A 140623-nucleotide genomic window follows, 5' to 3' on the forward strand; every position below is an offset into this window, starting at 1 on the left:
TAATTTTGATCTTAACCAAGCTGCTGGGAAGCAGCTCCTCATCAGAGGGGCTGAGGGGGAGCACAGTCCTGATTGTTAAGTGTCAGTGTGCATGGATGCATGAGGGGGTTGGACTTCCCTGGATGCTTGCTTGAACTTCTTCCCAGGGTGTTTCTGGGAGAAGCAAAACCTCAATGTGTGCCACACGCTCACCCTCCAGTGTTGCCTAATGGTGCTGTCCTGCATGTGCTGCTCTCGGACCCTACCTGCCTGCCAGAGCCAACTTTGGGGGCAGGACAGTGGTGACGAGGTGAAGCCCCAGTGCCGAGGCAGAGCTGTGGCTGAAGGGGTCTTGTGTTTGACTTCTGCATGTGCCAGAGGAAACAAAAGTGGGAAGTGTCTGGGGCTGCTTTGCATGGAAACTGCAGCCTCTTTTCTTTTTTTCCTTATTTTGTTTTTTTTCCCACAACTACACTTCATTATCCAGCTTCTTGATGCCTTGGCCGCAAGTCGAGAGAGCTATCAATAGCACATTGTTGACCGGGGGGTGAGGGAGGAGGGAAGGGAATAACAAAGCTGCCAACAGCTTTCTGGGGGTGGGGAACGGCACAGCAAAGTGCTTTGTCATGCCTTTCAACATCCACTACTACTGAATACACACTGGTCCATTGATAGCCTGGGTCATGCCTGTGGAGGGACTGTATTAACACAAAATGCCACTGGGCATGTGTGCGAAGGGGTTTGCCCTGGGACAGCTACACTGCAACTGCTTTGTATCTCTTCCTAGTTTCTTTAAACAGCCTTTTCTCCAACATGTGCCTACTGTGGTCCATGGGCATGCTGCTGAAGAGCCCAGTCTAGCGAACCTGGAGGAGGAGATATATGGAGGAAGAATATTTGTGTTTCCTGTAGGAAGAGTATTTTGGTGTGAGGTGGCAAGCCAAGATCTTAGCAAATGCTGCCTGTGTCGTAACTGTGTTTGTGAGTTATTTTTTGGCATTCAGAAATGCCAAGTTTCAGTAGTCTGTCTGCAGTCTGGTATGGGTTCTAGCAGCACTGTGTAGGCAGTGCAGGTTATTCTGACAGTGCAGCTCGGTGCTTGTCTTTGGATACTTAAGCCCGTCTCCCTTGTGGAGAGGGATTAGAGTGGAAAAACACTGCCTTGGGAACAGCTCAAGTGAGAAGTTTGAGGGCAGTCCTGAGTTGTCAATACATCTAGGGAGCCTGCCCATCATAGCCTTGTTCCTTGCTCCCTGTGCTTATTGAAGACCCTCATGCTCCCCTTTATTTTGGTGGTGTTTATATAGCTTTACGCTGACATATTTCATAATGGGAATGCTGGGGAGCAAGTGGTTTCTCCGGGTTGCTTTTGCAGGGTTTGTTAGAGGAATACCAGTGCAGTGCCTTGCCTCAGCCAAGAGCTTTTGTGGTACTGATAAAGGAAGCAATGCTCCAGAAGTAAAATAATTTGCTTTCATGAACTTCCTAAAATCTAGATCAGATATTAAAGCCTGTGCTCGAAGTGGTGCTGAAAGATCACGTTTAGGACATCCGAACAAATCTGCAAACTGCAGGGGAAACTTGTTTTCTTGTTTGTAAAAGTAAACCTGTGGGGTGAACTGGTAATGTTTAGGGCTGAAGTGAAGGGTGCTGGTATGGTGTTTCATTTGCATGTGAAAATGTCAACTCGGATGTTGTAGAGCCTTCAGAAAATACCTGAAGAATCAGCCCTTTCACTCCTTCTGCTTTTGAAAATGTGAAACTTAAACCTCCTTCTGGGTCCTGTTGATCTATTTGTAGATATTTGTCTATAGGAAATGTGTGCTCATCTGGTCATGTGTTTCCAGCCATCTGCTGCTGGCAGCCTTCCAGGGGTCCCTATTAGCATGAGGTTGCTCAGCACTCTCTGGGTTCTTGGCTGCAAACCCCTCCACATCTGACAAACGGCCGCTGGTTCTGACGCGACTGGGGCAGGGGTGTTTTTAACATGGGTGTCTGGGCACTAGAGCCACAGTAGCTGCCTCTGATGTGCTGTGGAGGGCAGGGGTACAAGTAGGTCGGGGTAGTGAGGAGCTGTAGCGCCCGAATCGTTGTCCCTGCTAACGTAACCTGGTGTTTTCTCTCTCTCTTTTTTTTGCAGTAGTATTTTACCTTTGAGTAACTGTCCCCAGCTGCAGTGCTGCAGGCACATTGTTCCAGGGCCTCTGTGGTGCTCCTGATGCCCCTCACCCACTGTCGAAGATCCCCGGTGGGCGAGGGGGTAGCAGGGATCCTTCTCTTTCAGCTCTGATATATAAGGTGAGAAAGATCTGACATCCAAATAATGACCTGTACCCGTGTGGCGACTGTTCGGTTCCTCTTACAGACTGATGGGAATAAATGCAAATAACTCCGAGGTGATAAGTGGGAGAACAGTTCATTTTTCAGCAGCCCTGTTGGCAGATCACTGAGCTGCATGCAGTGCTCTCCTGCTTAAATATCACCTGCCTACTAAGAAACAAGAGACCTTTTCTCAGTGGCATGCAGTAAATAACTCCCTAGTCCTGTTCCCAGAGGCTTGTTTCAGCTATTCTGTGTGGAGCCACGTTAACCAAAACATCAAACAACTTCTTGAATGTTGTGCAGAAAGAGGAAGTGGGAAGCAGAAAGGTGAAATGCAGGGAGAGAATGGTTGATAAGCTCCTTCCTGTGCCCTGGTCCACAAAGTAAAGCTGCACAGAGCAACTCCTGACCTCACAAAAGGGTGAGGCGATAGGCACGTTTCTAGAACACAGGCGCAGGACATGGTTGGAATGTGCCTAGAACACAGGCGGAGGACGAGGGAAGATCGGGAAGGCTTTGTGTGTGCAGACTTCCTTAGGATCTGTGTAGCTCTCTTCATGCCTCGGGACCTTTCCCTTCACATAAGGAGACTGGGCTCTTCGTTGCTGTAGAATAATTGGCACTTGTGAAAATTTGTGTTGTGTTATGGTGGTGCACGTCTGTCTCCCTTCTGGCCAGGGGCTGCTTCTCCACATGCTGGGGAGTAAGGTGCTATCAGATGAGGTAGCCTAAACTGACGCTCAGCTTGCAAATTTAGCTGTTCACATAGGAGTGTCACCATAGGTGTTAGACTTGATTTTTAATTACCCTGTGGGAGGCACATAGGCTTCATGTGATAAAAAGATAAGGGCCCTTTTGGGTCACAGCTACCAAAGTCTCCTCTTGAAATTCATGAGAATCACAGACCTCACATCTGCTTTCAGAGGAGTTTTATTTCATGCAGCCTTGGTGAATTTTTATCACATGCCTCACCTACTTACCTTGTGAATAAATGTCAATCTCTCTAGTCTCCTAATAATATCAGCTTAACGCTATTGAGTTGAATTGTCACAGATGTTGGAGGGGTATGAAATCTAAAGACGCAGCAGAGCACAAGGGGCTTCCTGTCAGATAAAGATGATGCATAAATAGCTTCAGGAGGGCTCGGAACAAATGATGAATTCCCTCTGGGTGGAAGGGGATGAGAAATAGGTGACCCTGCAGCTTTAACTCCTGCAGGCCTGCTTTGCCAAGCCTGGCACACACAGCAGGCAAGGTCCAAAGGCAGAAACAGGGTGGAGGAAAGAATCACAGTTTGGAGACTTTGAAGTGTTTGATTTTAGCATGGCCTTGAATTTGCACAGAAGCTTTTGGTGCTGGCCTGTGGGCAGGATTTGCTGCCTGTGAGGATGTCATCTAGGTAGCTGCATCCTAGAAATATGGATGTCATTTTTCCTGTGTTTATTGCTGACAAAACGTAGCAGAATCTGTCAGAAAATCATCCCCTTCTGTAGCTTTGCTCATCCCAGACCAGAGTGGGCTGTGTTGCCCAATGGTTTAAAGTTGGACCTCAGATGGGGGTTATCGGGCTTCTCCCCGCTCCCCTCAGTCACCAGCTCAGTTGAGTGGTGCTCTAGTTACAGCAGTCTGAGCTTCGCAGCCAGCAGGCTTCAGCATGACATAGAAAGGTATCTGGACCCAAAAAGCTTAAGTCCTTTTTCCAGCTGTATCAGCTGGTATAGCTCAGGGGATGACCTTTCTGAACAAGCCTGCCTCCTTCAGAGCACACAGCACAGCACTCATGTACAACAGTGCTGTAAGTTCAGCAGCCAGGGCTCCCTATAGTTGTTGTTATTTTTGTGTAGAAGACTTAATACTCAGCCCTTGGTCAGGGAAGCTTTACCTGAGCTGGGAATGCTGCACAGCCGGGACGGGTTTATGTGAAAGGACGTGCTGAGGCTTGCAGGCTTGGCAGGAGGCTGCAGGTGAAGCACATGCCAGCAGGAGGCTGCTTACGCTGGTCTTCCAGGCGCTTGGCTATGGCAGATCAATAACATCCTTTCTTCCTGCACTGCCAGCACGTAGGGGCCTCCCCCCATCCTTCTTGGAGCAGCTGAGGAGTGTAGCTGGGTTGGAAAATCTTGTGCTGAATGAGTTGTAAGCAAGTGGAAGCTGGTCTTTGTGGCTTCACTGCACTGAGCTGGAGCTGAGGGCCAGCGGGGCGGTGGTTTAGGTGGCGGGGTATAGAAGAGAGTCTGTTGGGATTATTTTTTTTGCCCGCAGTAATGTGGTGGGGGGATTTTGCAGGGGGGAACTAAAAACTGAACATTTGTTGTGTCAACCAGGAGTTTGCTTTGAGCAGCTTCCAAAGGATTCTGGGCTGCTGCTTCACAGGAACAGCTTCTCTCCCCAGCATCTCCAGGCATTTCGGTGCCTAGAAATAAAATACCAGCTGCCCCAGACAGGATGTGTAAACGTAATTCCCACTGAACCAGGGGAACTGGTTCTGTTAATCTCTGTGGTTGTGCTGCCTTTTCATGGGCTGTCGCATTAGGAGGCTCTTAAGTGGAAAAACCCCTCTAGGTTTGGAGCGCAGGGCATAACTTCTGGTGACAGAAGGGCTGAGCCAGGAGGCTCGGTAAGCTTTTCCCCTCCTAGTGCAGGCTGCTGCCAGTCTTTCCACGCAAATGCATGCGTGTGCCTCCCCCTCCAATGTGACAATCCCAGCCTGCTTTTCTCAACTTCCTCACCCTGTTTTTGTTTTCATGAAGTGTAAGAAAAGAAGCATCTGTGAGCTTTTCTGGAGAGAAGGATCTTTTCTGAAACAGAGACATTTTCTGCTTGGTAACAACTGTAAAAGGCTCCTATGAAGTCACTGCTGAAGGATGTGCGTATAATCCCCTTGTTTTGGGTTTTAAACACACCTCTGTAATGCAGAGCTCCCTCTGGGCTCAGATCTGCGGGTGGTGCTGGCTCAGCTGCAGTCTGACTTCACTGGAGAGCTGTCAGTAGGTTTCTCGGTGTGCTTGGCTTGAAATTAGTAAAACCTGGCAGTAGATGCAGCCATGAAAACTTCTTTCAAACTTGATGAATAAACTTATTTCCTACAGGATATTTATTCTGTTGAAGTGTAAACTTGTTTTTCAGCTCAGCTTTGTGGGCTTTAAACAAACGGCAGCTTCCTCTGCTCTGGTTACCGAAGCCAGGCAGTTCCTCATTTACATGCTTTTGATGGCAGCATTAACACACTTGATGGCTTCTTCTTTGTCACAATAGTCAAACTAAGAGGGATCTATTTTAATACACATGGTAATAGGAATTAAAGCACTGGGACATGGGCTTGAGGAGCCTGGAAAGGTTCTTGGTGGTGTTTTTGCTGAACCACTTGCTGTTCTTTCAGCAATACTCACGCTGTCAGAGATTAAAACACCCACAAGACAACATCCACTTGGAAAGTGGTGACACTGAGGAGGCCTTCCACACTCTGCCCATCTTTTAAATGCTGCTTCGCTGCAGATCCAAACTGGCGTGAGGTTTCTCTGACTCTGTGCATGGTTTGGTCAGAGATGAATGTATTAAAACTCATCTGGTGAGGTACTGTCTCTGCAGTAGTGTCACTTGTGTCACTGTCAGTCCAGCTGGTCACCAGCAGATCAGAGCTCACAAGGAGCTGCTGAATTAATAACCCTGTCACAGTCAAATGCCTCAAGACTGGACCTAATGCCCTGATGAGCTGAACAACCTCGGTCCCACCTGTTGGTGCTGTTGAGGAGAGAGGGACGTGTGGCCTTCCCAGGTACTCCTGTGACTCAGGAACAGATATCTGCCTTTCCAATATCTGCTTTACTCCTCCCCTTCAAAGCTTTGCAGGTGACTTTGTAAGCGTAAGTGACTTGAGAGGCACGAGCAGATGGGAAGGGTTCAGCTTCCGCTGCAGCTGACAATGTTAACTCGGGAACCTAATGAATTTCTTCATCGTTTCATTTGGGCTCTTGGCAGTGAAATGTGGAAGTTGTTTGCTGGGTAAGGCAACTGCCTGCAGGAACTGTCACGAGAAGGAATGGAGTTTTAACCGCAAAAGTGTTTTCTAGGAACTGCAGGGCTGAGTCTGAGGTGGTCTGCATGCTCCGCATGCTCCTTAGAGCAGTGCTGGGGAGGGACATGCACATTTGTGGTCTCTGGAAGAGACCTCCTTACAGTCTTCAAGTCTCTGTAGTTTCTCTCTGTTTTGGGATCCTCTCAGTGCTCTGTATTTTCTTCCCTTGTACCAGGAGACAAACCATTTGCTATTCCAGTAGGTTGTAAAATGTGGGAAAGCAATTTGTGGTCATTCCTTAAACAAAAAGGCCGTGTTGAGGATTGGGGAGACAATGAAACTGGTGCGATTGCAGCAACAGATGCTCTTCCAGCTTGTGGTTCAAGTTGTGTTCTTTGAAGGGTAGTTCATGAACCGCCCTTCAAAGATGTGGCTGCAACCTGCAGTGATGATGGGCTGTCATTAGCCAGAAATATAATATAATGTAAATATGCAAAATTAATGTTCCCTTGAACAGGAAAACATGACTAGAAAATCGCTCTGAGGTCTCTGTACTTATTGTGGTGTGTATCTGAGCCAGCAAGCGGGAAAGGGAAAAGTATAATGTTCTTCTTAGTAAAGGTGTAACACCGTGTATTTTGCATTTGCTCTCTCTAGTTACACTCCCCTGGCTGTTCAATACTTAGGGCTTCACTTTTCTTTTTGTTCTTTATTTCTGTATTAGGTTAAAATGGGAGCAAGGTATTACAGGTAGTCCAGAGCAATACCTCTTACCCACTTAAACACTTGCTTAGAGCTCTGAGACTTGGACATAAGCTTACATCAGACTGTGCATACCCTCATGAGCTATGGTGAGTCTCACGGTAGGGATTTTAGGGATAGGCTGAAACTGTGGACACCCACCAGTCTGTATGGGCTTGTCCCTTGTCAGGAGGGTGCTCCCATTGAGAACAGTTCCTCTGTTTGCTCTTCAAGTATGATCACCTACATTTTTTTGTCTACAATCTCATGGATAGTTTTCTTTAACCCTAGAGCCTACTTCATGAGCTCTCCTCCTCCCCTGCACAGGACGAGAAGATCACTGTTAACCAAGATGTCCCAGTGCACGAAGGGAAGCCTCATATTGTCCACTTCCAGTACAAGGTCACAGAGGTGAAGACCTCCTCCTGGGACGCAGTGCTCTCTAATCAGAGCCTCTTTGTGGAAATCCCTGACGGATTATTAGCTGATGGGAGCAAAGAAGGGTAAGTTCAGGATCCCAGAGCTGCGTCTGAGGCTCCCAGGCAGCAGGGCTGTGCTTACATGCATGATGCCGTGCATGCAGGGAGAACGGGCTCTGTGTACGGCAGCTCTGTTCCAGGTTTGTATATCTGTGTCCTTACTCCCTTGCCTTCAGAGAGCTGCTCTCCTGTTAGTCCTCCATACACTTGTTTTTCTCTCCAGTGATATTTCAGATGGGTTACTGGTTTTTGAGCCTCTATGTTAATGAGAAATAGTAAATGAACAGAGTGATTCTTTGCGTACTTGGGCATGGAAAATCTACAAGCTTTTTCCTGAATTTTGGGGGATTTATTTTAATTTTTTCTGCTGGCCACTTGGAACGCTCGTTGCCAGCTTATTTTGGCAGCTATTTCCTCTCTTTCAGGGGAAAAAAAAAACCAAACCCCAAACTCCATTTTACTGATGCTCTGCTTCAGTAGGTGGATCTTTCCTGGAGTCCTGCCACACCGGCGCCGGGCTCTGCCAGAGCCTCTGATTTTCCTCTGTTGGCAGAGCACAGCAGTGTTTTGTCCAGACAGCTCTGCCCTGGGAAGTTTGTGTAAACGCAGCTTCCAGAGCAGCTCCTTCCTGCCAAGTGCTTTGCCAGAGATCCCCGCTGGCGGGAAGCGCTGCAGCGTGGATGTGGCTTCACTGGATTCCAGTGCAGAGCTCTCTGAAGTCCTCCTGATTCTCCCAATAGGCTTCAGCTGTAAATGACACAAGCTAATTAAGAACCCCCCCCTCACTGGGCACCTGCAGTAAGTGACAGTGGTTTTGCTGTTTCACACTCGTCGCATTTTACTCTGTCTAGATAAATGTGTGATTTCTTCATCCTGTAACGCTTTGAGCTGTCCAAGCACCCGTTCTTTTGCGAGTGGGTTCTTCTGAGAGGGTATTTAGACACCTGTGTCATTATGACTTAGCGCTCAATTTTGCCAGACCATTTTTAGCTAGGTAAAACGGCCTGGCAGAGGCTCTAACAGTTCATTACCACACGAACAAACACAAATTGAATCTCCCTCGCTGCACCCCAGTCTTGCTGACTGCTCCTCAGCTAGATGTCAACTGAAGCCCTGTCTGTCACTGCTCTAGCAGCCTGCATCCTAACTGGTTCAAGGCCAGCAGTGACAGTGATGGCTCTGCCATGCTGATTGCCAGGGCTTGGAGGGGTTCGCACAGCGCTGCTTCCATCAGGAGGTGGCAGAAGTACTTAGCTGGAAAGAGGGAAGCGTGGATTCAGGGAGAACCAGGTGTGCCATGCAGCTGGTGTGCTCAGGAAACTGCTCTGTCTGCATATGTGCTCCTTCAGTGGTGGTTTTCTGCCTGGCAGGGGCTCATTTTTCGATGTTGGTTTTTTTATCCCTTTCCATAAAGCATAAACCCTACAGACCCCCCTGTGTGTGTTGCCAGCAGAGGGGCTGTAGCCTGGCTCAGATCTGCTGCAATGTTCAGCTCCCCACGTACGAAGGCTTCCGTACAAAACCACCGAGTGGTGGGGACCGGCATTTGTGTGCACTGGCACTGGCCAAGGACAGCAGGTTGGGTGACGTGGTGTGAGGACAGCTCTGGGTTCTGCAGGGGTGGACAGCAAAGCAGGAAGCCCATTGTTTCAGCACCCATTGTTCGCTGGAAGGGGGCTGTAAACAAGTGATCTTGCTGCCTGAAAACATCCAAACAGTTGCTAATGCTCAGAGGCTTCCTCAGGACAGGACTTCCTATGGCTGATGTTGTTTTGTCCTCCTCCTCCTTGGCAGGTTATCAGCACTGTTGGAGTTTGCTGAAGAAAAAATGAAAGTAAACTACGTCTTTATTTGCTTCAGGAAAAGCAGAGAAGATAGAGGTGAGAATCCCCCCCACTGTCGGGTGTGATCCCTGGATCCACTGCTGAAGCTGTGGTAATCCCAGAGCAGGGCTCTGTGGGATGCTGCCTATTGCAGGAACTGCCATATGCGTAGTTGTCATGGTGTTCTTACCAATCCGAAATGGTTTCTTGTGGAGGAAGTCAGCCCTTCCTTGGGACTAACCGGGAGGGAGTGTTTTTGGTTTCTCCAGCAGATCTGCTTTGCTGTCCTGTCAGTAAATTACTGCTAGTGCTGTCACGCTGAAAACTGCTCCTGAATTACTTGGAGTATTTTCTTGTCCAGAAACTGGTTAATCTGTCTCCTTGGGTAAGGAGTGAGGGTCTCTGTTATGGACCAGGTTTCTGTGATTGGGAGGAGAAATGGGAGAAGTTGTTAAATGGGATAAAAGCCATTTATTTCCCATAGATGTTTTATGGGAAAACAGAATCATGGGGAGGTCCCAGGGAGGTACCTCAAGGAAGGGACCTCAAGGATCATCTGGGCCAACCTTTTTAGGCAAAGCATGATCTAGACTAGATGTCCCAGCACCCTGTGCAGCCCAGTCTTAAAAGTGCCCGGTGCTGGGGAATCGCCACTTCCTTGGGGAGATTATTCCAGCAGTTGGTTGTTGGCATTGGGAAGAGTTTTCCTCTAGTGTCCAGTTGGAATCGCCCTGGGAAGAACTTGTGCCCGTCACCCTTCATCTTTTCCATGGGACTCCTTGTAAGAAGGGAGTCTCCATCTTCTTCATAGCTACCCTTAAATACTGGGCAGGTATTTAATGAACACTTAGAGCCTGTTGCCCTGAGGTTTATCTCCTTTTAAAAGATCTCCCAGCACTTTTTTCCCTTCCTAGACATAAAGGTAATCCTGACCCTGGCTCGAGATGCTTATGGCTTAAGGGGGCTGCATTAGGAGCTAAAGATAGCGGTGTTGGATGAGTGATTACAGCACGGAAGTTTGAGGAGATTGGTGGTGAGGTACCAAGCTATGGATGTGTCACTTTAAATCTCACCAGATGCAGGCCGATAACCAAGTAATTGCCATGGCAGGAGTAATTCAAACCTGCATTCTAATTTACTCTGCTGCTTCACAAGCTGCACTGCCGTCTGAAGCCCGGTCGTGGAGCTGAGCTGTGCTGAGCCCAGGAACACATCGGGCCATGTGGTGATGCCAAGACTGATTTTCAGATTCATCTCCTGCTGTAATGGCACCAGTGTCATGGGTGGCATTGGTGGCCTCCACGGTGGCTGCTCATAGGAGCTGGCTGATAATGGGGTTTGGGTTTAAAAATGGGCTCTGTGTTGCTCTTGGACCTGGCCTATTGGACTGGGGTGCTCCAGCTCCTGGGCCCTCGTCTGTGCAGTTGAAATGAGGCGCTGTCTTGAAAACAGCTGTGTGGGAGCTCCCTTGGAGCTCAGTGGCTCAGAGCTGACCATCACAGGGTGCCGCAGAGATTCGATGCTGCACCAGGGTACCTTCCATGGGTCACAGGGAAGCGATGCTTTAGCACAAGCGAGGACGCATCCTGTCACTGCGTAACTGCGACCAGGGCTGTGGGCTCTTCTGGGCTGACCCTGTGCTCGGTTCCTGTGCATAACCCATGGTGCCTTTCCCAGGGGACTGCACCGAGCTGGGCTGGGCTGGGCTGGGCTGCCTGGAGCTGTACTGAGCTGCCTGGAGCTGTACTGAGCTGCCTGGAGCTGTACTGAGCTGCCTGGAGCTGTACTGAGCTGCCTGGAGCTGTACTGAGCTGCCTGGAGCTGTACTGAGCTGCCTGGAGCTGTACTGAGCTCCGGGTCCTCACAGAGCAAATGTCTGCCTGGACCTGGAGTTTGCTGCTGTCTGACCCACTTTTAGGGCTCGGGGTGCAGGACCCACCTAAGTATAGAGTAAGAGCTGTGACACGCTGCAACGGCCACGTGCAAGAGAGTGGGTCTGTGGTTGCTGCAGGTAGATAACTAAACCATTGCTGTTCTCAGAGGGGATGGATGAGCCATCGCAGGGTAAACCTGGACAAACCTGCTCTGCTGCATAATTAAAATCCCCTTCCCACTTAGGAGCAGCTGTGATGAATGCAGGAGGAGACACAGCCTCCTATTGGAGGGGCTGCCACGTTCAAATGGCTTCTTTCTTTGCAGGAAGAAGGATGCCCTTTGAGAAGGTGCTGATATTTGTGGCTTTTAGGGTGGCAGGTGAAGAGGATTATTGCTGGTAGTAACAGACTTCCTTCTCTTTGGTAGCTCCTCTCCTGAAAACATTCAGCTTCTTGGGCTTTGAAATCGTGAGGCCTGGTCACCCTTCTGTCCCGTCGCGGCCAGACGTGATGTTCATGGTGTACCCCCTGGATCAGAACTCTTCCTCAGATGAAGAATAGCTGCAGCGGGGAACTCCAGTGTGACCTGGAAATGCTGTTGAGGGGAGAGAGGGTTCAATCTCCTTTCTTGAGGAAAGGGAAAACAAGCTTCTGTTGGACTGAAACTGCATTTTTCATTGTTAGATTGGCCTGTGTATCCTCAGAGTTGGCTATCTCATTGAAACGTGTTGCCTAGAGAACTATATATACACACATGTAATCACCAAATAGTAAATGGAAGATGTTTATGAACTGGCATAGGAGCTCTTTACGTGCAGCTGTGTGGTGTGTTAGCCTGGTTCCCCGGGCCGGGTGTGGGCAGTACAGCAGTAGGTGCAGCACTGACTCCTTGACTTCTCTAATCCGTGTTGGTCCTTCCCCAGTCCCCCCATGTGTGCTCATCTGACAGACCACGTTTTGACTTTTCACTCAAGACTCTGAAGCAGGAGGCATGTTTTGGGTGTCAGGCATGTGGAGGAGATGTGCTCATGCTTAACCTTTAACACTACATTAAACCCCCGTGTGTCTCCGCTTTGGGGCGACCAATGCTGTTTTAACTGGTCTAACCTTTTCTTTTCCCTTCTCCCCCCCCACCCCTTTCAGACTCCTTGCTCTTCCAGCTTTTGTTTTAAGCAGTCTTAGCTCTGTTCAATGTTACCACTGCACTAGCACAGCGTTCAATAAAGGGGCATTCCGATGAACTTCACACACCTGGGGCTGCTTATTTGACAGGCACAGAACCGCTGGTGGGCCCGCAGTGCTGCGGTGGCCTCGCAGGGGCAGGCGCGTGTGTGGAGCAACACCTCTGCATAGGGGCAGCACTTCCCCCTGCCTGCAGTGTGCTGGGTCAGAGCTCAAGCCTTTACCCACACCAGGCCCCTTGCCATCACCTCTGCTCTGCCTCCTCACCCTTCCAAAGAGATGGCCTCAGGACTTGAGCCGGAGCTGGCGGCTGTACCCAAGCCAAAGGGGTTGTGTGTGTGTGTGTGTGTGTGTGTGTGTGTGCTGGCTGCAGTGGGATGTGCTCCCTGCCCAGGGCCTCTCCAGGGATGGGGAGATGGGGTCTGGTGCCAGCACGTGCTTGTGTTCCAGCCCTCCCCCTCAGCTGGAGAGCGAGGTCGTGCTCTTGTTGTGCCACGGATGGGACGGGGACGGGGACGGGGGTGGCTTGCTTGGGCAGGCCCTGCAGGACGGGTGCGCTTCTGCACTGCACCCCATGGGGAGCTCGGCCTGGCCTGGTCTGGCTGCTTGTGTGCGTGTGGGACTGTCCCCTGTGCTGTGTTGGGTTCTTGCCTTTGCGAGGGGGGTGTCAAAAGCTGAAGCTGAGCCGTTCCATAAAGGCCATGGTCAGTGCGTTCTGTCCGGGGGACAGAGGAGGGGCTGGGATGTGTTTGTGTGAATAAATCATCAAGTTTGTGTCTCTCTTCCCCTTCCAATGAAAGCAAAGGGCTTGTGGCTCTAATCCCTCCTCAGTGGGGCATTAAATCCTGTATCTGGTGTAAAATGAGAGGCTGGGCTGCAGCTGTCCTTGCTCCAGGGAATGTATGGGGACAAATGAGTCCTTGCCCTTGTTCCCCACCTGAAACAGTGGTGCCTGGTTCTGGCTTTCAAAGGGCCAAGTCTCATCCCTTCCCTTTCCCTTGGCCTCCCTGGGTGTTCCAGTGAGCTCCAGGGCCCTGCTCCTGTCCTCTGCTGCTCTGGTACAGTGTACTGGTCCAGTGCCATGTGCTCATCATGGGAGCCTGGAGTGAGGATGAGCTCCTGCACTCACTGATCCTGTGCAGTTATGGAGCATGTGCCATCATTGTCCTGGCCTGGCTCACGCACGTGGGCTCAGATGAGGTCTCACTTCAGCACCTTCAGCAGCTCCCTGCTGAGGCTCCAGAAGGCACCTCTGCTTTCTCTGGGTGCTGCCTCCTGCCTCGAGGCTGGGGGAGCCAAGCCAGGAAGGGGCTCAGAGCTTGGCTGCAGTGTCCCTGTGTGAGGCCATGGGTGCTGGTGGCAGAGCACTGGGTGCAAGGAAGGAGGTGGGTGCTGGGGGGCAGAACCTGCTGCCCCACTGGACCGCCGTGGCTGCAGACCCGTGAGTGCAGCATCAGGACCAGGATCTGTTTCAGCCCTTGCAGCTGCTCCAGAGACGAGGACGCCATCCCATCACCCACCCCAAACAGAAATCACTGGCTGCAGCTTTTGGGACAAAGGACCAGAACTGGGGCAAGCAGGAAGAAAAAGCCACCCTCACAGGTTTGTGATTGTCTCTTAAAAAGATTTATTCTCTCTCCTCGCCCAAATGTACAAAGGCAAGAAGAGTACAGTTTGTATATATATATATTTATATATATATATATAAAAAAACAAGGAACTTGGTAATAATGTACACTTTACAGAAGGGCAGAATCAGGAAGACTGAAATGAAACCCAACACAGCAACGCCAATGGCAACGAGCTATAAACACCAACAGTTTGACACCCTGACCGGCCGCCCGGGGGGTGCTGGGGAGAGGGGACCCCCCCCCAGCAGGGGCTGGGCTGCACCCCCCGGGCAAGGACTGGCCAGGAGAACCCGGAGAAAGCCAAACCTCAAACCTATTCTGCATAAACCGCTGCTTCATTTAACACCTAAAGGGAGACGCAACTGGGACCCAATTGGGAAGGTGGGGAGTCCCCCCCGGCCCCCTTCAACTGCCAGCGTGGGCTGTGGCACCCCCAGCCCTGCTCAGGCACCCGTGCCCACGGAGCAGCTCCCCCAGCGCCCTGACCCGGTGGCTGCATCAGGATCTGTAATGGGCGCAGGGGGCTGAGCCACTGCCCTGTCCCCAGGAGCCGGCGGGGCCACAGCCCTGTCTCCTTGCACACAGCCCCAAGTGTGGGACTACAACGGGTCGAGCAAGGAGAGCCGGCTGGGGCCGCTGCGCTGTCGGCCCCCCCAAGCCAGGACCAAGAGCAGCGAGCGCCTCCTTTCCAACTGGGTAATGGGATGGGGGAGAACTGGGGAAAGAAAACAAAACCCAAAACAACAGCTTTCAAACAATTGCTTTTTACAGTATGTACAGAGCCCGGCGGGCAGAGCATCCCGGTACAGCAGCCCCAGGGGGCCGGGTGCGACACGGACACACACACACACAGAACCGAGACCGAGGGCCCCCGTGTCCCCCGGCTGGGGCAGCCCGGCTGTGCGGGGCCGAGGTAGAGCATCGGCCTGGGGAGAGCCGCTCTGGGGCTGGAGGCAGAGGACCAGAAAGCCCCTGTCCTTGGGCACTGGGGAGCAGAACCAGCTTCCTCCAGGGCCTGGAGCCCCTGCACGAGGCTGGGGAAGGCCTGGCAGGGCCCAAGTGCCTCTGGTAGAGCCTAAGTGTGCTTGTTCCTTGCTGGGCTCTGCCCGCGGCCTGGGAAGCGCCTCAGAAGCACAAGGTGGGTGTGAAGAGGAGCCGCAGCCCTGTCCCCTCCCTCGATGCGCTGCCCTGGGGCTTGGGGAGCACCTCCTGGGGCTGGGCACAAAGGCTGCGGGGTGCAGACACAGCTCAAAAGCCTCAGGTGTGAGCTGCCAGCAGGTCTGGGCCCTGCAAGGCACAGGGAGAACCCTGCAGCCGCCAGCCCTGCAGAGCCCCGCTCACCCTGGGGCAGGGGCTGCTTCACGGGGACAGAGCACAGCCCCAGATCCCCTGACCCACACAGGCACGGAGCAGCGGGTGCTGGGGGTGCAATGGGGAGAGGCTGCGCCCCACGTGCAGCACGTCCCTGTGCCCCACGGCAGGCTTGGGCCAGGCTGACACCCGCCCCAGCCCCACAACACCCACCTTGGCTCCACGTGAGCCAGCTCTTCCTTTCCTGAGAGCTCCCGGCAGGCTCGGCCCCACACGCCAGCCCCACTGAGGAGCAGGCAGTGACCCTGCCAGGCCCTGGTCCCATGGTGCTCAGCCCCATCAGAGACACGGTGGGGTCCCAAATCAGTCGAGAAACCTCAGTGCTTCTGTTTCCTCTTCATTTGCACCAGGCAGGCGAGTCCCCTCCAGCGCCAGTGCCCAGGAGAATAAATATTTCTGCAGGTACCAGCTCATCCGCTCACCAAGAGGAGGGTGCAGAGGGGGAGTCAGTGTGTGTCCAGTGGGGTGTGCGAGGGGAGAAGACAGAGTCTGCCTCGGATCACGGCAGGAACGTCAAGCAGAACAATGAACACCATTCAACTGATGTCTAAAGGAGTCTCCAGCGCTTCCCCATGTGAGCCAGTCACATGTCTCGTACAGCCCAGGCGTCCCAGCGCATCACGTCCTGCCACAACCCAAGCTCAAGTCAGCTCCCACAAGCCCAGGGGGGGGACGGGCAAACCCCAAACCCTCTGCCCAGGGCATCCCCTGTGCACCCAGCCCCATCCTGCCGGTGCTGCAGGAGCAGAGCCTTACCGGTCTCACCTCCGGGGAGGCGGGTACAGGGAGGGAGCGGAGCCTTGCTGGCTGGCAACGATGGCTGTGGAGGAGAGACCTGTGGAGGAGAACCCGAGTCAGGAGCCAGCAGCCCAGGACGGGCACCCGGGCACGGGTCAAAGCAAAGCTCAGCACAGGGGCTCACGCTGCCCAAAGGCGGCTCCGGCTCCACCCTGACCCCCCTGCTCTCACCTGTTGCATAGGGCAGGTTGTACTGCGCCGGCAGCAGCGAGTACCCGAGGTGGTGGTGGTGGTGGTGCGTTGAGAGCAGGCGCTGCGATGGTGACGTGCGCGGCCGGTCCGTGCTCCGCTCCCCGCCACCGGCTGCCCCGACGCTGCTGCAGCTCCCGCCGCCCCCCACCACCCCGCAGCCGCCGCGCTCCCGCTCCTGAGACGTCTTCTCGCTTATCTGGAGAGGAGAAAGCAGGCGCATGCTGAGGGCAGGGGAGCACTGGACCCAGGCCGGGTGCCCGAGGCTGCCCCATAGCATAGGGTGATACTCCCCCCACCTTCACATAAAGGCCCGAGGCTGCCCCATAGCATAGGGTGATACTCCCCCCACCTTCACATAAAGGCTCGAGGCTGCCCCATAGGGTGATACTCCCCCCACCTTCACATAAAGGCTCGAGGCTGCCCCATAGCATAGGGTGATACTCCCCCCACCTTCACATAAAGGCTCGAGGCTGCCCCATAGGGTGATACTCCCCCCACCTTCACATAAAGGCTCGAGGCTGCCCCATAGCATAGGGTGATACTCCCCCCACCTTCACATAAAGGCTCCCCACAATGCTGCCAGGAGATGACAGGATGGCTGCTGACAAGCCCAAAAGCAGCGGGGAGGGTGAGGGTCTGTTTGAGGGCAGCTCTTCCCGCACCGTGTCAAAGCTCTGCCTTCCAGCTAAGACCAAGAGGAGCTCGTGCCCCTGCAGTGCCATGGGATGGGTACAGCCCCTGCACCCCCCCACCAGCTCCAGTGCTGAGGACAAGTGTCACCTGGGTGCTGCAGGACCTGGAAGAGCCCTGCTGCTTCCCTGGCCTGTCCATCCCAGAGGGGCTGTGCTGTGGGATTATTCCCCAGTCCCAGGTCTCCTACAGCAGCAGGGATGGCAAAACCCCACGGCAGGCAATGCTGCTTCAGGCTGGTTATCCAGGAAGCACTCGAAGCTCATTAACAGGGATGGGCAAAGCCAGCACCTTCCTGAACCTCACCGTGGGTGATTTGCTCTTGTAGTGGCTGGCATGCTGCTGCAGGATGTCCAGGGCCTTGGACTCTGAGCTGGATTTACAACTCACGCTGGGGCTGGCTCGGGACTTGTCGCTGTCGTCGCTACCAGATGCCTTGCTCCCGTATGGGGAGAAGGAATAGCTGGAGGGTAGGTATGATCCTGGGGGGCGAAAAGAGCAGTCAGGGCACGAGAAGTCTTTGGGTGGCACACTGGGAGCATGTGGCTCTGCACACAGGCCACCATGTGCCACAGGATGTCCCACAGCCGTCCCCTGCTCTGGCAGCACAGGGACAGCCTGGGAAGGGACGTCCCCAGCTCCCTACCTGGGTAATTCTGCATCATGACGGTGGGCATGGCCCGGTAGCTGGGGTGGTTGGGGTCATACGACTGGCTATAGGAGTAGCCGTGCATGTAGGGGATGTAGGACTGATGCTGCGTGAGGGGTGAAGAAACAGGGACGTGGACGCTGGGCCTGGGGTCCTTCCCCACCATGCGAGCCTCCTCGGTGGGGGTCAGCTTGCACTCGGAGCTGGTGCTCTCCTTCCCATCCTCCTTGGAGGCAGCTTCTTTGCTTCGGTTTCTTTCCTCCTTCAACTTCCGGTCCCTTTCCTCTTTCCACCGCTCATCCTCCGTCTTGATGTCCGAGTACTTTGCCGGGTACACATAGGTCCACATCCGCGGCTCAGCTTCCTGCAAGAACCAGCCAAGCATCAGGGCAGCTGAACCCCCCCAGCCCTGCCAGTCCCAACCCCAGGCCGGATGTGGGGGAGAGCAGCAAACCTCACTCCCCTTCCCCGAGCTCTCCTTGGCCTCCCAGACCCGTCCTTCTGCTGGCTCATGGAAACCTCATGGAGCCCCATCACAAGCAGAGGACAACACATGTTCTCTGAGGTGATGGCCCCAGCAACCCCCTGCAGCGAAGCCACAATGAGAGGCTTCTTCCAGTAAGAAGCCCACTGCCGGGCTGGCAGCACCATTACCTGTCTGTACCAGAGCACAGGGTCCACCTCCGCTTGCCGGCCACACTCGGAGCCAGACTTTGTCTCAGCAGCCTCCTTCCCGAGGTGGCTGCTCTCACTCAGCTTCCCCTTCAGCCCCTCGGCAACCTGGCTGCTGGGCAGCTTGGACGAGTCCTCCAGCTTGGGGATGATGACGGATTTGGCCATGTCAGGACCTCCCTGCTCCTTGGCCTTGCTCAGACCTGACTTGACAAGGTCGGTGAGGCTTGGGGCTTTGGTAAGCGTCGGGGGCATGGGTGGCTTTTGTTTCCACTCCTCTTTGAGCGCTGCCTCCCTCTCCTTCAGGCCCAGCTCTGCCTTCTTCTCCAGCCCTCGCTGCTGCTGCTCCAGGCTCTGCCGCTGCTTCTGCTGCTCCTCGTACTGCTGGCGGTAGGCAGGGTTGGTGCTCAGCAGGTGAGCGTGGTAGCCCTGCTCGTTGTAGCCATAGGGGGGCACATAGGCATACTGGTTGTAGTAGAGGGACTGCATGTACATGTTGGGACGCTGCTGGATGACCGAGGGCTGCTGGCTGGAGCTGCTGAGCTCTGCCTTCTTCTCTTCACAACCTTCACTCTTCACCTTCACCTCCAGGTTCTCCTGCTCCTCATCCTTCTTTAGCTTCAAGGCCTGTGTCTCACCCGTGGCCTGGCTGCTGGGGTTCAAGGGCCCTGGGCTTGCCTGGGGGTAGCCGGGGGAATAGTAGGTTTCAAAGCCTTGGTAATAGGGAGACTCTTTGCTCTGTGGTTGCGGGGGGAAAAGAGCTTTTTTGGCGCCTTCCTTGACCAGCTGCTCGGGATCCTTCGCCTTCATGCTCTCCAGCTTGCCCTCCCCATCCTCCCCAGCATCCGAGATGTCCGAGTAGGCCGGGCTGTTGGTTTTTACCGAGCTGGCCTCTGCTCCGTTCTGGGTGACGACGTGCAGCGGGGTCATGGGTTGGCCTGGGTTAGTGTTCTCCAGCCTGCTGGCACCACCAATAGAGGGGCTTGGGGCATTGTCGGTGAAGCTGTAGATCTTATCAGCCTCGGCCTTGATGCTGGCAAGCCGGCTCTGGTGGGGATCAGAGGAGCCATTCAGCAGCCCCTCACCTTTCATTCCCAGGTCGCTGGATTCCCCCCGGAAAGGGCTCTTGCCTTCCTCCACTCTGCAGGCTTTGCCTGGAGTCAAAGGGTTTTCTACCTCCTTGGGCTCCTTCTTCTTCTTGTCCTTCTTCTTCTTCTCCTTGGAAGGGGTGAGGGCAGGGTTGACTGCAAAGGGCTCTCCCATCACCGTGGGCTTGGGCTGGATGGGTTTAAGCTGAGGGCTGTTGGGCATGGTCTGGACCACAGTGGTGGCAAGGCCTGTGGAGGAACCAGGGCTGGCTGTGGTGAGGGTGGCTGTCTGGAAAGTGTAAATTGGCTGGGGGGGGATGGCTGGTGCAATGGGTCTGGCAGACTTCAAGCTTTTGGAAGGGACCTTCTCTGGCTTAGCACCAGACGCCTTCTTCGACTTGTCCTTATCAACACATCGTTTCTCCAGAGAGTCAAAGTCGTCGTTACTCGTCTCATCAGCCACCGAGGGACCATCCTCAGAACCATCATTGGACAGAGCACCTGGGTCAGTATCGCCTTCCCCACCCAGCTTCTTCTTGCAGGCCACCTTGGCAGTGAACTTGCTGGATGGGGAGGGACTGTGGGGCTCCATCAAGCGCACCTTGGGGGTGGCCGAGCGAGCCGGTGAAAGCGAGCCCTTCTGCGAGATGGCAGCACCGTTGCAGCTCCCCATGTCTGCATGCAGGGACTGCTCCTCGCCGTACTCGCTGTCCACATCTGCCTCCAGCTTGCTGTCATCGTCCGTGTGTGCGTGGGCCTGGTGGTACTTCAGCCCGTTGATGTGCTTGTACTTCTTGTTACAGTTGGGGTGGGGACAGTCAATGAGGATGGGAGAAGGGCAGTTTCGGTCGAGCACAGCCGGCTCCACCTTGACCGCAGCCGGTGGCATGGCTGCCGAGCCCATTGAGTTTGTGCGGATGCGTTTGCTGCCCTTGGAGTCCTCTGAGCTGGAGTTCAGCTCCATGTCGGAGAGGGGCTTGCTCTTCCGCTTGGTGACGGAGGAGGGACTGGCCTTCACGTCCTCGGCCGTGCCTCCGGGCGGCGTGCGGTGGTCTGAGGAGTTCTGGCTGCCCCGGCGCCCTTTGCTGTTGGCTCCCGCCCGGGTCTTGCTGCTGTTGCTGGTCCCTTTGCTGTCCGAGGCCGCGGCCGCCTCGTTCACAGGCGTGTTGCTGTTGGGGCGCATGCGCTTGCCCCGGCCCCGGCCGTTGCGCATCTCCAGGTCACTGGTGGGGGAGTCACAGAACCTATGGGAGGAGGACGAGAAGGTTTTAATGGAGACACAGCGGTGCCGGGTTACACCGTCCCCACTGCGTGGTGGTAACACCCTTCCTCCCCTCGCCATCAATCCGGCAGGCTCACCCCTGCACTGAGCAGTAAAACAGAACCGGAGGGGTCCACTGCCAAACCCTCAACCTTCTCCAGTCTCCAGGACAAGGCATCCTGTGACCAGAGGGAACAAGCAGCTGCGGGAGCAGCCTGGCTGGGCAAGGAGGAGATGCAGCCCCCAAAGGCAGCCCCACGAGCACAGGGCAGAGCAGACTGGATGCCGGTGGCTGCGCCTGTCCCCTGCACCTGGGTGACGGGGACTGCTTACCGCGGAGGTGCCCAGTCGTGCTGCGTGCAGTCAAGCAGCGTCCCCACATACGTCTTGTTCCTCCAGGTGACGTTGACCACCAGCATACCTGTAAGGCAAGGGAAGAGGGTCAGGCAGGGCCAGGTGTGACCCCACGGTGTCCTGCCCTTCCCTCAGCATCAAGGGTAAAGCAGGATCTACCGTTTGAGACAGGCAGAAGGAAGAGCTCAGCTCTAGGGCTCGAGGACGGTGAACAAGGGGTCTTGGGCTCCATAGTGAGACCTCAGGCTCTAGGCTGGAGGGGCACTAAGATGGGCACTGCAGGCCCTCTCTCAGCACAGCTCTCCCCAAAGCCTGCCCAACCTCTCTTCCTTGAGCCACTCAGTGCTCTTACCTATTTTCATGGGGATGCTAAAACAACTGACCCCCAAAACAGCTGCAGGATTTGGAGGGGCGTGTGTGTGAAGATCCACATTGCTCCACATGCACTCAGGTAGGGTAGGGAAGGCAATCTCCGGGGAGTCAGGGCTGGGTACCCCCCGAGAGAAATGCAGACCGCCCCCAGCAAGGCTGTGCACCCCAACACGGAGCAGCAGACCCCCCACTAGAGCTCTGACCGGCCATGTGCAGCCATGAACCTCATGGTCTTCCGGAGAAGGCTGTTACTGCCGCTAGATGGCAAGCTGATACCAGCATCCCCATGCAGTGACTACCACTGGAAGGAACACTGAGAGCGGGGGAACCCTCATGCTCCCACTTTGCTTTGGTCCGTCTGTGTGTCGTCCCCGTGTCCCCCCCCCTCCCCGACATCCCCCCCGAGGACACTCATCAGCCCTATATCCCTGCCTGGAGAGCCATCCATCAGGCCACATCTCCTCCCATCATGCAGCAGAGGCACTGCACATGTTGAAAGCCTGGTGCCTTTGGCTTTTTCACACCCATTTAAGAGAAGCAGCCTTGCTCCCACCTGCACTGAGGACACAGACCCCTGGCATGGATTCCTGGGGGTGGAGAATGATCCACAGCATCATCCATGATCCGCAGCATCACTCAGCTTTGTGGATACTTCCTCCTGCCTATGGACCACTCTGATTACTGCAGAGCTGATCTGACCAGGAGCAGAGCCCGTTGTGCTGAGCACATTTATCTGAGCAAGGTAACACTCAGGAGACGGGAAAGTCGTTTGCAAGGGTTGATGAGTGCACCACGATGCAGAGCCGAGCGGGCTGGGAGATGGATGGAGCGGAGGGAGCCTGGAGCAGCTGTGCCTGGAGCACCTTTATAAATCTCAGCCCGTGCTCCCTGCTGTGCTGTGCCAGCAGGCAGCTGCAGGCTTCGAGCAGATAATATACAGAGATGAGGTCCAACATGTGGGGCTACTTCAGAAAGAGAAATGAAATGCAGGTTTTCTCATTCTCCTTCTGGAAAGCGTTGGGTGCTCCAGTGGGAGCGGGTCATGGGAAGACAGTGTCAGCACATGGGCTCTAGCCAGCTCATGCTGGTGAGGAGAGGCTGGGTCCTGCATTTGGAGGAAGGTGCTGGGGACCTGCCTTAACAAGGACATGCCCAGGAAGTGACACTGGAGACGACTTTTCCTGCGGCAGAATGAACTGCTGGGAGCCCCCAGTACCACACAGGGAAAGATTCATGGGAAAGAGGGATGCCGATCCTAGGTATCCCAAGGAGTGCAACAAAAAGATGGTCTTCTACCTCCATTCCTCCTAATGAGGCTTTTCTGGGCAGGCACAACTTGTCTCCTTTTTCTTTACAACCCAGGGAAGGTGCTAGCTACATCCTGTGCCCCAACCCAAACCCACCATCCCCAGGACACCTCCATGGCCCTGTTGCAGGGTGCTCCCAGGAGGTGCAGAAGGAGTAAGCAGGTGCTGAGGGACCAGCAGCCTTAATCCAGGCCCCGTCCAGTTCCCTCTGCTCTCCCTGCTGCACAGCCAGTGCCGGTTCAATCCTTCTTTGACGCGGGTGACCCCAACGTGCTGCTGGAAGTTAACTGCACGACAAGCCACTGGAGCCTCTCCTGCATCCTGCGGCCAGCGTGTGACATCAGAAAGGATGTGCTGGCATTTTCTTTTTCCCCACCACCACAATCACAGGAGCCAGATGAAAGATGAAAGGGGTGAAGTGAGCCAGCACGTAGCGTCCCTCCCTTCCCTGCTGGAGCATCAACCCTCCAGCACACACCAGCCTATATTTAACTCGCTGCAACCAATCATACCAAATCCCCTCCTAATCCTCCAACAATAACCCAGGACAATTTAAACCCCAGGGATAGATCCTAAGCAGCTTTTTCCACCCTCGTGTCCCCCTCCCGTGGCAGGATGATGAGCAGCATGGGCAGGGCAAGGGCGGGCAGCCAGGAGGTGATGCCCTTGTGTCCCCCAGCCTCGAGATGCTCATGCACAAAGAGCCAGCGGCGATGCTCTTGCAGAGGAATCCCACTTGGATAACTCTGGTTCTGTCTGGTTTCACAGCAAGGTGACACCCTTGAAGCTCCTAAGCAATTGACAGCACTCAAATCTGGGTGCAAACACTCAGCATCCTGTGCACCGAGCGTTCACATCACCCTGGCAGGAAAAATTAACAGTGGGTGGACGGTGCCAGGCTGCTGTCTAGGAGGCAACATATGAGATAATCCTGAAAAAAAACAGAAAATGAGATAAAAGGAACAGGGGGGAGGCAAAAAAGCACCACCTGGTCCTTGTAGGGTTCCCCTGCATTGGGGGAGCTCAGGCTTGGTAGGTGCACCCAGCTGGTGGGGACACAGGATGGACAAGAGCAATGCTGCATGAAGGCCTCCATCCCAACGCAGCCCTAAATCACACCAGACTAAGCCTTTCCAATGGATAGTCCCTGCTGGGGCACAGTTCTCCCATGTTAAGACGCAGGTGGTAGTGTCTGCTTGCAGACCAGGGTCACGGGCACCAGGAGCTATGGTATTAGGGGAAAATGTGTCTCAGGTCCCCCCAGTCAAGTTTCCCCTCTTTGCAAAGATGTAGCCCCAAAGCCTAGCCAAGAACATCGCCAAACCCTGAGGAGAAACCACAGTGCCGAGCACCAACATTGAGCGGGGATGTTCTCAGACCCATGCAGGGCCACTTCATCCCATGGCTCAACACCCCAGCCACAATCCTACTGTGCCACCCCCAGCAAGGCCAGGTCTTCTAGCACCCCAGGGATTGCTAGAGCCATTGGAGGAGTGTATCCAGCCTTGTGGGGAACAAGGAGATGTTGCTTCTGCAGTTAGAGAGGACACTCCACTGGCCTTCCACTAGTTTAGGGGTGCAGAGGATATCTGCAAGGCAATGTGACGATGACTGGTGGCATTCCCCACTCCAAGGAGAAGTTATTGGAGAGATATGGATTTGATGAATGGACTGTTAGAAGAATGAGGAACTGGCTGGATGGGCGCATCCAGAGGGTAGCAGTCAATGGCTCAATGTTTGTGCCCAAACTCCACAGCATGTGCCCACCTTTGGTAACAGTGTTGATGTGACTGTGAGTGAGGTCCTGACATCATCCTGCAAGAGAATGGCACGGCCCACTGCAACCCACACAAGCCAGCACCCATGTGGGACTAGGGACCGCAGCTCCCTCTTTGTGGCTCGAAGCACCAGAGAATCACAGAATGAACCAGGCTGGAAAACACTTTAAAGATCATTAAATCCAACCGTTGCCCAGCACTGCCCAGGCCACCACTAACCCATGGCACTGAGGCCTCGTCTCCACGCTGTGTGAACACTTGCAGGGACGGTGCCTGCAGCCCTGCCCTGGGCAGCCTGTTCCAATGCCTGAGCACCTCTGGGGCAGGAATTGTTCCTCAGCTCCATCTAAACCTGCCCTGGTGCAGCTTGAGGCCAGTTCCTCTTGTCCCATCCCTTGTTCCTTGGGAGCAGAGCCCCGCCCCTCCTGGCTCCATCCTCCTGTCAGGCAGTTGGAGGCAGTGATCAGGTCCCCCCTTTGCCTTCTCTTCTCCAGACTGAACACCCCAGGTCCCTCAGCCATTCCCCATCACACTTGGGCTCCAGGCCCTGCTCCAGCACCAAAATGTCTCTCTTGCAGTGAGGGGCCCAGAACTGAACACAGGATTCGAGGTATGACCTCATCAGTGCCCAGTACAAGGGGACAATCCCTGCCCTGGCCCTGCTGCCACACTGGTGCTGGTACAAGCCAGGAGGTTGGTGGGTTCTTGGCTGCCTGGGCACAAGCTGCTCATGGTCAGCTCTGTCAATTCACACCCCAGGGTACCTCCAGGCTTTTGGGAACCCTTGTGCCTCTCCAGGCTTAGCAGGGTGGGCAAAGCATAGCCACAGCACCAAGCCCCTGCGAGCACCCCAGCCGTCCATCCTCACACTCCTGGAGAAGGGAGGCAGAGGGATCAAAGTCTATTTAGCTCCCGGGAAAGCACAGCAGAGCAGCTTGCAGCTCGAGAGCCTCCTTGTAAACAAGTCCTTTAATCCACGGCTCAGCAGCTAAGGCAGGAGCCCCAGCTGGTATCACCTGGGGCAGCTACAGAGATGGAAGCGAGCAATAGTCCTGTCTGGAGCAGAATATTGCTCACCTATTGATAAAACAGCCTCTGTCCAAAGCTGACAGATGCTTCAGGAGCGATAAGCGGTGCATTAGCTCTCCTCCAGCTCCCCACACTGTCAAGCCAGTAGCTATTAGACACGAAGCGGTGGCGCCGGGGGAGCACTGGGGAATGACACGTAATAAAGCTGTGCTGCTCCACACCACCAGCCCCGCAGCACCGTGCTCGGGGGCTCGCAGCCTCCCACCCGCTGCTGGAACAGGAGGAGGGTGTGAGGCAGGAGCCCGAAACACCAGCAACCCCCAGGGTGCCAGAGACACTGAGCGGTGCTGCAGGACGCTCCCAGCAGAGCGAGGCGCTGGACGATGTGAAGATGAGAGCGGCTTTAGGAGGCTTTGCATCAGCTCAGCCACCCTGGAGGGGATTTACAACCCCTCGTTAATTTGGGAAAGGCCATTAAAACAAACGAGAAATCCATATTCCCACTCCTCACCCTTGCTGCATCAGCCTTAAAAACTCACCTGTTTCTGGGTTCAAGCACACACAGCTAAGAACACTGGAACGTGCTGCAGGAGACAGTTCGAAGCCCCTAAACGTACCCATAAGCAGTGCAATATCAGCACTTTCAGCTTTTAAAACATCCCCAGAGGAAAGAGCAAGCAGAGGTGCAGCTGAAAGCTGTAATGGCCAGGCAGCACATTCAACCTGCAACGCTATCAAATTTGGGGTCAAGCTTCCTCATGGTTATGGTAAAACTTTCCAGTCTTTGTTCTTACCTTCCAGTCCTTCCCTATCCTCTCCCAGTCTACTGCATCTCTCCTGCTCCAAGCAAAGACATGTCCATGCTGGCACCTGCAGACCTCAAGGACACTCCATCAGACCCCCAAGAGATGTTGGCAGAAGGGCAATCCAAACACCTTGAGTGCACACAGCTCACCATGGGTGACCCACTGCCACAGCTCCAGCATGGAGCTGGAGGGAGGGATACAGAGTTCTTGCTGTTTTCTTGGTGCTGCTACACCATGATCCTTGCTGCTGGAAGGTTTTGTGCATCAGATGACAGCTTGTTTCAGCTGCACAAAGCACCAGTGTGGTGCTGGGACCTGCTCCATTCACCACAAGCAGAGGTGAGGAGATGATGTGCTCTGACCCAGGTGACACCAGCTCCACTGAGGAGGATGGAGGAGACCTGGCAGCTAATGAGGCAGCAACAGCAATCCTTTCCTGTGTCATTAGAGCAGTTCATAGCTCCTGCAGAATGAAATCACACCCAACAGAATGAGGGGAACTGCTGAGACAGCTGCTCCTCACCAAAGGTGTTTCTGTAACACATCCCCGCGCAAGATGGGCTTGGCAAAGGGACAGTGTCACCAGCACAGCTGCCAGACAGCGTGTACGACCGGTGCCACCACCAGCAAGAACACACCTCAGCCCAACACCAGCCTGGAACAGTGGTGGACACACACCAAAAGCCCAGAGATACTTGGTGGGAGCCCACCAGGATGCCTTTGGTGGCAGTCACGATCCTGCCGCATGCTTCTAGTGGGGGGAGAGGACAAAGCTGGTGTTCAAGGCAGGAGGGACATCATGGGGCTCCTCAGAGCTTCGTGCTCCTATCTCACATGGGTCAGCTTCAGCCTGTCCTTCCGAGGTCACTCCAGCATTGCCTAAACCTGGCTAAGGGCTCCTAAAGCCAGAGCTTTGGCTGCCTTTCTCCTGAATTTTTCAGCCCCATGGCTAACACAAAAGCCATTTTCTACCAAAAGGGAGCTCTGGTCAAGGAACTACATTGCCTTCCTCTCCCCACCCCCTTCCAGAGGCCTTCAAGGCAGGAAGACACCTCCAACAAACCATGGGCTTCTTCGGGGCACACAACCTGGTGAACAGCAACTGCCTGAGCCCAAATAACCTTTTGCCAGCGTACTCCAGTGGATTCAGGGATGTCACCCCTGGGGAGAAAGCAGCTGAGTCAGCAAGCTCCTCTCCACCACTGGAAAGGATGCTTGGTGCAAGCCAAGAGCTGCTCCTGATGCTCCAGGTTCTTCTGAGCAGTCCAGCAAGGCTGCAGCATCACAAGCAGCGCAGTGAGAGATGGACCTCCCTGGAAATCTTTGGGGTAGTCTCCAGGCACACTGCTGTGCTCACACGTGCTGAAGGCACCTCATTTGGCTTCGCAGACAGGCCCTCGGTGTAGCTTTCTCCTCCTGTATCCTTCCGGAGATGCTTGCTGCATCTGTATGTATTTCACAAGCTCCAGCCTTGGACAGGCAGGTCAAGCATCAACTTGGCATCACCCTTTACCCCCACCATTAAAACCAGAAAGGCAGGAGAGAGATGACAAGCAGGAAAACAGGATGGTTTCACCTTGACTTTTCACTCAAGGACAAGAAATGCCACTACAACAAAAGCCAATGCCCACAGTGGACCAGAAGTGACAAAAGGCAGCACAGGGTTTGTCTCCTGAAGGGCTGGCCATGAAAGTCATTGCTACCAAAGCTGGCAACCAAGCAGCAGCCGTCAGAGAAGGACCTTTGCATGAATTACAGCAGACTAAGAATAGGCAGGCTGTGGGAAAGGGCAGGGAGCCTCCCGGGCGCGCTCTGGAATGGTGTCTGTGGGAGCGAGGGGTAATGCCGATAGACAAGCATATGGGCCACAGAGCTTCACGGTGGGGTGAGATGCAGCAGAAAAGAGAGGAGAAACCAGAACAGCTCCCATGTAATTGCCTCTCAACCAGGAACTGGCAGTGGGTGCAGATGATGTTTCTGTGTTCTCTGCCTCAGGGATGCTGTGTTCCTGCCTCCTTGCACGGCCACGTGGGCTCCTCTGCCCACCACGAGCCTCTTGCAGGATCGTAGAATAGTCTGGGTTGGAAAGGTAAGATCATCCAGCTCCAACCCCCTGCCACGGGCAGGGACACCTCACACTAGACCACGTCACCCAAGGCTCTGTCTAACCTGACCTTGAACACTGCCAGGGATGGAGCCCCCACACACCTCTGAATGCAGCCCCGGAGGCGGGGGTGCTGATGCCTTAGCACTCAGTGCAGATGTGCCTCGGTTTCCGTAGCTGAAGGTACTGCATCCTGTGAAGCCATCAGGCTCTGCAGACACAGAACAAGCAGTGCCCATGTGCTGGCAGCTCAGCAGACCTCTTGCAGGTTTCCTCCAAGCATATCTCCCCGGGAGACATCCCAGCCCTGGGGTGCACAGAGCAGGGCTCCTGAACACTCCTGCTTCTGCTTCCCTGTCCCCACCAGCAAGCAGAGCCCAAAGATGAGGATCCTCGGGCCATATTTTACAACGTGTGGCATCCTTCTGCCTTGGAGCAGCAGAGAAAGTCCCACTTAACAGCTCCCAGCTGCCTCATTCCTGACAAGTTTTTCCATTCAGAATGGACAGTGAAGCAGAGAGGGCAGAGGAATGTGGAGGTCCCCATTTCCAACCTAGCACATCCCAGCCTGCTCCAGCATGATCCATGTGCTCCCCTCTTCCCAGACAGCTCAGGTCATGATGCTTTTCCTAATGGGACTGACTTGAGTGCTCACCACCCCCACATCAAGGGCCATCACAGCACTTGGCCCTGCACCAATCACCATTGCTAAACCAATTTCCCAGTGGGGAGAAAAGAAAGTCAAACTGGGCCCATCCCCAGCTTCCCAGAGCACGTGACAAGAAGGGAATCCCTCTGGTAGCAGCTCCTGGGAATGCAGGTTTCAGTTCAGCTTCCATCAGAGATAACGACAGCTGCAGTGAGGAGCAGCCGGTGAGCAAAGGCCAACAACAGCTTCATTCTCTGCACGCCACAGTGATGGAAGAGTAGGAGCAGATGTCCAAGAGGAGCTCTTGGATACCCAACTGAGATGAACTTCCACACCACTGCTCTTTCTCACCTTTGTGCTTCTAGGCCCTCGTTCTGCTTTCAGCCCAAGCTGAAGTCAGACACAAATATGAGGAGCTTCCCCTAAGCCTCTAGAAGCAGAAACCTCCAGCATCTCAACAAGACTGGAGGGAAGGCCAGGTTCCAGCACTCGCCATGGTCCACTGAGCCACCTATTCATCCCTGCGTTACTTGGCAGAGGCCCAACAGCAACAAAAACCCATCAAAGGCCCTGAGAAAGCAAAGCAAGCTGTGCACAGATGAGACGAGCTCCAGCGGAAAACAAGACTGGATTGGCTTGGCACCAGAGGCGAGAGCCTGATCCCCCGCTGAGTCCATTTGAGAGCTCCACTGGGGTGTTTTAATCCAGTGGGAGACTGCTGCTGCCTCCCAGGGTTTGAGCGGGTTTGTGACAGACCTGTGGGTTGCCAAGCAGAACCGAAGTCAACTCCAATGAGTTCCTGTGCAGGCTGGCACTGCCCCTCTGCTGGCACCTCCGGAACAAGTCAGCTCTTGTAGGAAGGCAGAGAAATGGCAGCTTAGATCTTTCACCCAATGTCTGGGCAAGGGAACAACGCAATGCATTGGTCTGACGCAAGCTTTGGCCCATTACTCCCTTTGCTGGACCGATTAAGGGCTGCTCCCATGCAACTCCTCTGTCCTGGCCACCCAGACAGTGAGGGGAAAGCCCAGGCCGTGCCAACAAGCAACAGAGCAGGGACACAGGAAGGAAGGGATTGCCATAACTCCATAACAATACTGTAGGAGAGCGAAAAGCTCTCCGGTGACACTTACCATCCTCTGTCTCTTGCCAGACGATGCCCTCCAGGTTGACGCTGGTCCCAGGCTCGCAGGGGCCCAGGCACTCAGGCTCGGTGGCCAGGGCCACGTCGCAGGTGTTCACTCCCACCGAGCGCGTGCGTACCATGATCTGCTCACAGGGCGACGAGATGTCATTGTTGACAACGGGGACAAGGAGGTGCAAGGGCAGCACCGCAGGTGTCGAGACCGGAGACTCCATCTGTGGGGAAGGAGGAACATGCCGGTCACCGCTGGGAATGTGGGAAGCAGAACAAGTATCAACAGGCACCTACATTCCTGGAGAACCTCAAGCCCAGGCTGCCACCTTCCCAATGCCTGTGCCAGCAGGCAGTTCAAGTCCCACACCCCATCACAGGACAAGGATCTCACAGGTTTCTCCCATCCTGGCGTGCCCATACACACGCAACCCTAAAGAGTAGGCACTTTGTAGTCACACAGATCACACCCAGAAGTCTCTCCGCAGGAGGTATCTGCCTTCCTGCTTCAAAGAGTTTGTGCCAAGTTCCTTCCCCAGCGGCTTTTGCCAGAGTAATCATCCCCAGTGAAGATGCCTCTGGCTACTGCTCAGATGTTAATGCAGTCAATGACTTTGGACCTGATAGCTCATTCGAAAAAAGAAACAACTGGCAGGACAGGACCAACAAGCAGCAGCCTCCCTCCAGCACCCATCAAAACCAACATCCTCCTCCTCCCAACCCAGCCTAGGACCACCTGAAGATGTTCAGATCACATCCCTCTTCTCTGCATAAGAATCCAATTCAGAGCCTGGTCCGGCAGACGGCGAAGGCCAGGGCGCCAGTCATCGAGCTCTCCTTGTGCATGGAAATCACATCTCATGGCCAGAGCTGGGCTTGGAAAGCCAACAAGCCAACATGCCAAGTGAAACCATGGCCAAGACACCCTGCTGCTGACAAGCCAAAGTCCTTGGCCACACTGCCACGCTAGCAGATTGCAGCAGTGTTGGGAGAAGGATGGCTGATGGGCTGATTTTGCTGCTGGCCAAGGGAAAGGTAGGGTGGAGACCTCCCTGTCCTTCAGGGGTCATCAGCCAAGCCAGCTGCAGGCAGCCATCCCCTCGCCATGGCTCATGAGAATGTGCAGCAGTTGTGGGGCTAGCTGCGTTTCCTCTGCTCTGACCTCCTCTCTTTATGGTTTATGATCTTGTTAAGACGCCGAGGAACCTCAGAAGAAAAGCAGACTGAGGAAACTAACCAAACCATCAGCGAGTGCTGACCTGGGTTTTGGTTTCAAGCACAGGAAGATCCCTTTAGAGCATCTGGCACTACAGCAAGAGATGGCCTCCTAAGTCCTTGCTGAGGAGAGATGATTATAACCCTGGAGAGGCCAAGCTTGCTGGTCAAAAGGGTGGACACAAACACCAGCTCACAAGCACATTCAACTTCACTGCTGGCTCTCCTTGGCCAACAATGCTGACAGCCACCAAACAGACTCCCATCCTGAACTGGCATCCTGCTGCTGATAAGCTGCCAAAATCACCTGCTCCCTCTCTAGCTCACCTGCCTCCATCCTTCAGCAAGATGATAAGCTCCAGTGACCTTCTTTTGAAGGAGCTAAAGCAAACAAATTGCTCATCAATGCCACCTTCTGCAAACCCAAAGCAAGGCTCCAGCAATGAAATGGCCGAAGAGGAAGCAGCAGGGCTGCCTGGCGCTGGTGGGAGCATACAGAGCCTGGGCAGTGATGGGGAGCTCCCTGTCTCCCCAGGAGCAGCAGCTCCGAGGACCCGCGGGTTTGAAGCCATTCAGCTTCCTCCCACTTTGCGACAGAAAGCCCAGCGCAGCACAGGAGTGTTTAATTACAGTTCCAGCTCCACTAATTATCGCCTGGTCACATTCCTAATCTGCATTATGCCATGGTGCATAATAAGCAGCTCGCTGAGATCTCGCTAATAAGCGAGGCGGCTTGAGAGGATTTCATATTTCACTCTGCACTGGAACAAACAGAGCCTCGTTCCGCAGCCGCGGGGACACCAGGCAGCTCCTGTACCCTTGCCTGAAGCTCAAGAGCAACCTAAAAGGGCCCAGGGTGGCTCTCCAAGGTGAGGGCAGAACAGAGCTGCCTCACAGGGACACATCTGAAAAGAGCCAAAAGCCACACTGGAGGAAGAGACAAATGCATCAGTCCCTGAATTCATCCCTCCCTGCATGTGTCTTATCTCCCAGTGCCACAGCTTTTCATCCTCCTGCTTTACCGAGCAAGGTCAGGAGATTCACCCACTGGTGGCTGTAGGAGGGCTGTGGGGAGCTGCGGCAGCCTGGGCCTCACCATGAGCAGGCACCCAGCTCCCTCTGCCAGGCCAGCAGCCAAGGGAGGTGCTGGCCCTGCGCAGCATTCATACCCTCGAGCAGCAGCCCTCACATCTCCAGCTAGCAAGGCTGGGCTGGATCTCCAGCTCCCCAGTGCAAGTCCTGCACCCCCCTGGCTTTCAGCTCCAATGCACACCACCCCCGAGCAAGGCACTTAACGCTGCTGGGCCCTAAATCCCCTTTGCAGAAGGAGAATGTTTTTCTCTTCCCTTGCCAGGTAGGCTCTAAGATAAAATGCTGGCGAGTGCAAACGTGGCTGCTACGTTCTCGCACTTGGTTTGCCTCCAGCACCCCCTCTGCAAGAGTTACATGGGGTGAAGCTTCCCCGTACCGGCACTGGCCATCCGCATCCGCCTGCTGCTGCCTCCCCTAATGAAAGCCCTTTGTGTTCCTTGCGGAGCCTTCCCCATCACGAGGAGCGTGCTTTCACCACCGCCGAAGACAGAAGTGGAACGGAGCCAAGCCCAGGCAGCAGCGGGGGCCAGTGCAAGCGCTACTCGATGGGGGAAAAGCAAATCCACCAGCAGGCGGGTGATGCCGGTCCAGGGGGATTACACTCTGGGTGCGTGATTAAAACCTACCCCTCGACATAAGCACTCCAAGGTGGGACAGGGTCCCATGGGAAGGGAAGCACAGCAGCCAGTGCCAGCGTGGAGAGATGCACACAAAGAAGCTCCTGCCATCTTAGAGAGGTGCCAGAGCAGCTTCGTTAGCATCAGTCACCATTAAGGGACTCCACAGCAGCTATCAGCTAACAGGAGAAAGAGAAGAGGGCACAGCAGAAATAAAACCACCATATTTATATTGATGCCAACCCCCAAACCACCCAGAGCACCCACTCCCGTTCATTTGCTTTGCTCCCAATAATCAAAGTCAGCCAGGCAAGAAAAATGCATTTTTGAGCAATAAAAGGCAACAGGGATGCCAAAAACCCAGAGAAGAACAAGCAGCACAGATATCTGTGGTGCATCTGCAAGGACAGAGAGAGTGTGAACAACGCCATGGTGTAGCGCACCTACAGAACTACACCCTGCTTGTCAGCAAGGACCTTGCAGTGGTCAGCACTGAGATCACTGGTGCATCTGAGATAGTGCTTGGCTTCCAGCATATGCCCACATCAACAAGCTACACAGCACAGTGGCCCATTCTTCTAATTGATTTGGAGAAAACTCCAGGAACTAATTATAAAGGTTTCTATATTCCATTTTGTGATTTTGTGCCCCTTTGTCTCATTATCTAAAAGGGTCCTTCAACTACTGCAGAGGGAGACAGGCAACAAAAGCAAGGGGGAGCCTCAGTACTGGTCACAGGAGTCACTGTGCCAGGAGTCAAAACATGGACCAAAACTGTTCCATCACAGTAGAAAACACAGCACTGCAACAGGTACTAAGAAAGAGAAAAATAACTGTTACAGCTGAACCCAGGACTTGCATTGCCCAAGGCTGCAGCCAAAACCTCCCACACTACTGCATGGCTCAGCCCAGTGTTTGGGAGCTTGGATGTCCTGGGAGCTCTTGTCCTGCTCCATCACCCCAACAGCTTTGCTTTTTCAGAGCAGGACCTGGGAACATGAACTTCCAGCTCCTTGAAGAAAGATAATTAGTGAGCAGATCCATCCGGCGATGAACATCTTTGGTGGGCATCTTCAAACCTCAGCACTCAAGGTGTCTCTCCCCTGTCACCAGTGACCTCAGTGAGGATTTCAAAGAGGAACCAGAATCTTCTCCAGCCTGACCCCCTAAGCCCGGTATGCAGAGGCTGAAGACACACCAGTGCCCACGACGCCAGTGGTTCAATCTCACATCTACCTGTAAACATTACTCAGTACTCTCCAACAGACTCACCCAGAGCTCCCAGTCACATCCCCCTGGAACACCATCTCAATATGCTGGAGGCACACAACCCCAGCAAGTGTGGAGGAGGCTCCAGGATGTATCCATGAACCCTGACTGATTGCTGCCTGGATCTTTCTGGACCACAGCAAGAAAACAGTCAACGAGAGCTTCCAACAAAACCCCGTGTGCAGGGAAACAACGGCAGCGCGAGCAGGACGCAAAAGATGGAGCAAGGAGCATGGTCTGGGGCAGCAATTCTGACACTGTTGCCCATTGCTCTCCCCTCTCTCACCGGAGGCTGAGGTTGCTGACATCAAGCTGTAAACCCAGAAATCTGTTCCAGAACAAAGGTTCATTTCCCTGGAAGGACGCCAACTGAAATAAACAGCCAGTTACTTCTACAGACCATGGACACGCGGGGAGGGCCCTGCTGGGGAAGTCTGCCCTGGCCACACGTAAGCAGGCCACAAGAATCAAAGCCTGAACAAGGACTTCTGCATGAAGCTCACATCCCACTGCTGAAAACGGAGCTGGTCATGGTTAACGGGTGTATCAGGGTATGAGGTACAACCTCCCACCATGCCAGTGATGAGGAACTGATCCAAACACCAAGGTGATCCAAGCAGTTGTATCAATCCTGGCCACACTGCTGGGTAAATGCAAGTATCACCCAGCATGACCTCCAACAAGCTGCTTCTTCTCCCCAGCAGAGAAGGGAATAAAATCCCTGCGTGAACACAACCAGTCTTATCTCAGTGCTTGCAGTGTTTCAAGATCAAGAGGAAGCAGACGCCTCAGAGGCACAGTCTTGCATATTACTGCATCTTCAATAAAGCCAGGAATAGTATCCAAGACAGACATGTTGGCACCAAGTCACCTGCTCCAACCACTTACAAGACTATCGGATCTTCTCCAAGAAGGTAAAAATACCCTGAAAGGTCTCTCCAGGAGGAGAAAGGTAGCGAAGAGCAGTGACAAAAGGGGACAGTTGACACAAGTGAGAAACATGGAAAAAGGGAATCCAGGCTGGGACCTCTGTGCACTGGTGCGGACCAATGCTCGCCTCCTTTATGGAATTAAAACATGAAGCAGCTGGGTTGGTGATGAAAAGGGGAAAGATCCAATGCAGAGATGCACTAGAGATGTGTCTGACTCAAGGGAGGGCAGAGATGGCTGGAAACACAGAGCCTGACCACAGATGGCTGCAAGCATCCTTTGTGTTGACCAAAACAGCCTTTGGCCTCTTCTTTGGTCCCATGCAGGGGCTGCTTCTGGCCTCTGGAGTCATCCTCATCTTCAGGAGTGCTGCCTGAGCAGGAAAGCTGTAACGACAGCAAGCAACTTCCCACTGGGAACCCAGTGTCTCCCATTCAGCCCCCAGTACTGTGCCCATGCTACTGTCAACATGGCCAGCACTGCACCAAGCATGGCTTCTGCATCCAGCTGACACCAGCCACGTGTCCCTCAAGCCAGGATGCTGAGTGGAATAACCACCATGGGGCAAAGTCTTACATTTATTTCTTTTCTTTCCTCCAAACCCAACAAGATAACCACACACCTCTGCCCAAGCAGGAACAGGAGACACAGCAGACGCATTTCCTGAGGACCTTCCCAACCACCAGTGCAGCCCTGCCTTCACGGATACTCAGGTCATCTTGCTTTCCCAGCTGGAGGCCATGATCTCTTCCCCAGGAACTGGCTCCCCAGCACAGTCCCAGCGCTGCACCCAACCTTCCTGCAGAAGACAGCTCTTCAAGTCCCTGAACCCCGCAGCTCACGATGGATTCATCAGCTGCCATTTCCCAGCCACCCCCAAGCAACCAGCCCCATCTTCCTTTTCTGGTCTGCTCCCACTAAAAGACCTTCACACACACAGATCAGAAGCAAGAGGACCATCAAAATGACAGCAAGGCAGATGCATTTTCTGCTTTGGACCATATGAAATTCCTGCCTAAATCCGAGCAGCACTCAAACAGCCACTGTTAATACCAGCACTCCTTGACCAGCACATTAGAGCAGCCAAAGGAGGAACATGAAAGGTTTCACAAGCGCCTCGGAGCATCAATCTGCCAGAGGGAGGATATAAATCCAAGAGGCCTTTCACGAACCACTTGCTGTGTGTGATGCAGCTCCAACCACTGTTAAAAGCCCGCTGATAACCACTGGCTACATAAAACCAGGACACAGAGGCTGCAAACAGCCAAGCTAGAGACAACCCTAAAACAGCAATCTGCTGAGACGTGAGGGAAATCACATGGAAAAGCAGCATCTTTGTGGCAAGCTGCTTTAACCCTGCCAGATCCCCGGTGGACAATGAGACCTATGGGGTCTGCTTCACCCTACACTGGGATCCTGAGCACCAGGGCCACAGGTTCATCTGGTAATGACGACCCAAGCAGCTCTAGGGATGAGGAACATATGACAGAGCTTCTCACCAACATTTAGGCAGATCAACAGGTCTGTCCTGCACTCAGTGTGGGTAATCCTATAACTCCCAGGAGGCTATAAAGCAAGCAATTAATCTCTGGGTTTAGGGAGAAGGATATAAGGCTTGAACTGAAGTTCCTACTGCAAGCATTACCATGCCATGCCAGGTATGAGCCCTAAACAGCAGGTGTCATTTCAGTTAGAGGTCCCCATGCAAACACCCAGGTCCAGATTCTTCTTAGAGGATACCCAACTCCTCTACCATGTACTGCCATGGTTTAATGGTGCAGTTGGCAGTCCTGGGGTACAGGTTGGACTTGATGACCTTAAAGGTCACAGCTCCTCCTGCCTGGTTCAACTATTTCTTCATTTTTTCACCTCATTTTTCTCCACCTCTCTCTTGCAAGTCTAAACCTCCACCATCCAGAGGCTGGGGCTGCCGGCCCGCAGCAATAGCAGCAGGGCCTGCCCACATGAGCACACACACCTATGTGCAGCCTCAGAGCACTGACAATTAAACCATGTCATTAATTAACCATGTCCATCCAGACACAGTGTTCTGCACAGAGTTCTTATCTTTGGAAAGCTGCATTACAGAAGTCAACCAGAGAAGAGACAGCTCAGGATTTACTAACAGTCTCAGTATAAAACTGGACTCTAGCAGAAGGGAGGAGATGGATTCAAGACTTGCAGTAGCAATGAGCTGAGCTCACACTCAGCTAGGATGGGTTGCCCTGCTTCTGGGCACACAGGGACCACCTTTCTCCCCATCCATCCCAGTATCCAGAGCAACTGCCCTGTTAGCACCCACTCCCAGGTGAGAAGGGACAAAGCCCAGCCCACAAGCCACAGCAACCACTCATCTGTTGCTGCCGAGACAAAGTACCCATGATGGGCAACACAACCAACATGCACAGATGCAGTTTTATTACACCACTAAGAAACCAACTTTTACACCTGGTAAAGCGCAAGACATGATGTGAAAAAAGGCCCTTGTGTTTTCATAGAAGCACCTAGGAAGGACCTTCTAGGTGAAAGATGGGCTCGACTTGCAGTTGTTTTCATCATCCAAACTGTAAATGTGGCATGGGGACAGCTGTACCTTCCACAACAGCAGAACTACAGCGTCGTTTGCATCTCCCAATATCCAAGGGCTGCAAATGGATCCAAGAGCATCAGTCACACTTGGAGTCATTATGCAAGAAAAGCCATGGGGATGCAAAGTTACAGACATGCATAAATCAGTTGTCCATTACTCCATGGTGGCCCTTCCAATGACCCAGAAGGGGAGTGTCTCCATGATGACATTTTAGCATCCCAGACTGGGTTGGATTGGAAGGGACCTTAAAGCTCCTCCAGCTACAACCCCTGCCACAGGCAGGGACCCCTTCCACTGGAGCAGCTTGCTCCAAGCCCCTGTGTCCAACCTGGCCTCGAACACTGCCAGGGATGGGGCAGCCACAGCTTCTCTGGGCACCCTGTGCCAGCGCCTCAGCACCCTCATCGTAAAAAATCTATTTCAAAGCTAAATTTACCCTCTCCATCTTTGTCCATGCAACGTGACCTGGGGCTTCTCTCAACACTGAGATGGCACAGAGGTGCAAAGCGGTGTCACCAAGCTGGCTTGGCTATGCTTGTCCTATTCCCCATAGCTGCCGGGAACCCAGGTGCTAGTGGAGTGAGACCAGCTTGCAAAGAAGATCCTGAGGCAGATCCAGGAGCAACAAACAGCACTTAGCCCACCAAACCCTCCTTGCCTCTCCCACCCCAGAGTCACCTGGACACAGTACGGGAGAAGAGGGAATTCCCTATTTTTTTCCTGATGGCTTTTCTCAGGAGAGCAGCAGCTGCACTGAGCTCTGGACATCTCATTACTTGAAAGGACACAGGCAAACTGGAGGAAGTTCAGAGAAGAGAAACAAAAATAACAAGGCTGAAGGGACTGGCTTGGAAGAGGAGATTAAAGAGCTAAATATGGACAACTTGGTTCAGCAACAGCTACATGGGGACATCGTCGTAATCTACAAACACAGGGAGGAGGGGTGAAAACATCAAAAGGAGAGAGAGGAATTATGCAGGGTGTTGCAGAGGGTGACAGCAGGAGGAATAAGCTGAATCAAGGATAGGAACATTTAAGAAAGATGTTGGCCACGGCTTCCTGGACTGAAATTGTTCCTAAGCACACCAGTATTTTCCAAGTGGGAAAACCCTTCATCCCTTCCACTGCCTTCCTCCTTCCCACATCCTTCTGTAAGTACAAGGCACCCACATCACTCCCCATGGCACCCCCTCAGCACCCAAGTGCTGCTGACACCCCAGTTCCCCCCCATGCTGGAACCTGAATCACCAACCACCACATTCTGGTGCTCCCAAGACACAGCAGCGATCCTTGTCCTCTCCCTGAGAGCCAACATCCAGCAGTTTTGGGGCTTGCTCAAGTTCAGACGAGGCACCAGTAAATCTCAGGATGGCCGTATTCTGGCAGAGTTATTTTCTCTTGATGTTCTTCCCTATTTCAACCATGGTAAAGAGCATTGCTTGTGATGTGAGAACAGCTTCAGCACAGAAGTCTGCAGATAAGAAAAAATCCTTCTCTCATCACATCCGTCTACCTACAAATGGCAGTTGGAGCTGGATCTTCTTCTAAGCACAAGAAACCCAATAGCCTGAGGCTACAAACAACATTTGGTCCTTGTGGATTCATCTCCAAGGCATGAGAAGCCAAGCTGTGTGCTCAGTGCTTGTACCTATAATATTTGCTTGGGGAGGAGGTGTGGGAGGGAAGGAGATGACACAAGGTTCCTGCAAAGTGGGGTGCATCTCCTGAGCTACCTACCCAGGTCCTGGAGATGTAGCACTGAGGGAGCACCCCTATGAGGCACCAGGGGTCACCCGCCTTGGTGGCATGCTGAGAAGCATCACCTCTCATTCCCCTGTCCAGACCACAGGGTGCAGGCAGCTACAATCTGAGGGGAAAGCAGCACATCCATCCCTGGGGCACTGTGTTTGGAGACCTGTCAGCACTCCACACCACACATACGCTACATGAGCAGGAGTGGTTTACACACACGTTGTAGCTGGGATCCATGGCTCCTGGAGAGGCTCAATTCCAGGGCGACACAAACATATTTCAGATGCGATAAGCAGCAAAGTCTAAGAGGAGTTTCAGATCTATTTATCCCTCAGGCAAGAGGAGACATCTTCCTTCTCTCTATGTAATATTAAAGACCTATTTTAGCATGATTTTCACCATCCCAGCCCCTGCAGGCTGCACGTTTAGGAAGCTGCCCACTTGGCTCTCATCTCCTCTTCTTGTAGGTTTTACTCAAGTTACCAAGAGAGATCTTGCTGGTTTCCAGACACAGACCCAGCTCTGTCCAGTGCCTCATGGGGAGATTACAGGAGGGGAGCAAGCAAGAAATAAGCCAAATCACAGGATCTGGGTGGGCGAGCAAGAGGAGGGTGTCACCACGAGTGTCCCATGCAGTGTGGCTGGAGAGCAGGGACGAGCAGAGCGCTGCCATTTGGGGACTGGCATCCAGAGGTTCCCAGCGCCACGTCTCCTTGCACACAGGATGGAAACCTCCTCATGCTAAAATGAAGCATGACAAATATCTCCAGTTTTTGTGCTGGGATCCAGAACTGCATCTCCCCCCACTCCCCAAATGCCAGGATTCCACCAAACGTGTTTCAAACATGCTGGTTTTGAAGCAGCACAAGCCAATACTCCTGTTCTGGCTGATGCACGTTGTGTTCTCCCCAGTCCCTCAAGCAATGGCTGACATCCGTGTCCATCGGCTCCCACCAGGAACACGCAGGCATCAGCACCTGCAGGACACGGCCATTTCAACTGAAGAGTCTCCAAGCCAATTCCTGAGGTTTCACAGTGCCTGAAATCAAGCTGCTGTCTCTCCAACCCACAGGCAGAACAATGACGGTTGCACACACCAACCCAAGGCAGCACAGCGTGTGCTCACATTGACATGAAATCTCTACTGGTGAGCTGCAAGAGGAGGAGGTATCAGCTTTGCATGTGAGCCCATGGGCTCCCATCACCTACCATCACTCTGGATTTTAATCCCAGCCTTGGAGGTGAAAAGCAGCTTTCCTTTCTTGGCTTCAAATGTCTCTCGATGCCTCTGGCCTGAATCAATAGCATTTGCAAGGAGGAAGGTGAGCTGAGCTAGGCTCTGCCTGGGAGCGTGGGCTTCACCATGCTGGGAGAACATCCCACCCCACGCTGGGCTCTGCCAATGAACCCTCCTGCAGTACAGTCTGCTCTGCACCCACCGGATCAGTAACACAGCTTTGCTCAGAGTTGCAGCCTTCAACACTGCCCATGTTTAACACCTGAGCAGGACAGGGTCAAGTGAGACCCAGTCGCTCCCACTGATCTCCCCATGCAGCACGAGTCAAGCCCCGGGCACTCCTCCTGGGTCCATTTCTCCTGCGCTGCCTTCGCCATAAACACAGCCTTGCGTCAAGCGTGGCGCCTTGCAGGCCTCACGCTGCTGGACACAGCGGGGATGCGATGCCTCAAGGTCTCACCCAGCAGGTTTTGTGCTGACAGCCGCTGGCTGCAGAGCACGGATCGATGGCAGGAAGCTGAGCAGCCCGGGGGACAGGAGACGAGCTAGAGCCAGAGCCAGCCCATAACTCATCACCTGCGGGCTACCCAACAGCCCAGAGCTGCAGCCAGGCTGGGGGCTTTCAGCACATCTGAGGGAGCAGGGCTTTGCAATTCACATGAGAGGATGATGCTGCCCGCACCCATCCTCCTCCTTGAGAGCATTCCATAGAAAACCAGCTTCAAGAGGCTGCTTCATGGGCTCCTCCACATCACAGAGAGGGCAAGAGCTTGTATCTGTAACCCAAGTAAGCCCCCAGCAAAGGGGGACGCTGACACCACCCATGGCTGGAGCTTTCTTCTAGCCCAATTAAGCTCCAGAAAGGTTTTTAGCCTCCAACCTTAGTTTCTCAGCCTGCACACAGGGACACCCATGGGTCACTGAATTCCAGCTAATGAGAAACCGCTCCCCTTTGCCACCAAACAAAGCACAATGATTGTTTTGAAACGAGACACAAAACAGTCACCACTGAAAAGCCACCGTCCGATGCCAGCAGCCTCTGTGCCTCCTTCACCCAGCAGCACCTTTTGCACACACATGGGCAGAAAGCAGCTGCTGGGGCTGGCAGGCACATGGGTTATGCTCAACCAGGGTCATGTTCAACCGATGTGCTGGATTTTCAGCTGGCATCCCTGAAACAAGGCAAAGATGCTGCTAGAGACAGACCCATCAGGCCCAGATCTTCACTGCTTCTATTCCCTGCCCTCTTGAGATGCCACTGATTCTTCACACTGACAGCCAGCTAAAGCAGAGTAATCCTATGGCATGAGAAAGAGCAGAATAACAACAAATAAGGGTATTTTAGCACCTGGGACACCATGCTTAGGGCACCTTGCCATGTACCAGGCCTCAGCGGCCACTGCAGCCCTGGCTTGGACACCCATCATTAAAAATCAGCCGTTGTCCTGGACTGAAAGGGGTCATAGTGCTCTCATCCAAAACAGGCAGCCTGTAGAGGAGAATGAGTCCTGCCTGGCAAGACACAATGGAGCTGTAATCCAGAGCCTGAAGGGGCTTTATGCCCATCAACAGGGGCATAGAGGAGCCGTTGGCTGGAACATGAAGCGCTGATGCTGCACCCTGAGCACCCCAGCTAGCCTGGGAAAGCAGCCATGGGTTCAGCAAGGGAAGCCCACTGCAGCTGGCAAGCACCCCAGTGCCTGCCCAGAGGCTCCCACAGCTGCACAGAGCAATTCCATGAGAAAAGAAGTCAAGAGGGAGCAAGGACTGGGGTTAATCACCTGTGGCTGTGTGCTTCCACCACCTCCATCCTCCCCTCCTGCCTTGATGAGAGCTGGGAAGGGATCAGGGAGCTCCTCCACTGCTCCCCCAGGCTTTCCACACCCACCGGTTGGCTTGGAGGGACAATTAAAAAGTAATCTTGCTCAAGAGATGCTGAGGGTTCCCAGCTGGACCCCACCAAGGGCTCAGAGCTGGTCTGGAGGCCAGGGGTGGGCATCACATGCTGTTCAAGTCATCCTTCTGGCTGCTCTGTGGAAAGGATGTCCTTATGCAGGGGCCCCACTACCCCACACTTCCAGGCTCCTCGGGAGGCCGGTCCTACAGTGCTTCTGGCCTTGGATTCCTAATTGGGATTTTCTGGGTTTTTTTCCAAGTCCAGGTTCTCAGGGAGTTAAAAAGAAACCCAAAATACAACATCAAGGCATGTGGGACAAGGCAAAACACCAGAGCCCCTGGGGGAACGGCCCTGTCACATGCCTGTCCCGGACCAGTGTCATGACCCAACAGCACCCCCTCAGAGAGGATTCCCCATTACCAATGGGATGGCCTTCCAGAGCCTACACTGGAAGCTACAGAACTACCACAATGGTGGAGCTTTAGATACCTCTACCTCAGCCTGAAGCAGCAGAAATGCACTCTGACTGTAATAAACCCATCTGACCTTTAATCACACTAATCACTCTCTTGAAATGATGGGAGTGGTGTGTCTGTACGTACTCATCTACTCTTACCTTGTACCTACTGGAAAGGAGTGACAGCTTTTTACTAACAATACTCACATGAGGCATTATTTGGACTGAAGGAGAAGGTCCCAAATGTGCCAAGTACCAGCTCCAGGCTGCCAGCACCTGCTGATGGGCTGCTTGTGTGCTGCCAGCTGGGCTGTCCCAGGCTGGGACACTGGCCAGGGAGCAGCAGGGCTGTGCACACCCGTAGGACACCCTGGGAGCAGGCAGGAAGGTGAACACGAAGGCGAAAGGTGGATGGATAGAGGGATGGATGGCTGCTTGTGGCAACCCCTGTGCTCAGAGCACTGTGGGCAGCAAAAGCCCTTCCTACTCCCACTAACTACCACTTTGGGTCAACATCTGCAGCTGATGGTGGCTTTCATCAAGCGGAGGCAGAAAGTGCCTGGCATCCTTCAAACATCACCAAGCTCTTCTCCATAGAAGACACATCCCCTGAAAATCATCACACACCTCATGCAGGGACAGCCAAGGAGCTTCAGCACAACACAGCCCCGTAGCACAATCCAAGGACACTGTCCCTGGGCAACCCAACCCACTCGCACCAGAAAGCAGAGGCACAGGGCAAAAAAGGAGTCAGGAAGCAAAGAACAGCAGTGTGGAGAAGCCATGCAGCCCCAGAGCTGATTTTATGAGGGGCCCTGGTTGAGGGATCACACGTGCCCAGCAGCAGAGGCTGCCAGGAGAGGAGAAGGACAGAGCGGGTATGGCAAACCCCAGAGATGCTTCTTGGCCATGAAGAATAAAGACAAAATGCTGACATTTGAAGGGCACTGCCTCAGAGCAGACAGTTGATGGCTGCAGGGATGAAAGCCTTAGCAAAGCTGCACGGGGACTAGGAAAGGACATGGGGCTAGGAAGGATTCAACAGGATTAAAGACATAAAACTTGGTAGAAAGCCAAGAAATTACTCCCTTCACATGGGGGAAACACCACCACAGACATGATGGAGAAGGGGATCTTAAGAACGAGAGACACAAACAAGATATAGAAAGCCAAAGCGACACACCAAAGGGCAGCGCTAGAGGAGTGGAGCCAGCTTCCAGAAGGAGCAATCAAAGAGACCAGAAGACATACAAGGCTTGAGAGCCAGAGAGGAGGGCACCAGCTGGAGTCATGCCTTGGGCAGAGCTATGTAAGTGGGGAGAGATGTAGGATGCAGACTCGTAGCAGAGAAAAGCCTTTCTCCATTAGATCAGCTCGTCCCTTCCCACCCACAGCAGAGCAAATGTCTCTGTGGCCCCTCTTGCCTCTATGCCAGCAGCCCCTGCAGCTGCTAGCCTCTGAGATTGCTGAGCCCAGGCCCTGTTCCTTTGGCTGAGCATCTTCCATGGTCCATGGCTGCCACTCTTCTTCCCTCGAAAGCCAAGGGACCTTTACCCGTCAGTCATTCAATTTTAGCTGCTGCACAACTGCTCCCCAGCCCTGCAAGATGTGCTACTCATCACCACCTCAGCCTGGCAGCTCCGGCCCTTAGACATCAGCAGCAAGAATCCATCCAGGTTCTGCTCTGTTCACATCTGCAGGAGCAGTGTGAGCCAAACAGCACCTTCCCAGGCCAGCACAGACAGCCCCTGCCCCAGCCGCTTCCCCTCTCATGGAGAACCCAGCCCCGAGCTCCCTCCTCGAGCCAGCAGCTCTCCCCTCCCCACACACAGGCCCAGGAGAGAGCGAGCACAGCCGCTGCAGACACATCTTGGTCTAATTGCGTCAGCAAGCACTAAGCAATTAACAGCAGAGAAGAGGAGGGAGAGCAGGGCACTGGGAGAAAGGGATGCAGCAAGCAAAGGGAAGTAATTTACTCTTTTCCCTAAGGAGAGGGGCACTATTTACATCCACAGCTGCAGACGCCTCACCTGCTGCATCCTGCTTCTGGAGCATCTCTTGCACTATATCCACACCACTAACGTGGAAGCCCAAAGTCCTTTTCCTGAAGTCATCTCTTAGCTCCAAATGGAGGTCTCTGAGCCTTCCTCATGCACAAAGCCTCCCATAGGCTTCCCAAGAGCCACGAGCCATCGCAAAATCCCAGGTCAGGCAAACACCGCTGTGGGCAGGCAGGGATGAGATGGAGCCTCCCACCACTGTACTGGGGCTCTGGTTTGCAAAGGCACCATAGCTCCCACTCAAGCACAGCCCAGTGCCACCAACCACAGCCAGCAGGACAGCAAGGCTCATCCCCAGCAGACATTGTCCTTCAGTGCCTCTGTGGTCAATCCCAGAGATCGCAGCTCCCCACACACAGCCTGGAAAGCAGAGGTGCTGGGATGCCAGGAAAGCAGCAAAACAAGTGCCAGGATCCATGATCAGCTTCAGTGCATCCTGAGCCATCAGAATCAAATGCTTCAGGAGATGCCCGAATGCAGCAACACCGGCAGCTGAACAAAACTCTTCAAAGAGGGGGAAACAAAGCAGGAGCTACTGCTTTGATTCCCAGCTGGAATTCCATGAAAGGAAGGCAGACAAATGAGGAAAGCATCCATGGGAATTGTCCACCAACCAGTTTGCAGCCTTCTCACCTAACTAATCCTCCTCTTCATGAGGCCTGGCAGCCCAGCCCATGGCACTGCTGCTCCTGGATGGCACAGGCAGAGCTCCTGCTGCAGGCATACAGCACTAGGGGAAGCTCCTGCTCTGTTCAGTGAGCGTGGGCACTCCAGTACTCACACAGCTCAGGCCCGGGCCGTGCCCCACCGGGCAGCTGCTGCTGCACTGCAGTGACAGAAAATGGCTTTTGGCCCATTAACAAACCAGTGCACAGCTGTGGACTCACTCCACTCCTGCTCCTTACACTTTACAGGGCAGCCTGAGACACCCCACAACTCAGCACTGGTAACGCACCAAGCCAAGCAAAACCCTTAGCCAGATCCAATCCCTCCTCCTGCTTGTTAGCAAACCTGCTGATGGCTCCAAAACCATCCAACGAACTGGGCTCTGAATTCCCTCACACTTGGAGGAGAGGCACAAGCCTCAAGCCTTTCCATGTCAGAAAGCCGCTGGCTTGGGTGGGGAGGTGGCAGGAAAGGCTCAGATGGCAGCAGAGCCTTCTCTCTGAGGACACCCACGGGAACTTGGCATCCCCAAAGGAGACACCATTGCATTCTACTGCATTGATTTCACCGTTTCTAGAAAAAGGATGAGGCACAGACCCCATGTGCACGACGCGGTTCCTCCTGGGACAGTTTGCGACCAATCACAGCAGACGAGTGAAGACCCAGTGCAGTTTCATCCCCACAAGCTCGAAACCTGAGGCACCCCAATGCTGAGCACCAGGCAACTACTCAAAACCCAAGCTTTGCTACAGCAAAACCATCCTTCACTCACCTATCCTTGGCCTTTAAAGATTTAGGCTGTTGGTTGGGGTTGGGCAGCAGTCCTGGTGTCCATAAGAAGAATCATAGAACCACAGAGTGGTTTGAGTTGGAAAGGACCTTAAAGCTCGTCCAGTCCAAACCCCTGCCACAGGCAGGGACCCCTTCCACTGGAGCAGCTTGCTCCAAGCCCCCGTGTCCAACCTGGCCTTGAACACTGCCAGTGATGGGGCAGCCACAGCTTCTCTGGGCACCCTGTGCCAGCGCCTCAGCACCCTCACAGGGAAGAGCTTCTGCCTAAGAGCTCAGCTCAGTCTCCCCTCGGGCAGGTTCAAGCCATTCCCCCTTGGCCTGTCCCTACAGGTCCTTATGAAGAGTGCCTTTAGGCACTGGAGCTGCTCTAAGGTCTTCCCAGAGAGGTCTGGTCTCTCCAAAGTGCAGCAGAGTTGAAGAATCCCCTCCCTCAACCTGCTGCTCACACTCTGGGGGTGCAGCCCAGCCTGTGCCTCCAGTTTATCCGAGTTACTTTCTGTGCTCATCCCTCGAGAAACCACGTTCAGAAAGCAGAGGGGCCTGGAGGGGAAGCTCTACCTGCTCTGCCACCCCATCACAGTGATCACAAGCAGCATGCTCACCCAGTGTGGGGAGCAAGCAGTAGCTTCATGGTAGATACTGAAGTTGCCAAGAAGCAGGAGGGAGGCGCAAGGCACCGGCATGGGCAGGCAGTGATTTATGAAGCCGACGTGCTTTTCCAGGTCACACATGGATAGGAGCCTCACCTCCTCAGCAGGCAGGGAGCCAGGCCCATTAGCTGTCATATGCTGCAAGCCATGGTGCCAGCAGCCAGGCCTGGATCACCCAGCTTGTTTGTCAAATAAATAAGTAAAGCCACGCAGATGCAGGCAATCGGCTCCTGTTCAAGCCCCTGCTTGCCGGTGGAAGGTGAGCCAGCACATCAGATGCGGGAAAGCATGTAATGCCTGGAGGCTGCTCCTCCCAGGAGCTCCTGGAAAGAGGGATGGCAACGGGCAGGCAGGAGCATCGCTCATGGGAGCAGCTCTGCTGCTGCCCGACGCCTGCCGTGGGTGTTCTCCCACCTCCATACATCCCAAATTCAGCCCCAGGGCTTTTGTGGTGTTACATCCTTCAGAGGCAGAGCTGCCTGCTCCCTGAATCCCACAGAGAGCTAAGTGTTCCCTTCTGCAGGCGAGGAGCAAGCAGCAGAACAGCCTGTGCAAGGAGAGGGTGCTCCCAGGTCCGCTCTACCAAGCCACATGGCTTCTGCAATCAGCCCGTGCTAACGACCACGCTGTCATGTTGGTTGGTTGGGGGGTTTAAATTAATTTTAAGAAATTAATTTCTCATAAATTTGAATTTAATAAGGTATTTCCTCCAAATCCCATTTCCTCTGCAGACCGGAGGGATAAGCTGAGAACCACCTGCACCCGAGTCAGGCAAGAGCGGCCAGGCTGAACCACGGCAGCTTGAAGGACACAAGCTCCGGAGCTGGCGGCTGCCAAGACCGTATTAACCTTTTTTCCTTCCTTCTGTTTTACCAAGTAATCCCCAGATGCAGCCACTCTGCAGCAAGATGCCATTTGATATTCCTCATGGAGTCCTGGAGCCTTTCTTTCTCCTGGGATCACGAGCGGGAAAAGGTTTGCAATGCTTGTTTGACATCCCTGGAGAGAAAGTGCAATGGAAATCCCATCATTTCCGAAGCATATTGCATCCAGAGTTCTGAGAGAAAAACCAAACCACAGGGAGACTCAAGACATGCAGGTTGAGGCTTTAAGAAGTGCTCACCAATTGTGCTGTTCTCTTCGGTTGAGGCAGATGCCCGAGGACACCAGTTTTCCAAGGAGAAGGTGTACAAAGGTCCTCCAAAAGAAGACATGCAACAGCTGAAGCATCCAAGCTAAACACTGATGAAAATACACCCCAAATGACACAACCCTGTGTTTTGAAGGAATGAACAAACCTGGAAGAGCCAAACTGCCAAGGCACCATCATCATCACCAGTATTATAATTACCAGTATTATTTAATATATTCATCAATGATTTAGATGAGGGAATTGAGTGTACTATCAGCAAATTTGCTGATGACACTAAGCTGGGAGGACTGGCCGACACGCCAGAAGGCTGTGCTGCCATCCAGAGAGACCTGGACAGGCTGGAGAGTTGGGCAGGGAATAACTTGATGACATATAACAAGGGAAAGTGTAGAGTCCTGCATCTGGGCAGGAACAACCCCAGGTTCCAGTATAGGCTGGGGAACGACCTGTTAGAGAGCAGTGTAGGGGAGAGGGACCTGGGGGTCCTGGTGGACGACAGGGTGACCATGAGCCGACACTGTGCCCTTGTGGCCAAGAAGGCCAATGGCATCCTGGGGTGTATTAGAAGGGGGGTGGTTAGTAGGTCGAGAGAGGTCCTCCTTCCCCTCTACTCTGCCCTGGTGAGACCGCATCTGGAATATTGTGTCCAGTTCTGGGCCCCTCAGTTTAAGAAGGACAGGGACCTGCTGGAGAGAGTCCAGCGCAGGGCAACTGAGATGATGAAGGGAGTGGAACATCTCCCTTATGAGGAAAGACTGAGGGAGCTGGGTCTCTATAGTTTGGAGAAGAGGAGACTGAGGGGTGACCTTATTAGTGTATATAAATATATAAAGGGGGAGTGTCCCGAGGATGGAGCCAGGCTCTTCTCAGTGGCAAACAATGAAAGGACAAGGGGAAATGGGTACAAACTGGAACACAAGAGGTTCCACTTAAACCTGAGAAGAAACTTCTTCTCAGTGAGGGTGACGGAACACTGGACCAGGCTGCCCAGGGAGGTTGTGGAATCTCCTTCTTTGGAGACATTCAAAACCCGCCTGGACACGTTCCTGTGTAACCTTATCTAGGTGTTCCTGCTCCGGCAGGGGGATTGGACTAGATGATCTTTTGAGGTCCCTTCCAATCTCTAACATACTGTGATACTGTGATCACCAAGGGTAACACAAAGACTTGAGAGCTTGGGTGCAGAGAGGTGAGCACACCTATAGAAAAACTTTATTCTAGTCTTTTTAGGTCATTTTGGTTCCACCAGCTGTATGTCCAGCCCAAAAAGACCAGAAAAGAGGCCAACACATGCTGCCCCATGGGACAGGAGGCTTCTCAGGTGCTGGAGCGGGTCCAGAGAAAGGCAGCGGAGCTGGTGCAGGGCCTGAAGCCCAAGTGTGATGGGGAATGGCTGAGGGACCTGGGGGGTTCAGTCTGGAGAAGAGAAGGCAAAGGGGGGACCTGATCGCTGCCTTCAACTGCCTGACAGGAGGATGGAGCCAGGAGGGGCTGGGCTCTGCTCCCAAGGAACAAGGGATGGGACAAGAGGAACCGGCCTCAAGCTGCACCAGGGCAGGTTTAGATGGAGCTGAGGAACAATTCCTGCCCCAGAGGTGCTCAGGCATTGGAACAGGCTGCCCAGAGCAGGGCTGCAGGCACCGTCCCTGCAAGTGCTCACACAGCGTGGAGACGAGGCCTCAGTGCCATGGGTTAGTGGTGGCCTTGGCAGTGCTGGGAATGGTTGGACTGGGTGAGCTTAAAGGGCTTTTCTAACCTGGCTGATTCTGTGATTCTGAGAGGCAAGACTTCAGCCACGCTGAATCTGAGCAACAAATCTTCACCTGCTCCTTCCAACACCATGTCACACAGGAACCTGTCATTAGGTAATTACAAACCTGAACATTTTTACACCTAGGATACATCACCGCAGGCCATGCATGAGCAAGCCACCCACTGCTCCACAGCAGTGGTAGGGGAGCCTCCAGTGCTGGCCAAAGACAGGACCAGGAACTGATGACCTGGGAACACAAATAAACCCTTGGGCTTGCGAGCCAGGCTCCGTCCCAGCCAAGCTTGCGTGCTAGAAGTTTATGAGGGGGTTGTTTGCTGACAGCTTAAAGGATTTAAGGGAAGGATTAACCATGGGCTTTGCTGATGAGGGAACGGGTGGCAAACTCTGAGCAATCCCATGAGCATGGGGAGAAGACGGAAGAGGGCAGGGAAACGGGGAGGATGAGGCTACAATGGCATAAACAACAGGGACAGTTTGCTTTGTGCAGCGATTTCAACCGGCCCTGGTCTTCCCAGCATTAACAACCTTGGTTTGCTGCCCACTAAATCCAGGACAGCCAGCTCTGGAGTGCTACCTCCACAATGGATCATTCGGGGAGCCGAAGGTGCCCATGTGCAGTAACAGGTGAGAACATCCCAGACCTCAGTCATAAGTAAAGGTGCACAACAGAGCGTGGAAGGCCTGGAGAAGGACATGGTGGTGGGAGTCCTGGCTGGAAGGTGGGGTAGGAGGGAAGTCCTGCTACAGAGCAGCAGGCAGCAAGGAACCACACATCGGCAGCACCAGCCGATTAAGGGTTTGCTGCCTTAATACTCCATGAAGTGTTTACAGCCAAATCAGGCTTATATCCAGGTGGACATAACAGATAAAAGCAGGAAGCAGATCTGCTTCAGATCAGCAGAGGAACACACAAGTGGAGGGGGTCGTTCCAGCAAGCACAGGGAACATACTTAGACAGATCGATGGACTTGTCTGGCAAGCTGGGGCCAGCAACAAGGGCATGCTCCCGCTGGGAGCAGCTAAGCCACCCTCTCAACCCCCTCCAGCTGCTCAGCAAACAGGCATGGTCCCCTTAAGAGAAAGCGCAACCAGCCCAGCTTTAGCTGGAAGAGGGTTGGGATATCGCTGAGCTCCAAGCCATGCTCTGAACCTTATCTGCTGCTTTAATACCTATCAGTGTTGATACAGATTAAAGGATTAGTCAGGATTACCGAAGCCCCCCCCTCACTGGGGGCGGTGAGGATGGGCATGGGTGCGGTGCCACTCTGGCATTCCCCTTGCGCCCACAGCCCTTTGCACTGGAGAGAAGGAGCCTCCCAAAGGCATGGCGAGGAGACGCCATGAGCCTTGGAACGTCAACCCATCCGCAAGGGAGCCAGCCTGGGCAATCCGGGAGGAGAACGAAGCCTCACCTGCCAGAATCCCAGCAGGAGACAGCCTTGTCCCTGCGACTGCCTACCAGAAAAGGCCATACTCCACAAGTCTTTAAGGACCAGCACCATCACCAGAAGAAACGATCCTACCGCACTCCATCCAAGGCTGCCCATTCCTACCCTGGCCCAAAGCAGTCTTTTACCAACACAGCATTTGCACAGCACTGGGAAATCGCCTGATTAAAACCTGCTTTCGATGTTGCTCAGCACAGCTTTTAATAGGATCAGTCCCCTGACCCAGTTCCCCACATGGTTGCAAAAACCCTCTGGCATCGGTGTGGGAAGAGGTGGCCAGGAGAAGGCAGGACACCTCCGGTGTACAGGAAAACTCTGGTGACCACATAAATAGGCAGGAAGATTCCCGTGCCCGAGCACACACTGAACACAAACTTTTTGTGGGGAAACTCTCCTCTGAGATCTCCCATCTTCCAAGAGATCATAACCAAGTATCTGCGGTATCCAGAGAGCTGACTCCTGAAACCTGGCTGGGCTGAAAGTGGTTCAGGACAACAGGCAACACTGGAGATCCAAAAGCAGAACAATACCCCAGCACTGCCCCCATCCCCACGTATCCCGCTCCCTCCAGGTAGGAGCCATCGAGTAGGAAGAGCATAGCTGTGCTCTTCCCCTGGGCAGCAGGGAGTGCAGCAGAACCTCACACCTCAGCCAGACAATTCAGTACAACCTGACTCTAGAAGGACAAAGGTGCAAGAAAACACACACTCTCTTTCTGGGTCAGTTTAGCCAGGGTCAGCACAGCCCCGGTTCACCAAATGCCATCAGATGAAGCTTTGCTTGCCCAGAGCACTGGGCACGATTCTTCACACCTGGCGTAGGAGGGAGCAACATCCTGAGATGCAGACGGGCTTCAGCATGTGCCCACATCCCAACACTGCTGCTTTCACATGCGAGTTGGCTTTGGTGGAGATCCTGCCAGTACAGAACCACCAGGGCACGTGAAAGAGTCACACAATGGTTGAGGTTGGCAGGGACCTCTGAGGTCATCTGGTCCAACCCCCTGCTCGAGCCGGGCCCCCCACAGCAGGCTGTCCTGCTCCAGGGAGTGCTTTACATACCTGGCCTGCCTCCATCACCAAAGACTCCCAATCCAACACCTCCACAACAAATCTGCATGCTAAGCACCGTCTCAAGCACGGGAGGCTCTCAAACCACCACCCATCCGAAGGGCTTTGGAAGTCAGATACTGCTGAGACTGAAGGTAGAACCAAACCTGGCTCTTCCAGTTCCCTTGCTTCCCCTACAAGGACAACGGGAGAGAATGGCAGCAGCACTGAAGCAGTCAGCACTCACATCCACGTGCCAGCATCCCACATCTTTTGTGATTCAAGGATGACCCTTCAGATTGAGCTGCAAGCCCAAGGCAATCCTCCTGCCTCCCATGAAAAGCAGCTCTTCTGCAAAGTGAAGCCCAGGCAGCTCTGCTCCAACATCCAGCTTCTGCCCACCAAAATGCCACCAGGCTGCAAACGGCCCCAGCCACATTCTGCTCCTGAAAAACATACATAGGTAAAAGACTCCTCCCCACGCAGAAAGGGTCTGCTGAGAGAGGACCAAAGCCTTCACCAAACATCACCTATCAGTCAAAAATACACACTTCTCTGTAAGAAACAAGGTCCAGAATCATGGAATAGTCTGGGTTGGAAAGGATCTTAAGATCATCCAGTTCCAACCCCCTGCCACAGGGAGGGACACCACACACCAGACCCTCTTGCCCAAGGCTCTATCCAACCTGGCCTTCAACACTGCCAGCAAAGGGAGCATTTACCACTCCTTTAGGCAGCCTCTGCCAGGGCCTCACCACCCAGATGAAGTGCTGGACACTCAAATATCTTTCCAAGCCTAACGAGTAGCCCTGTGCTGAGCTGTCCATCTCAGTCCAGTAAAAGCCAGCAGCACTTGTCCCTGGATGGCATGAGCTGCAGGAGCTGCCCCTGGCGCTGGGGCACCCCCCTGCCAACAGCCATTACCGTGACACCGGAGCAGTGTCACAGCCCAGCACCATGATGGGCCCATGAAGCCCCCCAGATTCCTGGCTCAGATGGAAGAGGCTGCTTTCATCCCCGCTGGGTTACAACACAAGCCAGGCTGCCCATCCTGCCCCATCACCCCAGGCAGTGTGGCTCCTGCCCAGTACGGGTGCCTTTGAGGAGATCCGTGGGCAGAGCCACCAAGCCTGTTGGTGCTTTCAGAGCTCTTGCTCCTGGAGCCAAGAGAAGCCCCTGAAAAGGAACATGCATCCCACCAATACGATCTTCTCCAAGTTAGCATCAAAACTGTTTATGGAGTCAAGGCTATCAGCCATGCCTTTAATCCTCTGCCCACCGTTGGCGGTGCCACGCTCTGTCTGCAACCACCTCTCACTCCTGCTCCCTCCACAGCCGCTCGGTGTTTGAACTGAGCTCAAGCACAGGCATGCTCAAGGCTGGCTTTGCGTATTACTCAACAGGACATGACTGCCGCTGATGTTCTCACCAGGAACGTCTCACCTACAAAACATGAACCCTAAGGCATGCACTTATGGACAGGTACCATCCATATTGACAGGATATGAAAGTCACCAGCCAAACGGTTCAGAAGAAAGTCCTCGTAAAAGCACACTTTTCTTAATAGCACCTTAAGAGTTGTCAGCATTCAGTTAATCATGAATTGACCCCATAAAACCAACCCAAGTCCTTTGGGAGAGGCACAGTACAGCACAGAGCCAGAACTGGATCCCCTGCAAGCCAGGCGAGCATGTTAAGCTTCCTGCAGCAGATCTAACTCTGCCCCCTACAAAGCAGATGGCACCCAAAGCATTATTTTGTTTCAGGGCCACACAACTTTGGAGAACACATGCTGCATGTACCTACACATCTCGTCAAGGAAGAGGCGTAGCTCCTTCTCACTGCACAAGTTGTCAAACAAAGTCACAGCATACGGACATGGGATTTCAGCAAAAACACTGCCAGAAGGAGCATGACGAGGGGGCAGAGTCAAACTGCAGCACTCAGCTCTGCACTTCCCAGGTGCTCAGAACCACACGCTCCAGTGCTGCACCACCCTACTTTCCACATGGCTCTTCAGACAATACATTAAAGACCATCCCTATCATGCTGCCACCACTGCATCCTCAACACTTAAAGCTGTGGCAGCTATCAGCCTTGTTAGGTCAGCTTGTCACAGGATCGGATGCTAAAGGAGCAAAAGCAACTCATTGCAGGGGGTGAGGAAGATGGATGTGTGCAGCAGGTTCCAGACTGTTCCCATCAGTCCAACCACGTGCACACAGATCCTTCCTCTCATGGACTCGGTCACCTTGACCACAACTCCTTTAGCCTCTTCTTGAACCTTTAGGAAAACAGTCCAGATGTTGGAGTATCAATAAACCAAAAAGCCCTGGTACAGTGCAGTCTTGAGGAGCCCTTTACAAATAAACACAACCTGGGGGTTCTGCTCAGCAGCGCCAGGCCCACACTCAGAAACCAAAACTCCACGTTCACCTCGCCGGGACTCGGGCAATAAAAGCTGGTTTGGGTTATGCATCTGCAGGACAAGCACAGAAAGAACCACTCTTGCAGCTCTCCTTCCCCTAAATGGTCAAGCTACTCGTACCACTCCATGGGGTTTTAAACACATTTTCCCAAATAACCATTTACAGAAGGAGTTACAGCTGAGCCAAACCCCAAAAGGAGAAACTTGAGCTGAGAAGCTGTTACGGGAAACTCACCATCAGCTCTAAGTGACAGTCTGGAGAGCTGAGATTAATCACCCATCACAGCAACAGGTCTGTTCAAGCAAGGAGACACCCCTCACATATGCCTCAGTTTGAACCCAGATGTCACCCACAAGGGTTTTGACCCTCACAGCACCATTTCTCACTCCCAACAGCATTCACCATGAGCAACTTAGCACCACAGAACCACAGAACGGTTTGGGTTAGATGGGACCTTCAAAGACTCTAGTCCAACCCCCTGCCATGGGCAGAGATGTCTTTCACTAGACCACATTGCACCAAGCCCCATCTAACCCAGTCTTGAACACTTCCTGTCACGGCGCATCCACAACTTCTCTAGGAAACCTCTTCCAGTGTCTCATTACCATCAGCATGAAAACATTTCTTCCTTATGACCAATCTAAATCTCCCCTCTTTCATTCTAAAACCGTTGCCCCTTGTTCTGTCACTGCAGCCTCTGGTAAAAGGTCCCCCTCCATCTGCCTTATGAACACCTTCCATATATTGCAAGGATGCAATCGATGGATTCCCAGAGCCTCCTCTTCTCGAGGCTGACCCAGCCCAGCTCTCTCAGCCTGGCTCCAGAGCAGAGCTGCTCCAGCCCTAAGGCCATTTGCACGGCTCTCTACCAGACCTGCTCCAACAGCTCCACATCCTTGCTGTGCTGGGGACCCCAGAGCTGGACGCAGGACTGCAGAGCAAAGAAAGAGCATCCCCTCCCTTGACCCACCGGCCACGGTTCTTTTGATGCCGCCCGGGCTGGCCAGGAGCCACTGGCTCCTGCCTGGGGTGATGGGAGCAGTGCCAGCTCATGTCCCATTCAATCACACACCCGTACCCACAAAACTGGGTGAGAAAGCACATGGCTTCTCCACAGGGCTGCTTTCAACACATTCACCCTCCCAGTCTGCATCAACAGCAGGGACTGTGCCGACCCAGGGGCAGGACCTTACGCTTGGCTCTGTTGATCTTCACAAGGTTCACATGAGCCCACTTCCCCAGCCTGTCAAATCAACTCCTTGAAGAAAACCACCCAATTCACACCACTGCCCCAGTGTGCAAGGCCACCGCTACCATAACTTCAGCAACCTTCTCCTCAGCCACGCTGGCCACGGCCAGCAGGTCCGGGACAACTTCCATCAGCTGCTCTGCCTCACCTCCACCTGACAGGAAGTCTTCAGCATGCTGAAGGCAGCTTATCTTCTCCCTCCTCCCGCCCAGCCTGGGGCAGGCAGGAACCCTAATATGATACCACTAAACTGGCAAGAAGAAACCCAACCCTCCCGAGCCAGGGCCCCGTCTCTGCCCTTTCCATTCACTGCCGATCTCAGCGTGAAGCGCACTTGTCAGAAGATTTCTTGGGTTTCCTTCAGTTCTTCTGCCAAGTTCTGATTAAAATCTTCCTAAGTACTTTTCTCTTTATTCGATTTCCTAGAACTGAGGAGTAAAGCGGACCCAAGAGCGGCACCGAGTGCCAGAGCTGATAGCCACCAAGAGCCACGCCATCGACTCCCACACTGGCTCATTAGGATCAATGGGAAATTGAAAGCAATTCTCTTCCCTTATCAGACCATCAGCTCCCAGAGGAGACTGGGTTTTAATGGCCTTGCTCACTAGTGGGAGGCTGGAATCACTCAGTCAGCATGTGCTGCTGAGGCACCTCTCACCAGGCATTGCTTGAGTGCCATGTTTGAAGCAGGATGACCAGGGAGGATGGCTCCCAAAAGCTTTTGGGTAATGCACAACAATGGAGCAGTGGGTAAGGAGCAAAGCACAGCACCATAACACAGGTCTCCAAGCCCAAAAACCATGGTGCCATCTACCAAAACAGTGGTCCCCCCCCACAACTTAATGTGCTTTGCTTCACTTCATGATGGTGGCTTCAGATGAGGAGCCAACCTCTCATCATGGGCTCCTTGTGCTACCAGCTTGGGATCTGCACCAAACTGGATCCTCCGCTTGCCCAGAAAATCTGGCAGCTTCAGTGGTCTGGAGGATGAAGCTGCTGGTTTACTGCCCAGAAACAACAGTCACCTGCCAGTCTGGTGGCTCTTGTTCCTGCGGACAAGGGCTGGAGACCATGGGGACACCATGAAGATGTGGTGCATCTTACCAGTCCTCCTAGCCAAGGGCAGCTGAGGAGAGCTCCTTCCCTGTGGGAAAGCGGATGCGTTTGACCCCAGGGCTCGAGCACACTGGGAGCGCTGGGTACGGAGGTGACGCAATAGGAACCCCAAAAGAGCCTCTTGCTGTTCACTCAACAAGAAAAACCAGAGCCAGATCTCCCGCTGCCCTCTCCAGTGTGTGTTCTGCCTTTGAAGGGCCCACAGAGGGAGGAGCTCCTGCCAGGAGCCAAGGAGTACACAGCCTGGAAATGCCAACATTTCCACTTTTTAATGCCATACACCTCCTCACGCCCTTGGGGGAAGGGGTTAACACTGACCCTACTTAAAGGCCATGTGGGCAGGACACAAACCAGTCCAAGCTACCATTACCTACCATTGAGTTACCTATCACAGGGAACACCAACAGCTCCCGCTTTTGTGATCTGCAGCATGGAACAGAGAGGAGCACAGGCTCTGAGCCCCTCAAAAGCAGGGCCTTTTCCTTGGATGTGGCTCCTCCACAAACCACCCAGGCAGCAATCCAGGAAAGCCATGGCATGTTCAACCACCTTTATGCTGGAGGGTGGTTTCATGTGCAGCCTCTGCTTTTCTCATGCAAGATCCAGCCCCTGCAGAGCACAGCCTGAGAGCTGAACCGCCTGTTCCCCCTGTTACCAAAGGGCTTTAACTCTTCCCCAGGTCAGGGCAGCTAAGAAACACTCTGCTTGTGGCTGTAGGGCTCCTACAGGGCTGGTTTTCTTCAAAGGGACATTCAAAGCTCAGCCCCTCCAGCTCCCTTTCCCCTGTACACAAAGCAGATTATTAATAGCCAGTGTGGAAGACCATAAAATACTAAAGAGTTCCTGTACCTTGAAACGTTACTGCTAAGCAAAAAAAAGAAACCTTCCTGTTAGCAAACTGCTCAGCTCTGTGATATATATCCATGGTTGCCTTCCTCCCCTTCAACCACAGAACAGCAAACAGCACCCGGAACCCTGAAATGTCACTGTACTCATAAGGCATCCTACAGATGCACTGGTCTCCAGGGCCCGGGCAGGAGAGGCCTCGCCAGCACACACAGGCTCTGCCTGATGGCTTAGTTACCACCTCAAAGAGCTGACTGGCACCCGGCCATCCTTCCCTTACAGGATCCTTTCCATCCTCCCAAAGTGATCTCTCCTGGCCCCAGAGCACCCACGGCCTGGCCCTGCATCTCCCCTGTGCTTCCAAGCCTCCCTTCCACACTCGGTTGCTGGGCCTCAGGTCCAGCACTTGTGTCCTCCCGTTTCTCCCATGACTTTGCTCCCTCCTCCTTGCAACAGGCCTTGCTTGCCTCCACCATGGTGGGTCAAGAGGACACAGAGCAGGGACCTGGGGCTGTGTGTCCTGCCAGGGAGGGTGGGTTGGGATCCCAAGCTGGCAGAGCAGCACCAGCTGGAAACACTGGCTTGGAGCTGGCACAGTCACATTAACCACGGCTCTCGGCATGCAGCATGCTCGGCGTGGAGCCATGAGGACAACGCAGCCCCTTTGCTGCACCGGCTGGTGATGCGGCACCCAGGCACCCACGCCTGCTCTAGCAGCACCCCTCAGTTCTGGGACGCCCTCCCCAGGGAACAAGCCCCTTTTGGACAACACGTCCCACACCTCCACTGGGGAGCCGCCGGGCAGGTGCTGCTTGGCCTTCTCCAGCCTGGCAGCGACAGGCTTGACCCCAGCAGCGAGGCCCAGCCCTGGGGCCCTCTTTGGCAGCCACCCGGCACACAGCTCGCCCCACAACAGCCACGGCCAGCGGCGAACCAGGCGAGCGGGGCCGTTCCCAGCACAGGAGGCAGCGTTACCTGCACCCCAGTGAGCGCAGGGAGGGATGGGGCGTTCGTCTGTGTAGCGCCTGGGGAAGGAAGATCCCCACATTGCACCAGCATCTCACAGGGGAGCGAGTTCCTGGGATGGAGCTGCTTCCTGGCTTGGGAAAATAACCACACCACCACAGCCACGGACCTGTAGCTGTAATGGTGCCTCCTCCACCCAGAGCATCTCGGGTGCTCTCCCTGACAAAGCCCACGCTCATGCCTAACAGGGGAGCATCCCATCAGCGCAGGGATTGGTTTCCCCTTATCCAGGGGGGAAACTGAAGCAGGGAGCCTCCATCCAGGAGGGGCAGCCATAGCCAAGAGTCTTTTATGAGGTCCTCTTGCTCCCTTAGCACCAGATGAACGCGCTTTTGAGTTACCTAGTGTCCCATCCCCTTGATGAGACTTAAAATGTGGTGACCTCCATGTCGCAACCAGAATTCGAGTTCAGCCTGCAAAGCAGCTGAGCTCTCCACATCACTCACTGCAGCACGCTCCAAGAGACCCCACGAGAGCGTGGCCAGACAGCATCTTAAAATAAATCCAGACAACTCACCAAGGCTTAAACCAATTTCAGTGTCAAGCACAGGGGAAACATCAGCAGATACAAGCACGTGCCATTACCACACCATATAAAAGCTCTGTGGTCAACGTCTTCCTGCAAAGGGATCTATCCTGTCTGCAGTGGGCAGGGATGGAGCTGGCACCGCTCAGCCAGCCAGGGGCAAGGCTGGGAGCACGGGACGAGGAGAGACGGATGCACAGGCACCATGCACCCTCCTGGGCTGAGTGGTGCTGGCCAAGGTCACTGCAAGTCCCACGAGAGGCCGGGCAGAGCCCCTGACCCCTCACACCACAGCAAGGTCCTGGCAAAACCCCTGTGTGCGGCCCTGGCAGCACCGGCACTGCTGTGATCCCAGCCCTGTCCCTGCGCCAGCTGCGACCTGAGCTCACCCCAGAAAACCCCGGCCACATTTATTTACACCAGCTCCATCTCTGATGTAGTCCGTGGGCAGGAATGAGTAACAGGGACAGGAATATCTCCAGCAGATGTTGTCACCAAATACAACACAGCATCGGGCTGCTGGTGCCTTTAAATCATTTCAGAGCCCGGTGATTCCTTTCCAGCCCTGGGCTGCCCTCCCCAGCTCTCTGATTCCAGCTGCTGGCTCCACACCTACGAACCTGGGGTGACTCCCGATGAGTCCCACCTCAAGCTCCAGGTGTTGATCACCACGAGGTAGAAACATCATAAAAAGTCACCCCAAAAAGTCTATTGCAGTGACCAGCTGCCTTTTATCCTGCACAAGGGTGCCGCCTGCTATCAGCTCAGTATATTCAGGTGCCCGTTCACTCAACACATCTCTGAGGTTGCCTGCACACAAGGACGCACAAGGAGGAAGGACTTCACAGCTCCAGCCCAAAGCACCCTCAAAAGCAGTGGCAGAGCAATGCAGCCCTGTGCTTGCATGGCAAACATCAGGAAAGCAGTGGCACAGAAGATGCCAGGCCTGGAGAAAACAAGGAGAAGGCAGTGAATACCCTACGAGCCACAATTCAAAAGCACAGGAAGGGCAAAGCAGGCAACGCTTTGCTTCACAGCCCTTCCCGAGGCCTCCCCACTGCTGGTGCAGAAGCAGCTTTGCTCATTAGCGGGTTATTCCTGGCAAACTCCCCCTGCATCAGCTCCCGGCAGAGCCATGGGAGCAGGCGCCAAGTTTTGAAGCCTCTGGGGTCACACAGAGCTCCAGACGCATGGATCTTCCTTTAAAGAAATCTCACTGTGCAGATAAATGGTGCTGGGTAACAGGGGTCATTAGGCTAATAAGCAGCCAGCGCCAGCCTGGGAGCAAAGCAACAAACACAAGAGCCTACCCGAGCCAGTCAGCCTCAAAATCTGACCCATCTCAAGCAGTTACCATCTCCATGGGAGGAGAAACCAGGCCCATGAGTCAGCAGCACCAATCACCCCCAGCCTTCCCATCACAGTCTCTAACCAGAGCACTGGGGGGGCAGATCTGCAGGTCGACTGCACCAAGGAACTGGTGCAAGAAGCAGCCATCCCCCCTCTACCAGCCTCCTCGCTAGCGCTGTCGTTCTGCTTCCATCTTCAGGAATGGGAGATGTTTTCTCCACTTCCTATCACTCTATCCTTGGTGCAGGTCCTGCTTCCTGCTCCAGCAGAGACCGGGCTGTGTTTCAGCACAATCATCTATTAAATAGGATACAGCAATGTCGATGGGCATCAAAACTAACTCACCCCTTAACTACTGCTCCCCAGCACTGCCAGCCAGGAGAGCAAACAGCGAGAGAGGCAATTTTTCCTGTAGAAAAGCTTCCGAGGTGGGATCAGCTGAAGCTCTCGGCCTGCTGCATCTAGTGGTTATAAAAAAAAGAAAAAGCCCTCATATAAATAACCTCTCAGCAGGAGCCAAAACTCAAAGACTAACCCCATGGTTTTAAGTGAACGAGGCCAATTTCCTCCTTTGTAGCTCTTGACACATGTTGGCTGCGTGCCCCCTTCTTGCCTTGTTCCTAGAGCAGAAGGCTCCAGGCAGCGGGTCCAGGGACGATAAGGAAACAAGTGGTGTAATTCCCAAGGCCTCCCCACACAGCCCTGTCAGCAGCTCTGGAGGCGGCTGATTCCAGCATGGCTGGAGAGAAGAACCCACAACAAGAGGAGCAGGCAGGAGCTGGCAGCTGCCTGCACCCCCACCACTTCCTTGGGCTGCCAATGCTGCTCCAGCTGCCATTCTTCAGAAAGAGCTGAGCCCCGTGGAGCAAAGGGTGGGAAACTGCACTGGGATGGCAAGAAATTGGCTTCTGCCCAGGCCTGTCAGTATGAGCAGGTCCCTACCCAAAGCACTGGGCTTCCACACACCTTAAAAATCCCTGCAGGAAACAGTAGAACTCTGAAGGATGAAGAGGGAGCTTTGGGGTGGCTGCAAAGCAAAAATTATTTCACCAAAATGCCTCCATTGGGAGTTTCTCTGCCCAGACTCTGACCCCAAGACAAGGAAACCCACCAGGCGCTGCACCTCACATCGGGGTCAAAACAACAAGCACGTCTTTGAAGCACGAGGCTGGGACCAGCCCATGACACCCCATCACAGCTTTGCCCCACATCACAGAGTCACAGAACGGGTTGTGTGGAAGGGGCCTTAAAGCTCCTCCAGCTCCAACCCCTGCCACAGGCAGGGACCCTTCCACTGGAGCAGCTTGCTCCAAGCCCCTGTGTCCAACCTGGCCTTGAACACTGCCAGGGATGGGGCAGCCACAGCTTCTCTGGGCACCCTGTGCCAGCGCCTCAGCACCCTCACAGGGAAGAGCTTCTGCCTAAGAGCTCAGCTCAGTCTCCCCTCGGGCAGGTTCAAGCCATTCCCCTTGGCCTGTCCCTACAGGCTGTTATTAAAGGTCCCTCTCCAGCTTTCTTTTCAGCCCCCTTGAGGTATTGGAAGACATCAAACAACTCCGCTTCCCAAACCACCACCCTGAATACAGAGGAGCCCTCTTCATCCTCACCTCACTGGGCATCTATGCTCAGAGCAGCCTGGGTTTTGCCAAAGCCTTGCATCAAATGTCTTGACATGTGCAGTGGGAAAAGCTGTTCTGCTGTGCTGGGTTTTTCTGCAGGCACAGAAGGTGCCCAGCATACAGAGGGCTTGAGCCCTCAGCACAGCAGCTCCCTGCTCCCACACTACTCCTCAAGGAGCTCGGTGGTCAAACCACAGTTGAACCAGTTTGTACTGAGCAAGACACAAAGAGCTGCTGGTAGAGGTGAGGTCAAGTCCTAAAAGGATGCATGGACAGCTCTGGGCAATGTGAAGCAGCTCGCACTGGTTGCGACCATCAACTAGTGAAGGAGAGGACAAGCACTGAGGGACAGCAAGAAGCTGGTGATGGCCAAGATACTGCAACAGAAGATGTCAGAGCAGAGCTGGAGCCCTTTACATGCACTAGCAGGGTGATGTAAAGCAGCAGCACAGGATGAGAAGCCACATCTCCCCAGCCACATTCCATGAGCTACCGCCACATTCAGGTTGGAGCCAAGCCCAAGGTTGGAGACTGGTGGTCTCCAGGCTCTGCACAGCAGAGCATCACTCTCTCCAAGGTGAAAACCTGGAAGCAAATACAATATCCAACATACAGATATGTCTCCAAGAGAGTCTACAGCCATCTCCTGCTGGGCTTACACCTAAGAGAGCTACTGCCTTCTGGGAAGATCTCACCTCTTCAAGCCAGAGTCATCCAAGTGAACCCTCACTGCTCCATCCACCACCAAGCCTCATCCCTTCCACTAAAAATGACTGAAAAAGAAGAAGCAGATGTGCTTTGATTCTAGGTAAAGAATGAATGGGTGGGAGACACCCAGCACCGGGGGGATAATCCCATGTCCTGGTCAGGCTGGCACAGTTACAGCTATAGGAACAGCACGGACACCATGCGAGTTTGCCTCTACGGGTTTAGGGGAAGAATGTCAGTGCAGGTAACAGCAGAGCCACACTGCAACCCACCGGACAAGACAGCAGCAGCAGGAAGAGTCCAAGGATGTATTTTGCGGGACTATTTCTTTCTTAGCAGCTGCTACCAGCACCACCTCCAGCCCCACGGTGTCCTCCCACAGCACCAGCAGTGTACTTTCACACCAGCTCTGGGGCCCATCCACTGCAGTGTTCCCCACCTAACAACGTCCCCTTCCCATCGGGCCACCCAGTGCATGGATCTCTGCAGACATCACGTGCAGGGCACATCCACACTGTGGTCAAGGGTAAAATTCAGGGCACAAAATGCACCGGTGGCTTTTGGCCCCTCTTCCGCAGAGGGCCAGGACAGAACCCAGCCTCCTTGCTGCCCAAAGCTGCAGTGCACGTGCCACAGGGAGGCTTTGAGGACAGCCGAGCCTCGGCGGGCTCTGTTTCCCTTCCCTTGTTCGCAGCAGTGTCGCATCTGGGCGCTCGTCACAAGAGGAGAGAGGGGAAAAAAAAGGAGAAGCAAAAAACCCGCCTCCTCCCGCTGAACAACCTCTCCATCACAACAAAGCCGGAGCCGAGCGGCAGCCAAGAGCCGGGAGCCTCTTTTGTCTGATGCTCACCGTGCCCTGGGCAGGCCGGTGCCGCAGCGCGGGCGCAGGGCAGGGGGCCAGGCACAGCACAGGGTGAGAGGAGCCGGGGCCGGCTCAGCCCCACGGGAGCAGCTGTGGGGCAGGGGGGGACAAGGGCTCCCCAGCCCGGCCGCCACCACTCCCCCATACACGGCCATTTTGCTGAGCACAGCGGCTCACCCAGAGCAGGCGCTCCCTGTGAACCAAACCTCAGCTCCAGGGTGCCCAAGGACCCACAGCAGGGACAGACCCAGCTGCTGGTCCACAGCTCCAGACATGCTGCATTAGCACAGGCTCGATTCCCTCCTGCTGCAAAAAGTACTAAGCTCCTACTCCTGCCCTAAATGTCTTCTGGGGCTCCTGCAGCCCAGGTACCAAAGCGCAGCCCAAGGCAAACCTGCTCTAGGTGCTCAGTGCACCCCAGAGAGCCTGGAAGGTCTCAACAGGGTGACTGCCAACAGGCTTCATCAGGATAGGCCCCATCCCTGGCAAAGTTAATGCTTGCGTCCCAACACAGAGATAGCATCAGGCTCGAGGAGGGTACGTAACAAGCCAGGGCAAGCCGCAACAGGAGGCTGGATACAGCCAGATAAGCACCTAGAAAAGGGGTGTTTGGGACATTCAGCTCCCAAGGCTTCACCCCAGGAAGCAGCAACCACAGGAGCCATGCAGTCACACTGGCAAAACACATCCTGTGGAGCCCATGGGCTGTGTCCACAGGCTCTGTCACTGTCACCATGTCAGACATGTGTCACCTTGCCTTGTGTTAGACACAAGGAGCAAGGGTGATCTCGCCCACGGACACCACACCAGCTCGAGCAGCAGCTGACATGAAAGGGTGGCCAAAAAGCCCACAGCAAAGCTGTTTCCTACACCCAGAAGGACAGAGCTGCAAAATCTTACAGTGAGATATTTAAAGAGCACAAAAGCAGAAGGAGGGGCAAAGAGCGAGCTGACTGTGGCACCGAGGCACCTTGTTCAAGGAAAAATACTCACTGCTAAAGTGCTCTTTAATCCTCAAGGAAAAATAGTCTCAGCTAAAGTGCTCTTTAATCCAGCCAAGGAAATCCAACAAAACCTCCTGGCTGGAGGCTGACTGCTCAGCATGCACGTAGGTATGGGGAGGTCATCTACCCCGGGCTGAAGGCAGTGAAGAAAGAGACATTCTCTCTTTCTTCATCCCCAGATGGAGAGCAGCCTCCCTGCCTGAAACGGAAGTGGGAGCAGCACAGGGTTAAGCAGAGGACAAGCTGCTGGAGACCAAAGGCTGGGCTGAGTCACAATGCGGCTGTTCCTGTTTCGGTCTGAGCAAGTTTCTCTCTTCCCAGGCAGGGCTTGTCCCCAGGCCTGAAGGAACCAGCCGCCTTCGTCCCCCTCTACTGCTGCTGCCTCCCACCAGCAGCACGTACCTGTGCTCTTCACCTGTCCTTCAGGCTTCACACCGGGCACCTCTGCAGCTTCCAGGAAACAGGATGAGCCCAACACCACTGCCCACCTCCACCTCATCAGCCATTAGCCCATCCTCAAGATATAAAACTGCCTTCCCACCTCTCACCATGCAGACACCTTTCTTCTCCTCGCCCTCAGCTTTTCTGAACTGAAGGAATCCATCTAGCTGACAAAAGAGAGCTGATGGCTCCTCCCGAGTGCAAATGTGACACCATTTCCTGCAAACCCAGACCTTAAATCACTTCTTAAAACACGGCTGTGTTTGTATCTATGTAGTTGTACTGGAACCTGGACAAGCCAGAACCATCCTTATAGGGTATCTGTACAAAGATGATAGAACAGCATGGGTTGAAAGGACCTTAAAGCTCCTCCAGCTCCAACCCCTGCCACAGGCAGGGACTCCTTCCACTGGAGCAGCTTGCTCCAAGCCCCCGTGTCCAACCTGGCCTTGAACACTGCCAGGGATGGGGCAGCCACAGCTTCTCTGGGCACCCTGTGCCAGCGCCTCAGCACCCTCACAGGGAAGAGCTCTGACCCGCTGGTCACGCAGCCCAGGATACAACCAGCTTTCTGGGCTGCAGGGGCGCAGCAACAGCTCATGTCCCGTTTATCACCCACCACTACCCCATGGTCTTTCTCCACAGGGCTGCTCTTAATTTATTCACCCTCAACTCTGCACCAACAGTGGGGATTGTCCCAACCCAGATGTGGGACCTTGCACTTGGCTCTACTGAACTTCATGAGGTTCACATGGGTCCACTCCTCCAGCCTGCCAAGGTCCATGATGTTTGGTCCCTCTCTTCATAATCCCCACCTCACTTTGGCGATTCTACCAGCAAAGGGCTTCTGCAGCTGCATCAAGTGAAAGAAATAAATCTTTACTACTAAAAGCACATGCAAAGCCATGCAGGGCACAACAAAAGGTCCAGCCAGCTCCCACAGTTTTCACAGTGGCCAGCAGCAGATGGCTATGAAGGAACGTAACAGCCAAACATGTTGAGATATTTCCCAAACCACTTCCCAAGCTCCAGTTCCTATGGCTTTTTCCAAAAGACGTTGCCCTGTACACCCGACCATGGGCTCCTCCTGCACAAATCCACCCAGGTGCCCCAGAGCGTTGGTGAACTTCCAGCATCCAGTTTCTGCAGCAGCAGTCAAGTCCACCATGCAAAAGAGCACCTGCTCCTCTTCCTGGTTTCATTCACTCTGGTTCCACTGCCAGAAAGGACAAGGCTACAACACGTCACCTTCACACCACTCCTTAATCTTACAGGCTTCAGTCACCTGCTCCAGGAGCCTTCCCCTCAAGCAGAAGAAGCACTGACCTACTTAGCAGCCCTTCTCCCATGGCTGGCCATCCCCACCAGCCTTTTCTCCATGTATGCTCTTTTTGTGGATGTTAAAAATAGGCTCAGCAACTCTCCCAACCCCACTGAGCATTCCCCACATGCCCCTTCCCGGTGCACAGCACTGGGATCCCCACGCCAAAGCAGAACCCCTCCCAGGGAGCCCCCAGCTACAGACACAGCAAATCCACAGCCCTGACACCCCCCAGCCACCCTCCCCACAGCCCAGCACATTCTGGCAGCACCAGGGCTCAGCCACCCCAAATGCACACCCCATGCCCAGCAAACGAATGGCTTCACAGGCACGGACCAGCAACACAAGTACAGCTGGTGCGGGGAGCTTCTGCTCCAAGCATGAAGAACTCCAAGCACTCAACGTGTTCCCCCATCTGCCCACAGCAACCACCTCACTTGAGATCACTAAGAATCAAGCTCCCTCCGCTCCAGCGGCTGCGTTCAGAGCTGGCTGCGCAGCCCCCAGAGCCAAGCGCTGCTCAGACCGACACGTGGCTGTTTGCTGGAAAGGCTTTTTGTACCCCTGGTGACCTGGAAGAGCAGCTCCACCAGCTCAGCATCACTGCTGCACGTCAGCAAGGAGCGGCATACACAAACATCACCCACAGCAACCTGTCCTCCCGAGCCGAATGTCTCAAGTGGGACAAAGCCCAGATACCAACAGCAGAACAAGAAACGAGGCGGTGACTCCTGTCAGCCCTTCACCCTTCAGCTTGTCTACACACCCACAGGGATCCCACATTTACTAACACATTAAGGTCTCCTCTCTGCAAATGATGCAACCACAGAGAAATAAACTCCCCCGGGAGCTGGGGGGAGCTTTCACACAGGAGTTAAAGGCACCAGGAAGCAGAGCATGGTGGCCAACAGACACGGCCCTGTCCCATCAGGAGCTGCAGCAGGCAGCAGGCAGGTGACTAGGACGTCACCTTCCTATTAACCCAGGTTCCTCCCACAGGAGCTGAACAGGCTCGGACCTGCTTGGCACAGACACAGCACCGAAGAAACCAAATCCCCGAGGGTAGGGCAGGCTGGTGCCCTGACGCACGGTGGCTGCAGGCTGTTTGCTGGTGCACAGCTTGACCAGTGCCCTCCCATCGCCACATCCAGACCACCAACCAAACCATCTTCACACCAGAACCAGGAGGCACCGGTCATACATCAGGGCTGGCCCCCACCAGCACAACACGTGGTCCTGCTGCAAGCTCCGCAGGGCACGTCCCAGCAGAGGAGTGACCACCAGAGTCAAGCAGTAACGGCGTCTCCACCCACACCCCAACACCTCTCTTACCTTCTCCGACTTCACCTTTTTCAGCTGTCGGCACTCGCTTTCCCCGTCCTCCAGCTCCGACTTAACTCCCAAGGGATTGAGTGCAGCTCCCGTGTCAATAGCTATACTCCCAAGCTGCTCGGCAGCAACAGGCTCTGTCCCCTGGCCCCCATCATACTGTCCCACCCTCACTGCCAGGGCCAGGGGCTGTAACACGCTGGGCTCCTTCTCCGATGCAGCCCCTGCACCTTCACTCCTTTCCTTCTTGCTTTTGGACGAGCCGCCCTCCTTCTCCTTCTTGGAGCCGGCCACGCTGCGAGATGCCTTGGCCGACTTCTCTGAGCCCTTCGGGGTGACGGCAGGCACCAAGCTGCCCGAGTTCGCACCATCCCCAGAGCGCCCTTGAGCCTCCTTCTTGCCACCAGCTCCCTCGCTGGGAGTGAACAAGGAAGTCCCTGGGGCTGGCTTGCCACTGTCCTTGCCAGTCTTGCTCCTTTTCGACTTGGATTTGCCCTCCTTGCCCTGCGGGCCCGGCACCGGGCTCACAAACTTGATGTTATCCGGCAAGGTCGCCACCGCGTTGGGTGCTGGGAGCCCCACCTCTTTGGAGCCCGACATTTCCAATTTCTGCTGATCCTTCTCCAAATCAGCGTCCAGGTCAATGATGAGATTCCCTACACCAATGTCCCACTCATCCCCGCTGTCGTACGTCTCAACCGGGTTCGCATCGATTCCTTTCCCTCCGGAAGCTCCGCTGCTCAAGGACATCTTAGAGTTAACAGCCCCTCACAGTTCAAGGTTCTTCCCTGCCTCCACACCCTGCGGGTCACCTACGTCCTTGGGGGGCTTCCAGTGGTCCGGGTCTGCCCAGGTGACGGCATCGCTGCTGGAAAGGAGAGCAAAGAGAACAGGGTTATACACAGCATGCCCAAGCAGACAGATCTGAAGGTCAGAAGAGCCACAAGTGCAGGCAGGAGCAGTCGTGGGCAGCGTGAAAGCCCCCAGCCTCCCAAATCCCCATCACACAGCACAAGGCAGCATCCTCCCGCTGCTCCCCTCCCCGGGCTGGGGCTGCTCCTCAGCCATCCCCGCAGCAGTAGCAGCCATCTGGCACTGGTCCCTCGATCAATACCAGCCCTGGCAGGTCACGGCTCTCGGCTCCACAAGACATTACTCACACGTTTCCCTGCTCGCCATTTCCCTCTGAATTATCGAGCGCTGCCCCTGGGAGGGAGGATTGATTCCTCTCCTGCTGATGCCACTCGGGGGGAGGGCTCCTGTCCGCACCAGAGCCACTTGCCAGGGAAGTCAAGTGCCTCCGTGGGAAATAAATCCCAAGTTTCCAAGCACCTGTGACACTTGGGACACATCGAGCATCAGCTGAGGGCCAAACCGCAGCGGGAAGCGCAGGGTTTCCATTCCGCGGCTCCAAGCAGCACAACACTGCTCTGGTTTTGGGATGTTAAACTACTGTCACCTTCAGCACAATGAGCCTGCTGGCTTCGAATGATGGGAGACTGAGACACAGCTGCACAGGTACTGGTCTTAACTGGGAAGAGGGGGATCAGCCCTACCTGCCTGTGCCATGGCAGACCCCAAAGAGCCCAAAAGTTCTACTCCCGGCTTCCCCAAGGCAATGAGGGAGGAAAACAAAACGGACACCCACACACAACCTGGAAACGCCAGAGCCCTCACTGGGATTCACTCCTGGCAATTACACTGAGACACAATTAACACATGAAACAGTTTCTCCCCAGCAGCCACCCAGACAGGTCCTTGGCCCCAGGTCCTTGGCCCCAGCCACTCGCTTTCCAGATCACTTAAGAACTCCTTGAGCACCCATTTGGATGCAGCTCCTCTCCACCAGCACCATTCCACCTTTCCCCAACAAGCTCCAGGCCTGCCTGCTCCCAGTACTATTTATGAGCAACACTTCAAAAAACAGGTGACTTAAAGAGAAATGAGAAGGAAAAACAGGAAAAAAAAAAAACTCCACACAAGCAGAAATGTCTTCAAACCCAGCAGGCAGAAGCCTGGAAAGCAGCTTCACGGTGCATTTCCAGAGATGCAAACACTGTAGAAATGCCAGGGATTCTTTCATCAGACAGGCTGCCACAGCCAGACCATTTTCCATCTGCTCCCCACAGCATCCTCGGCTCCGTATAGCTAATAATCTGCTCTCTGACAGGTCATTACGGAGATTTTTAACCCCAGGAGCTAGGGGCTAGCATCAAGCTGGAAATGAAAAGCACTGACCTCTCATTTCAGTGGCAGAGAAAGTGCCGAATCAGGAGATCACTTTGCACACCGGCACCACTAACAGCTTCCCAAAGCCACCCTGGAGGTTTCTATCATCACCTCCTCCTGCCCCAGCACTCGCTCCCCAGCCCCAAGCCAGGGCATCCAGCCCAACCTGCCCCTCCAGAGCCTCCCTCCAAACCACGGGTGGGGTCAGCAACCAGCAGTGACCATCTCATCCCTGCATGGCACAGCCCTCTGTGGCTGGTGCACAGCCAGCTCCCTTTGTGCCATGGATCCACTCTGATTCCTTTGTCTGGGTGGGCAGAGCTGGGAACAAGGTGGATGAACCCAATTTTTATCTGCTAACAGCCAAATCCCGGCCAAAAGCTGTGACAGCATCCAGCCACAACCCTGCTGGACTGGGCTTGGGGACATGGCGCTGGACCAACACATGGGATGAGGCTCAGGCTCCAGCTCCAAGAGCTGTCCACCCAGGACTGGAGCATGCCAAGGGCCACAGCCAGCTCAGAGCAGGGGGACAAACCGGCCTCACAGTCACAGCAGGATGACAGACAACCCACAGGGCTGTGTTGCAACAGGCACAGCACCTCCTTAACGCCGGTTTGGATGGCTCCCAGCTCACACAGGGAGCTCACCTTGCTGTATGTGTGCGTATATACATGCACTTAAACATAAATAATATTTATATATACACGAAATAAGGAGAGCAGATGAGCGGGACTCGGGTCTGGAACTATGCAAAGAGCAGCAGCGTTTGCCAATTCCTACCACAACAAAAGGAAGAAGGAGCCCAGAAGGCCGCTGGGTCTCTGGTGATTAGAGAGCCAGGAACAATCAAAGGGCTCGAAAACAAGAAGAGAAAAAGCATTCACCCTACAGACGAGGCGTCGAGGGAGCCCCGGCTCAGCTAATGCAGAGGGAAGGGAACCACAAACAGGACAGACGAGAACACGCTGGATCTGCAAGTGGAGGAAAGGCACGTCAAGCCAGAGTGGGGCAGGGAGCTCAGGAGCTGCAGCTGCTGAGGAGGGACCAGGGCAGGAACTGGCCCTTTCCAGCCTGGGCCTGCAGGTGGGACCTGACACACGATCTGCGGGAGGGGGATCATCCACTGCACATGGCGCTACAGCACAAACCCCCTCCCTCAAACTCCCATCCCAATTCCCCGTTTCTCCAAAGAGCCACTCTTGCAGGCTCAATCTCTGCAGCCGGAGGAGTATTTTGGGTCCCTCATCCAAGCAAGACCCCCACAGAGACCCGCCATGTCACTGTGATTTTGGGTGGATGAGAACCCCCGGCTACCACAGCCCCATGGCCCAGAGAAGGAGGTCTCTTTTCCACCACCTGCTTTGCCCAAGCTGGAAAAGCACCGGGTGCCATCCAGATCCTCCCCGCTCCCCTGGCAGGTTGGGGGGGGGTAATGCCACCACAAGTCACAGCAGCTCAGAGAACAGACTGAGGAGATTGATTCAGCTCTAAACACATCCTTCCCCTTACCTCCTGCCATGGCAGGATTGATCCCCGCGCTACATGAAAAGCATGTGCTCACTTGTTGGCCTGGAGACCTGCCAACAAAGCATTTTAAGAGCAGTCCTGGAGCGCAGATCCTACAAGGAGACAGCTTTCTGCTTGGGAATGCTGCACACACACAGCACCAGACATGAATAATTCAGCTCCATTAGGTGCCGAGACCTCTACAATCCGCATCTAGGGGCTGGGATGGAGCCAAGCATATTAAGAGACAAACCTGAAAGTTCACTTTGGAGCTGCAAACACACCTAGAGAAAGCTATTCAAACACAAGAGCTCACCTTCGAAAGGGAGCCAGGAAACCGCACGAGCCCGCGGCTCTTTGTGCTAAAGCATGTGCAGGATGCTGGGCACTGAACCCGCCGAGCCCGCGCCGCCCCAGCCTTTCCTGCCGGGTACTGCAGGCCAAGAAACCAAAGTGGGGCAGGACTGAACGCCCAAGGGCAACGAGCTGCACAAGAAAGCTCTTCTGGCAGCAAGCAGCCCACACGCAGGGAGCCTGTCTCATACCCATGTGCTCCAGCCTGCAGCGCTCCAGGATCAGCCTCTGGTGGCTTCCAGACACGACCGACTGCAATTTTCACCCTGATTAACTTTCAGGAATGCCCGCAAGAAGGAGCGGCAAAGACGATGCGGGGGGGGGGGGGGATCTCCAGGATGCAGCATTTCCTCTGGCGGGGCACAAGGCAGGGAGCAGAGGGTTTCAGCAAGATGCTCTGGAGCAACCGTGGAGGTTCCCCGGGGAGGCAAAGGCTGCTGAGGCAGAGACCCATGGAAGAGCTGCGGGCCCCCACCACTTGCCGAGACCCCGAAGGGCTCCCCATGAGCCGTGGCACGAGGGGCTGCAGCAGCGGGGCCCGGCCCCCAACCTGCTGCCTCCGCACCACATCCCTTTGTGTTTCCTTTTCCGACTGGAGCAGCTCGGGGCGGGGGGGCCGCGCTGCTGCTCCCGCTCCCCGCTCCCCGCTCCCCGCTCAGCTCCTACCGCCGCATTTATAATCCCCCAGCTGGGCTTGTTTGGGTTGGATTTTTGTTAAGTAACTCCCATGTCTTTTCTGCAGATTTCTTTTTAAGATGTTCCTCTCTTTCCCCGCCCCCTCTCTCCAGAGATGGGGGAGAGAAAAGAGAGATGTTGAATGCGAGCCAGCTGGCACACACGGGAGGAGACGGAGAAATCTGCACAAAGGAGCTTCCTCACTCACTTGCTGCTTTCAGCTCCAGAAATCGCACAGGGGAGGAGGGTTTGCTCTACCCCATACATCAGTCAAGCCGTTAGCAGACAAAGGAGATTTACCATGGCACCCTCCAGAACTGCCACCCAACGGGGGCAGGATCCCCCCGCCGCCTCCGCCCGGCGGGAGGCCGAGCTGTTGCAAAACACGCAGAGGCGCAGGGCTTCCAAACAAGCTGTTCCGTGTGGAATCCAGCGAGACGTGAATGGAGGAGCCGCGCTCCCGCCCCCCGCTCGCACAAGATGCCGGGAGGACTCCGGTGGCTGCCGGGCCCGAGCAGGACGGCGCCGGCATGCTGCCAGAGGGAGACGCCTGAGCCCCATTTGAATAAAATGGAGCCACCCGGCTTTTTTTAATATGGAGGTGCACCCCGCCAAGACTACAGCTTCCAGCATGCACCGCGGCCCGAGCGCGGCCCCGCGCCGCTGACTTGGGCCGGGACTCCCAAGTTTCCATAGGCCGGGCCTTGGGCCTTGACACTGGCGCTGAACCTGAGGCAGGGCAGCGCCGGAGCCGTGAGTCATTTGTTGGCATTCCTGGGAACAGTGCAGGCATTCCACAAGCAGGACAGACGAGGTCACTGGAAGAGGCTGGGGAGGGACCAGCAGGATCCAGCCTGACCAGGTCGAAGGAGGTGATCCTGCCCCTCTACTCCGCTCTCATGGGACCCCACTTGGAGCAGCGTGTGCAGTTGTGGTGTCAACATAAGGACATGGAGCTGTTGGATGCAGCTCAGATCAAAACTCAATCTTACGTCTACCCCCATGTGCTCATGCCCTTCAAACACAATCTTTACAGCAACACCCAGCAAACCATGGCACACAAGGTTCACCAAACGTGTAGAATGCAAGATGAGAGCGGATCTCAGCCCAGCTGTGTCTGAGGAATATGCTTCACCAGATTAGCTGACACTCTGTGCTTGCTTCTTACTGACACTTTCACCTTGATACCAAAGGCATTGAGAAACTCATTCTACACCTGAAAACCCAATGTTCTTGAACACAGCTTGACAGCAAACCTGTCCTCGCCAGAACCCCTCACTTCCCTCAACATCCAAACACATCACTGACACACAAGGCTCACAAAAATGGGGAAAACAAAAAGGAAGAAACATTTCAGGCCTTCCTTTATATCACAAAATGTGGAAAATTGGAACAAGTTCCTCTTTAATCCTCCCAACACTCTTGGAAGTGTCATCACCAAAGTCCCAGTTTTTCATTTGTTCATGCCTCAGGAGCCCCCAGTTCTTCAGGTTTACAATGATTTGATTGTGAAGCCTCTCAACCCTTGCAGTTTTTCAAGCTCCAGCCTCTGTACTGAATAAAGCACGGCTCCGTTTCCTCTGCCGGAACACCGAGTCCAGAGCTCCAGATTTCAAGAAAACTCACGGCCATGACACTGAAGGGCAGGGTCCTCAGCTCAAGCAGGAGGACCATCAACACCTACAGACCTACAGGAAGGCACCACACTTCATTCCGTTCCCAAGAAGGACAGAAGGCAAATGTCACCTCAGCACATTGCCTACTGGAGTTACTTCTCCAGCAGGAAGCTGAGCAAGCACCACCATTACACACAAGCGCCAACATAGGTGTCAACACGACTCAAGCCACAGAACGTAGAGCAGACCAGCTTGGAAGGAACCCTGAAAGGTCACCTGGTCCAGCCATCCGTGGGAAAGGGAGCCCAGGTGAGATCATCCACCATCCTGAACAGTGACACCTTGAAAACCTCCAGCACTCTGCCGTGCCCCTGAGGAGGCTGCTCCAGTGAATGGTTGGTCTCACCATAAAACATTTCCTTCTTACATTGAGATGAAACTGCTCTCAGGGCAACTTGTATCCGCTGCCCCCTGACTGGGGGCTCCTTGTGAAGAGAGAGCCTTCACACTCTTTGTAGCTGCCCTCTAAGCCCAGCAGCTTGCCTGCGTGCACAGCCCTTCCCCAGAGAGCTCACACACCTCCTGCCAAGCAGGACACAGGTCTGCAGGAGCACTGAGCAGAGCCAGGCTTGACGAGTGTTGCGCCAGCTCTTCATTAGAGCTCTCACAGCACTGTCCTGTAGGAGGCACGACCCCTTCCCAGGTCTCTCTGCTGCAGAGATGAGCAGAGAGCAGCAAGGCTCAGGCTTGGCTGTTCCTGTGAACACTGGCTCATGCAAAACCAGGTAGAATTCTTGCAGCAAGCATGACCTCAGAGACTTCAAAACCTCTGACAGCTGAAAACAGCCAAGAGTCTTCTCAGCAACCCCAGCACTCAGATCTACCTCTGTAAGCACAAACTGGTACCCAGCACTCTGAGAAAGAGGAACTGAAAACCCCACATGCATGGGAGAAAAAGCATTCAGTGGGTAAAATAGCAGAGCCAGCTTCCTTCCTGCAAGCCTCGCTCTCAGATCTATCCTGAGTAAGGGAATCCCAACAGTGCTTCACCCCTCACCGTTGTGCATGCACACTGGAACACACCACCATGCAATTGCCACGCCCAGACGTGCATGTGATGGTTTAACAGTAACACAGCCTCATCTTCACCCAAAACCTGCATCCCCACTCGCCCTGTGACCCCCAAGTGCCACCCTGCGGCACACAGCACCCAGTGGGTGCCACGGGAGCGGGGAGGCACCACCACAGGGTTTGGCTGTTGAAGGCTGACACACAGACCGCTGGAGGCTGCATGGTGGCAAGGCAGAAGCAACCCTGTGAGCGATAACCAGCCACGATTCAAGCACTGCAGGCAAGTCCAAGCCAGACGAGCTGGTGTGATACGGCTCAGGGCACGCGCTGCCGGCACCACCAGACATGGCCCCAGTGCTCCCCTACCAACACAGAGCCCATTCCTGTTGAACCCAGCCAGGCATGCTGCTGCTGCTGGCTGCTGCCAAAAATAACATTAAATACTCCAAATGGGACAGCTGAGGAAATCAGTTTGGCACCGAGCTCTGCATCACGATGCTTCCCATAGGGACAAACCCGGGGGCTGACGGTCCCTCGAGCAGAGCTGGCTTCCACCAGGGAAGTGGAGCAGCCGTGCAATTTAAAAACCAGTCTGGTTACACACTTGCAGAAGTGAACTGATTTATGAGGGACTTAAAGATATCTGAATTGGTGGCCTGTCCTCACACCCAATCTAGAAGGGTGTACAGAATATGTAAAAATAACCAAAAAAGGCTTACAAATTCCAGATAAAGCCCCGTGCAGGCTGGAAGATTGCCAGCAGCCTGAGAGAGTCAGCAGTGGGAGGAAGCAGCAAGATGGATGTGACCAGGAAAGATCCCTGAAGCATCAGTCACGGAGACAGGAAGAAAGAAGAGCTGGCGAAGACCAACAACAACCAACAGGCATAAATAACTGCTGGAGTAAGTGCCGGAAACAAGGAGCTCGCCCTTTCCCCCTGTGTCCAGCACCATCAGCGGGGCTGCACAAAGACACCCGCACTCTTGGCAGCAGCCTCAGCTCCTGGCATTGGTGGGAGCAGGCACCGAGAAGGCACCTTGGGCCCAGCCATGTGTATGTACACTTCTCTTACAGGGCTTTAGAGGTGGAGAGGCTTCATCCCTCAGTCCTGCGGCAGTCCCAGTCCCAAGTTGGGGCTTTCCCATTTGCAGTCACACATGCTTCCAATGAGGATCACACTCCATGGCAGTACAGGAAAGGAAGAGCATCGGCTGCATTGGCAGATGCAGGGAGGCTCTGTGGTAAAGTCAGTGTCTCGGTTCTGCCTTCTTCATCCAAAGGAAGAGCAATGCCCAGTTGAGCAGCGTCCTCCCAGCCACAGCCCTCCCTCAGCAGCAGAGGGGTACACAGCAGATGCTCACTTGCTCCCAAGGAAGGGAGAGCTGCTGGGATTTGTTTTCTTTTAGAAGAGCACGCAGGCAGCCTTGGCCACTTCCCAGGCTTCAGGAGAGGACAAGCATCTCTCCACAGCTCAAGAAATGAAGGATCCGCCACTTCACCTATTAATGCCTTTAATTCCCTTCATTCAATAACCAATTAGGGCACCTTGGCTACATGAGCAGAGGCCTGATTTGCAGCAGAATGAAGACTGTAGATGCTGCTGTAATCTCTCTTGCTGTCAAACCATCAGCCTGGGAACACTTGGGGGAAAACCCAACCAGGCTGCGAAGTAAAGGAGGAGAGGAGGCGTACACAGACAGGGACAAATGCAAGCAGAGCGAGTGCCATGCCAAGTAATCCCTCTTTTTTTATTTCCTGGGAGGGATAATAAATAGGTGTATTTCACAGATTAATAAAGCACATTTGCAGAGCTATGATATACATCAGAAAGTTGCTAATTCACGCTAATGACCCATTGCAAATTGCTGAATTTTGTGAATTAGCCAGCATGGAAAGGAATACAATAAACCCTGCAAGAACCATGCATCAAAGTGTACAGGGCTGCTTTTGGTGGTCATAGCTCACTTTTAATTACTTGTGGCAATAGGTACAGGGAAAGGCACAGATTAGACATGAAACCCATAAAAAAATACACAGGAAATCTTTAGGATAAGGAACTTCACCATGGCATCAGCTAGTAAGTCTCTGGGGAAGGAGCAGGGATTCTCCTGGAGATTACCAAGACTCTACCCCTTCAGTTGAGCTCAGGGTGGTTAACATTGGCTAAGTCATTCCACACCTCATTTTCACTCCTTTAAGAGCTGCAAAGCTGGCTCCCCGAGCCACTCTTTCTCCTGCTGCAGAAGCACCTCAAGAACAATTTGGCCTGGCAAATTCATCAAAAACATTCCCAAATTTGTTAAAAACATTTACTGATAACATTTTGCTATCACAAAATTGGTGCAGCCACACAAAGAGATGAGACACCATACGGGAGGCAGCGCTGTACACAGGTACCATCCTTCCGGCCCTCAGGAGAGTGGCCGAGGAGGCCACAAACAGCACAGAGGGAAAACGCAGTGCCACAAACCCCTCCTGCATCCACAACATGCTTGGGAAAAGCAGCGTAAAGGGACAACATTATCTTCCCTTTTCCTTTCTTTTTTCATGCTATAAACATGGAAATGATTTGTAGAAGTTGAGCATTTAACGTTTAACTACAAAATATCAAGATTCTCCTGAAATCATCCTTATTCATGCACAAAAAAGGACTCACATCCTTTCATACCCTCTCTCCACACACCCCCCTCGCACAACATCTGAGCTGACGCTTAAGCAGCTACGTCAGTAATTTCTGTGCATGTGAAGGACACTCAGCTGCAGCAAAAGCAAAGCAACCTCTTGGTTTCATCTCAAAACCTGATTTTTCACCAAAACCCAGAAGGAAAATAGGTACTTCCTTTAGAGAAATTATATAATTCAAAAAACACAAATTACAGAAGCAGCTAGAGCCACAGAGCAAGTTTCCCAGACAGGCAGCCATTCCCTCATTTCTTTACTGTAGGACTGTGAGAGAAACACATCACACCACACGGCACTGATCCTCCAGGAGCAGCAGGAAGAAGCACTTTCAATGTAATTGTGTGGCAAAAGCAGCCGCATCCCAGTGGGATTTTTCATTTTTCCCTTCCCTAAAAGCAAGCAGCACCCTGTCCCTTTCTGAGCCAACCCGGCCGCAAGCAGCCCAGCTGCTGTGGGGTGGCCAAAGCCCCAGCTCAGTAGCCCTGTGTGGCCACCAATGAGCTCCCAGGGCAGCCACGAGCTCTGAGCCGGCTCACCTTTGCACCCTTGATCTTACAGAGCCCTTCACACCCACATGAGCTCCTCAACATACCCCTGACACCCCAAAACGCAGCTGGAGTCAGGCACTCCCATGCAATGGCATCATCCTCTCTCCGGCCTCTACCCCCACAGCAGAAGCATCCAAATGGTGACCTTCCTCAACAAGTGGCCAAAGTCCATGGGGAAGGGACCAGCTCTGCCCATACCCAGAGCCCAACACACCTGAGCTGTGCCCATGAGCAGCAGAAGAGGCACCATGGGAGAGCTGTGGACAGCCCAGGCCACCTCCAGGTGCTTCAGGGACTTTGGTGCTTCTCAGAACATCTCTCCACAACCACAGTCAGCTGCCAAGAAATACGGGGCAGGTTTGGGAACAGACCTGTGACGCTCACGGCCAGCCTAGAGGCTGGGAAACACGGGTCCATACCCTGCAGCAAGCCTGCAAAGATCAACACAGATCTCCTTCTGAATTTAGTGGGAAACCACCCCATCTCCTGCAGACTACCCAAGGCCGACCTGCTTGCTGTGTTGCCTGTGTACAAGTGACCGAGCACAGTTAAACTGTCACCAGCCCCTGGCAAGGCCACCTGCAGCTTCACCTCCTTTCGGTGGGGAGCCGGCATGTGACGGCAGGTCCTTGGCCCTGGCTGGGGAAACAGCCAGAAGCACCAGTGTCAGCACTCAAAGGGCAGAGCTGCGCTCGCCCGCTGCCACACATCCCCAGAAGAGCATACCTGGGACCAGAAATACCGTCTTATTTACATAATACTCCAGATAAAGGGGACAAAGAGGCTTATTGCATTACATCTGGGGCTGGTATTGCATCAGTGCCCACAGGCCCTAATCCGAATGGGAGCCCTGCCACACAGGGTGCAGCAGGATGGCAGCGAGGCACATCCCTGCTTCCGGCCCACCCAAGGTCAAGAGCCCATCTCCCTCCACAAGCAAGCAGGGAAAGATCCCTTTTTAGGCAGCACACACACAGGAGATACCAAGTAAACCACAGTGTCAGGCGTGACATTCAGTTCTGGTCCCCAACCACCTTTCCATCATGGCTGAGCCCCAGGAATACAATCCACAGGTCTCCAGCCTCCGCCACGGCATGGACACGGCTCATGGACATCAACTTTGTCTCAGTGGAAGTGCTAGAAAGATGAGGCAGCTTCTGGGTTTAATTGATGCAATTCAAATTAAAAAGATACTGTAAATATAATCTGGAGGCAAATTTGGATTCTCAATTCAAACATGGCCCGGTTCTCAAAGAGAATAAACCAGATGAAGCCAACCCTGGTCCTTTCTTCTTGTTCATCCATAATACAGACATACAAGCTGTTAGGGGGCTCCAAGACAGTGGGCGAACCCCTCACCCGCCTGTACACTTTGCAAGCCCTTTCCTCCTGAAAAAGGCATGTTTTCAGCTGGCCTAATGATTTAGAGGAAAGCAGCTCTGGAGGTGGCAGCAGCAGATGCCATGCCTGTGTTGTCCTGCGAGTCGGGTGCAGCGAGCACGAGAGGACTTTGCAACCTTGCAACTGCAGGGGAGGAGATGATTTGCGGCTGGCACATGGTCCGCGGCACGGGGCTGCAGATGGATGAAAGCCCCTTGTTCATAGCAGCTTCCCCCCCCCCCAACACAACTAACATCGTTTTGGGCACACACAGAGGACACCTTGGGGGATAACACCCGTACGGAGACCCCTCGGCACACACACGTACGCAGCAGCCCCTCCAGCTGACGAGCAGCCTAATGGCGACTTGCACACACAACACACAGACCCTCCGCTGGAAACCGAGCCCAAGCACCCGGCTTGGAGACAGAAGAGAAAAGCAGCCCCGTGCCCTGGCCATACTCAATTACGGATCATTACAACTTGCCTGATAATTCATTTCCTCTGGTGGCTCAAACTGGCTCCCAGCCCCTGTCCTGAACACAAGGCCAATTTAGGTGAAACATTAAATCCTTGTCCTTTTGCACCACTGAGACAGCCGCGCTCCCAGTGCTGTGCACATCGCCCTTCCTCAGCAAGCTCTACCCCACGGGAGAGAAGAAACCCTTGCTGGCTGAACGAGGGCATAAAAAGGCAAAGATTTTCATTTCGAGACTGAAACAGCTTCGCAAGAATAAATTATAAATTATTTCTGGTCAAGAGCTAATCAATAAAATACGCTGAGTGGATTTTTCGAGCGCCGTGCATGTGCGGTCGTGTACTGCCAACAAAGGGCTAGAAATGTGCAGCATAATCCCATGCTGGAGTCATTGCACAAAACGTGGAAATTGGTTTTCCTGAGGATGTCCAGGCAAGGAAAGCAGCGAGCCCCCGCCATGCCGGAGCCCGAAAGCCTGCCCCGATGCCGGCATCCTCAATTCTTCTGGAGTGGGGGGAAAAAAGGGCCTGTGAGCTCTTCAGTGTGCGCCACACAACCGTGCGTGTCTCACACCTCCCTGAGGGCAGGAGCCTTCCCGGGAAGGGGGAAAAAGGAAAGGGGAAATAAAAGAGGGCTGCCGGGAGATGGAGGGGAGCCAAGTCTCACAGACCAGACCTGAACCTGTGACCTTCCCCGTGTACACAACGGGCGGGAGAGCCCCGGGCAGGAGCAGCGTCCTCGCCTCTCCTTTCACCCGCAGCCTTTATGGGACGCCTCGGCCACGTTGTCACTGCCGGTGTCACCCCGGGACCGGCCCCACGGCCCGGCCCTCAGGGGGCTCCAAGCGCGGCCGCGCGGGGACACCGTCGCAAAGGGGCCCCAACGGGCCCTCTCCAAAGAGGGGCTGGAGCCGGAGCAGCTCTGCCCTCAGTGGCTGCCCCAGAGCGCGCACGGGCAGCTCGGCCCCACTTAAACCCCTCTGGGGAATGTAATCCTCCCTGATCTGTGCCCAGCACACCCCGCGAGGGGCTGCGCTCCCCCCGCTGGCACCCCAGGTCCCTCAAGTCCCCTTCACAGCGACAACGGGTCAGAGGGGGGAGACCCCCCCCATTCCCCACCCCAACCCCGACTCCCACCTCAAAACCTGCCGCGGCGGTGACTCCACACACGGGGACCCCCCCTCACTCACTGCAGTTTCGAGGGATCCGCGAAGCCCCCCAAGCCCCAGGGGCGGTGGGACCCGCGGGGACCCAGCCCGAACCCCCGCAGCTGGGAGCACCCGCACAGTGACCCCGCATCACACCGCCCGGCGGGGGGCACACGGCCCAGCCGGCCCGTGGTGCCTCGGCACCCTGCGCCCCTGGGGGGGGCCGGACCCCACCGGCCCCGACACGCGAGGGTTTCTGTGCCCGACGGCCACGGAGCTGGACAGGCCACACACCCCCGTCCGGTGGCCACGGAAGGACGTCCCCGGCCGCGGGAGGGGGCCCACACCGGGCGGGGGAGCGCGGTGGGGGGGGGGGGGGGGGGAGGCGGGTCCCAGCACCAACGGCCGCGGGGAAGGCCCCAACGGTCACCGGGAGGGGGAACCCGGGCCGCAACTGCTGCGGGGGGCGGCGACCCCGGCACAACGGTCACGGGGGGGCGGGCCGGGCCCAACGGCCGCGGGGGATCCTGAACCGACGCCTCCCACACACACACCCGGCCGGGGCGCCTCGGGGCCGGGCCGGGCCGGACTCGCACTCACCCGGCTCCGCTCCCGTCCCGGGCGGCCCTAAGTGTCCTCCATGAGGCCGCCTGGCCGCTCCTCCGCTCCGCCGGCACTAAGGGCCGGCCGCCGCGGCCGCCATGCCACCCGCGCCTGTGGGCCGCGCCGCGCCGCGCAGGCCGCGCCGGGGTCCGCCTGCCGGGCGGGGCGGCAGGGGTGGCAGGGGCGGGCGCTCGGCTCCGCTCGTAACCGCTCGGGTCTGCTCGGCTTCTCTCGGCTCCGCCCGCCCGCCCGCCAGGCTTCGCTCGGCTCGGCTCGGCCCGGCTCCTTTCGGCTCCGTTCGGCTCCACCCGGCGGGACGCGGTACCCGAAGCCGGGACCCGACCGGCAGTCGGACCGGGGGCGGTGCGGGCGCAACGCAAAACCCGGAAGGTGGAGCGTGGAGCAGCGAGGGCGCAGAGCACCGCCCCCGGCGGGACAGAAAACCTGGCGCGGAATAGCCCGGACAAAGAGGGCGCCAGGGCCCGGCGGCCGCTGCCGGAAAACGCGGAGACCGGATCTGGGCCGGGGCTCTGGACCAGCGGGCAAAGCCCGGAGCGGAGTATTTGCCTCTGAGGAGCTGGAGCTCCGTGTCACCCCGGAAAGGACGGGGGAGGGGTGTCACCCTTTTGGGGGTGTTTTAGGATCCGTTGCCCCGCACGGGCCCGCCACGGCTCTGCTCTCCCCGGGCCATCGGCGCTGGTTCCGCTCCCTGAGCTGGCACCGAACCGCTCAGGCTGGGTTTGGATACCCCAGAGGGGTGTGGGGGGTACAGCTCCGAGGGAGGGGGTAGGAGGGGGTCACCCCAAAACCCTGCGACATCTTGCGCCACGCAGACCCCCAAACAAGGCCAACACAAGGGCTGAAGCCGCAGTGGAGGGGGTGGAAAGTCCTGAAGGGCTGGGCTTGGGTGCCATGAGCCTGTGGCAGCCCTGGGGGGCTGGGGAAGGAGAGGGGAGCCAGGAGTCATTTAAAGCAGTGGGAGAGGGATGAGGAGAGCATTCACTTTGCCTGAAAGAGATGAAGAGAAATAATTCCTTGTCACAATGAAGAGAATAAACTGGCCGCACACAGCAAAAAACCCACACTGATGGGGTGGGCGAATGCCCTGATAAATAGAGTTTGCTGGGTGTTAGGTGTGATGGGCATCACACGAACCCCTCTCTCCCCTTGTCCCATGGAGATGGGACATGGTCCCACTCTGTCATGGCTTGTCTGATGGTGCTGTTCTGCTGGGATAGGGTGCAGGAGGTGGAAACACCGTGACTGCAGTACATGGATCCCAGCCCCGGTGCTGAGCACAGCCTCCCTTGGTGTCCCAAGCTTCTTGCTCACCCCAGGTCATGTGGGTTAGACATCAGTGATGCTCTGAGGAAGACATTGGCCCCCACATAACTGGATGCTTCTTCTCTGTGCCTGGAAGAGCATCTCCCCCACCTTGGTCCTAAAAGTGCTGCCTTCAGGCTGGCTCCTCCAGCAGAGATGCTCCAGGGAGCTGCCAGCCACTCAGCAAAGCAACCTCAGTGTCCTGCCTCTCCCACCCAGCCACCAAGTCCTCTCCTGCCTCCTTGTCCCCACAGCACCAGGAGCCGGGATGCTGCCCCAAGGCCTCCCGCCCTCTCCAGCTCCGCTTGGGCACTGCAACCAATGCTTCACTTCTCCATGAAGCACGTCGCTGGGAAAGCCAACACGGATTCACCAGAGCACACTGTGTGACAAACCTCATCACCCCCTGAGATGCAGTAACTCCTCGGCTGGCCCAGGGCAAGCGGTGGACACTGTCTGGATTTCTCCCAGGCTTTTGATCCCATTTCCCACAGCCTTCTCCTAGAGAAACTGATGTGTTACAGTCTAGACAAGTGGTGTGTGCAGTGGGTGGGCAACAGGCTGATGGCACCTGGTGGTGAAGAGCTCCTTCTCCACCTGGGGCCTGTCATCAGTGGGGTCCCTCAGGGATCAATATTGGGCCCAGCGCTGTTCAGTGTCTTCATAAATGATCTGGAAAGTGGGATCAAGTGTACCCACACTGAGTGGGAAGTGGCCACTTTGGCAGAGAGGCACCCTGCAGGGTGACCTGGATGAGCTGGAAGCATGGGCTGTTGAGAACATTGTGGAGTTCAACAAGGACAAGTGCCAGGACTTGTGCCTGAGAACACACTCCAGGAGTGTGGCACAGGCTGGGATCTGCCAGGCTGGGAGCAGCTGCAGCAAAGAAAACCAACAGGATGTTGGGGAACATCAACAAAGGCATCACCTTGTTCATAAAGGTGGTGTTGTCCCACTGCTCTCTGCTTGTCAGGACACAAAGATGATCCAAGGAAAGGCTGAGAGAGCTGGGCTTGTCCAGCCGGGAGAAGAGAACGCTCAGGGGAGACCCCCACGTTCCAACGAAGAGACTCCCTTTTTACCAGGAGTCCCATGGAGAAGACAAGGGGTGATGGGCACAAGTTCCTCCTGGGGAGATTCCAACTGGACGCAAGAGGGTTCCCATTTTTCACAATGAGAACAACCAGCCACTGGAATAATCTCCCCAGGGAGGTGGTGGATTCCCAGCACTGGGCAATTTTAAGATTGGGCTGGACAGGGTGCTGGGACATCTAGTCTAGGTCATGCTTTACCCTAGAGAGGTTGGTGCAGATGATCCTTGAGGCCCCTTCCGACCTGGCATTCCATGATTCTGTGATGTCCCTTGCTCTCAAGGCACATCCACTCAAGAGAGGAGCACCTCCATGATCCAAGAAGAGTGCAGGGAAGTCAACAGGAGACCCAGCACAGCTGACTGGGGCAATACTGAGGGGACAGGGCCAGGCTGGTGGATGGGGGAAAGCAGCCAGAGGAGGAAAGCAGCAGCCCAAGCCCATCTCCCTCTGCCACGCTAAACAGCAGCTCCCATACCAGAACCCCTTCACCAAGCCCGGGCAGCTCCAAGCAGAGACACCCACGAGGGTTTTCCAAACAAGGAATGCCATGGGTGGGTGTTGAATCCAGATCCAGCACCTCCAGCACCTCCAAGATCCCACAGGCAGCAGGAGCCAGCAGGCAACTCCCAGGGCAAACAGCAGCACTTATGGCAGCTCCAGGGGCACAGCATCCAGGGGCACAGGCAACTGGCATGAAGGCTCCGCAGCCTCCTACCTCTCCTCTCTGATGGAGCAGCAATGGGAACTGAGGCAGAGGCCTGGCACAGCCTGCAACCAGTACCCACCAGTGGAGCTGGTGGCCCTGCTCTGCTCCCTGTGTGTACCCAGGCCAGAGGAGGAGGGATTGCTCTGTCCCATCCGGAGCAGGGCTGGATCCGGGGAATGAGGAGGAGGACATAGACCACGGTGAGGCAGAGCCTGGAGCAACCGGGCACGAAAAGCTCTCAGCCCAGTGGACACAAATGCAGAATGAGCACAGAGAACATGGGGAGATGCTGAACGTGAAGGATTAAAGGAGAAATGAATCTCACAGGAAAGAGGGACATTTTGGGAAGGAGGCGTTGCCAAAGCCAGCATGGAGCTGCCTACTGCTGTGAGCTCCCCTCACCAGTCCCGGGATCTGGTCCTTGCAGGAGACCTGGAGATGCCAGAGCCTGATTGAATCCCACCCTGCCAAGCTCCGTCTCCCACCCACCCTTGTCCTCAGCCCACGAGGACTCTGTGGGAAGCACAAGGCTGTTGAGGAAGAGCTGGGTGAAAACATCTCTTTTAATGCTTTTGGAATACAGTGCATAAAGCAATACCTAAAAGCACTCTGAGATCAGTCTTGCACCTGCTTCCAGGAGTCGAGGAGCATCCTGGCACCCTCCAGATGCTGGCTGGGAATGAGGCACTGCTCTGGGCAGCTCAGCCTGTCGCCTTCTGCTTCATTAACCCCTTCTTTGCTCCCTGATGGATCTTTGCATCCAGCTTCCCTGTGAAGAGGGGATTAAAAAAAAAGAAACCCACAAACCCTCATCACTCTTTATTTGTAAATGCCATTTGCAATGCAGATCAGCTGGAGGCACCGAGGGCTCCTAGTTAGTGTGTTCCTGTCACATCCAATTATCCTGCTTGAGGAGCCAGGCGTTCCCAGCCGCCGCGGCCTCCCTCTGCAGGCGAGACACCGGGGAGCCGGGGGCAAGCGTGGCCGCCTTGGGAAGAGGGAACTGCAGCAGGGAACATCCAGCACTCGCCTGCCACTACCAGCGGGGAAGGCAACCCCTTTGCTTGCCCACAGGATGCGTGTCGACACGTCTGAAGGAGAGGCAGACTGTCAAGCACCATGTCAGGGATGTGCTGCTCTGTGGTGTGGCAGCAAGCTGGGCCCGGGGATGGATGATAAACCCTCAGCTTGGGGATGCTGATGCCGTGTGGCACACGCTGTGCTGCCAAGCACCGGGTTGGTGGCTGGCAAGGCCACCAGCTGGGAGGGCCGTGCTGCCTTTGCCACCGGGCAGCACCCTGGGGAGCCCAGGTGCTCCAGTGGGAGCCAGAGGAAACTCTGCTTGCCCTCATCCTTCACAGCCCTTGGGGCTTCACTGCCAGCTCTGCTTTCCCACCTGGGGGAGGAGGACACCAGAACATGGGATGTGAGCAGCTCCTGAGGAAGAAGCCAAAAGCCAGGCACGGTGAGCAAGGCAGGAGGGTGATGCGCTGCCTTAGAGGAGCATCCCCATCCCCTCTCCCTGCCCATAAAAAAGCAAGGATGCTCCTGCTCTCGCAGGCAAAGCTCCCTGCTCCAGAAAGGAGAGAAGAAAGGGAAGATGACCTTAAGTGAGGCACCACGGCAAAAAGCCAGCCTCCTGGAGATACTCTACCATCAGGCAGCGCCTGTCACCTCCTCTAATGCCATGTTTCTCTGGGAACTTCCCTGCGTCTTCCCACCCTCCAAATGGCAGCCTTGTCCCATCTCTCCCTGTAGCTGGGAGCAGGGACAGGGCTCCAAAGCACTGCAGAAGCTGGCAATAAAAACTGCAGAGCCCATTCTGAGTTGGGAAGGGCAGCCCCAGTCCCTGGGGAGCATCCCCTGCATCCCTTGGGAGGGACGCAGGGGTCCAATAGGGTCACACCATGAGGAGAGGAGGCAAAGGGATGAAGGACATGGACAGACATAGTAGGTTCCAGTGAAATCCCAGAGATGTGGATGGAGCCGGAGGTGGCAGCACATTACCCAGGTCCCGTGCACCACCCCTTTCAGGAATCAAGCCTCCTGTTGCCCCGCAGGGGAAGCACAGCACATGGACTCCCTGGAAGAGCTGTGTTGTAGCAACACAGCTACAGCACACAGCAGATCTCATCTCTGGTGGTCTCAAGATCCACCAGGCTCCAAACCAGTTCTGCTTTGGCCACTGCACCAAAACCTGCCGGTAAATGCTTGTGTGCCATAAGAAGCAGGTGCTTGTCCAGGGAAACTGGCTCCAAACCATCACCTTCCCCTGAACCCAACTCCCACCAGGTCAACACAACCTCCCCCAAACCAGTCCTCCTCCTTCAGCTCGAGCTCTGGGCCAGCCTTGCTCCTGTCTCAGCTCGAGAGGGAAGTTCAGTGCAGCCAAACCGTAACGCATGCAAAGCATAAAACACGAGCAAGGGTTTGCAAGTCACTGTGCCACAGACCCACAAATGGATCCGGTCGGAACTGGGGACAGGAGCCAGATGCTGCCAATGCCTTGGTGCAGCGGGTGCCAACCTGCAGCCTGTGCAGGACACAAAAGGCTGCTGCAAGACTCTTCCACCATCACAAGTGAGAAACTGAAGACTGAGGCCAAGCAAAAGAGTGAAATGGGGCATTCCCTGGAGCGTGAGCTCTGGGAGATGAGCACCCAGCAAGGAGCTGGCACAGCCAGACTGTCGGGAAGCGCGTGTTGGACCCACACATCGCCAAGCCATGGGGCTGTTGGCAGGTGAAAGGCAGGGAGTTCACACTCGCTCCATGCTCTGGTCCCGTCCCCCCCCCACCACTGTGTCACCTCCAGGGTTCACAGGCTTTGTATTTAACATGCCTGCCTCTTCCTCCTGCACCCCAAAAGTGATCAGGAGGCTCCTGTGCGCGACCAGGCGGTGAACATAAAACCCCACACAGGAACCTTTAGGAAAAGGCTCAAGTCAAGGCAGCAGCCCCAGGGTCCCCTTCTCTCAGTCACTGAGTTGAGGACTCTCACCTTGCACTATGACACATCCCCGCGCCCGCTCCTCCAGCCGCCAGCTGCTGCAGGGAGGTTTCAGAGCAACGCACGAGGGAGGCTTCAGGGAAGCCTTGCCTGGACCCAAGGACATCTCCCACAAGAACCATCACTGAGCTGTGTCCTCACACACTGAAGCGAAGCAGGGTTGTGTCTGGGTGAGCAGTGCTCCCAGATGCAACACAAACACAATGCCCATCCCTTCCACACAAACAATAACCCTGGCAGCATAAAATCAAGCTATGTTCCCCTTTTTTCCCATCCCTGGGCTGTTAGAAACAACTAATTTGCAACAGAGAAGCATTCGGATGTCATCATGGCAAGGCCCATGCTGTTATCTGGCAAGGAAAACCACTCTGGCTCGGCTTCCCAACAAGACAAACTGGCATTTTGTCATGGCTTGAGCCAGGCTTCAAGGAGACCGGGGCAGCCGGCATGCCCAGGTGGGGACCTGAGCCAGCACCTTCCCCCTGCTCTGCTTCCAGCTTGCAGAATTAAGCTTTTGACTGTCATGGATGTAATGCCAGCTCCTATTAAAGCAGTGCCTTACCCCAGCGAAAGGTCAAAGGCTGCCCTGCTCCTTCCCTAGGCTGTCACAAACATCACCCAGACGGATGATGTCCCCTCTGGGAGCTGAACGGGCAACTCCACCGTCTCCCCCGCCGCTGCTCTCGTGACAGCTCCTGTTGGGATGGAGGGCAGGAAAGGCAGGGCCGGCAGCAGGAGCGGGCACAGCACAGCACAGCCCAGCCGGCTTCCTTCCCGGCTGTTAGACTGATCCTTCTCCAAGCAGGAAAGTGTCACCACACAAAGGAGACGGTGTGACAGATGGGGAGGGGACCGGCAGCACCTGCACCCGGCGAGGCAGACGCGCAGAGCCCTGCGCTCACCCCATGCAGCAGCTTCCCCTCCAGCGGCTGCTGGCAGCTCTGCTCCCAGCCACAGCCCCGGGAGGCAGATGTGGGTGGCAGTGAAGGGGCTTGAGAGAGTCTGTCCAAGAGCACGGAGATTCAGCCAAGAGAAGGGAAGGATGCAGCGGCTGCTCCAGCAACAGCGATGGGTCTGTTCCACCGCAGCAAAGGCATCTGCATCCTAAATAACCTGCCTGCTCATGGGTGCTGGGGAGGACCTGTCCCTGGGGGAGGACGGTGCCACGAGCAAGATCCAAGCACTACAGCTCACCAGCATCATTACTGCCATTGTCTGAACCCACCTCACAAGTGTGGGTATGAAAGGCAGGAGAGAAACCGAACCACTTCGCCCTGCTCATACCCAGGCAGAGACCAAAGCCATGGTAGAATGGGGCTTCTCTAAGTGGAGAGGGCAAAAACCTCCTCAAACCCAACAGAAAAAGCCCTTCAAAAACCCTTATTAACTGGTCCTGAGAAACCCAGCAGCTCCTGCACCACTGGGTAACTACTCCCAGAGAAACTCACTGCAAAAGAGAGAGAAAACCAGTTGTGGGCTTTGCTAAACAACAGCCAAGACTCTTTGTGCTTATGCTGCTTTTAGCCCCTCAAATAAAATCTTCACACCCCCTGAAAGCACGCATGGTGCCTTCCCCAGGCTGTGTGCTGGGGAGGCCGATCCTCAGGCCGGAGTTGACTGCAGCTCCCCCGCTGCCGCATCCCTCCTCCATCCTATGGCAGCGGGCAGGAGCACCGGCAGCATGCAGAGGGGCTGGTGCCTCATAAAGGGGACCATAACGGTGCTGGCAAGCAGCATGCGGACAGATGCCGTGGCGCTTCCCTGCGCGCCCTGCCAGGACAGCCCATCCTGCCGGATGGACAGCATCCAGCTGGCCCTGCAGCTCCTGCTGCTTCCAGCCCTCACCGCCCTCATGGGCAAGAGGGTAACTCTGAACCACAGGCAAGAAGCAAGCACCCGAGCATTGCTGCACCAGCGCATATCCCAACCCAGGCTGATGCCAGGAGCAGCCCGGCGGCTCTTTGCCTCCCAAGTGTTTGCAGGGGCAGGAAGAGGCTTGTATTTGGAAGGAAGCAACATCTGGGGAAAAGGGAGACGAAGACAAAAAAAACTATTACAGACGTATTCGAGTCATTAAACAAACACCTACAGATCAAAGAGCACAGGGCAAAGGTTGCGAACTCATCTGGCAAAGGCAAGCAGAGGTGGTGATGAGAGCAGGCCAAGGGGGGCATCTGTGGAAACTTTACTACTTACAGATTTTGGGTTTTCCTTTGATGGGAAACTTCACAACCATCTCCTGGGGATTCGTGCAGATAAAGACAAATGGAGACCCGGACTCCTGGCTCAGATCCGGATACTGTGAAACACAGACACACACACGCACAGAACAGAGTCAGGCGGCTGCTGCGGTGCAAAAAGAGCTCGGTGGTCAGGAGCAGGGAAGTTGGCAAGAGGGGGATTATACCTGGGCTGTAGCAGCTCAGACTAAACCAGTTCAGTAACTTCTAACGAAAATAAAACCAACAGTTCCAGGTTTGGGTTTTAATCAGCAAGCTCCTCACTACGCCTCTTCTCACTGCGCCTCTGCCAGATCTTGCTCCCTTTCCAGACCTGTTCCCAAAGCCACTTCCCTGTGTGCTTCCCAACCCTCCTCAGCCCCCTTTATCACTGATCTGTGCTTCACTGCCTTAAAGGTGCGGCTTCTTACTGGGCTTCAGCTCATCTAAAGCGTGGGGTGTCAACAGAGAGGCAGTCAGGGCCCTGCCCTCCCAAGCTTGCCTGCTCACTGCCTGCTTCACGCTGGGACAAGCATGGGACCCACTCTGAGCATGACGCACTCCCAGATTCAGCTGGCTGGGGATGTGGATACCCCTGTTCAACCCCAGCCGGTCACCAGCACCTCAAACACAACAGCTTGGCAAACCCAAAGAGGTGATGGCCACCTCTTCTACTGAAGCAGCTGTTGCACCTACAGATACATCCCCCTCTTTTCCCCTGGAAGCTCAGTCCAAACACAAAGGCTTTGAGACTTGGAGAGCACACACTGTCCTGTGGTGTGTGGGACATGCAGCCCTGGAGATTTGGCTGCATCTAAAGACCAAGCAATAGAAAACACTTGCAACTCGCCAAGGTGATGGCTTGGAGAAGCTGGCTGCTCCCGTGCAGGGCTGGCTCTGTGCTCAGAGACTACGGAGAGATTTCGCTGCAGTGAAGACATGGGGGAGTTTTATAGGAAGAGCATAAACAGATTGTTTCTCTCATTAACCATGGGGGTAAAAAGAAGGAAACCACTCAGCGAGGGAAGTGCACCCAAGCCCTGTCTGGATGCAGCTCAGCCTCACTGGTGTTCAGAAGTGGAATGCAAAACAGCAATAGAAAACGTATGCACCAGCCACCACTGGGATTCTCCATTAGCTGCAGCCCTCACACTGACAGCACAGAGGCGAGGGCATGCCACAGAGGTGCTGCAGCCCAGGAAACACTGTTCCAGCAGACCGCAGGAGCCGTTTTCCTTCCATGGGAAAACTGCCCCCTATTTCCTTTTGCTCCCCTGCCTTCCTCAAGCAGATCCGTCAAGGCTGCTGTAGGGGACAGGATGCCAGACCAGATGGAGCAGCGTGTCCTGGCAAATCCCCCATTTGTTACTAACAAATGACTCCGAGGCTGAGTGTTTGAAAAGCTCTCACCAACCTGCCAAGATAAGTTTGGATTTGCCCTGGAACAGCTGGGCACGGAGAGGGAAGCAGGGAGCGACCCGCTCTCCCTGCGCTGTAGCAGTGTTTGGCAGCGTTGCCAGCGGTTAGGGGAGATTTACAGAAGCCTGACACTGGGATTGGATCAAGCAGGGAAAGCACTTCCAGGCCCTCTCATTTTACAACAGCACGTAAGAGCTGTTCACTGAGCAAGAGAGAGATGTACGTGCCCTTAGCTGCTCTGTACAATGCCCACGCCAGGGAGCATCACCCGCAGCTGCCCTGCTGTACCCATCTAGGCTTGGGCAGGCTTCTTCCTCTCTTTTCAATGAGCCACGCTACTTGACTTGCTTCCACTGCTCCACATCAGTGCCAAGGATTTTCATTTCCCATCTGCAGGGAAGGAGGATCTTGGAAGGATAGAAAGAGCCAATGTGAATATCCCCAGCCAACCCCTGGTGAGTGCGAAACGCTGGCGCCACTTCATCGCTCTCAGCGTCACACGGGTGCCTGGTGGCCTCTCCAGAGCCAGAGGACCTGACACAGCCAGCAGCTCCCGCACCAACACAGGCTCCAAAGGTCACACCACACCTCGTGGGGCACAATCCACCATCCAAACCTGGTTACAGAGATGGTCCATCCCTGTTCTACCACATGTGGTTCAGACAGTGGCTTCTTCAGCCAGGACGTGTTTGGGACCAGAGGTCTCGCTGCCTGAGTCCAGCTGCTTCCCAAATGTCCCCAGCCACCACCTCCTAGGTGGATGTGGACAATCACCATGTGCCTCTGACACACCTGACAGCCAGCTCTACACCCTGGCATCAGCAGTGAGAGACAGCCAGGGTGGTTTCTCCACTGACAGCTTTCATCCGAAACCAGGATCAAACCTTCAGCTCCAAAAGCTTCCAGCTCAGCTGTATCCCAAGGCCGAGGCGTATGTCACAGCTGCAACTTGGGTCTGCACTGCCACGCCACAGCCTTTCATCTCTGCTCCCAGGGTACATCTCTGTGCCCTGTGTGTGCCAAATCCCTCCGTGTCCTGCATTTTAAAGGCTTCGGTCCTTCCTCTGGCATCTCACTCGCAGGAGGCAGGGAAGGAGACCCCAGTCCAGCTGCTGCATTTAAGGCTTCCTATTGTAACCACCCCGGAAACCTCTTACCCATCCTGGTGAACAGCAAAAGCAGAATATTGCTGCCTGCTGGAGCTGAGGAAAAGCTGCAACCCTTTCCTCTGCCTACAGACGAGATACTCCCAGATGGAGAAGATGAGGCTGAGCTCCCACAAGATGCTGAGCCCCAAGATGCTGAGCCAAGCTAATGGGCTAATGGGCTCCCTCTTACTCCAGTCCCTTTCCACAAATCAATTAAACTCATTTATCCTGCAGAAATGTAGGGACCTTTTGGGTAAAGTCAGTTTTCTGGTGGATTAATAGGCTGAACTGCTCAAAAAAGGGTCTCATCACCAGGAGCAAAAGCACAGCCATAGTTAAGGTGCTTAGAAATCACCTCCATGACCTAGAGGTCACCGCTAGTATTTCCTCCCCAGAATCTCTCCCTGTTGCTATTTAGCCCCCTAAACAGTGCTTGCTCTCAGTGCCACACATGATTGCCATGAGCAATGTCACCTGTAGACACCTACTGACTCATCTGACGTATCTATAGTGTCATGTCTGGTCACCAGCCACACCACAACAGGCAGTGTGGCTGAACCGCAGCACTCCTCCACCTCTTTGGCTCTTTCTGCAGCTTAGCTCAGCACTAGGACATCGGTGCCTACCTGCTCTATGCCAAAGATGCCTCTCCTACTGGCAGCCACTGAGCTGACTTTGACACTGGCACAGGGTGCCCAGAGAAGCTGTGGCTGCCCCATCCCTGGCAGTGTTCAAGGCCAGGTTGGACACAGGGGCTTGGAGCAAGCTGCTTCAGTGGAAGGGGTCCCTGCCTGTGGCAGGGGTTGGAGCTGGAGGAGCTCTAAGGTCCCTTCAACCCAAACCAGTCTGGGATTCTGATTCTATGACTTACTCAGCAGAGACACTGCCACCAAGACACCAAGCACATTTGCCTCTGTTACCTTTCTGAAGGCCACTCAAGTGTCTAACAAGTAAAAAGCTCATTTCTCAATGCTTCTGCTGAGAGGTTGGTTGAGTCACTCTACGATCTGCAACGCAGTAAGTTTAGAAGACAGAGAACAAATTTACTGCCAACTCCTACACCCCACAGAGAGCACCCACTGCCCATCATCACTTCAGCAAACCTGAGACTTGTAGTAGAAGCCCAAAAGCCACATCTAGTGTGCCACAGAGTGAAGACAGAGCAGATCCCCAGTAAAGAGGACCTGCAACAGCAGGGTTTTAAATCAGAGGTCAACTTAGAAGGAAAGCAAGAGCCAAGGGCTAAACCCAGCCAGAAGTCCAATAGGGGATGTTCCTTCTTCATCCCAACAGCACTCATCGTTACAATCTTGAGAGTGTAAACAACAGAGGTGTCAGTACTACAGGCTTTGACATTGCCTTCACCAGGAAGCAACTCAGTATTTAGAAGAAGGTGGCTAAAAAGGCTCTTTACACCAAATATAGTCCAGAGGCCAGCTTGTCCTTCAAGGAGAACACCCACCCTCCTCCAATCCTGCAGATGAGCAGGAAAGCTCAAAAGAGAGGGATTATGCAATGTAACTGTGGTGTAAAAGAAATGATTCAGCCTCTTTTCAGACCTTCTGCCACCTCGTAGCGGGCTTGTGACAGGCAGTTGGGAGGACGATGGGCTCCGTGGGCTGCCAACAGCCGGCACAGCTCACCAACTGCTGCTCCAGCCCACTGCCTCACACAGTGGAAAAACCCCACGTACGTACTCCCTGCACCGGCACCAGCACCGGTACCACGCGTCCTGCTCAGCCCATGGCTGCAACCGCACCAACCGGGCTTCCATTTGCTGCTAACAAACAGGTCTGTAAGATCCCGGCTGCAAAGAGATTAACAGAGAATAAAAGATAACTCAAACCCAAAGCAGATCTCAAGGCAGCTGAATGCACACAGAAAGAGCTCGAGGTTAAATGGCAAAGGGAGCTGAGTGCTGTGCTCCTCTGCAAACCAGCCACCACATTCACCCTCTCGCTGGCGCGGTGCTTTGAACATGTATTAAAAGAGGCTATCAGATGTCCCCAAGAGCCGCCCCAATCAAGCTGCAAGCAGTGATAATTGCTAATGAATGTTCCCTCCACTTTGTTTTCACCATCCCTCGTCTCCAATCCCCAGCTCATCGCCACCAGAAATAGCAGCAGGGCTGCCAGCCTCCTCACTCCCCAGCCCACAGCAAAAGAGCAAAGGAGGGGACAAGCCAGCTTGGAGCCACGGAGCCAGGAACCCACCTTCTCTGACATTTGAGAGAAACAGAAAATCCTGCTCTTTTTTTTCCCTCCCTCCAATCTGTCGAAGTAAATCTTTTTGTCGTGATTTGGGTACAGCCTGCAGTGGGGTACAGGGGCCATGTGGTGTTCAGGACCCTCAGCTCATCCCAATTCCATCTCAGCACAGGGAAAAACAAAACACGGAAAAGGACTGTCTCAAAGCCCTTGAGTTCTTCACCCCTCCCCAGTAAGCTGCACTTGCTTGAACCCAAGTGGTGTGCACTGAAGGCAGGGGCATAAAAGGACCCAAAGGCAAACATGCCATGGGGGGAGCCAAACCATCACTAACGGGATGAGCTCTGCTCCGGAGCATCCAAGAAAGGAACAAAGGCACTGCGTGCACCGGAGCGGCAGCCCCGCACAGCACAAAGCCAAATGCTCCCCGGTAGCTTTGCTACCCACCTTTCAAGAGCATCTTTTGCTCTCATTAAGGCCTCCAGACACAAAAGGAGACAAGCAAAGGCGGTGCAAGAGACCGAATGGTACCACTGGGTGGGAACAGCCCTGGCATTTTACACATGCTGGCCTCAGAGCCCTGCAATGCAGCCTGAGCTCCCCTCCGCTCTCCTTGCCTACGGAGCCAAGCGCGCTAGCGCACGTTCCCGGCGCGCATCCCGGTGAGCCGGAGCACTGAGCAGAACTGCACGCTGGAACCTGTAGTCCTTCAGCGGGTGCCTGCCGTCCTCTCCATCTTGCAGCTGCTGAGGGGTGGCCCCGGGGCACTAGCACCGAGCAGCAAGGAGGTGTTTGAGTTGTTCTGCAAGGTTAATAATGGAAAGGGTTGAATCATTTTCCTGGCGTGCCTCCTTGGTGAACAACAGGGGAAATACAGCTGCTCTGCCAGGCAGCGCAGGGCCAAGACACCAGCTCCAGCCTTCATTTCCCTGCTGCTCTCCAACAGCTCTGAAATAAAGGAGGCAGCACTGGAAAGCAACACTGTCTGGAAAGAATAAAAGCAAGCGGAGCCCATGTGTTGGCAAGAGAGCTCCCTGTAAAATGCATTCAAAGGGAAAAAATCATCTTGGCGGCAACGGCATCTCCTCTGAAAGAGCAGGGCTGCCCTAACCAGCAGAGGCAATAAATCAGCCTTCCCCAGCAGGCAAAAACACGCACAGGCCTCTTCCCTGGGTGTTGTGAGAAGCCCCTTGGCCACGTGCAAGGGAGGGCAGCGGGATGTGAGGCATCCCCCGGGATCCAGTCACAACTTCCTTCACCCCGTTTTCACGGTGATTTGTGGGAGAGGCGGTTCTGCTCTTCTTTCATGCCTCATAAGCTTCATAGCTGTCAGACCAACCTAACAGGTAATTAACTACTACACAGCCATTTTCTCCTCCTCTCCGGGGGAAAATCGCCACCAACCATCTAGAAAATGTTTCTTTAGTGGTTTGCAAAAGGGAAAAGAAAGTCGGGAGTTTCTGGCAAGCAGCAAGAGTGCCGCAGCCAAAGAGGAGCATTTGTGGCAATGCCTGCAACAGAGACACATGGATGCAGGAGAAATGGAACCATCAAAAGGAAGAAAGATGATGCTTATCCGGTTGTGGGTGCTGCAAACTCCCTGATTCCAGTAAGTCAGCACCAGCAGTAACACTGGTTCCAGTGCCTGATGCTCAGTCAGCGGCTCTGTGGTCCATCTGCAGTGGAGTTATTAATATCAGAAGGAAAAAAGCCCCATTCTTCTCCCAGCCTGCAGGATCAGCCTTTAGGAACCACTGTGTCCAGGCCACATCCATCCTTGTTGGTTTTCCAAGGAGAATGGCATTGAAGCATCATTTCCCCATCTGGTGTTCTAACAGTGTAGTTTCTGCCACCCCATTAGCAGGACATTCACTTTGGGGGAATCACCTGGCCAATCTTCCCAATCCCGAAGTGCTCCAGGGCATGTTCACCCAAAGGCGGCACCTGACTGGCAACAGGAGCCATTGCCCCAGCCAGGAGCCTCAGGTTTGCCGCTGCTCTGTGCCACCTTCTCTGGACTCAGGCCTCCAGCACTGCAGAGCACCAAGCTCTGATCTCTCTCACGACGTGGTCTGGCATCAAACTCAACTCAGCACATTTTCAAGCACCACCTTTCAGGGGCCCGTTCCCTCTGCCTTAGCACAGCCAACCAGCCCTTGGCCAAAGAGAAACAACATTTTCCTAAACAGAAACCCCAAAGCAGATCCAGCTTTCGAGAAATGCCAAATTATCTAGCCTGAGGCAGAAACATCCAGCACTGCAGCCTGTGCACATGCACTCGAAGCACTCTACACGCCACTCTTCTCACAGAAGACCACATGGATGCAGAGGAGATGCTCCATGGGGGCTGGGTTAGAGAAGGGACATGTGTTGATGCTCAATCCAAATCAACACCAGGGGCAAAAAGGAAAGAAAGCAGGATCGCAAAGAAACACAAACAAAAGCCGGCAGCCAAACTTTTGTTTGAAAGCCTGTCAGGTCTAGACTGCAACGTGTGAGGAAGGAACAGCTCGAAACCACAGCTGCTAATGGTTATGGATTTGGCAATCAAAATGTCTTTGTGAAAAAAAAGTTAACTGCCTTACTATTGAGGTTACAAACCGCAGCCTTGATGCATTGTTGCAGTCAACATCCTCCCCGCTGTTCTTGAGAGCTTACATCTGCTGCTGGCAGATCCTGTGCTGGCACCGGCACCCTTCGTGAGGATGCACAAGGAATTCTGCTCGCCTGCTTTCCTTTCCCCTTCATCCCACAGTGATGCCTCTCAGCCCTTGCCTGCTCTGCCCCTTGCATGCTGGTACACACCCAGATCCAGGCACAGCAGGCTGGGATCACTGCAGGATCCTTCCCCCAGCCGGCTGGATTCATCCGGTGGGTGTCCTTCATCTCTCAGCCTTGAGCCTGGCTCTTGTCATGTTCCTATACCACAAGCTGTACTTTGATTCAAAGGGCAGGGGAAGCAATTAAAACATAGCAAAACTAATACTCATACTTTGAAATGTAGATTTAATATTCAAACCTGTGCTGGTGCACTTGGATTTTAAATGCTGAGTAGAATGCCAGAGCTCCAGCCCACAGGAAGAGTGGAGGACTCAGCGGTGCTGGCAAACGTGGGGCACACAATGCACCCCCCTGTTCTCCCTGAACTGGGAGCCACCAACACCCTCCTGCAGCTCCCACACCAGTCTGAGGAAACACCCACCCACGGTAAACCCTGGAAGCAGCATGAGAAGGGCTTGAGATGTTTATGAAGTGCTTGGTGGCCATCAGGAAAAACTGGATGGACTTGGAAAAATAACTTGGTAGTGTTCTAAGCTCAGCTGGAAGAGCTGCTTCCATCCTCCTGTGCCCAGGGATGGAGGAGGCAGCGCTAACCCCAGCTGCAGTGCAGCCTCGCCACCGCACTCTGTCGGGACCTGGCAAGGAGCGGGGAAGAGGCCATGGGGAGGAGAAGATGAGGGATAACCAGGGCACCTGCTTCTGGCTCGAGCAGCTCGCAGCACCTGCAGCCTCCTAGACAGAGACAGAGAGCCTCCATTCACTTTGTGGGGACCCTGCAAAGTACAGGGGTAAAACAGCAGAGCCGAGCGCAGCAGGTGATGGGGATCAGCTGAATCCTGGACAAACCCAGCACAGACAAGGCACCTGCATCCCTGCCCTGATTCACTTCACCCAGTGCTGGCCCTCGCTGCTGCTCCCTGAGGAGCAGCGATGCTGCTTCCAGCTGCTGATTCGATCCCAGCAGCGGGATGGGATTTCTCACGGCCCAACACACGGCAGAGCCGGGACACGCATCCCCGCAACCGGTCTGGTTGGGGTTATGAAATCAATGACGTGACAGCGACAGCTTAAGCAAGTGTGGTCCTTGGGCACTGCATGTTTACCACAGTTTTTTGTTGCTGCCAGCTCCCCTCTCACTGGGGGTCACCACCTCAGGGTGGTCACAGCTCAACCTGTTGGAACTACAACCAGTGATGGTGTGGGGTACCTGAGCGGCAGCCAGGCTCGAGGTTGGTCTTATCTAAGCCTTGATTTCAGGATTAAGTAAAAACCAAGCACCAAGAAGGCAGCACGTATCAGTGACCACATCTGAGGGAAGGGGGAAAACCTCACAGATCACTGCCTAGTTTGCTGAAATGGTAACAGAGGCTAAGTCCACAGTCAGCAGTAATTAAGTCATATACTTCAGCCTTGGCTTCGCTTTTTCCCTAGGGTCTAGCAAACCAGAGGAGAGGGCAAGCTACCCTCTATCATTCGATTTCTTTGGCATGTTAATGCATTCCTAAATTAATCATCATCAAGTGACAATCTCTCCTTCATCTTAACAGACTGCGCAGTGGCCTCAGTAAACCTGCTGGCTTATGCAAGGCAGCTGGAGCCTTAGCAGAGCCTCTGATGAAAACCAAAGCACTTCACATCAGGAAAAACTCCCCCAGCTCTTACTGCCTATAATCCAAACCAGCTGCCTGCCTGCTCTGCTCTGCTCCTAGAACCATGAACCAAGGGCTGTGTGAGAAACCAAATAAAGGGATGCATCACCCTGCAAGCCAGGCTAAGGCCTAATACTGCTTGATCTGGCATCGGGCTACAGGCAAAAGACAAATTCAACTTAGGAGAATTCAGGGACCTGTAAAGTTCAAAGGCCTTTCATTGATTTCAATCATTAACAGCCACCTAGACTGCGGCAGAAGGAAGTGTATCTGATCTAGCCTTTAAAATCCTCAGTTGAGGTGCAGTAACTAAGCCTCAGGAGTGAAAAGGCAAACATCCCACTGGGGGAGGGCGAGGAAGGTGCTAGGGCAGCCACAGCAGCACACAAACACGTTTGTCTCACTCACAGCCTACACTAGGAAACATTTACTGCAGGGAGAAGGTCCTCATAAAAAGTGTCTATGTATTTATACTGTTCTTCGAAGTCCACTTCAATCTGCATGTTTGTGTTTCTTCCTCTCATTAACTCCTTCCTTAGGAAAATATGACCAGCGGGCTATTGTTCCTTTATTTGGAGAGAATCTAAACAGGCACCTTCTGGAGGCTAAACGCAGAAAAAATCTACCCTGCTTCACTCCTGCTTGAGAATTCAAAGCAAGTTCTCCATGCCTGGCACCTGAGTCTCTTTTTATCTTACTGTTATTTTCACTGGGGAGGGAAGAGGAGGACAAGAGATTAAACACAAATTTCCTGAGAGGGAAAGATGATAGTTGTTTAAACGATCGTTGCAATCTCATGGCACAAAAATAGCTTAGATGTGTTCCCTTGTGCAGATTTAGGACACTAAGTGAGCACCTAGAAATGAAAACTGAACACTTTACTCCTGTAAAACACAATTACCCAATATTTCAGCCCCAGATAATGGCTACAACTACATATTGGCATGTGTGTGTGCTTGTGTTCAAAATAAGTCCAAACACACCTATCAGCTACCAAAATAGCAGCAGCGGAAATGTTCCTTTTCCAGTTAAAGTAATAGTCTCTCAGATCAAAGTCATCAGCAAAACGAACATGGGCTTCAGAGCACATTAAAAGGGCATAAATGTAAATACTTCCCTGCTTGGTTTAGCCTCCTGCCAAGCCCTGCCTGCGCCATCCCATGTGTCCCCAGTGAGCACTGCTGAAGTCACCAACACCTCCTGCAGGAAAAGAAAGGCAGCTCCTAGCTCGGCTCGAGGTGTTGGTGATGTCAGGCCCGCAGCAAGGAAAAGCCATCGTCAGTGCTCAGATCTCAGTTGGGGGAAAGTAAACCCAAAGATTCCAGGTCACCTTTAGCGCCGAGAAGCAAAACAAAGGGATCATTCTGGTCTCCAGCACCGCTTTTTGGGTGGCTGCCATGAAGAGAAGGAAGCGAGCCCAGAAGGCGCTCCCAGGAGGTGCAAGATGTGCAAAGCTCAACTGGAAATACTGAGATTTAAGAGCCACATGGAGGGATCTCCTGGCACCAACCAACCCCCGCCCACAGCAGCGGGGCTGCAGTCAGAAAGTGGCTTTTGCTTCAGTCCCCTGCAAGCAAAGCAGGTGATACTTGATACCTGGGGTGGACTTTCCTACCTGACAATGTCTTCTGCTCCTAAAGCAGCTTCAACCCAATGATCACAGCTTTTAGCAGTAAAATTTTAGCAGTAAAACCTCTGTTGAGCTTTATTTTCCATGTAGGAAAGAGCCCCAGAGGAACAGATTTAACTAGCTCATGCAATAAGTAGCACAACTGGGATTAGGGCAATGGCATCTGTTGTGACACTGACTTTAATGACAAGGACATCTCTGCTCTGCTCTTCCTCTGATCCCTGCCAGCTACCACATACATGATTCTGTTCTGTCATCACTTCTCACATGGCCCTGAAGATCTGCAAACCACTTCAACAATGTCTGCCAGTCTTCAAGCACTGCACGTGGGGCAGAGCTGCAAGATCCCTCCAAAAGGGTTACGCAGGGCCAGGCTTACGTGTCCAGTAATACCAGGGATAAATAACGAGTCCCTGATAACAACACAAGCTGTCAGTAGGGACTCAGCCTGAGCCTGCTGCATCTGGCAAAACGGAGCACCATTGCCTCAGTTTGCTTCTTTGAGCACAAGTGTTAAACAAAAAGATAGAGTAAATGAGGATAATGATAGAAAAATACCAGCAGGATGCCACTAACATCTTCATTAGCAACCTGAGAGAGGATGCAAACAGCACGGAAATGAAATCTGCAGATAGTGCTGAGCAGGGAGCGGGTGACAGCATCATAAGGACTGAAATAACAGAGCAGTCACGGGAGGGACAGAGCAGGAAGAGTCTCCCTTGCCTATGGAAACAAATGGCCACAAGTCACAACAGACTTCTGTGGCAGCTGCACCACCACCGGACAGTGAGCAAGACAGGGAAGTGTTTCATCTGCGGGTGGTGGGAATAATCTGCAGACGTGCAGCCTTGTCCTGCACTTGCGCAAGGATTTCTTCTGGAGCAAGTTTCAGATCCGAGCTGGTGAAGAGAAGTGTGAGGCAAAGCACAGTGACTGAAGAGAGTGGTATTTGCATGCAAAACCATGGCATCTCCCTCCTCCCCTGAGCTAGGAGTTGTCCTTGTACCCCAAGAAACGCTGGATAACACTGCTGACAAGTGGTTTTGGTGCTGGTTGCTGATGAACCAGGGCTGAATCACCAATGGGAGCAACTGGGATTTCCTACTCCCAGTGCGATCCAACTCACATTTCTGAGCTGGCACTGCAATGCTTTTTCACCTTGCTAGCACTGCAGTTAAATGAACCTCAGCTTCATTCAGATGCACTTGCTGCTCATGACAGTCCATAAAAACACACATTTCCTCATAAACCAACTTCAGAAAGAGGCTCAGTTCTCAGAGTTCAATCTTACCAGCTAGGGAAACGAACACTACATAAAGCAATCCTTGGGGGAAAATGGACAAAACCACTATAAAAAGGCAAAAAATGAGGAATTACAAATAGTTTGCAATATGGGAGAAGAAAAAAGCCAGCGAAATATAAAACAGGAATTGCCATGATACTGAGAAGTAAATCTCTCGCCAATAGGTGTAGTAATAGTGCTCCTGGAAGACACTGCTCTTCCTCCCGTGCCTCCGTGGCCAGGCAGTGCCAGCAGACTGGGAGGCATTTGCAGAGAACACAGTTCCTTGTGAGGGTCCTCCATGGGAGGATTAAAAGCTGGTCGCCTACAGCACAATTTCCAGATTGGAAGAAGCTGTCACAGCCATTTTACCAGTGCCTGGAGAATGCATCCACAAAGTGGAGGAAGTGTTACAGACAGGAGAGTACTTGTGAGAGACCAAGGTGTACTCTTCCACCAGTGTTACAGACAGCAGAAGGATGAGAATCTCCATTGAAGACCAAATGGCAAATGAGTGGATGCTACAGAAGAAAACCCCTACACTGGCCCCAGGGTCTTCTCTCCAGAGGCCTGCTCCATTCAAGGCCAAATACTCCACTAGATTTCACTGTACTCCAGTCCCAAAGCTCCCTCTGCTGCTCATACTCCAACCTCTCCCCCTTCCACCCTAAACTGAACAGACACCACCTTGTCAGAAACACTCTTTTCAGCTCTAGTTTCCACGCATCCACCCCTGACAAAAAAACTCACAGGGCTTGGGAAAGCCAGGAGATCACTTCATGAGAAGAAGCCCCAGGTGCTGGTGCCTCTCCAACCCTCCATGGCAAGAAGATGCTCGTCAGCCTGGGGGATTCCACCTCACAAGGTGGTCTCAGTTCACTCTCAAGCCCTGCATGGTCTGGTCATTGCCATCACACCAAACCTGTCTGTACAGGGGCAGTGAGGTGAAGAGGTAGGAAACAGCACCAAGAACAGCTGTGTTGTGCTTGGTGTTATCCCCAGGCAAATCCACACCAGCTATTCCCAATGCCCTCCCCTGTGTGCCAAAATTGGCCTCCAAGAAGAGCTGCTCTATGAATTTCCTGGCCTGAAGTGTCCAGAATCATCCTTCCTTCCCTTTTCAAAGACGGATGTAATAGCCACCTTTCTACAGTTAGCAGGGTCCTCTCCTGATCTCTGCAAGCCTTCCAAGGTAAGAGTGGCCTCACAAACACCCCTGCCACACTCTCAGTGTATCTGGATGCACACCATCATCACTTACGGGCTTCCATTGGTTGAGTTTTCTCAGAAGACTCCCAATTCTTCCTCCCTTCCCTACAGGTAGTCCCTCTCCTCCTTGAACTCTGCCTCCAGGCATGAGATCTCTGGAAGACCTTGCTATTGAAGCCTGAGGTGAAGAAGGCCTCAACACCTGTCCCTGGTCACCAAACCTCCTGCCTCATTCAGAAAGAGGCCACTTACATGTCCCTTGAGGAGTCCTGATCTCCTCAGTAACCTGCAGCTGTTCCTCCTTCCCTGTATCTAGGGGCTCTGATGTCTCCTCTGCAGGGTCTCCATGAAGCCCCTGCTGCTCTCCTGTTCATCCTCCCTGGTGGGAGGGTGCTCACCTCCTTCCACAGCTCCTGCTCCTCATGATTCTGCCCTGACCAGAACACAGCTCTCACCAGTGAGGCCACTGTGACCTCCAGCTCCAGGAAGAAGCACTGGGCAGCTCCAGCAGCTATGGATCTGGATGGGCCAAGCACCCTCCCTCATACCAGGGTACCTGATCCTGCTTTGGAAGCCACAGCCAGGTAATATGTAAGTTCTCGAGTTTAACAAAGGAGGATGAAAACAAGGAATACAACGTTAATGCTTTGCAGGGCCTTGTCTTCCTCGGTCAAGCACAGCCACAGCATCTGGTGAGCATCTATCTGTGCAGCAAGGGGAGTAACAGCTGCCCCAATCCCTTGCCGCATTGGTTTAATTAAACAGGCACAAGTCCTTACTGAAAAGGGTTTCAGAGTTCGTGAGGAACTAGTTTCAACCAAACTATCTCACTACCAGAGAGGCTGATGATGGATTTAGTCTGTATTAGCCCACTGCATGCTTCCACCACTGCTGAAATGCATTTTCTCGGTATGTTTTCTTTCCGGGCATACAAGACCACAGTGGTTGTGTCTTCTCTCAACACAAGTCTAAAATCTCCATTCACTGCCTTCTGCAGAGCATCTCATGGGGGCAAGTTACACTGTTTAAAGCTGCTGGCTAATGCAAACTTGTAAAGGTCTGTTTGCTGTACTCACCTGCTCATTAAATTGCTCTTGCGATAAGCAATCAGTCACATCCACACAGCCCAGGAGGCATCCGGAGGGATAATCGCTTGGGAATTCCACATCTGCAGCAAAAGAAACATCTCTTCAGGGGTTCCACATCACCACACACATAGCTGGGGTCTGCTAACCCCAGGCGCCCTTGCCTCTCCTCCACACACTTCTACTTTTTGAGGCACTAGGAGACATGCAGCTATTTTAGCACCCCATCGTTCCTTATCCAGCTCAGGATCTTCACCATGACAGGACTAAGTTCGGGAGATTTCATTATATAAACACCTTTCCCTGCTTAGCTTCTGACGGAGGAACACAGAGTGTGGGAAGAGCTCCTCGCTCTGATGAGGGGGCAGGCAATCCTGCTGCATGACATTTAAACTGGGTGACGCACAGAAATACCGCACAAACAGAGTGCAGCCACCAGCACCCTCCTGCCCACACGAGAGAACATCCTCCTGAGGACCTACAGCTTTCCAATCCTGATTTCCACAAGGTCAGAATCCATGAAAAGCCTTCAGCATCACTGCAAACAGGCTGAAGCACAAGCCACCGCACATGCACGCACGCACGTGCTCGACTGCTTCTTGCTCGAGCCAAGAATAAAACGAAGTCCACTGCTGCTGCAGAAGTCAGGTGCCATTCAATAGTGCTTGTGGTTTGAGTATGCGATCAGCAGCAGGACGAAGTTAAATGCTGCCACCAGACCCATGTGGCTGATGACATGCAGAAAGGATGAAGAGAATTTCAAGAACAGAAGGTTAAAAAGCAAAGCAGCAATAACTGCTCAGCAGAGGCCTTTCTGACACTGCTCATTACGTGGCTCAATGTACCAATAATACAAAGATCCAAGGCAAGAAGTTCACCTTTCCGGAGTAGCATCCTGTAGGTGGTCTCCAGTTCAGAGATTTCCTGAGGGGAAGGTCTTTTAGCAGTAGCTGCAATCCACAACCGCCCCCTATGAGAGGTGTACCAGGTCCTGCCCTCCACCCTAGAGGACAAAGCAGAATTTAGGACTTAAATTTCAGCAGAAATCACCCACATGGACAGGTTTTTCAATCAGATGTTTCATTAATGCAATCCCTGCTGCTAAGCTTTGCCCTGACTATTTCAACACAAAGCAACGTGTCAGCGAAAAGCTGAGATGGGCAACAAATAATGCCACAAGCAGAGCATGTCCTTATGGCTTCAGAGCAACAGCAAAGGACATCAATCCCCTGCAAGCACAGCAGTATTCCAGATACATCCATGGGCAATCTGCTCATGCAATACCCTGACAAGCTCAAACAGTTCTGCATGGTAAGAACACGTACAAAGCAGTTGTTAGCTGCAGCTCCTGGGCTCCCAGAACAGGCACCAGGCCCTGCAGCTGTACTGGGGCAGCCAACAGCATCCATATACCACCGGGATTCAAAGCTGGGCACAGGAAGATTTACAGTGTCTTTAGCTTGGGAGGTGAAAAAGCTTTGCTCCCTAGAATGGAAAATACTCTGAAGGGTTAAAAAAAAAAAAGGCTAGAGAAGATTCTTTGCTCCATACAAATAGTAGGAAAGGTGAATTAACATGCCAGGGATGCTGGGAGGAAGGAGCTTCTCTTTGGAACCTGATTCTGGAGGGGGAACTAGTGGCAAGGGGTGTGTCCGTGTGGTTGTGTTTTTCAAACAAAGCCTGGTGCCACTGTTCGCTTCTTTACAACGCTCATAAAGACCAGTAGAACATGTCACATCTTCAGCCTCTCTGCCTGTCCAAGCCCACACAGGTACATCCCAACGGGAGTGCAGAAATCCCAGCCTCTCTTCAATCTACCCACTGTGAGAAAACCTGTACCCTCCAGGTTAGCTCCTCTCCTGAAAAACAGCATCACCAGCTTCCCAAACCAGGAGTACACTGGAGGGGAAAGCACAGCTTCCAAACAGGAGCTCTCAGTAGGTATCAGAAACTATCTCCTGAGGAACACAACTTGCCATCTCACCTGCAAAGCAAGAGCTGACCAGGATACATCACAGCTCAGGCCACTCCTTTACCTTTTAATTCCTCTTACAAGCAAGGAAGCCCAAGGCTGGTGCATGCTGAGGCACCAACCATCATCTGAGATCTCCTGCAACTCTCGATCCTGAATCCGCAACCTGTTTCTCTCGGAGCCAGGCTCATTGCCAGTGTCCATGGAATGGATTGGTTTCCTGTGTGGGAGCAAACCAGTTTGGTCCACCCACTTCAGAGTGTTCAAAAGAAACAAGAAAGGTGTTAGCACCACTCTAGGAACAACATATATCAAGTGTAAATCCTATTTGAAGTTTTCCATCATTTAAGCACAGAGGTATTACTCTTATTGGGATCACTTTTACTTCCCTGCAAACCCACTCTGTTTCCATGCCATGCTTGGCAGTAGAAAAAGCAAGGTCATGCTCTCCTCCATGAGGCTTCTCCTTTCTATGCATCACAGCTGCACAATGGATTTAAAGAATAAACTTCTTCCTACTATCTAATCCAAGTCTCCCCTCTGTCATTTTAAAGCCATTCCCCCTCATCCTATCCCTACCTGCCCTTGTAAAAAGCCCCTCTCCACAGTTTTTGTAGGTCCCCTTTAGGCACTTGGAAGGCTCAGAGAGCCTGAGATATATAAATAATGCTGAAAAAGTCACACAACCTTAGGCTGAGGTTAAAACTCTTAAAAATTCTGCCACGTTCCTGAAAAGGAGGCAAGGGACTAAAACTTGGATAAACCAAGAGCAGGAAACAGAGCAGGGCACTGGCAAACCTTCTTTGTCCCCAGCTCAGACGGCTATCAGGGATCTTGGACACAGGGGAGGACAGAGGTACTACAGCCATGCCAGAATTCAGAGTCCTTATGCTCAACTCTCCCAGAGTTAGTTGCTACTCCAGAATAAGCCATTCAACCCACACTGACCAAAGGAGCAGGCTGAAGAAGGTGGGGATTCACCAAAACACCAGCACCCAGGGCTGTCTTTGCTTCCGGGCTCCTGGCTGGCTCGCTCAGTGTGCCACGATTCATGGCTTCAATGGTTTCATCCAACCTGCAAGCACAAAAAGAGACATGAAAACTCCCCCTGGCAACGTCTCCTTTCTCCCCACACAAACATGTCTGACCCACAGCATCTCCCCTGACTACACGACCTCCTCGCTCAGTCTGATTCCCAGTTTGAACAGTCACTCTTCTCTACCAGAGAAGCTCAGCTTGCTTTGAATTTGAGGTGAATTTGTTCTGTTGGGATTAGCCTTCTGCAATATCTCTTTCCAGGGCAGCTTTATCTTTAACAGACACACCAGCTACCGAAACCCTGTGCAAGCCTCTCACAGAGGAGCTTAGCAGAACTGTACTGAAGGAGATGATATGCTGCAAGCCAGACAGACCCTCAAGGAAGAAAAGAACCCAAACCTACACCCTCACATAAGAGGCACCCTTCAAGGGATCAGCTTGCTCAGCTTTCCTCACGCTTGCTCTCCCGATTCAGCCAGACCCCGTCACCTCCTTGCTCTCAGGCACACCGCGGTGCTGCCACCTCTCACTCACATGCTGTGGTACTCGGCCATGCTGTTGTCCTCCTCCAGGATCTGCCTGCCAGCGAAGTCGATGGTGATTTTCCTGGCAAGCCGAGAGGCGTGCCGCAGCTCCCGCAGCTCCTGCTCCCTCTTCTGGAGAGCTTCCCTCTCCTGCTTGGAGAGCCACTGGTTGGAGTCTGTCGCAAAGTAATCTGATTCATCATCAATGACCTGGGTGCGGCGCACACTGGTGAGAAACAACCAGAGCAGCAGCAGATGGGCATGGTGGGACAGGGACACAGCACTGACTGCCCCAAACCTGCCTCCTACCAGATCTTCTGTGTTCTCAAGAGAGTGAGACCTGAGCTGTCAGGGACACAGAGCCAGCAATTCAGCCTGGAGAAGGCTCCTGAAGGGGAGACCTTAGAGCAGCTCCAGTGCCTAAAGGGGCTGCAGGAAACCTGGAGAGGGGCTTGGGACAAGGGCCTGTAGGGACAGGCCAAGGGGAATGGCTTGAACCTGCCCGAGGGGAGACTGAGCTGAGCTCTTAGGCAGAAGCTCTGAGGGTGCTGAGGCGCTGGCACAGGGTGCCCAGAGAAGCTGTGGCTGCCTCATCCCTGGCAGTGTTCAAGGCCAGGTTGGACACAGGGGCTTGGAGGAAGGGGTCCCTGCCTGTGGCAGGGGTTGGAGCTGGATGAGCTTTAAGGTCCCTTCCAACCCAAACCAGCCTGGGATTCTATGATGATTTTACGAATACCAAACAGGACCTACTTGAGGGGTTTACTCTTGTGCCATCAACCTCCAGCATTAGGGTGTCTGTAGCTACAGCCCACGTTTTAGAAGGAACTCTCTGACGTTTCTGTCGAAGACAGCTTAACCTGCAGAGCATTTGTGCTATCTCACCATAGTTTCACAGCTGGTATCTTACCTTGTCCTGTCAAACTCCAACAACTTGTCTTTGTGTTTCACAGCCATCTCCAGGCCTGCTTTGAGCCTGGCCTCTTGGCGAGGCAGTAAGTCTTTGCTTATGGCACTCAAATTCCCCGAACTTTCAGCACCTAAGATAGAGAGCAAATCAGAGCTCAACAGCCGGTTGTTTAAAGCCCAGTCTTGGCAGGCCTGGCTGAGGAAATGCTCCCTAAAACAAACACCATTTGAAGGGCTTTGCCCCATGATCAGCACCTTTGTAAACCAGGTTCAAGTCTCAATTTTCCCTCTAGTTTCTCTCACAGTCCTTTCTCCAAAGAGGAAGAAGCATTTAAATACTACAGTGACAATGGCCAGGTAGTGTTTAGGGAGAAGGTCCTGGTCTTTCATTCTCCTTCACCCTTCCCTAACAATTTGGCCGGCCTAAATTCTGCCCATCTACAACCACAGACCCTGAGTCCTCTCCTAAAAGCCAAATTCTCTCCTAAGTGTTGTCACCTCCACAGAGAGCCTCTTTGTGATGACAGATCACTGACAAATGGCCAGTTAGCACAAATCAAGCCTCTGTCTGCTGCTGTGTGTGCCTCTGCAAATGCAATCCTCCCTCAGAGCACCTCAGCAGGTTTTCAGACTAGCTATTGTTAGTGAGGGAGAAATCCATTCCCAGCAACCATCTCCTCTTTCTTACCATTCCTGGCACGGGGCCAAACCCCAACAACCAAACAAAAGGGAACAAAGATCATAAAACGTTTGCATCAAAGCCACAATGGAGCAAACCATTTCACAGAGGACATCCTGCAGGCTCACAACTTTCTTTCAGGGAAACAAAAAAGCCTGTGTTCCCCTGTTGTGCTGATCCAAGACAAACAGCTAATCACATTTCAGCTTTCACCTACAGAGACAAGGCACAAAGCAAGGCCTGGCAGGGGCAGAGGGGAAGAGCAATAAAATGGGTAAGAAAAGAAGATCCTGAAGTACATCAGCATAAACAGAGTGACTTGCGATCAGCCCTTACTCTCAAGCACTTACAGGACCTCCTGCCACCCCAGCAGCTCTAAAGGGAAGCTGACACCAAGACCCAGAGTAAATATTTCCCCAGTTCTTCAGCAAAGTGTATTTTCCAAACCAAGAACACTGTGACCTTGGCTATATTTCAGCTAAACTCAGACAAGCATCCCCATACCGCACAGGTCTTCGCTGGGAGACTGGGTATCATTTCCTCTCGCTTTCCTTGGCTTTGTCCCTATTTTTAGCTCCCCAGATAAGTGTTAGACAAGAAGGGTCATTAGAAGATATTAACCACCACCTCTCTAGGCCCAGCAAATCAGATAGCAGCACTTCATCTTCCACAGCACACATTCCACATGAGACTTATCCTCATTTTCAAGGACTGCTACAATGATCTAGTCCATGTGATTGATTCAGCGATGCCTAATGAGCAGCCCTGGGGCCTCTGCGTGAGGATATTTTATGCTGCTATTTGACACTCGCGGTTACCACCTCTGTTCCAAGTCCAGAAACGCTGTTGAGCTCTTGCAGAGAGGATACAAGGAGCCAGCTTCCCATCCCTTCCCTTCCCTTTTAATGCCCACCACAGACACTGTGCCGCAACAAGGGGAAGTGGCTCAGTAAAGTCTGTAGGAAATCAAGTTCACGGCTGTCCTGGCAATTCACATCCCAGAGAAACACTCAGGTGTCAGCCTCCAAGAAAGAATCACCTTTAGATTTTGCCAGCAATTCTTTATAATTTGGATGAATGGATCTAGACAATTTCCACACCAGGACACAAGCACTCTCATTTCTGCACAACATCGAGGCAAGTGTGGTGCAGGGAGGCAGAGGAGGGCTCCTGCTGATGTACAGCTGATTGGATTCATTATATTACACGTATAAAACTAATACTGACCTGCCATAAGCTTCTTCAGCAACTTCTGGCTCTTGTTTGAGTCCCGCTGAAGAATGTCCTGCTCTTCTTTAGTGCACACCTAAGGAAAGAAAAAGGAAATGAAGCCTTGAGAAGGATGACACATTCTTGCCCAGCTTCGGAGCCTGGGACAGCAGCTCAGGGTAAGCTGCTTAAAGCTCTAGACTAGGTCCACACCTCCCTCCCTCCAGTGTTATTCAAACAGGGAGACTGCCAGTAGCTCATTCTTTCCTAAAAGTAATCCCTGAGAAATGTACAGCTTGGTCCTTCTCAGTTCTGTGGGAGGGCATGCTGCTAAGTGATCTTGAAGGACGAGAAATGCACTCAGAACCTCCCGAGCAGATGACCAAACACAGAACACTAAATACAGAGGTCCTCCCTCTTGGTTGGCCACTTCCAATTAAACAGATCCTTTAAAATAGCACAGAATCAGATTTAAAGCATTTTCTTCATCCCACCAATGCTTTCCTCCTCTGTCATTATCTTGCCCCCTTTCTCCAAAAGGTGCCCTTTCAACCAAACACAGGATGTAACAGGTATCCCAAATGATGCTTGCTACATAAGTTTGGGAGGGAAGTCAGCACACCAGCCCTGGCTGCATCTCCTGCCCCTTACAAGGCTTCAGGGGCCGTGCCTAGGAGGGGGCTGAAGCCTTGCATGTGTTTCGGACACAGGTGTGATGCCCGGGACAGCCAGGGGTGACTGCCATAAACCCAGCAGCTCCAAAGTGATGTAAAATATGAGGGAAACCTCTCCACATCATAAAAGAAACACAAAGGGACTCAGAGCCACAGCAGTTCTCCTTCCCCCAGAATGACATTGTAGAGGTTCTTCTCTGCCCAGCTTTAGAGGTTGGAGAACTTTGCCAGAGGAACTTTGATCCTAGAGGCTAATTCAGCCCCATGGCATTCCAAAGCCCTGAGCAAACTACACTGAGTTCAAGCACAGCAAATAACCCCCTCCTTGTTACTAACCAGAGCTCCGCAGAACAAGCAGGGCCCAGAGCCCTCCTGCTCACAGACAATGCGCCCACAATCCAGGCAGTTGTTGATGAGTTTGTGCTTCTGGCCCAGGCACTCGCAGGCGTATCGCCCGGGGAGCAGCACTGCCAGCTTGTCCTGCCCCTCCTTGGTGTACAGGCTGACGTATTTGGGCTTCTTCTTCGAGGAGCTGCTCATGCTGCCAACTCCACTGCTGCTCTCCTGTGCCTGGGAATCAAACCAGGAAGCAAACTGTATTTGCAGTGCCACAGCGACAGCAAAGGGAAAGCACTGACCCTGGAGCAGGCTGCGGAGACTGGAATGGAACTTGGACCAGACCCCAGATTCAACGGAAAGACAAGCTTAAGCCTGCCAGAAAGGGTCCAAGGAATCTAAACAAAGCAAGGACATAAGGATGTTGCTGATTCACTTGACATTTGCTCCCTCTGACAGCTAAAACTGCATGAGTTGAGGTGGCACATGTGCCGTTCAGTGCTCCAGCCCACAGGATCAATTCACAGATACTGTGCAAACAGGAGCTCAGCTGTGCCCTGATTTACTTTCAAGGGCTATTTAGGTTACAGCAAAGCCCTGTGTGCCTTGGGTCAGGCTTTGGATGAGGGACTAAGCTTTGGGTCAGGCCCTAGTAGAGAAACAAAGCGAGATATTGTAGACAGTGGCTGGACTAACCATCAAATAGTGGAATTCTCTGTTTTCTCCCTCAAACCTTACACCTTGATAGAAGAAACAAAGAGCTCCTCCTCCCACCCAACATCTACAGCAGGTACCACTGAGGAGCAAATGCTTGAGAAGTTAATTGCAGGAATTAATTACAGCACAGAAATCATTCCAGGGGAACAGAAGAAATCCAACTGCTCCCACTGCTCCGGCAATACTCAAACCCAGATGTTTGAAATATAAGCACAACACGTTCCAGGCACAAACCTGTCCCATAATGCTAGATGAGGATGGTTTCAGCCATGGACTGCCCACCAGGCACAGCCACAACGACCAGGAGCTGTGGTCCCTTATCTATTTCAGCAAGCAGCACTGCAACAGAAATGCACTCTCTGGCCTCTAGCTGCTGACACACTTGAAAATTCCCTTGCAGTGCAAGCACAGCTTCTCTTTGCCTCTCCTCTCCACTGTCTCTCAACAAACAGGGTTTCTCAGAAAGCCTTTCCCAGAAAACCTATTTTCATTCACCCCAGAACAACAACTCATGTTCTCGGCCTGCTGAACACTAGAGGATCACTCCTGCTGCCCACGACACCTCAGCAAGCACTGCTCTATGCCCCATGTTGCTTTCCTCCATGCTGGTGCTGCACTGTGCCTCTTGTCCTGACTCTTTTTGCCTGCTCTCAATAGCAGCAGGCACTGGTCTAATGACAAGCAGATGCAGAATTCCCAGCATCCCAGTTCTGCCCAATGGCATTTCTGACACTGCCAGATTAAAATGCTGCTGTCCTGGAAAAAAAGAAACAACAAAAGAAGACAACGCAACTGTGCTCAGCAAACCTTACAGAGTGCTCCCGATTTTATATATATATTTTAGCTAGCTTAGAAGATAACTACAAGGAAATGGACCATTACTGTCCCTTTTTACACCCCAGCTCAAAAAAGGTGTTATTTTGTCTCATAAAAAATTACTTTCACAAACACTTTAAGCATGTTGAACTCATAAACTTCAACAAGACCAAGTGCAAGGTCCTGCCCCAGGGTCAGGGCAACCCCCAGCACAAACAGAGTCTGGGGGAGACCGGATGGAGCAGCCCTGAGGAGAAGGACTTGGGGTACTGGGTGAGGAGAAGCTCCCCATGACCTGGCTTCAGTGTGTGCTTGAGCCCACACCCCCCCCCATGAGCTGGGCTGCACCCCCAGAGCATGAGCAGCAGCTCAGGGAGGGGATCCTGCCCCTCTGCTGTGCTCTGGGGAGACCCCCCCTGCAGCCCTGATCCAGCTCTGGGGCAGCAGCACAAGAGGGACCTGGAGCTGTTGGAGCGAGGCCAGAGGAGGCCATGGAGATGCTGCGAGGGCTGGAGCAGCTCTGCTCTGGAGCCAGGCTGAGAGAGCTGGGCTGGGGCAGCCTGGAGAAGAGAAGGCTCCTGAAGGGGAGACCTTAGAGCAGCTCCAGTGCCTAAAGGGGCTGCAGGAAACCTGGAGAGGGGCTTGGGACAAGGGCCTGTAGGGACAGGCCAAGGGGAATGGCTTGAACCTGCCCGAGGGGAGACTGAGCTGAGCTCTTAGGCAGAAGCTCTTCCCTGTGAGGGTGCTGAGGCGCTGGCACAGGGTGCCCAGAGAAGCTGTGGCTGCCCCATCCCTGGCAGTGTTCAAGGCCAGGTTGGACACAGGGGCTTGGAGCAAGCTGCTCCAGTGGAAGGGGTCCCTGCCCGTGGCAGGGGTTGGAGATGGATGAGCTTTAAGGTCCCTTCCAACACAAACCGGTCCATGACTCTATGATCCCTCCTTAGCATTTGATACTACTCTTCCCTGTGTCCTGGGCTCAATGCACTCTCAGCCCCCAGCCACACGTAGCCTGTCCTCATGTACCAGACACACTCACCTTGGCCAGGTCAAGTGGGGTTTTTACCTCCTCTACATATGCGCTTGGCTCTGCATGGGCAGGTGCCTCCTGCTTGTTTCTTCCTTTGCGTTTACCCTTTTTCACTTGGTCTCCAGCCCGAGGCACTTCTGAAGTCTCTGGAAGCAATGTGTAAGCACAAGAAAGAGTGAGTAACAACAAGAGAAAGATATCCACTCTTACTCAGTGAATGAAATGGGCTTTACACCATCACAACGGACAGAAACAGAAGCAGGCACGAGCATTTATTACATCTAATTGTTTATAAATTGAATAACTGAGTGAAGCTTATTTGAGACTTCAATTCCTTCCTCCCCATAGCACTCACCATCCTTTTTCCGATACGCCGGCACAGGCTCAAGTGGCAGCTGGGAGCATTTCCTCCACTGGGCCAGCAGCTCTTCCACAAACTGACTCTTCTTCCCATCAGTCCCCTGGATGAGGTCAACAATGTACTCCCGGATCTCGTCCTCATTTGTTATTGACAAGATATACCTGTGAGGGGTGAGGGCTGAGAAAAATGGGTAAAGGGCCTTCTGATCTGAGGAAAGCAACAGTCTAATTGCACGCATATGCAACTTATGGCTCTCTTTTCTGTAGAGACCATGGTATGGAATGGGTTTATAAATCAAATTCTAAGAGCCATGTTTTGGGAAATCTCTTGTGGCTATTTCACTGCAAAAAAAAAAAAAACAACAATTATGAGGTATATTATTGTAATGGCTTTAATCTGACAGAAATTGCTTGAACCTGCCCGAGGGGAGACTGAGCTGAGCTCTTAGGGAGAAGCTCTTCCCTGTGAGGGTGCTGAGGCGCTGGCACAGGGTGCCCAGAGAAGCTGTGGCTGCCCCATCCCTGGCAGTGCTCAAGGCCAGGTTGGACACAGGGGCTTGGAGCAAGCTGCTCCAGTGGAAGGGGTCCCTGCCCGTGCAGGGGTTGGAGCTGGTGGAGCTGAAGGGTCCATTCCAGCACGAAGCACTCTGTATCTCTATGCTCTTTCTTCCCGTTCCAGCACAGACACATCACCCTGCTCAGCACTGAAAACTCCAACCCGAGGCTCCAGCTCCCCCCAAGCCGTGTAAAACACGGAGCCGCACAAGGCGCTCTTGCGGACACACACGAGAGGGCTCCTCTGCACACACCGCCTTCCCCCGGCGCTCACCTCACCACCTCCTCGCCCACGTCCAGCCCGAAGTCCCCGCGGAGCTGCTGCACGCACCAGGCCAGCAGCGCGCTGGGCGCCGCCATCTTCCGCGCGGGGGACGGGAATCGGTGCCGCACCGCGGGCACCGCGCCCCACCCCGCCCCCGGGAACGCGGCCCCGCCGCCACCGTTCCGGGCCCGGCCGCGCTGCTCCCCCGGGGCGCACCTCGAGCCCCGCACATCGGCCGGCACTAAAGCCTGGTTAACAAGCACGCATGAAAGCGAACACTAAAAGGGAAAGGGATGGATAACTGTTGCAAAAGGAAAGAATGTATTTGGGACCAACAGCTACTGCGCCATTGGACCTGCTGAGGGAAAACGGTGTGGTTCCTGAGGAAACACGGAGCCCTGGCTGGGAATGGGAGTGTGAGGTCCAGCACCTGGCCAAGGCAAAAGCCACCGGCCCCAGCAGCTGCCAGGCTAAAGCACGGGAGCCCTGCAGCTCACATCACAGTGGCAGGGCCCAGCTGACACAGCAAGGCCAAGGTTTAATCTGCCATAACCTGCAGGAACTGGGGTGCCTGGCCTTTCACACACACTAAGCTAAGTCTTCACGGCAAGACTTTACTTGCATGTCAGAGAGAGCTTCAGGTGCAGCCTGGAGCTACCAAATGGTCCCATCCCCATGTATGGGCTCCATGCCCGGTGTCCCTCCAGGAACAGCAACTTGCTCACCGGGAGCCTGGATTCCCCTCTGGCCCTGCCTTTTCATTGACTCCGTGGCGGACTTCACCTGGGAACAGATCTTGCTGGGAACAAAAGCCCACTAAGAAGTGTCATTTTTCACAGAGCAGTTTTCTCCCACCCTGTTCCCTGTCAGCTCACCCTGTACACCCCAACGTGTAGAAATAAATGGTCCTGAACGCTGCAGGGTTTTCTGGGCTCCCGGCCACACTGACGTGTTCTTACCACGCTTCAGGCAGGCAGCAGCCTGCTGGGAGCCAAGGCCTCATCCCTGCAAGCACGTGGGAAGGGAGCAATGTCCCTCTCTCAAAAGGCTCGGTGTTTTCAGTGCCACAGCTCAGCACAGCCACTGCGGTTTGTCTCGGCCGGGAGCAGTGTGGCTGCTCCCCTGTGTGCCACCAGGGCAGTGAAGGGCTGGCCAGTCAGGGGAGCTGAGGTCAGGCAGGGGCCACAGCCCTGCAGCCTTCAGAAGGGATGGACGTGACAAGAGGAACCGGCCTCAAGCTGCACCAGGGCAGGTTTAGATGGAGCTGAGGAACAATTCCTGCCCCAGAGGTGCTCAGGCATTGGAACAGGCTGCCCAGGGCAGGGCTGCAGGCACCGCCCCTGCAAGTGTTCACACAGCGTGGAGACGGGGCCTCAGTGCCATGGGTTAGTGGTGGCCCTGGCACTGCTGGGGAATGGCTGGACTGGATGAGCTCAAAGGGCTTTTCCAAGCTGGCTGATTCCTTGGTTCCACGGTTCCCTGACTCCCAGACGCCCTGAACTCACTCGGCTGAGGGACCCGCGATGGTGCGGCCCGAGCTAAGGAGAGGAGCCCTGAACGGGCGGAGCTGGCGAGGGGCGGGGCCCCGCCGACCCAATGCGTTCCCATTGGCCGGCGCTTGGCTAATACTGCTTGCCCGGGGGTGGTGGCGCTTCCTGCGCGGGCCCGCAGACGGGGTGGTGCGGCCAAGGGAGGAGGGCGGTGGCGTGTGCCGCAAGGGTGCGGGAGCTGGGAGAGGGGCGGGCGCACCGCACCCCACCCCATCGCACCGCACTGCACCCCAATGCACGGGCGCCCCTCACCGCTCCGCTCTCTCCGCAGTGCTGGCCGCCCGGGCCCCCCGGAAGGTGCTGGGATCCGGCAGCCTCAGCGGGGGACCGTCGCTGATCACCAAGAGAGATGGCAGCGGCGTGTGCCCCTCCGTCCCTCCCACCCGGCCTGTGCTGGAGCTGACGGCCGCTCTCCCCGCAGGCAAAGGCCGCTGTGTGGTGGGGAACCCGGTGTGCGTGAGGCCTGTCCCCCCGTGGCAGAGGCGCATTAGCGAGTTCCTGCAGCAGTTGCGGAAGGAGAACCGGGCGCTAGGCGGAGAGGCAGCAGGGAGCAATAGCCGGGGGCTGACTGCTAGAATGTGGGTGTCAGCTCTTGTCCCTCTGCCCACAGCCTCCTGAAAACCGCTGGGGCATTGAAAAGCCTATTCCTCTCTCCAGGTTGGAAACAGCACCACAAGTCTCCACATCCTGAAATTGGGGTGCTCTTCCCTTTGCCTTCCTTTTCCCAAGCTAGCTGTGGTTCTCAACCAGTTTCTCCTCTAAAGTTGCCTGGAGCCAGCCAAAACCACTGAGGTCCTGCCAGATCTGCAGGTCACCTGGAGCTCTGCTGGGGCTGGCAGAGGTGCACAAGTACCGCACCTCAGCGCTGAGGGGCAGGGAAGGGGCAGATTGCATGTGCCAGAGGCAAAACCCAATACAAATGGGGTTTGTACACTCGAGTTCTGTGATAGGCTGCAGCTGGGCTCTTGGGACACATTGCTTGAGCTTCATATTCACTTCCTTTAAACAAAGCCATTTAGAAAGCTGTCTGAAGAATGACAGAGCTAAGCCCACCTGCAGGGCAGCAGCAGCACAGACGCAGCTGATGCTCCCTGTCATTGCTTCAGAGTGTGCCCTGGTGCTGTCAGTGTGGTCTGTGGGGTGGCATTAAACAGCTAAATCCCTGGTGCTTTCAAATAAGGCAGAAGACAATGTGCCTGTCTGCCTGCAAGGGCTGTATTGAGGCTGTCAGCTCATCCTTGGATGAAACAGATGTGATGAGTCTTCCTCTGTGACTGCTTTGAAACTGCAATTGATTTTTGAGGGAGCTGAAAGTTGTGGTGTGTCTCTTGACCTTTGTATGCTCCTTGAAATCCTGTTTCTAGTAAAGCCTGGCGAAACGCAGCACCTGTCTCCACTGACCTCATGGGGCTTTGCCAGAAATGGGTACAGTAATTTGTAGTTCAGAGAAACTCTTTGTGCTCAGACACGCTGCACACAGACCACAGCGATGTGGTGCTCTGTGGCTGTCATCTCTGTTTCAGAAAGGCTTAGGAGACTGGAGGTGCCTTCTCTATGTCAGAAATTGAATTGCTCTGCTGAGCTGATGCTTCTGAGATTAACCTGTGGGCTGCACTACTGACTCAAAAGGTAGCTATGTCTTACAAACACTCTTCTCAATTGTCAAGGGTTTTTCTCTCGAATATAGATAATATTAAGACACCTGAGGCTCCCCTGTGAGAGTTATTCCTGAATTGTCTTGAAGGAAAGCAAACCAAGACTTCTAAGCACACCCCACCTCAGAGAAACAGAGATGTGCACTGTAGTGCTGCACACCTTTCATCTCTGCTGTTTTAACTTTGTTTGGCTGAGTGAGGACCACGGGGTGATAACCTTGTCGAGAATGCACAGTGTCGCTGTCTAAAACAACTGAGAGCTGCTCTGGGTGTTCTGGAGGAAGCAAGAGCTGGACTCGTTTAACTGCACAACTGGGGGGGTTATTTTCAGTCACATGGGTTGAAACTTGGGTGTGAAATGAGAATTAAGTTCACAGGCTCCTGGAAGTGGTGTGGGACCTGCATGCAGCCTTCTGGGTCAAGAAGGATGCTTTGAGAATGTCCGAGGCTGTATCAGTGTACAGTGTTTTCTGCACTGAATTAGGCTCTCCCAGTTGAAAGGTCAGTGTGTACTGCTTCATCTGGCCCTCCAGAGCTTAGGATAAAGCAGCTTGTGTCAGTCTTTAAGTCTTGATGTGCAGTCTGGAGCTAGTTAAAGTCAGTTAGCCTCCTAGAAAAGGGCTTTATTAGCCTTTCAAACAAGAATTGGTTGAGTTCTGCTAACCCTTTTGAATTGATGATGCTTTTTACAGAGCCAGCCCCTGCCACCAGATCCTGCAGAAGATGGTGAATCCTCTGAAGAACAACAGACGTGGTGTGACCCCGACCTTAATGGTAAACTGCATTTGCTATGCTCAAGCTGGGGTTTGTACAGTTTTGCACCTGTTCTAGTTTTAGGAAGCAGATCGTTGGTTTTCTAATACACTGAAGCATTCTAAAAATACATGTGCGTCCTGTCTTTAGTGAAGTAAAAATCTTCATGACAACCTCTTTGACCAAAGATGGGAAAGCTGGATTTGAAAAGACGTCAATGAGTTGGACAGCTCTCCCTTGCTGGGGCTTAGAGGTGAAGGTTAATTAAAACAAACTGTGTTCAATCATCATAGAACCATGAATTCCAGGTTGAAAGGACATCAAGGATCATCTGGGCCAACCTTCCTAGGCAAAGCATGACCTAGACTAGATGTCCCAGCACCCTGTGCAGCCCAATCTTAAAAGTGTCCAATGCTGGGAATCCACCACTTCCCTAGGGAGATTATCCCAGTGGCTGGTTGTTCTCATTGTGAAAAATGACAGTCCTCTTGTGTCCAGTTGGAATCTCCCCAGGAGGAACTTGTGACCATCACCCCTTGTCTTTTCCATGGCATTCCTTGTAAAAAGGGAGTCTCCATCTTTGTAGCCACCCTTTAAATACTGGAACATGGTGATAAGGTCTTCTCTGAGCTGCCTTTTCTCCAGGCTGAACAAGCACAAGTGATGGACTGTCCTCACGCTTCCCGAGTCTTGGATCCTCAAGGATGCTGCAGAGGCTAGAGACAGGCTGAGGGAGCTGGGCTGGTTCAGCCTAGAGGGGCTACAAGAAACCTGGAGAGGGGCTTTGGACAAGGGCCTGTAGGGACCGGACAAGGGGGATTTTGATTTTTATGATATTTTACAAACCCAGCTGGAGCCGGAGCGTGTGATTGCCTCTGTGATGGACATCTGCAATTTAATTTAGAACATAGAGAACAGGACAAGCAGAGACCTGCTGGCAAATGTAAGACCCAGCACTGACCAATCCATCAATCTCTTTGCCTCTGTATTTCCTCTGACTGTTGGTAGTGTCTAAGCTCTGAATTTCAAATTACTTTTTCTATGTTTGTTTGTTAAAGAACTAAGTACCCACAGCTGACAATAGATGTCAGCAGCACCTCCAGCTACCGAATGCCGGCTGTGCCAGGGCCAGGGCAACGATCTGCCTTCAAGTCTGTTTTTTAGGTAAGCTGTGGGGAGCATAGAAGCACATGGACAAGGGGCTGAAACTGTTGCCATGTCCTGAGATTCAGTGGTACCTCACCAGGTGTCCCCAGGAAAACAGCATCAGCACCATCAGCTGCTGTGTCACCAGCTGAATTGCTGTGGCTTGCTCAAAGTCAGTGCCAGAGGGGCAGTGAAGGGAACCTGCTCCTCACAATGCACAAAAGGTCCAGGAGCAGCTTCTGACCTGGGCTGGGGGCACCTGTACCTTTCCTGGGGGATGCTGGATGAACCGACATGGTGTCATTCATTGCTGGTCCCAGCTCCTTCAAGCCAACCCAGGCCAGCAGAAGCAAGGCTTCTCTGCTGGGAAAAGGGCTGGTTCCCCATGGAATGGCCAAAACTCCTCTTGTCCCTCAGTGCTGGCACTTGGACTGAGCTGCTGTCAGACAGGCAGAAATGTTGGGGTAGGAAGGGCGAAAAGGGTGAGGGATGGCTTGGGGGCAAAGCTTTCAAGGGGGACGTGGGAGGGGGGGGAAAGAACGAGGTGTTAACTGAAGGCACAACTGGATTTGTGTTTCCAGAGGCACTCTTGGGTGCTTTAAAAGCAACTGCAGAGTGAGCACAAACAGGGTGTTTGGGAAGGGAGATCATGTGTTTAGAAAATAAGAAATCCTAAAGGTATAATGTAGATTCATAGAATCCCAGACCGTTTTGGGTTGGAAGGACCTTAAAGCTCATCCAGCTCCAACCCCTGCCACGGGCAGGGACCCCTTCCACTGGAGCAGCTTGCTCCAAGCCCCTGTGTCCAACCTGGCCTTGAGCACTGCCAGGGATGGGGCAGCCACAGCTTCTCTGGGCACCCTGTGCCAGCGCCTCAGCACCCTCACAGGGAAGAGCTTCTGCCTAAGAGCTCAGCTCAGTCTCCCCTCGGGCAGGTTCAAGCCATTCCCCTTGGCCTGTCCCTACAGGCCCTTGTCCCAAGCCCCTCTCCAGGTTTCCTGCAGCCCCTTTAGGCACTGGAGCTGCTCTAAGGTCTCCCCTTCAGGAGCCTTCTCTTCTCCAGGCTGCCCCAGCCCAGCTCTCTCAGCCTGGCTCCAGAGCAGAGCTGCTCCAGCCCTTGCAGCATCTCTGTGGCCTCCTCTGGACTTGCTCCAACAGCTCCACATCCCTCTTGTGCTGTGACACCCAGGGCAGGGCGCACTGCTCCAGGTGGAGCCTCAGGACAGTGGAGCAGAGGAGGAGAATATGTTGAATTTGGAATCTTAGGGGGCAGAATTATCTTTGAGCAAGAGGAAGTGATGGGACAGACCTTTTCCCACCCCCAGCACCTGAAGCTTTTCCCTCTTCCAGTAATACGGAGTAATTGCAAGCTGCTGATGCTCCAGAGCATGTTCAAGCTTTTCCCAGCAGCACCCTTCGCTCCTTGTGCCTGAAGCTGGGCAGATTGCACATTCCTGGGGATCTCTCTGGGCTGGGTGGAAGGATCTCCCCCTGCTCCCGCATCAGGGCCGTGCAGGGAGCAGATGTCCCTCTGTGGGGACACAAGACGGAGCGGTGGGAAAGGGCTGGGAACTGCTGGGCTGCTGCCCTCTCACCCCACAGAGGGACATCCAGCACGAGACCTCGGGGACCTCCTCACTGCGGCACGTGCTGTGTCCGGTTACCATCACTGGCCCGTTCAGTTCCTGCTCCTTGAAATGAAGTCTCCCTGCTTTGGATGACGCAGTTCTGAGTTCAGCTGCTGATGTTAAGAGAGGTGCACAGGATGCCCTCTTGCACAGGAACACTGTTGATGTTGGTGAATGCCAAGTCTGCTCATGTATATTCATGCTCTGGTGTGAATGATTACAGGAGGTATTTCCATCAAGATCCTGAAACCTTCTCTTTCTATGTGGTTGCTCCTCTGCTCTCACTCTCCTACCAAAAAATGCTCTTTTAACTGTTTTTTTCTCTAAGACTTTGTGGTGTTTTTTATCTCTTTGCATACTCACAGCATCACCCCAGAGGACACGAGGCCTCTTGCACTTGTGTCCTGCAGGGTCCCTCCTGCCCATGCTGCTTGTGTCGGGGTCGTGCCGCCCTGTGCCTGATCCTGAACAGGAGCCTCATTGTCCTTCCCACTGTCCCGAACAAAGCGGTATTGTCCTTCCCACAGCTCCAGCCTGGCACCCTGCGGCATCGAGCCGGTTCATCCCAACAGGAGACGCCGCAGGGCTTTCAGGAATGGTAGCAGGACATTTCCCTTCTGTTCATAACAGGGCACTCAGGAATCAGTCCAGCTCCCACCTGTCTTAGTTGAGGATGAGGAGGCGGGCACTGGCTGGGAAAACCTCCCTTGGGACTGGCCCAACCTAATGGAAAGGTTTTTGGGTCAGCTGTGTGCTCCTTTTGCTCCATACGTCTTCCAACATGGGAGCCTGTCTTGTGGTAGACTCCCAAGGGATTATCACAGCGCTAACGAGAATCTGCATGTTTAATATGACTGACCTAAAGAATGTCTTGGACTGAAATCCATAGAACCACAGAATCCCAGCCTGGTTTGTGTTAGAAAAGACCTCAAAGCTCCTCCAGCTTCAACCTCTGCCACAGGCAGGGACCCCTTCCACTGGAGCAGCTTGCTCCAAGCCCCTGTGTCCAACCTGGCCTTGAGCACTGCCAGGGATGGGGCAGCCACAGCTTCTCTGGGCACCCTGTGCCAGCGCCTCAGCACCCTCACAGGGAAGAAGTGTTTGATGATAAACAGTTTTTCAGGATTAAGATTCCTTGGGAGCTCCCAGATGGTTCAGAGCAGAAACTGGGAAAATTCAGATGGCAGTGGGGTTTCAACTGAAGGACACAGCGTATTTCAAACCACAGAGAGGGACACGGCTGCCCGGAGCCCTCTGCATCCTGCTCCAGAGTAATACCACAAGCTGCTTCCATGAATTTGTACTGTTTTCTCCTTATGGCGCTTAAAAAATGGGGGCTCTGAGTCTGAGCGTTGCAAAAGCACTTCTTCCCTCTTCCTTTTTTATCCAAGGTAAGGTCATGCTAATAGTGTTCTTCCTCTTCCCATGACTAATATCCCAAAGAAACAGGAAGGGCAAAACAAGCTCATCCCAGAGGAGAGCTTGGGATCACAGAATCAACCAGGTTGGAAAAGCCTTTTCAGCTCATCCGCTCCACCCATTCCCCAGTGCTGCCAAGGCCACCACTAACCCCTGGCACTGAGGCCTCCGCTTCCACGGTGTGAACACTTGCAGGGACGGGGACTCCACCATCAGGGTGGGCTTTGAGGTGCCTGAATTAAGACATTCTACTTCTGATATTAATAGTGAGCTCAAAGGTGTGATGTGGTACCTGAGCCGGCGCACTGCCCAGGTGTGGTAAAAGGAGAGTGTGGTAAAAGGAGAGTATGCAAAAAGGAGAGGGAAGTTTTACTAAAACTGAGCTTTTTTCCCTCACTCAATTACAGCACCAGGGGAAATTTTACAAGCCTGCCTCGGGAATGTGGGATACTGGGGAAAAGAGATCATTTGGACATGTACATTGTGGATCCAAGTAGCGGTCCCGGTGGCTTTCCAGAGGTGGCTCGTTCGTGGTCGGGGCAACGTGAGACACGTTTCCAGTTCCCGAGGCTGCCCGCGGGGGGCACCTCACGCGTTTGTGACCGTTTCCAGGGAATATCGTCTTGTTTTCCCACCGAACGCGCCCCTTTACAGACACCTCCCGCGGGTGCTGCGGGCGGAGGCGAGCCGGGGCCGGGCTTCCTCCATCGCTGGGGTTGATGTCTGTGGTTCATCGCCCCCCTCTGGGTGTTTAATCCCCTTTCACAGCCCATTTTTCCCCTCTCACGGATGCGGCTCCTTTGCGCGGGAGGCCTTGACCGGGGCCCGAGCGCCAGCAGCGGCCCCGCGCCCGGCTCCGCTCCGCTCCCCGCAGCCGCCGCGCTACTTCCGCCTAGCAACGCAACGCGGTTGCTAGGGCGAACCTGCCGCCGCGGCGTCCCGGAAGCGGTTGTGGCCGGCGCGGGCGCGCTGCTTCCATAGGGCGGTGCTCGGCGAAGGGCGGGGTAAGGGCTTGAGCGCTTCCGGGTCGGGGCCCTCCCCGTCGAGCGCGGCGGAGGGAGGAGCCGCGGCGGGGCGCGGGGAGAGCAGCGGCGGGGCCCAGCCCAGCCCGCCTCAGCCCGCCTGCCGAGCCCAGCCCAGCCCAGCCCAGCGCAGCCCAGCCCAGCGCAGCGCCGCCGGAGACAGGTACGGGCACGGGGGGAGCCGGGGCCGCTGCTGCAGCTGGGCCTGGGCGGCGGCGGGGCGGTCGCTGCGCCCCGCGGCCGGGCCGCTTGTAGGGGCCGCGCCGCCCGCGGTGGTGGGGGAGGCTCCGCTGAGCTCGGAGCCCCGGGGTGGCCGCGGGTCTCCTGGGGCTCTCTCGGCTCCAGCCGGGCGGAGGCCGGGCACGGAGCGGCCCGGGGGGCTGCAGGGGCTTCCGTAGCTCTCCTGGGGAGCGCTGGGGGGTCCGGCCGTTGGTGGAGCTGAGCTCCGGGGCTCTCTGTTCGTGTGTGAGGGAACCGGCCCGGTGAGAGGTGCAGTGACCTCATCAACGGCTGCTCACGGGCAGCTTTCTCCGGGTGTTGTGGGCTATGAGCGCTGTCACAAAGGGGGGATGTGGAAGGGGTGGCTGGACACCCCCCCGCCGCGGGCTGTGGGTTGGAGGGGGCTGGAGACAGCCTGGGGACTTCTCTTCTGAAGCTGATCGTGTTCCCAGGTGCGAGGGAAACAAAGCACTCCCTGGGAGTGTATTTATAGCTTCTTTGTGTGAAGAAGTTGTACATCCCCCGGTATCTGGAAAACGTGTGTGTGCTGTCTGATGTTGTATGAAACTTTAAGGTTTGGGCTTCATCTCCTTGTGCAGACTGCTCGGGAGGCTTCATCCTCCCTCCATGTACTGTGCTGATGCTGACCATCCTCTGCAGCCTCTGAACAGTGACTTTTCAGTTGGTAGGGCGCGTTGTGTACTGAGTCCGAGCTCATGGTCGGTCCTCAGCCCACGCTGCCTCCTGTTCCCTGATTCGTGGCAGGTTTTCCCTTCCCTATTACGGGCTCACAGTGTTCAGGTCCCACTGTCCTGGGTGTGATATCAGACCTGGTCATTTTTTTTATCAGTGAGCTAATGCTTGTGTGTAACCGGCCTGTGCTGCCACTCCCCATGCGCTCAGGACTTGCCTTTGCCTCCTCTCAGCTCCCTGCCCCTGCCTTGATTTACCTCAATAAACCATCTCGACCCCCAGTCTAGTGCTCTGGGGGTAACTCGGTGCCTGTCAGCCTGTGGGGAGAGGATGATGGGTGAACTGGGAAGCAGGAGCTTTGTTGCTGTTGAGAAGCTGTTCCCAAATATCAGGAGCACTTTCCCACAGGTGCATTCCAAAAAGTACAAAGAGCACCTTTGAGCCCCGAGTCTGGGGAAGTTGCTCTCTTGATGCTGCAGGAGCCACAGAGGGTTCCTCACTGCTTACCACTTGCTGAAGTTTTGGAAGTGTTGCCCAGGTGAAGCATTACTGATAAGAGAATTTGAAGTTTATCATGTTGCTGTTGTAGTGAGATGCATGGAGTGGTTGTCTCCATGTGAAGCCGGGCTGACACTGCAGCTCTTTGAGCCAGGGATGAGCTGGAGATGCTGCCAGTCCTTGTGTAGGGAAGGTGAGCGCTGGTGAGGGGTGACCAGATCAGAAAGTAATTTCAATATCATGGTGTGTAGAAAAACCAGTAATTCTGAGTGAAAGCCCCCGATGTACTTTGAGAGCGTGGAGGGTGGTGGTGGGGACTGGCCAGGCAGTCTGTGTTCTCACACTGCAGGTCCTGCTGGCGGTGCACTGCTTCAGCTGCAACTGCAGCCTTTGGGCAAAAATGCTGCCGACTCCAGTGGAACTGCAGGCTGTCCCCTTGCTAAAACCAGGCTTTACGCTTACACTGTGCAGAAGTACGTAGGTACAAGTCTTTCTTCAAACATCGTCTGCTCTGAAATTGGTTTTTCTGGACACAGCAGAGTGTCCTGGATCTGCCTTTGTTTCTTAAGAGCTGTTGAGCTGTGGGGTGCAGCTCTCTGCTTTACCCTGCTGTGCAGTAACAGCTTATTTGCACAGAATCATTAGTTTTGGACAGGCCCCCTGGAGATTATCTGGTCCAACCCCCTGCCAAGGCAGGGCCACACAGACCAGGTCACACATGAGCATGTCCAGGTAGGTTTGGGATGTCTCTAGAGACAGAGACTGCACAGCCCCCCTGGGCAGCCTGTGCCAGTTCTCTGCCACAAATTCTCCCTTGTGTTGAGATGAAACTTGTGTTTTAGTTCATGGCCATTGCTACTAGTCCTGTCACTGGGCACCCCTGGAAGGAGTCTGGCATCATCCTCCTGGCACCTGTGTTTGAGGCATTGATCTGCATTGATGAGATCCTCTCTCAGTCTGCTCTTCTCCAGACTAACCAGGCCCAGCTCCTTCAATCTCTCCTCCTGCTCTTGCTGGTGTAGGCCAGTTTGGGCTTCTTGTTGGGCTCTTCTGCTGTCCTCTGGCCACAGTGGTGGACTGTACATACCTCTCTGTGTTTGTGTCTCTCCTCCGGTGCTTTCAGAAAGCACTCACTCTACGGCTTCTTATTTTCAGGCCACACACACCAGCCTTGGCAGTTGTTCTTTTCCAAGTTCTCTTGTTGATCTCTTCTGCACATGTGTTCACTTAAAGCTCATCCTGAATCCCACTGACCAAAGCAGGGCACAGCATGGCAGGGGAGGGCTTTCTGTGCTGCAGGTAATGTCTTTGTGCTGGGCTTCTTCGTGTCTGGAGGAGGTTGGTGGCCCAGAGGCCATAGCAACAAGCTAAAACCCAGTGTCTCAGTTGGATTTCCTTGGATTAAAGAGTCTTCCAGTTTGTAGTACTGTTTCTTGTGAAGTGTGAAGCCCACAACCTTGCCTCAGTCCAGTCCCTCTATCTGGCTCTCTGCAGGAGTTTTTATGCTACTCCAGTTTTCTGTATTGACAACAATTTGACTTCCTACGGCAAAGCTGCTGATGGAAGATGTTCTGGTGGGAGTGCTCGAGCAGGGAGGTTCACAGAACACCCTTGCGAGGGGAGCTGGGTGAGATGGAGTGCAGCCTTGTCCACGGATACCTCCTACCTTCCTTACACCCAGATTTGCTGCTTTTTGTGTTTTTTAAACTGATTTCCAGCTCTTCAGAAGCAATTTGCTGCTGTGTCTTTCAGGTTAACAGATTAAATCCTGTATAATGCCCTAAAAAGTGCTACCAGATGAGACCAGGAATCCACCTGGCCCTGATCCTGCTCACTAGGAACTGCAGCAGGTGCCTGAGTAGGGGAGTACACAGATACAGCAGATCTGACCTGGGGAAATGATGCTTTCTTCTTCTCTCTCCTATAGTTTATGCCCCCCCCCCGAGCTGAGTGTTTGAATTTAGCAACCTTCACACTTCTTTTCTATGGGTTTGTCCTCTTGCTTGGAGCTATCTTGATATTCATTGCCTTGTAGAGAGAGACACAAAGCTGGCCACTGAGTGTGTAGGCTACACATTGCATGGCCTGCACAAAGAATGGGGGTGTCCAAAAAAAGCCCAGGAAGAAATAAATGACTTCTTTGCTTTCTCCATAACATTCACAGTTTAGCAAACTATTTTTTTTTTCTGGTGGTCTTTTGGCTGGGATGAATTGGCGTTGTGTGTTCAGACTTCCCTTTCCAGATCTCTTTTCCTTGCTCTTTGTGTCACTGCCAGCTCTGCTCCACCTCCTTGAGATGGGTGTCAGCAGGACGGGTGGCACACACGGCTGTCGGCAGAGGTGCTGCTCAGATCAGAAGGGGATGTTTATGGTGTTGTGCCTCATCAGAAAACACCGGCAGCTGTGGATTTGTGTTTTATTTATGTTATTGTCTCTGGTTACAGATGTTCTGCCCATTCCATAGTGATCAAAGCACCATGGAGCTCAGTTTTTTGTGGAATACTCTGCTGCAGCCCTGGTGTCCTGCTTCCCAATGCTGGCTCGAGATCAGTCTGTCATATTTTTTGTCAAGTTGAAGTTAGGGTGGTTGTTCCTGATGTGCTGTGCTTTGAATTGTGTCACCCACTCATATCACGAGATTTTACTGCAATTTCTTAGAGTCATTGCTCTTACTTACTGATCATGTTGAATTATTCACAGTAACAAATGTTGGCATCTTCGTACTGCCTTCTCTTGCACAGCTTGGTATAGCAGAGCAGAGTCCTTTGGCCAGTCCCCTCCACTACAAAATTGACCACTGGTGCTCTTCTTCCCCCTGCTTTATCCTTTTTTAACCAGTTATTTTATATATGTGAGGGATTTTTCCTTTTATCCTAGAGTTTTGTTCTCCAAAGAGCTTTGAAGTATCTTGTCATGTAGTATATTTGTTTGGGTTTTATTTTCAGTTAACTATCTGCTGCCTTTTCTTTATTCACACACTGTCTCCTGCAGAAGAAGAAAGGGGAAGAAAATAGACAACAACCTCTAACTGACTCCTGAGACATGACTTCATTTTATAAAATATAATTAGCTCTGCATCCATTTAGATGGTTCTTTAGGACAGTTGTGTTGTGCCCGGCCTGGCTGCCTGGTTTGTGGTTGCTCAGATGGCCCTGAATGGTTCCAGTGAAAGCTGGAGAAAAGGGTCTTTCAGGTACCTGCGTGCAGCTTCAACCAAGAAACTCTGCAGGGACCTCCCCATCTTCCTCCTGTGTGATTCTGTATGTCAGGGGAAGTTGTTGCTGGCACCTTGTCTTCTGAGTGGTCCTCTGCCTCCCAGAGCCTTATTTGCTGGGCTTCCCTTCCTGGAGGCAAGGAGGGAGAGTGGAGATGGCCAAGCTCAGCACAGTGTGTGTCAAAACCAGTTTTAATTGCTGAGAGACGTTGTCTTGATTATTTAACCCAGTAAGAAATCATGTGACTTTTTAGTATCTCTTATATATAAAAAATTTACAAAATTTTATTTCATTTCCTTCTTGGACATTCAGCCTCACTGTGTTGCCAGGGTTGGCTTCTTGGCTTCTATAACTTCTATGGCATGGTCAGATCACGTGGTGGGGGCTCATCTCAATACTCCATCCTCCATTCAAGGTAAAGGCAAGAACTGCTGCTTCCAGTGCCCAAAGGGGCTGCAGGAAACCTGGAGAGGGGCTTGGGACAAGGGATGTAGGGACAGGCCAAGGGGAATGGCTTGAACCTGCCCGAGTGGAGACTGAGCTGAGCTCTTAGGCAGAAGCTCTTCCCTGTGAGGGTGCTGAGGCGCTGGCACAGGGTGCCCAGAGAAGCTGTGGCTGCCCCATCCCTGGCAGTGCTCAAGGGCAGGTTGGACACAGGGGCTTGGAGCAAGCTGCTTTAGTGGAAGGGGTCCCTGCCCATGGCAGGGGTTCAGAACTGTACCAGTCTGGGATTCTATGTAGAGGTGAAATGTCAGACTGACATGCTGATTTCACCACTATATTCCATTTTAAATTCCCTTAGACTTTCGTGTTGTTTTTTTGTTGTTATTTTTTTTTAAAGTGCTGTGGAGAGACATTATTTGAACTTGTAAAATACAGTTTATTTCTTTTGAATTTTTGTTTTTCCTTTTTTCTCCCATTTTTTTTCTCATCTGAGGCTCCGCCTGCCTTTTTAAAGACCCCTTATTTCTCGAAGTTGGTAAAACCACCAGTGAAACACAATCAGTGTGGGAGTACCATCATTTTCTCATGGCTTTTCATACATTATTCCTTCTCGTAAGATCTGTTTAGAGCACTTCATCTTCCAAAACGTATAGGTGCCGCTTACCAAAGCAGAAGATTCCGACAGGTTTGCTTGTCTGTGAGCAAATCTCTTCTGGGTAATAACTTAATAGCTTGAGGAGTTGACAGCAGTTCCACCCTGAAGATTAGCCTGACAGTTTCTGCTTTGTGCAAAACAATTGAATACCTTGGATTTGCTACTTCTGGCATTTAATATGGCAATTGGGGATCCTCATTGGTGAGATGGGGAAGCCGTTCTCCTGTCTGCGTCTGCTCTCCTCCGTTATTTAATTTCCTTTTTTTCCTTATGCTTATGTTAGAGCATTCCTTTAGGCTGGGAACAGTGGCTGTTTACAAAGAAGTGAAAGTTTCTTTGCAGTCCTGAATCTGCTGTGGTTTCCTCTTCCCAAAGCAGTTGTTTTTCTGCAGGCTTCCAGGAGGAGCTGGCCATATTGCACCTGATGCTTTAGACAGGGGCACATCATTTATTCAGTATCCTGAGTCGTTGCTGTCCTATATACATGTCCTAATGTCTGTTGGTAAAGCATTATGAGTTCATGCATTCCATGATGATACTGAGAAAGCTCTGGAATACTGGCTTCCTGTAGAGGTGTTTCCAACATGCAAGGAACCACTGTACTTCAGTGCTGAAGTTAATGAATTTGTAGAAAAACCCTTATTGAACTCTGAAGACAACCAATCTGGAGCGTGTGTATCTTCAAGATACTTGTTTTACATTGGAAAATATGGTTGCTTCCATCTTGGCCTTTGCTCAGAAGCTCGGTTAATGATTGAACTCCTCTAATGTAGCAGAAAATCTCGGGTGCTGGTGAGGTTGGAACCTGCATCTGTGCATTTGATTTTCTTAAATACTTATCTTTGTTGCACCTGTAGTGAGGGCAACATCATTCTTGTAGAAATAGCACACCAAACTCAGTGTTCCTTTGCCAGCTGCAGCATGTTCATTTGTGGGGGTTCAAGTCAGAGGATGGACTTGAACGCATTCATTTTGCTTCCTTCACGTTAACAGAGAGCACACTACAGGAAAAAACATGAAGGAAATCTGTCTGCATCTGTCCAGTATTCTTATAAAAGAGGGGCATTGAAACTGAGTTACTGTTTATTTTGGATAAAGTTATTTAGGTGGGTTTCTGAAGAGTAGAAATTTTAAGCATCTTAAACTTTCTGAGTCTTCAAGGTTTCATCATTTGTGACTCAAAATTCTGTGTAGCTCTGACTTCTTAAAGTCTGTTAAACAAATGAGAGGAATCCTTCTAAAATACAGCTTATAATATTGTTCCATCAGCAGTGCCAGTTCTGATTGGAGCAAGTCCAGAAGAGGCTATGGAGATGCTGCGAGGGCTGGAGCAGCTCTGCTCTGGAGCCAGGCTGAGAGAGCTGGGCTGGGGCAGCCTGGAGAAGAGAAGGCTCCTGAAGGGCAGACCTTAGAGCAGCTCCAGTGCCTAAAGGGGCTGCAGGAAACCTGGAGAGGGGCTGGGGACAAGGGCCTGTAGGGACAGGCCAAGGGGAATGGCTTGAACCTGCCTGAGGGGAGACTGAGCTGAGCTCTTAGGCAGAAGCTCTTCCCTGTGAGGGTGCTGAGGCGCTGGCAAAGGGTGCCCAGAGAAGCTGTGGCTGCCCCATCCCTGGCAGTTCAAGGCCAGGTTGGACACAGGGGTTTGGAGCAAGCTGCTCCAGTGGAAGGGGTCCCTGCCTGTGGCAGGGGTTGGGACTGGATGAACTTTAAGGTCCCTTCAACCCAAAGCGTGCTATGATTCTATGATTATTCTCCTCTTCTCAAGTTTGGTGCAAGCTGCTTAATTGGAAGTCTTGTAGAAACCCTGTTTTCTGGCTGTCCTTAGGTATCTTGTAACTGTCTGTAATGTCCAAGGCTGGTTTCTACAACGTGTTTTTATTTCCTAGATTTCAACAGAACAAGTCTCAACGAACAAATTAAACCTAAGAACCTGTAACATCTTATTCTAATGAAGCAGAGACCACATACTTTGTAGTTGTCTCATTTCAAGTCCAAGTTAGACTTCAAAGGTGTCACTTTTAGGAGGTTCATGAAGCCTTGTTCTTGCTGTTGCTTTTTGGCAGGGCTGCAGTAGCAGGTACCAACACTCTTGTTTGCCCTGGGAAGGAGGGCTGGGGGCAGCATGTGCTTGAAGTAGCTTCCTAGGTAGAAATAAACCCTTCCACAATACCAGCTCTGTGTGTATCCTTTGAGTAGTGAGGTTCTTCCTCATCCTGAAAAATGTTCTCCCTGTGTTGGCAGTTCCATCTTGCTTGCCATGGACTTCCTCAGCTGGCGGAGCATCAGTGCCAGGTTAGGTGATTTGGAGGCCTTGGAGTTCACTCTGCAGCTGAGATCAGGCCCATAGCTACTTCAGCATCTGATACTGCTTCCCAGCTTGGAAAGGTTTTGACAGGTTTCTAGTTCTGAAAAAGCTCAGTGAGGTGTTGGCAGCACTCAGGCTTCAGTTTTACTGGTGATAGATGCAACACCACTGATGGTAAATCAGAGTTAGGTTGTGCTCTGCTTCAGTGGGAAGAATCTCTCCACTGAGATTTATGTTATTCAGTGGTTAAGATCCAAAATTGGTATAAGGCTCCAAACCAACACGCAGTCCTTTGGGTTTGTCTGGATTTACTGGATACAGCTCTGGTACTCGGTGTTTTTTGTCAGTCCTAAATGTTAGTAGTCACTGTGCATGCCAGAGTTGCCTTCACTTGTCAGGATCTGGGATGGGGAGCTGGTATTTTGGAACCTCTTGTTCTTTCTGGTTTCTACAGAAAACAGAGTGCTTCAGCGTTAAGGAGACAACAGGACTGAAGGCAGAGGGTTGGGTGTAACTTGTTGGCTGCTGTGGTGATGCTCAGGGTTTTGGCTTGGAGGATCCAGGCCCAGGGGGGCTCAAGGGTCTCATCATCCTCCAGCTGGAGATGCTGCAGGGACAGGTCTGGATGGAAGAGCAGCTACGTGTGACTGTCAACTGTTCAGGCAGCCCTTTGCATTATCATCCATTTGCAGAAGCTTGAGGGGATGGAGCATGGCTTCCATCTGTCTTGTGGGGCCATGTGCTCAATATCTAATTTAAGAATCTCTCTGCTTCTCTGGACGTGGTGCAGTTTTCTTGGTAATCCTGGTTTTGGTGGTGTGATTGAACTACCATTCTTGTTTGGGATTTTCGCACCAAACCAGGTTCTTCAGGGTCTCTGAGGGCATGCAGGGCTGAGGCACAGAGTGGAGATATTCCCCAGCAGTGTCTTGAAACCTAATTCTTTAACTTTTGTTTTTCTATGGGTGGGTTCTGTTGAACACTTGCAGTGATCCCAGATGTGAAACCACAGTCTAGCGCTGTGATCCTGTGGGCTCATAGCTGATACTGATCCTAACACCCAGCCCAGCTCAAGAACCTGAGTCATCACTGTCTTGTTGGCTTGGCAAATTATTAAACGCTTTACAAAGCTGTTCCCTGTGACATCTTTTGGTAACCTGGGGCTTGTCTTCACGAACTGTTCAATCAGCCTCTGCTAACATTTACAAGAGCTTGCAGTAATTCCCTCTGTTCTCGTTGATCCGCTCTTCTGTGGCGTGTTAGGACTGTAGCGTGAGGCGTGTTAGAGTAGGAAATATGCTTGCTAAGGAGGTGTTCTAAAATACATTTGTGCTGAAACCCCATCTGTTAAATCTTCTTGAGCTTCTCTTAATGCTGCTGACGTTGAACGTAGTAATAGTTTATACCTCTCCAGTAGCCCTACAACGGTATTGCAGGGTCCAGGTGCTAGTGTTGGGTGGTATTCACATGCATCTCCTCTTTGAGGAATTGAGATCATGCTCCCCATTAATAGCTTTAAGATCATTTGCAATTAAATGGAGTCCAATCTTCCAAGGGATTTACTCTTGGAACCAGTGCTCAGCACCAGTATCAGAGCTACCCGTAACTAACACACTTGCCTGAGGCACAGGTGGCTAAATTTAGTCTTCTAGCAAGCATGCTCTGACCTTGTGTTACAAGGACTTCTCCTCCTTGTGCCTATAGCAAAATGTAAAGGCTGCTTTTCTGTGGTTGACAGAGCTTTGAGGCTTGGTGACGCCAAAAAGCTTTTTGTGTTGGATCATTGGCTGCCGCTTCCAGTGCCGCTGCTGGCCGTGCTTAACTCTATGCCTGAATGCAGTTCAAAAGGCCTACAAGTGATCCACTGGTACAAAGCCATCCTCACTGGGAGCTGTTACAGCTTCAAAGACAACAGATGTGACTCGGTGTGCAGAGCAGATTACTTGGTAATGAACATTTCTAATTGACAGCTACACTGAAGATTAAGGATTGAAGGTGGAAGTTGAATCAAAGTGGCTTCGTTACAGATGCAATTTCCTAACTGTGAATGGTAATGTTTGCCTTTGAGGCAACATTATGTTTATCTGTGCAAAATAGCACTTTATTCCAGCTTCTGGAAGAAGTTTTTGGTGTGTGTGAGGCGGTGCACAGGGGTAGATGGTTCTGGCATCTGCTTTATTGCATGTGTTTGCTTCCTTGTGTGAAGTGAGACTCGTCCTCCGTGTTCAACTGTAGCAGCTTTTTGTTAAGGCTGCTGCTAATTAAATACATAATTCACCCTATGAGCGTAATGAAGGTGCCTTCCATGTGTAATCAGACTTCTGGAGCTCTTCTGCCACCCTCAAAAAGTGCCCATCTTCTCTGAAGTTGGTAGCACGCTGCCAGCTGGGTTGGAGAAGTTGTTGCTGGGAAGTCAAACAGGATTTTCAAGGTTCTAGTGTGTTTGCTGATGGTCAGGATGCAGTGGGGGCTTGTGAAAGAAACTCTTGCAGGTGACTGGGCAAAACCTGTATTGTTTGCCGTGGACATGGCCTGGGACTGTCTGGGTTTATCTCCCTTTGGCATTGACTTGGTTGTCATAAGCACACTGATTTCTTGGTTACTACAGGTAGTAGACATTGTTTTATTTTTTGGAGGGCTGAAATATTAATTTAATTAAGGACCAGGATCATCGGGTAATATGCAGAGTGAACTTCAATGGGTGAGTGTGTGACTGTGTCTGTTGCGTTGTGTGCTTCTGGTGGTGGCATCTTCAGCACAGCAGAGTTGGAAGCACGCAGAGCAGGCAGCTGAGTTCAAGGCAGGAGAGCAGCTGCCCATCCTGGGGGGACTAAAATGTCCGGGACTGTTAGGATTGGAAGGGTTTCTTTAAAAAGCAGGCATCAAACTTCTGGATTATGTTGTTCTCGGAGTCTGTGGAAGCTGATGTTTCAGATGCGTTCAAAATCCGGGCTCAGCATGTCTGGAAAATGAATGCTGGTAGGACTGGGCAGTTGTGTCCATGCCAACGTCTACAATCCAGTACAACATACTGCAGCTCATGTGCTTCAAGGTGGGATGGATAGGAACTGAAACCATGCAGATGATAAAATTAGAAATAAGGGATGAACAAAGTAATTGAACATGAGGTTCTTGGTCCCTTTAAAAGGGAAAAATTCTTGAAATTCCACCTTTTTGTGCGGGAAGTGGGAGGAGGTGATCATAATGCTTCCCTTCAGCTTTCCTAGTGTGGGCTCGTGACCAGCAAGCAGCCAGGCGTTCCTTGCTGGCAGTGATAGGCAGTTGCCCCAGAATGGGGCAGGGACAGCAATGAGGGAAGCATGCATCTATTAATGTCCTACTCTGCCTTGTACTAACTACATGGAGTACATACAACGAAGACTGCAGCGCTTCGCTGCTACTGTTTTGCTTGTGTTCATGTCATGGCTCACCAATTTGAATTGCTTTTTAGTTTCTTAGCTTGCTGATCTGTGCCTGCTAAAATCTAGTTTTAATCAGCAATTGGACTGTTAAACCAGTGGCCTTTTCAGTATGGTTGAGGAGCTGTTCATGTAGTTTTGTATCTAGACATGAAACCTGGTGTCTTGATACCTTGCCTGGTATTGAAACCTGTTGTGGAGCATTAAAAGCTTGTGAGGCTATGGTGGTAACTGCTGTGCCCGAAAGGGGAGGTTTTGGTTCTGCCTTTCCTATACACTGCTGCTGGTGCTCGTCAAACCTGTTCCTGAGCTGCCCTAGCTCTCAAACCTGGCACAAAGCTCTCCAAGGATCACTGGGTTGGTTTTCTCATGTTGCTATAATGAGTTAGACTTGTTCACAAATGGGCCCGATAAGCACATGCAGGGGAGAAACAAGCAGAAAATCTTGCTGGGGGTTGCTGCAGCTATTTGGTTGCCCCATCTAATGGAGAACATGCTTGGGTTTTCCTTCAAAGATCCTGTTTCATCCTGGTGCCAGTTCTAGACTGCAAGTGTCTTCCCAGCTTTTGGGCCACATGTGGGTTGTTGGTCTGTCCTAAATGGGGTTTGCACCTGGAAGAGGAGAGCCAGAAGGGACAAGCAGGAGCTGCAAAGAACCTGAAGCCTACAAAAACTCTTGAGGAGCAGCAGAGGCCTTGATGAATGGAGATTAGTAGGCTTTTCTCTGGAAGAGTCACCTCCTCTTTGGAGGACCAGTGGTGTCACTTGAGTGCATGAGAAGCTTCCTGAATCTGTCAGGTGAGGGTCTCAGATATCTGCATTTGGCTTCCTAGCTTGTGCTTAAGCTTGAGGAGGAGCATCAGCTGAGCAGGCTGTTCTAAAGAGCATTACATTACAAGTCTGTTAATGATTTAGTAAACCAGTGTAGTAAGTGGGGGAACGTACAGCAAATCATCCTTGTTGAAGCAGGTGGGAGAGGCTAGCTCTAGCAGAGCTTGTGACTCTCTTCTTCAAAAGCATATGAAGAGCCAAAGCAGATCATCGTCAGTTGTGAATCAGAAGGATCTGCAAGAAAACTCCTTGAACTAAATAGGATTTCTGTAATTTATTTATTTTTTTAAATATGAAGTATTTTTAAGTAAATTTTTAAGTATGAAGGTGCATGTTGGGATTCACACTGGGAATGTGGACTCTGCCGTGTCGAAGAAGGTAAATGCCATTTGGGACAACTTCTTTTGACTTAGTGCTTCCTTTCCCAGAGGGACTGGGAGTGGAAACATTTCTTGTGCAGATGCTAGAAGAATGTCAACTGTGTGACTCAGAAAGGGAACCTGAGAAGAGGCAGAAAAAATGCAAACTGTGAGCCCAGTGCACTGTGATAATAGTAATCATGCAGCGTGTGATCCAGGTAGTGTGTGTGTTAGAGGAAGATGTAAGGTGTGTGTGTAGAGGCACTTAAGACAGATTGCAATCAGAGTGTTCCTTAAAGCCTCTTACAATAAGATAGTGAGAGTTCAAAATCCCACTTTTAAATATTTATGGTATCTCACTGTTTGATGGAGGTGGATGCTCCCTTTCTGTGGTCCTCTCTCAACTCACAGCAGCCAGGCTGGTACTTGGTGCTGTCTTGTTGGGTAACCCCCGCTCTTGTTTCAGGTGGCACCAAATAGGAAGCTCTCTTCCTTTGCTGTGAGGAAAAAATACGAGCAGAAAGCAGATGTTTCATGTGAAGATGGGTGGTGTTTTCCCCAGAGCCACACGCTACCTCTCTTCAGGCTGCTGCTTTCTTGCACCGTGTCTGCAGCTGCTGGGGGAGAAGAATGTTAAATCATCTGGAATTGCAAAGTAAAATACTCCCTGGGCGGGCTTTCCCAGTTTTGAGTTTCAAGCTTTGGAGGCTGTATCCAGCAGGTCAGGGTTTCAGGAGTGGAGGTGAGCACTGGAAGGATGAAATACAGTTACCTTCATGAGCATCCTCAGCACGGCCGTAACATCTCTGTGTACTCAGGCTGAGATGTTGTTCATGTAATAATGAATGATTCTTTGCTTCTGGAAACATGTAGTCTAGTTCCATGTTGGGATTATTACAAGTGGGTATAATATAAGTAACTTTATATAATGATATATAATTTAGAGTAAGCAGGTCTCTGTTCCTGATGAGCCAAAAGATTTAAAGAATTCCATGTCAAGAAACATATGTCATGAGTATACTCTTACCTGAACTTGCCTGCATGATTTCCCTAAATTCTGTAGTCTCCTGGTCTTATTTGAGGCACTGTCCTGTTCCCTTTCATCACAAAGACCAGTTCTGAAGGCGTCAGTGGTCTGCTGTTAACAAAAGGTGGGGTTCCTGTTCCTCATTAGAAGTGGATTTCAGCAGCTCATTGGGAACGTGCAACCTTCACACACACTGAGATCAGAGTCAGGCATCCCACTGGATAACTCAAGAAACATTTGCTGCTTCCTTTTTGTAAAGGCAAGACTGAGATCTAGACCTTCTTGCAGCAGTCCCTTGCCACGTTTGAAATGTGTGGGCTACTCATGAGTTAAAGGAGCTGAGTGAAAGATATCAAATGGGTTTTGCAAGCAGCAGTATTTTTAGGTTTTGGAGGTTTTTACCTGGGTGTCAGACAATAACTACTGTTCTAAGCAGTGCCCAATGCAGTGCTACAATAAAAGCTGTCTCTTTTTCTAGTTGAGCACAATGAATGTAGAAGTCAGCTTTGGGATGTATTCAGGGAGGAATTCACAAATCACTGAGTTCAAGGAGGAGCTTTGTTTCAAGGCTGCACTTATGAAAGCATTTAGCTTTGTGTCCAGCTCGCTGCCAGGCGTTGAGCAGACGTAGTTTTGATGAAAGGACAGCAAAATCTACCCAACAAGGTATGACTTTTCCTGGTTCGACACTGCTGCTTTCCCTGTTTTGAGGGCAAGCAGCCTTAATGTGGAGTTTGGGTGCTTTCTGATTCACTGCTGCTCTGCTGTCACTAGACATAGGTTTCAGTATCTATTGATAATTGGGAAATAGTATTAAATAATATATATTCCAGCTAGTCAGCACATAGTGATGCTTATTTAGTCTGTTAGCCTCTTGCTCT

The 140623-nt window shown here is 53.3% G+C and overlaps 3 protein-coding genes across 8 annotated transcripts in view; 1 reads left to right on the forward strand and 2 right to left on the reverse strand.

Annotated features, from left to right (window-relative positions):
- Positions 1–12479, forward strand: part of OAZ2 (ornithine decarboxylase antizyme 2) — a 13789-nt gene extending 1310 nt beyond the window's left edge. The window contains 5 exon segments of the mRNA XM_061349863.1: positions 2120–2195; positions 2197–2277; positions 7385–7560; positions 9331–9416; positions 11661–12479. Coding sequence (XP_061205847.1) covers positions 2120–2195; positions 2197–2277; positions 7385–7560; positions 9331–9416; positions 11661–11794 — 553 coding nt within the window. The 3' untranslated portion in view covers positions 11795–12479.
- Positions 12480–15506: 3027 nt separating this feature from the next.
- On the reverse strand, positions 15507–83227 carry ZNF609 (zinc finger protein 609). 4 transcript variants are annotated; one of them, XM_061349865.1, is made up of 10 exons: positions 83065–83225; positions 68779–69640; positions 30300–30525; positions 21101–21188; positions 18401–20750; positions 17744–18110; positions 17404–17579; positions 16387–16603; positions 16183–16252; positions 15509–16042 (listed from the first exon to the last, which is right to left on the reverse strand). In XM_061349865.1, the coding sequence occupies exons 2-10, from the start codon at positions 69523–69525 to the stop codon at positions 16036–16038; spliced, it is 4248 nt and encodes a 1415-aa protein (XP_061205849.1). In that variant the 5' UTR covers positions 69526–69640; positions 83065–83225; the 3' UTR covers positions 15509–16035. The 4 variants fall into 4 exon arrangements, with proteins under 4 accessions (XP_061205851.1, XP_061205849.1, XP_061205848.1 ...); XM_061349864.1 differs by having other exon boundaries at positions 68779–69643; XM_061349866.1 differs by having other exon boundaries at positions 16174–16252; positions 68779–69643.
- A 3508-nt stretch (positions 83228–86735) lies between these two features.
- On the reverse strand, positions 86736–117083 carry TRIP4 (thyroid hormone receptor interactor 4). Of its 3 annotated transcripts, none has more exons than XM_061349868.1 (13): positions 116914–117073; positions 116080–116246; positions 115734–115870; positions 113165–113398; positions 112173–112251; positions 110268–110397; positions 109371–109586; positions 108747–108873; positions 107863–108050; positions 106705–106829; positions 105818–105909; positions 91394–91496; positions 86736–86959 (listed from the first exon to the last, which is right to left on the reverse strand). In XM_061349868.1, the coding sequence occupies exons 1-13, from the start codon at positions 116997–116999 to the stop codon at positions 86892–86894; spliced, it is 1752 nt and encodes a 583-aa protein (XP_061205852.1). In that variant the 5' UTR covers positions 117000–117073; the 3' UTR covers positions 86736–86891. The 3 variants fall into 3 exon arrangements, 2 of the variants coding, with proteins under 2 accessions (XP_061205852.1, XP_061205853.1); XR_009724948.1 differs by lacking the exon at positions 86736–86959 and adding an exon at positions 93628–93997 and having other exon boundaries at positions 91388–91496; positions 116914–117082; XM_061349869.1 differs by lacking the exon at positions 91394–91496 and having other exon boundaries at positions 116914–117083.
- Positions 117084–140623: the final 23540 nt, after the last annotated feature.

The sequence above is a fragment of the Neopsephotus bourkii genome, unplaced genomic scaffold, assembly GCF_033783945.1.
Source record: "Neopsephotus bourkii isolate Nb327-2 ecotype Australia unplaced genomic scaffold, CSIRO-AGI_Nbou_v1 NB_463, whole genome shotgun sequence".
Classification (NCBI taxonomy): Eukaryota; Metazoa; Chordata; class Aves; order Psittaciformes; family Psittacidae; genus Neopsephotus; species Neopsephotus bourkii.

Bases quoted from the DNA above. Each gene is read 5' to 3' on its own strand.
- TRIP4 (XM_061349868.1), bottom strand. From the start codon at position 116,999: ATGGCGGCGCCCAGCGCGCTGCTGGCCTGGTGCGTGCAGCAGCTCCGC. The intron at 112,252-113,164 runs GTTAGTAACAAG...TTCTTTCCTTAG, and splicing joins GCTTGTTCTGCGGAGCTCTG to GTGTGCACTAAAGAAGAGCA. The intron at 105,910-106,704 runs GTGAACTTCTTG...CTTTTGCTGCAG, and splicing joins CAGGATGCTACTCCGGAAAG to ATGTGGAATTCCCAAGCGAT.
- ZNF609 (XM_061349865.1), bottom strand. From the start codon at position 69,525: ATGTCCTTGAGCAGCGGAGCTTCCGGAGGGAAAGGAATCGATGCGAAC. The intron at 18,111-18,400 runs GTAATGGTGCTG...TGGTTCTTGCAG, and splicing joins CTGTGCTCTGGTACAGACAG to GAAGCTGAGCCGCGGATGTG. The intron at 17,580-17,743 runs GTAGGGAGCTGG...TTCGCCCCCCAG, and splicing joins CATGATGCAGAATTACCCAG to GATCATACCTACCCTCCAGC.